Here is a 144,179-nt window from a genome sequence, read left to right as displayed (position 1 = left end):
GATCTCATAGCAATCTACCCAATATATTTTCTATTAGAGACATCCTATCTTCGGTTTCAAATGACTTAAAGCAACAGTTAAGACTAAGCTCCACAGCAGAGACTAGAGAGCATGTCTGTGTGTCCTGTGTCCTTGTCCTGTGTCCTTTTGCCACTATCTCTGAAAAGAAAATTAGAGTCAGACCCCAAGATATGAAAACCTACATTTGTATAGAGTAACAGAGAAGCCTTAACTACTGGGATATAAAACCTCCTATCATTGAGAACAAAAACATCAGGGGGAGGAGGGATGCTTCAGATGCAACATTTTTATTTATTTCTCTTCAAACATAAAGTTGTGTTTGTTTTCTTTTTCTTTAAAAGGGAAAAAGGTAGAAAATGAAAGTGAAACTAAAGGAAATGAGAAGTTTTCCCCAATAAGGCCTTGCAAGAGTTAGGGCACTGTCAGTCCCCAGACTGCTGGGGGATGAAGGGTGAGCTGGGAACAGACACTGCTGAATTAGACCACTGGCTAAGTGAACAAAGAGTTTCTCGAGACAGAGAGCTGGTCATTGGTTCAGAGAAACAGAGACTGACACAGGCTGAGCATGGAATGAGGACAAAATCTCTGTCATTCTTATTAACTACCACGTATGAGCTGTGTGATCTTGGGGAAGTTATTTCATCTTCTATTTCCTTAGCTCAAACAGGAATAATTATATCAACTTCCTAGGATTGCTTTAAAGATGAAATGATATCATCTTCCTACTCACTCTGCTCCATGTGATTAATCTTCTCAGGAACTCATGGGGGTGTTTAGGAGAAAGTGAATTGTGATAACCCGACAAGGATCCAACAGAAAACTCAGTGAGACACTTGAGGGGCTTTTCTTTAATATTCTCTAAAAATCTGTTCTATTTAAGCTTTACTGTGTTCTGTTTTGCATTTTTAAGACACTACAGGCTCGGCGCCTGTGGCTCAAGCAGCTAAGACGCCAGCCACATGCACCTGAGGTGACGGGTTCGAATCCAGCCCCAGCCCGCCAAACAACAATGTTGACTGCATCCAAAAAAATAGCCGGGCGTTGTGGTAAGCGCCTGTAATCCCAGCTACTTGGGAGGAGGCAGGAGGCTCGCTTGAGCCCAGGAGTTGGAGGTTGCTATGAGCTGTGATGCTATGGCACTCTACCCAGGTGACAGCTTGAGGCTCTGTCTTAAAAAAAAAAAAAAAAAAAAAAGACACTGCAAGTATATGAGAGCAGTAAGCAGTACTTCTTCAAAGTAACATTATGATAGGGAAGGCACCCTTGCCCCTCAGAGCCCTGGCACAGCGTGCCTGAGGAGCCTTCCTCGGGAGCTTGAGAAGTCGATTCACTGGGATTCCCCACTGTAGAATCCCAGAACACACCCAAAATTTCACTAAATCCATGAGTTGTAATTATGAGTGCAGTGGCATCACAGCTCACAGCAACCTCCAACTCCTAGGTTTAGGCAATTTTCTTGCCTCAGCCTCCTGAGTAGCTGGGACTACAAGCACCCACCACAACGCTCAGCTATTTTTTTGTTGCTGTTTAGCCGGGGCCAAGTTTTAACCCGCTGCCCTCGGCATATGGGGCCAGTGCCCTACCCACTGAGCCACAGGCACCACCCAATTGTGACTACAGTTTTTGAGTAGAATATAAGAGGCAGAGGTCGGACATTTCTCCTAATGCAATCAAAAAAGCAATTGCCAAAAATGTCATATTTTTAAAGACATCAGAGATCTGTAGAAACAAAGAGAATTAGATGAATTAAAATTCAGGAAGGCAAAGGCCCTTTGTAGTTGGGCTGAGGTCACTGGCCATTTCATTTTCTCTAAAAACATGTGCTACACACAAGCTCAACCAGAGGATGGGGGTCTTAGACAAGACAGAGAAAAACCTTAGGGAGCCAAAGAGATATTAGCAGAGCCGTTGGTGGCCACGTGGGCTGACATGCTGGTTAGAATCCAGAGTAGCCCCAAACACACAGCAAGCTTTCTACATGGGATATATGCTTTGTGCTTTTGCCAGGGTCTGTGCCTGAAAAGGCTGAAGGACATCTCTATTTGTCTGCTGTACTCGGCTGCTCCTTGAAGGCTCTGTGGAAAGAAGCCTGTGATGCATAATTACAGAAGAAAGAAATCAGAAAAAATTGGGGATTTTCACTGCCTCATCTCTATCTGGAGCATGAACTCCTTCCAGGGAAGGCTGGAACCCATAGTCCTTCTCCAGCTCCTCATGTCCCAATCACTTAAGAATAACCCTCAAAGTAACCAATGTTGGAAAGAGAAAGAAGGGTGGAGGTAATTGAAGATATGCTGATTTCCTTCTCCTTTATTGCTGAGTGTCAAACACTCTCTCTCGAGGATGATAAGTCAAGGCACAGTGGTAAAAATTTGATCATTTTATTTTTCTTATAAGCAAGAAATCTGGAGGTCTGCTGATCAAGCTTAAATATGACCTCATGATTCCATCAGTGACCCGGGTCCTTCTTTATTTCTTTATAGCCATCCCTGGCCTCTGGCTTTTACTCTTTGAAAACCTCATGGTAACCTGATGGCTGTCAGGCAGATGGGAAGGGGACAGAGCAAAGGGCATATGCCTGTTGAGTCTTCCCTCTTTTTTAAGTGCCTGGGAGTGTAACTGGAACATAGCAAATATTATTTGTTTTGTTTTTTTTGCAGTTTTGGCCAGGGCTGGGGTTTGAACCCACCACTTCCAGTATAAGGCCAGCGCCCTACTCCTTGAGCCACAGGCACCTCCCAGGAAATATTATTTTTTCAGTGAATGAAATGAAGGAATCCTTCTTGGCCCTGCCTATAGAAGGTTAGGCACCACCTTACATCCTCTCAGAATACACTATGCTCAATCCTATGTTGTACACAACATGTGTTTTTAAATCTCCCATTCACTCGTTTCTCACCAGAAAAAGATTCACCTCTGGTTTCCCTAAAATCCTGGTACAGTTCCTAGCATACAATAAGAAGCACCTAATAAACATTTTTTAAATAATTGGAACAAATTAGTATATGTCTTAGCCCTTAACCTTTTTATTCAATAAGATATTTTAATACTATTCTGGACATGTGAGGGAAACAAACAAAGATCCATGTCCTCATGGATTTCTGAGTTTTTTGTTTTGTTTTGTTTTGTTTACTTTTTTGTAAAGATGAGATCTCACTATGATGTTCAGACTTATCTCAAACTCCTGGCCCCAAGTGCTTGGAGTGAGCCCCTGCATCCAGCCCTCATGAATTCTTTATTATAGTGGGAAGGGACAGAAAGTAAGTGTAAACATAACACTGTATATTACACTGTGGGTTGGAAGCTATGAAGGAGAATGAGAGGAGAAAGCAGACCAAGAAAAATGAGAGCCAGAATGAGAAGGGGCCAATTGCAGTTTTAATTACAATGGTTATGGAAGGCCTCCTTGAGAAGGTGACATTTGACCAAAAACTTGAGGAAGTGAAGAAGCTAACCAAGTGGAGATCTGGGGATATTCCAGGCAGAAGAGTCAATGTAAAAGCCCTGAGGCCAGAGGGGCCTGAGAGTTGAGAAGCAGCCAGGAGGCCAGTGTGGCTGGAGGGAAGTGAGTGAAGGCGAGGATTGAAGATGCTGAGGCTGGAGAGTCACATAAGACCCCCTAGACCATTATAAAAATTCTGATTTTGGGGCGGCGCCCGTGGCTCAGTGAGTAGGGTGCCGGCCCCATATGCCGAGGGGCAACAAAAAAATTGCTGGGCGTTGTGGCGGGCGCCTGTAGTCCCAGCTACTTGGGAGGCTGAGGCAAGAGAACCGCCTAAGCCCAGGAGTTAGAGGTTGCTGTGAGCTGTGTGACGCCACGGCACTCTACCCGAGGGCGGTACAGTGAGACTCTGTCTCTACAAAAAAAAAAAAATTCTGATTTTGGACGGCACCTGTGGCTCAGTGGGTAGAGTGGCAGGTTCAAACCTGGGCCTGGCCAAACTGCAACAAAAAAATAGCCAGGCATTATGGCGGGCACCTGGAGTCCCAGTTACTTGGGAGGCTGAGGCAGGAGAATTGCCTAAGCCCTGGAGTTGGAGGTTGCTGTGAGCTGTGTGACGCCACGGCACTCTACCGAGGGCCATAAAGTGAGACTCTGTCTCTACCAAAAAAAAAAAATACAGCTAAGGCTGTATATAAAAATTATGATTTTTACTTTAGGTGTATCAGGAAGGTCTTCAAAAATTAATGTTTAAAAATAATTTTTTTCGGGCAGTGCCTGTGGCTCAAAGGAGTAGGGCACTGGCCCCATATGCCAGAGGTGGCGGGTTCAAACCCAGCCCCGGCCAAAAACCACAAATAAAAATAAATAAATAAAATAAAATAATTTTTTTCATGGTACCCTAGCTTAATAAAAAGATAATGACATTAGCATCTGAAACTGGCTTGGAGAAGCCTCTCTGATTTGAAGTGTTGAATTTATATCCACATATAGCCACTGTTCAAAATATGCATTTTTTATTCTAAAAAATATTTTTTTCTATTGAACTCTATTTTCTACCTTAGAAAAACTCATTTCAATTTTCCTTAAATATGTCTCAACAAGAGTCATGCCTCATTCTTAGCTGTTAAAAATCATATAAAAAGCTTGTTTAGAAGAAATTTGTTGTGTATAGACTATGAGTGAAGGATCATAGATTGTATTGAAATGCGGGAGACAAAGCCCTCAGAAGCCCTAAGCTTTCAAGTACCCACTGTGATGATGGTTTTTTAAAGCTTAATTTCATAAAGGAAGACTTCAGGTAAGATTTCACAGTGAAATAAGTTAGTGAAATAACAAAAGAAAAAGAGAGACAGAGAGAGAGAGAAGAAAGAAGAAATAAAGGAGAAAAAGTCCTGGTGCAAAAATACAAAGGTTTTAGCAGAAAAGGCAAAGTAAAGAGATAGGAAGAAGAGAGAGCAGGAAAGAAGGAAGAAAGGAAGAGAGGAGGGAAAGAAGAAAGACTCAATATTTCAAATCTATTTCATCATCAGTTCTGAAGTGATATTTTATGTGAAACATGCAAATTTTCTTTCTTTCTTTCTTTCTTTTTTTTTTTTTTTGAGACAGAGTCTCACTTTGTTGTCCCCGGTAGAGTGCTGTGCTGTCATAGCTCACGGCAACCTCAAACTCTTGGGCTCAAGCGATTCTCTTGCCTCAGCCTCCTGAGTAGCTGGGACTACAGGCGCCCAACACAACACCTGACTATTTTTAGAGACAGGGTCTTGCTCTGGCTCAGGCTGGTCTCAAACCCATGAGCTCAGGCAATCTACCCGCCTCAGCCTCTCAGGGTGCTAGGATTACAGGCGTGAGCCACCGCACCTGGCAACATGCAAATTTTCTGTAAAAGAGAAGTGAAATGGTGACATTTTCCCTGGTATTACTCCATTGTCTTTGAAACTGTCCCAAAGCAGGGGGAATTCTGTGTAAAGGGGGAAAAATTCTAATGTACTAATAATTTTAGATCTTCCCAGCAGCTTCTAATTTTTCATGAATGGTGAATCATGATTCATCTAACAATATAAATGATGAATTACAGAAGGTGACCATTTATAAGATACTTTTGTTAAAGAATGTGATTTCCAGGACTAAACAGGGTCGTATAATTCATGATGCAGCTACCATATTCTGAAGTGGTTTCAGTGTTCTTGGGAATCAATGTCTGTTCCATAGTGAGCAGTGAAGTCAGGAGAGGGGCAGATCAGTTTCAGAGATCATCATAGACCTTCCCAGCCACACTATAAATTTCTTATCCTTATCCCACCCTGTTCTTGCTTCCCTGCTTTCTTGTACGTGCCAACCTCCTGCTGTGATTTAATATCAGCTTTACTAACCGCACTGTATTGAAATTACAGGCTTAGTCTTGCACATGGGGCAGCAAACATACCTCGACCTAGCTTATCCAAATATGAGAAAAGAAACCCCAGGCTAGAAGAATGGGACAAACTTCCACACAAACTGGGCTCTCTCCAAATTTTTTGCATGCTGGTTTTGGTATGTTAAAATCTTAGTGCTGCAACTAAGAGCCTGTTCCAAACAGAACCAACAGGGGGGAAAAACCACAGGGGCATGAACAAAACGTCAAATAATGATGGAATAGAACTTAAAACCCCACAATGACAACCCAGAGAAGACAGTAACAGTTACCTGATTTTCATAAAGAAGACAACAGTTTCTAAGTTTATATCTTCTGATCTTCCACATTGTCTGAGACAAAAGATAAAACAAGATTATGAGATTGTTCTAACTTTGAGTTTCCACCAAGTGTATTGCCCTGGTTTTCTGTTTCCATGACCCAATGAAAAGCAAGACAAACACACAGGAGAAGAGACTTTTTACACCTTAGGATTCTGCCACCTTTGAATGTATGAAATATAAGCCTCACAAGTTCCTGACAGCCATATTTCCCCAATTTGTAGTCGGCTCTGGTCTGCAACAAATTCATAATTTACAAATATTCTGAGCTCCCATACCTCCCCAGCTCAGTCTGGGAGTTAGTTTGTCCAATATTTTCTTTCATTGCCTAAGGTACCCCAGGATACTTCCAGTTATCTTCCTATTTACCTACGCTACTTATTACTGAAAATGGGGTTATTGATACTCACAAACACGAAAATTCCATCTAAAACAGCAGACAACTCAGCATATTTCCACAGCAGAGACTTCCCACTACTTCCAATTCAATCTGAAATAACTTAGCTTTTTCCATCCTTGGCTCAGAACCTGGAGCTGGATAAGATCTACAGTGGTGGTGGTGGGGTGGGGGGGTAGTATCAATACCCAGCTATGAGTATCTAAAAAGCAGATGGCCAGAAAATTAGATTGGGGTTAGCAGAAATAGTCTCTGATATTTCCGCATTATTAACATCTGAACACACATTTGTATATTTTGTTCAACAGATTAATTTGCAGAAATATAGCTAGCTAAAAGAAAAGTAAATACATACATACACACACTCACACTCGCACAGGCTGAAACACTGGTCCAGGGAATGCAGAGTTACAGTGCTAAAAGAAGTCCTGCATTTGGAGCATTTAACTTGGCAAATACTGAGTTTTAAGAATAAGTCTAGGTTAAGGCTGTAACATTCAAAGAAAGGTGGAAAACATTTAACAAATTCTATCTAAATCCTAATTTTTCTGGGGCTAGCTTTGATGACTGCAGAATCTCAAAAGGAGCTCTTCCTACACAGCTGCAAATTGCTTCATGATCACCTTTGACCTTTACACAGAGGAAATTGAGAAGTTAGCTGATTTGATCAAATTCACACAACAGGAAAAAGAAAAGGGTATAGCTTAGAATTGAACTCACAATCCTTTGAAGTCCAACAAGGTGAAGATGCCTCTAGGATTTAACAGGCTCAAAGTCTTTCATGTATTTTGAAAAAGAAATGAAAAGTAAGATGTTAAATCAAGTGTAATTAAAAGGGACAGAGCAGGCACAGGGAAAAGGGAAGTACCGTAGACCACTTGTACCCACAATAGTAGTAGAATCACGCTAAGAGTGGTCACTATCTGTTCACTTAAAGGTAATTTCTCAAACAGGAAGAATACGACTAGAAACAAATAGCCAGTAAGTCTGACCTCAATACTTAGTAAAGAATAAATATATAAACAGACACAAAAGCAAAGCATTAGAGAGAACATGAAGAAAGCCAGTTAAGGTATTCCTGAGCAACAGGTGGTGTGGCTCTGGAAAGACTATAGCATATCAGGTGACCTGATGCAACTTTCTAAGAAAATCATATAAATAACTGGAAAAAAAATTAAAGCAAATAGTTGTCACTATTAATCACTTCAATGGTTAGTAGTGTGAATAGAGACAAATCGATGAAATGGTGTCATTAGAAACTTAAAAAGTTCTTATAAACACTTATTGAAGTCTTTCCCTAATGTTTGAAATAGACCTTCCTTTACAAATCCTCTGCATGCTAATCTTTCAACCCCTCTGCTTTTGCATTTCTGTCATGCAATAGAACATCCCATACCAATAATGCATCAGTGTTCCTTTAGCATAGTTGTCCATGTATTTGGATCTGGGATTAAGGGACTGGCTTCAGTACCTGTCAGATTTTAGCTGCAAAGCATGGTCAACAGTAAGACGTGACTACTCTCCCCTGTTGAAAAAATTACAAATGATAGAGCAGCGGTTCTCAACCTGGGGGTCGCAACCCCTTTGGGGGTCAAATGACCTTTTCACAGGGTTCGCCTAAATACATCCTACATATCAGATATTTACATTAAGATTCATAACAGTAGCAACATTACAGTGGCAATGAAAATAATTTTATGGTTGGGGTTCACCACAACATCAGGAACTGTACTAAAGGGTCAAGGCATTAGGAAGGTTGAGAACCACTGTGATAGGGTAATAAAAAGTAAAAATCAATCAAATGTGAACTATTTCAGACACAATATTAATCTAGGATTTCATTAGTATTTTCAAGAAGACTTGGAGAATTAGCTTATTCATGAGAATTTAATTGCTAAGGTGAAATTTAGGGTGAATGAGGATTATAGGAAGGCATGAGCCCAGTTCACTGATAGTCTCACATGCCATTTTCTTATAAACTCTAAATTTATAGAAAGGAGGTATTTTTTGTTGACCTTAAGACTAGAACAGGATGAGAAAAAGAAACTAGATCCTTATCTTGCTCAGTTGCATTTACTGAGATTATTGAATTTCACCGAGTTGCAGGTATTTGCTCTTAGTAAAACTCACCAGATTTCAGTTTTCTTTATTATAGAAAATGAAATCATAAGCAAGTCTAAAATGTTTAATCTTTTCATTTAAAAATTATTCAAAGTTACTGTTTGCACTCTACATACACAGAGAAAAATCTTTCCGAACTCATCTTTGTTGAAGCTTTCTCAAGTAAACTTTATGAAATTTAGCTGAAACACTGCTGGTAGCCCTGCCTATAAGCCTTAAAGAACCTGGATGCTGCAGGAACCAAAAAAGAACCAGGTAGTGAGCCAGGGTAGTCAGGAGCCATCAAAGATCCAGGTAGTCTCAATTCCCTAACCACTGAATGGTTATGCTAATTCAACAAAGCTGTCTAGGCCTCATTTAGAGTTTGCAAAGTTTCATGTCTACATACAGGATCCATTCTCCCATGAACTTTAAACATGTACAAGGTGTCTGCTTGCTGAAGACCAAAGTGTCTCCCTTGCAGCATTTTGAACTTTCCAAGGAGTGCTGAGTGCAACGCAGAAAGGGGCAAAGAACAGATACGTGTTGATTTTGTAGTAAGTGCAGCAGCACTTTGCTTTCTGTCCCGTACTTCCAGAGTTCATCATCCTTCTGTGTTCTTTCCTCAGTAGATTCCTCTCTGATGGAATCTCTCCCTTGTGTCCGTCTGCCTTACTGGACTGTAAACCATTAGGGCGGAGATTCATTCCTCTTTGTATTCATAGTAACTTGTGTCTGATACATTCTGAGAGTGCAATTAAAATTTGTTGAAGTAAGATATTTTGTTTCAGTGGGTCAAAATATCTGTTCATGCCACAGACACATCCAGTGTAGACATGTTTTTATTTTTTTATTAAATCATAGCTGTGTACATTAGTGCAATCAAGGGGTACAATGTGCTGTTTTCATATACAATCTGAAATATTTTCATCCAACTGTTTAATATAGCCTTCATGGCATTTTCTTAGTTATTGTATGAAGACGTTCGTATTCTGCATTTAGTAAGTTTCGCCTGTACCCATTCTAAGATGCACCGTAGGTGTGGCCCCACCAATTACCCTCCCTCCTCTACACCCTCCTCCCTTTCCTCCCCTCCCTTGGCCCTTTCCCCATATTCTTGTGCTATAGTTGGGTTATAGCCTTCATATGAAAGCTATGATTTGCTTCATAGTAGGTCTGAGTACATGGATACGTTTTCTTCCATGCTTGAGATACTTTGCCAAGAAGAATATGTTCCAGCTCCATCCATGTAAACATGAAAGAGGTAAAGTCTCCATGTTTCTTTAAGGCTGCATAATATTCCATGGTATACATGTACCACAATTTATTAATCCATTCGTGGGTCGATGGGCACTTGGGCTTCTTCCATGACTTAGCAATTATGAATAGGGCTGCAATAAACATTCTGGTACAGATGTCTTTATCATATTGTGATTTTTAGTCTTCTGGGCATATACCTAGTAAAGGAATAATAGGATCGAATGGCAGGTCTATTTTTAGATCTCTAAGTGTTCTCCAAACATCTTTCCAAAAGGACATGTTTTTATTTTTAAGATATAGTTTTATATTTATCATTGTCCCTTGTCCCACAATTTCTAATATCCACAACAAAATTTTGGCAATATACTAATGGCTCAATCAACATTAATAGTAAGGTTGAAAATGCCATTACGCAAAGCATTCCCTACTGGTATTCAGGTAGCTGGAGTAAATAGAACCAAAAGATAAAGTCAGCTCTGCAAAAATAATAAGTTCCCCCATTTTTGCCATAAAAATTGATAGCTACAATCTGAAATGTTTTATTGAACCAATCTGATTGGTATCTTAAAATACAACATTGGGAATTTTAGGACAAAGAAACTATCCTGTTGCTACTATAATGGGGGATGCTTGCCATGATCCATTTGTCAACATCCAGAGAATGCACAGCATCAAGAGTGAACTCCAATGTGAAGTATAGATTTTAGATAATAAAGATGCATCACTACAGGGTCATTATTTGTAACAAATATATCACACTGATGAGGGATGGTGATGGTAGCAGAGTTTGGGGCAGGGCGAGAGGTGGAATGCATGTGAGAACCCTCTGTACTTTCCGCTTGGTTTTGCTATAAACTTAGAACAAAAATATAAAGTCTATCTTTTATTTTTTTAAAAGATAACAATAAGACTACATGAATATGCATGAAGATTTCCTTTTCTTAGGACTCCAAACTAAATACTTAAGCACAATTTCACACAGGAAAAATAAAACCCAGATTGCTGTGAAAGCCACTGTTTCTTCTTCTGGCTTTTTTGAAGTCCTCTACAATCTCAACCCAAGTCATTGATTCAATAAAGTTGCTAGGACAGTTCATTTTTACAGTTTATGACACTCTGTGTGAGATTGATAGGAAACTTTCAATGCCCGATCATGGACTCATCTGCCATGGCTGGTACCTCTCGACCAAATTTGCCACATTCTGCAGAATGTGCAAGGGCCAGCAAGCAGCCTTTTGGAGAACAGCTACATTAGCGTGCCCCTGAGACGCTTCAACAGCCAATTGGGATACAGGTATTTTAGAAGGGCTCCCTCTTTCAGGAGTTTATTTCTCTATATGAGCTTGAAAGCATCCAGTTGTAAATATTTAGCTTAAAAATCTGGATTAGGGTAGCAAAATGTTGGGAGGTTTAAAGCAGTTTTTTAATTCAGAAGACGCAAAATGTATTTTGAAGCCATGTGAGAGGTTCCTGAGCTGATGTCAGAGAACATTATTTCAGAAAACTATTTTCCCTCTCTAAAGAAGGTCTGGCTTTTTAACAAGTCAGGAACCCACCTTTCCCAGACTGACTGGGTCCCCTAACTTCTGCTGCTGCTCTCACTGTCACGCTCGTTAACATCCAAAGGCACTATGGCTGCAGAAGCACACTCTGAAAACAGTACTGTATTTGGATGATAATAATAGTAGGCCACTAAAAATAACCTTTAACTTATTTTTCTCTAACAGAATTTCATATTATCTAGTGGAGTGAGAGATCACTAGATAAACCGGAGCAATGCTGAAGATTTTAACAGGAAAGTAAGCATGGACTGAACCACAGGAAGCGCTCAAACACAGGTCTCTATGCCATCCGCCCGTGTGCCCCATCAGTGTTGTTTAGGTCATTCGCGAAGCGGTGAGCTCATCTGGCAAGTACTCTTTCTTAATGCACCCTGTTATCTTTCAACTAACACATAATTATGCATGTTACATACAATTAATAAGGTCATGCTGTTGACATTTATGACTCTGTGCAAGTGATTTTTATAAACTTGTGAATGTGCTTCCTTCAAATATTTTTTATCTTGATGATAAAACCAACACAGAAAAATTAATACTCTCTTCCCTTTTATCAGCTTTACCTCACACCATCAGAAGCCTTTTTAAGTAAAGGCTGTTGTCCTTTCTGGGGCAAAAGATGTTTAAGTTGAACTGGATGCTGTATAAATAAGCCATGCCGTGTAAACTCTGTAAGCTTCTATTTCACTAAAACCCTCTGCCCTAATAAATAATTAGTCCTTCAGTTCCTTAGGTTTTTTAAAAAACTTTAATATTAATTAAACTAGACTACATCTCTCTAGAGATACTGACAAAATTTGGAAGATCATCACCTAAGGAGTATACACTTTTGGTCTATGTAAATATATTTTTATTTTGCCTTAAGTAGTTTTTCCTCAGATACTGTGTGATTTTAATATCAATATTCTTAGATATCACATCTGTGTGTTAGTCATACTTTTATTTATGGATTTGCTTTTATTTAACTTATTCTTTTCTTTTCTTTTTTTTTTTTTTAAAGCCTTCTCCAGCAGCAGACCCAGGTCCTGAAAAGGTGGGTTCCCGTCCTGGGATATGTCCAAGAGGCTCGTCCACATCAGGGTCATCTTCGTGTTCCATCAACCAGTCCATCACAGCCTCGATGCCTATGAGAGCCAGAGCCTTCTCCGTGCGTCCCCAGGAGAAGCCCATCTCTATGAGACTCTCTAGAGCCATCAACTCTACCCTGGCGCCGCCACCGCCGCTTTCGTGGGGACCTGGTGTTGCAAGAACAAGAGCAGAAAGGATCGCTGCGGGGCTAATCTTCCCCCAACACTTCAGGCCAGGCGCTGGCTCACTCACCCAGCTCTGGACTAGCCGGGGACACAGACAAACTTATTCTTTTCTTAAGCAGTAATATACAAAAATTAGTATGGTACATTAATTATATTGCTAATAAACATTAAAATAATATTGCATCTTAGAATAGGTACAGGGGAAACTTACTAAATGCAGAATACAAATGCCTACATACAATAACTAAGAAAATGCCATGAAGGCTACGTTGAATAGTTTGATGAGAATATTTCAGATTGTATATGAAACCAGCACATTGTACCCCTTGATTGCACTAATGTACACAGCTATGATTTAACAATAAAAAAAATAATTTATTTAAAAAAAATAATATTAAAAACTGTGTACCCCTTAAAACTATTACATATGGCACCAGTAGGATTCTTAGCATGCACCTTGAAAACACTAACACGGAAATTTCCTGCCGTAGAAATAAAGATGCAACCCAGATTGGGAAAACATGAAAATGACCTTTCCTAACTCTCCTTCCCACCAGACAGGTGCAAAAATAATCAAACAGTAAGTATTTGTTTACTTAGCACTGCTTCCTGAAAAAAAAAAAAAACACACTTTAAAAATATTGTCATCATGAATCCTATGTATTTAATTTTGATATTAGGACAATTCATGACCTAGTACATGGTGGGGCTGGGGGTGGGGAATGGAGAGAGAGAGGGAAGGATGGAGGGAGGTGGGGTCTCGGTGTGTGACACACCTCTTGGGGGCAAGACACAATTGTAAGAGGGACCTTACCTAACAAATGCAATCAATGTAACCTGGGTTTCTTGTACCCTGGATGAATCCCCAACAATAAAAGTAAATAAATAAAATAAAATAAAATATTGTCATCAGATGAATTTTGTAGTCAAAGATTATCCAAAGCATAAAGGGGCACATGACTCTAATGTTGAGCTTCTGTGTGATACAATTAACACACCAAATGAAACATTTGACTGGAATGTACAGCTTTTAAGAGGAAGCAAGGATCTTCTGGAACCAAAACCTGAAGCTGTCAATGCTCTGACATGTAGTACGTGTGTGTGCCTCTGAATGTTTAATTTTCTTTCCTTCTAATCAAGTGACCTGTTCTCATTTGGTTAAGTTTCAACGAGAAGCCATCACTGTATGCTTTTTTTTTTTTCAAGATACACGTCACAACACACCAAGAAAAGGGGAACTTCCAGTGTCTGTGGTAATATCACTTGATAAACAGGCTCCTTTGAACAGCAAGCGCCTGGCTGCCCTCACTATATAAAGCAGCAGAGACATCGCCTAGCCAATATTTGCAGTAAGAAGACCATGCGAGCAGCAGCCATCTCCACGTCAGAGTTAGACAGAATGCCAGGAATGTTCTTCTCTGCTAACCCTAAAGAATTGAAAGAAACTGGACATTCACTTCTAGATGACAAAACGCAAAAAAGGAGGCCAAAGACTTTGTAAGTTCATTCAGGATCTCACTTGGTGAATTTTAATGTAGGTTTTCTTGAATGGCTAAAGGATTGAGGAAGAATGGAAGAGAACGTGAGCATTTAGTTTGCCCGGATCAGAGCAATTCCTCATTGTGAGTTATAAGTAATGTTCAGTTGTGCTAAAATATAAATCAGGATACAACATTATATTAGATGGTAATTTTTTTCTAGAGATTGGCTTATAAAAATGAGCTTTATCTTAATATAGCAAAATGTTGTATCAACTATTTTTATTATTGCCTTTTACTATCATCTATTGCATATTTTTTCTTCTTATAAACGTGATGAATTCTAGTGAAGAAATATGAATATTCACGTTTGTGTCTTTTGTAGTGGAATGGACATGAAAGCGTACCTGAGATCTCTGATCCCACATCTGGAATCTGGAATGAAACCTTCCAAGTCCAGGGAAATGTATGTACACTAACTTATAAAACTATCATTATTATTTACAAGAGTAGCCTATGCATTTAGCACTGTCTTTATGCTAGGAAGAGATTAATACTGTACATATTAGACTTCATTTCTTTTAAGTAACATGTCAAATAATATTAGACTGCATTAGTGCAAACATAAATTAAATACAAACGTGCATACACACATATTTGCTATTTTTTCTCTCTGTCAGATTTTTATCTATTTAGCATTTTTCAAACTTTATTGCCAAAAATCTTACTAATTTACATAATTTTTTTTTCCCTACAGACTTTCTGCTGCTGAAGTAACGCAGTGGTCTCAATCTCTGGAAAAACTTCTTGCCAACCAAAGTAAGTATAGATGAATTACAATGTTTCTAGATTCAGCTCAGTACCCTAATCGATTAGATGCATCCAGTTAAATATTGTATTCTAGGTAGGATAGTGTGCAAAAGTTGTAGTTTTTCTGTGATCACTGATAACTTTGGCATAGTACACATGCCCCTTTGTAAACAGGGTGGTCATAAAATCCATGTGTAATTTTAGTGCAATTTTAGTGCAATTTTTTTTTCTTTTTTTTTTTGTAGAGACAGAGTGTCACTGTACCGCCCTTGGGTAGAGTGCCGTGGCACCACACGGCTCACAGCAACCTCTAACTCTTGGGCTTACGCGATTCTCTTGCCTCAGCCTCCCGAGCAGCTGGGACTACAGGCGCCCGCCACAACGCCCGGCTATTTTTTTGTTGCAGTTTGGCCGGGGCTGGGTTTGAACCCACCACCCTTGGCATATGGGGCCGGCGCCCTACTCACTGAGCCACAGGCACCGCCCTTAGTGCAATTTTAAATTGCACACAAACTTTATGATCCACACTTAGCATGCTTTTAGACAAATCTGCCAACACCATTAGATGTTTTTCCATGGATCCCTACAGAAATAAAATTAAATATTGTGCTGGGGGTTTGAAGTTTAAAGGTTTTAAAAGTAAGCCAAATATCAATATCTCAACACGTGAAATATGATTCTGAAAGCTGCTTACAGAATGCACTTTGGTACAGTTGGGTGGTAAGACTAGGATACGTTCATTTAATTAGTTATTTATCATTCATATATTCATTAATTTTCTGGTTCATGTGGTAGGCATTTTAGAGGAACTAAGTATTTACTATTAAAGATTTTTAAGTACAATTTTAAATAAGATCCCTTACTGCCTTGAAGGTCAGGGAGATAGGGTTAACTAAATAATTATAGTGTATATAACATGACATATGGTATACACATAGACATGATAAAAGAATTTTTAAACACAAAGGGTCTTGTGGCCTCGTGGGGATTTTCTGGTGAGAGAAGGTTAAGAATAAAATCAGCTTGCCTTCTCCTTGTCAAGGGTAATGCAATTTTACTGGGCTTAGGACCTTGTTCAGAGATGTTGATAAGAACCACTTCTCCCCACCAACACCCTAAAGACCCTTGCTTGAGAATCAAATAGCTCAATCTAGTTCTTCTATCTTATTATCTGACATAGTTTAAAATTCAATAAAATAAGTAAATGGCCTAGAAACTGCCTCTATAAAAGTCTTAGTAAACACTAGCTAATATAATCAGTAATGATGTACATAGATAATACTAATATGTAGGCCTAATATTTTCTGGCTAATATGAATTAGATGGGGAAATTATATTTGTTAGTTATCAATATGATAGTAATGCCCTTTGCCAATGATTGCTTCCCTAAAATATTCTACATTTTGGCTAAGAGTGATTATACATAAGAAAAGAGGCTGTTCCATAGTCAAAACTAAGCAGCTGTATGACTGTGGACAAATTTGTTTGGCCCCAGATTCTTTTTCTATGAATGAAAGAAAGTCTAAAGCTTCCCCATCTCTGCAAACTGTGACACAGCTATTTCAGCATCAGCCATATCTTACCTTTTTACAAAAGGAAGGCAATAAATAGTATTTTTTCTTACAAATTTCTTCTTCAATTTATTCACTAGTTGGCTCAATTAATTATTTTAATCTCCTTTCTTTTAGCTGGTCAAGATGTCTTTGGAAATTTCTTAAAATCAGAGTTCAGTGAGGAGAATATTGAGTTCTGGCTGGCTTGTGAAGACTACAAAAAAACAGAATCTGATCTGTTGCGTTGCAAAGCCGAGAAGATCTATAAAGCTTTTGTGCATTCAGATGCTGCTAAACAAGTGAGTATGAAGTTCATTAGCACTGATTTCTTTGAAAATGAACTTAGATACAGAAACGACATTTAACATATATAACAAGATGAAATCCTTTATGGTTATCATGATTTTCTTTCTATATATTTAGGTCTATAAATATAGTTCAGTGTAACCAATATCTAAATTTTTGTATTTGTGAAGATTTCCTCACAGTATGATGAAAACGTTGATTTTGCAAAACTAGCTAATATGATGGAGGTAGGGGGAGGAGTATGGTGACAGTGGCCAGAATTTCTTTCTTTCTTTTTTTCTTTTTTGTAGCAGTTTCTGGCTGGGGCCAGGTTTGAACCTATCACCTCCAGTATGGGGCCGGTGCCCTACTCCTTGAGCCACAGGCGCCACCTAGTGGCCAGAATTTCATGTCAAGGAGTTCTTAATGAACTATTCCATCTCAGATAAGGATAAAAATGCAGATTAGTTTGACATATACAATCACAGCAGCAAAATACATTTCCAGTTATCGGTATTATCACCTTCAGTCAGGGGTCCTCAAACTAGGGCCCGCGGGCCACATGAGGTGGTGTGATTGTATTTGTTCCCGTTTTGTTTTTTTACTTCAAAATAAGATATGTGCAGTGTGCATAGGAATTTGTTCATAGTTTTTTTTTAAACTATAGTCTAGCCCTCCAAAGGTCTGAGGGACAGTGAACTGGCTCCCTGTTTAAAAAGTTTGAGGACCCCTGTCTGAGAGGTCTAAGAAAAAAAAATAGCTGCACAGAGAGCTACCTCCTCGTATAAATCTTAAATGCCCACATCACTACTTGCAATTTATGTACTACCTAGTTTGGACATTTAAATTTTTCAAGTTTTCTTCTTTTACATCTCCCAGTTATACTTTATCTTGGAGCAAAGACCTTTTTGTGATAGTTCTTTCTATCTCCTCCATTCCTAGTATAGGGCTCATTTAGAAAAAGCATTCAAAAGATAGTCAACCTGATTTAAATGAAGCCTTAAAATCACTTTTTTCAAAAGACACAGCAACATCATAACATTTGCTATAAATAAGAAGTGTATATCAACCAATAATGATTTCTTTTTAGATCAATATTGACTTCCACACTCGAGAATCTACAGCCAAGAAGATTAAAGCACCCACACCCACGTGTTTTGATGAAGCTCAAAAAATCATATTTACTCTTATGGAAAAGGACTCTTATCCCAGATTCCTCAAATCAGATATTTACTTGAATCTCCTAAATGACCTTCAGGCTAATAGCCTAAAATGACTGGTTCTAAGCTGAAAGGAATTAAAAGATGGTATCAAGTACAGAAGGCATGTGCCAGTTTGGCTCCTTGGGTGGACGACTTGGCCTTTTGGGTGACTTAACAGGCCCAAGGACGAACAAATGACTGAGGATGGATTAACATGGAAGTTATCCAGGCAGCGAGTTGAAGAAGCACATGCAATATGACAACTGAAAGACTATAGAGGGGAGATCCAATGGTACTGTCATACAAAAGGGTGGAACTCTGTATTAGAAAATCCCTCAGGACCAAGAAGGCTGGGCAGCTCCAGTTACACAGACACTGTGAACAAAGGTTATTAAACTGATTACAATAAGCTATAAGCTCCAAGGTCAATTGAAATTTATGCTGCATATTATTATATAGCATTTGTATTGAGCTGCTGAAATCTTATTAATTTAGAAAATTAGTTGAAATAGATGTCTTTTAAAATTGCCATTCATTGACACAAAGCTTTTTAGGTGTTATTTTGTTTATTTGATTGTTTTTGGCTTGGACAAGATGAAGAAAACAGTGTATTTAACTTGAGCTATTGCTCTTAACACCAGAAAGTTAAAATATATCTGTAAATTAAATTATCAGTGCTAAGAAAAATATGAGTTTTGTATTAAAATATAAAAGCAATTTCTGTGCACATTTCCTTGCTATTTTAAAAAGCTAGCATTTATTCCTTGGATTATAAAAAGCAAGAAAGAATCCCCTGTCTAGCATGTCTTCAAGTTCTAAAACTATTATTAAATTAATACTGTGTTTTATGTGTTAAATTGGACAGAATTCATCAGTTTTCTACCTGCTATCATAATGCAAAAAAAATCATACAAATGTAGTTGAGCTTGGAATCAATGAGAAACTGAAGAGGTCTTTAAAAAGGGGACAGAAAAGTTATTTCAAGAAATAATATAATCAACAACACATTTTATTGTGATTTAAATTTATAAAACTCAGATGTATTTTCTCATTTAATGTTTGTAGCAATGAAAGCGAAGACCCAGAAAGTTTAAGTTATCAGGTCCCAAATTTAGCTAACTCTCAATATGACCTAGACTGTTAAAATGAACACACATTTCTCTCCTTGGGGATCCCTTACCAGACTGACTGAATTAGAATCTCCAAGGGGAAGAATACGGAAATCTATATTTAAAAGGAAACCCTAGGTGATTCTGAGGATGATCTAATAACACAAGCCTGGGAACCTGGGGAAGAAGGGTCAGTCACACTGCCAGGGACTGCTAAGGAGTCTTCGGAGTAGACAATCTGTGCAATACTGCCACCCACTGACTAGAAGACATTTAGACAGGAAGACTTAACGTCAGCAACAGTTCTAAGTGTCACCTAAACAGCAATCACCAAGAGATAGCCAAAAAATAACCTAGTTGTACATATCTGGTTGATGCTGTACAGCTGTGATCCCCATCCACCTGTGATCCACATCTTATTCCATGATCAGTCAACCACACACCATATGAAATACTGTGGATAATCCCTCTATGAGATGGCCCAGTCATTAGGCATAAAATAATAGCAAGGAGCAATACATAGATCAGGTGTAAACAGCATTATACTTGAGTTTCCATGGGCCAGAGTCTACACTGGCTTTACGTAATGCTTTATTCCCATTGTTTACCAAGTCATATTTCTAAGTTTCTCTAAGAGAAACTTAGAAAGTGAGTCCAATTTCTTCTCCTTCTCCTACTCTTCCTCCTCTGCCTCCTCTATTAGGTATCTTTCCCCTCACTCCATCACTAAATTTTGTTAATTATTTTTCTACAATTATTGTCACAGTTAGCATACTGCCTGCTCATTTTTATTACCCCGTCCTACTATAGGCTTCTGGGGCCACCCAATTCATGCAGCATACTCTCCCTCTTTCTAGCCTTTTTCTTTAACCCATCCTCTGAACTACCATGAACATCCTCTTCTGAAACACAGATTTGGCTATGTAATTTCTCAGGACATATGTAAAAAAAAGTTCAAAAGTCTCATTCTGAAACTCAAACCCCTTCCACTGGGACTGGTATAACTCCTATTACTACTCACTCAGTATTCTTCCTCCCTTGAAGTCACACCAGATTATTCATCTCTCCTTTTTTTTTTTGAAACAGAGTCTCACTATGTCACCCTCAGTAGAGTGCTGTGGCGTCACAGCTCACAGAAACCTCAAACTCTTGGGCTTAAGCAATTCTCTTGCCTCATCCTCCCAAGTAGCTGGAACTACAGGGGCCTGCCACAACACCCGGCTATTGTATTGTTGTTGTTGCAGTTTTCATTGTTGTTTAGCCAGGCCGAGCTGGGTTTGAACCCACTGAGCTACGGGCACCGCCCATATTCATCTCCTCTTAAACAAGCTTGGGCCTTCACTATCTCCAGGCCTTCGGTTAAACTCTACTCTCTCTCTAAAATGCCCTTTCCTACCTCCTTCCAGTTTTCAAAGTCCAAGCAATTCTTCAAGGCCCAGATAGATAGAATAAAATTATTTTTTTACAAAGACTTTTATCACCTTATACCATTACGTAGTTATTTTCAATGTCTAGTGGAGATGAACTGCAGTCCCCATAAACACATGACACTCTGTTCTATTTTTCCTACTACTGTCACATCACACACACAGAGCAGTCATACAGAAAACGCTTCTGGTCTTTGTCTTGATAAAATGCCATGTTAAAGAGCCAGACCATTTTAATCAGATGACCTAAACAAGCATCTAAGATATTTCTTCATTTTGAAAAAAAAAAATAGTATCCTGGCCATTTAGATTCAAGGTAATGTAAAATACATGAAAAGATAATTTTCTTTTTAGTGACTTTTTTTGTTATTCTGTTATTATTTCATAAGATCATTCATAGAAATAGGACAAGCCTTGGAGACATTGACGATTTCTGTAAATATGTTCCAGCTGCACAATCTGAGGTTTTCAGCTTACAGTCTATGTCCAGTTGTGATGCTAAAGCTGTGGCAGTAAACAACACACGTAGTTAAAACTCACTGTCTGAGGGGGCAAGATGGTGGTCTAGAAGCAGCCTGTACACACCACGCTCACGGTAAGGACTGGAGGTGGCAAGTCCTGCAGATCGATCATCTAAGAGGCAGCATTGTGAATGAAAAAGAGGCAAAGGAAGCACCCAAAGTGTAGGAGAAGGAGTAAGGCACCTCTCAAGCCAGAGCCCAGCCAACAATCTGAATGGGGCAGGTCTCAAGCCAGAGCACAGTCAACAAGTGCAGCCTGAATGGGGCAGGTCTTAAGCCAGAGTGAGCTGATAATCTCCACTGCCCATAGGCACGGGCAGGGCTACAGTCAAGCCACAATGGCTGGCAAACGCGCTGCCCACAGATCTATCCTGGACAGCTCTCAAACCAACGTAAACTGACAATCGCTGCTGCCCGTGGGCATGGGCAGAGCTATATTCAAGCTGAAATCAGAATAGGAACTCTGGCAACGTGAAAGAACGAGTAGTTTTGATTTCTCCAAAGGATCACAATAGGACTATAGCAACAGAAAAACTAAAGAAAATTGTTGAAATGTCAGCAATAGAATTCAGAATATGAATTCAGAATGATTTCAGAAAAATGAGATTGAAGAAAAGTTGAAAGCCAACACAAAGAAGCCAAAAAAAAAAAAAAAGTTTCATGAAATGAATGAAAAAAAATGAAAAGCTTGTTAAACAGACAGACAACATAAGAAAAGATGTAATAGAACTTAAAGAAATGAAAGAGTCATTTAGGGAATTTCAATATACAGCAAGCAGAAAACTTCAACAGGCTAGACCAAGCAAAAGAACATCAGAGCTCAAAGATGTGGCTTTTGACCTGACCCAGTCAGTCAAAGATGAATTAAAAAGAATAAGGAAGAATAAACACTCACTTGGAGAAGTATGATACTGTGCAAAGCAAGCTAATATAAGAATTTTAGGTATCCCTCAGGAAGAAGAAAAAAAAAAAAGCAAAAATCATGGAAAACCTATTTGAGGGAATTATTGGGGAAAATTTCCCTGGTATCACCACAGATTCAGATATCCAGATATGAGATGGTCATCAAACACAAGGAAGATTCATAGCAAACAGAACATCTCCAAAACACATAGTCATCAACCTGGCCAAAGTAAAAATGAAGGAGAAAATTCTATAAGCTATAAGATGAAAGCAACAACTAACTTAAATAGGAAAACATATCAAGCTAACAGAAGACGTCTCAGAGAGATTGTACCCCAATCTATTTAGCCTTCTTAAATAGAACAACTGCCAGCCAAGAATTTATATCCTGCAAAACTAAGTTTCATAAATGATGGAGAAATAAAAATTTTTCCAGACAAGGAAACACTAAGAGAATTTGAAACTTGACCTGCCCTACAGGAAATACTAAAACTACATTATACATGGAATAGCGTAATAGAAACACATCGGTATAAAAATATTTGAAAGTTAAAGCTCACAGCTCTGATGAAACAAAAACACAAGAGGGAAAATAAAGCAACAAGGTATCATCCAACATGATAAACAGAACATAACCCACATATCAATACCAACACTGAATGTGAATGGTCTAAATACCCCACTTAAAATGCATAGATGGGCCAAATGGATGAAAAAACATACTCCATGGCGGGGCCTGTGGCTCAAGGAGTAGGGCACAGGCCCCATATACTGGAGGTGGTGGGTTAAAACCTGGCCCCTGCCAAAAACCGCAAAAAAAAAAAAAAAAAAAAAACACTCCAAGTATGTCTACTGTCTCCAAGAAACACATCTAACCCGCAAGGATTTGCACTGACTCAAGGTTAAGGGATGGAAAGAAATATTCTATACAAATGGAAACCAAAAGTGAGAAGATGTAGCCATTCTCATATCAGATAAAATAGCCTTTAAAACAACAATAGTAAAAACCAAAAAGACAAAAATGGTCACTTTATAACCTTCTATGAATGTTTCTCTCCAGTCTGTATTTGACTGGATATTGACTTGTCAGTGCCTCCTTGACTTTGAATTTGAAAATGGCACAAAAAGAAAAAGACAGAAGAAACTTTGATATTTGATTGGGTATTTATTTTCTAGCAGCTCTTTTGTCATGAATTTGCTACATGACCTTGAATTATTAGGGACATAAACTGAGTTCTGTTTGGTAGAATCTGAACAGACAAGATAGCTACACATTCTGGGCCTGGCAATAAGGCACTTCGATTGTTTTCTGTTCTCATGCTGCTTCTTCTAGAACAGCGGTTCTCAACTTGTGGATTACGACCTCTTTGGGGGTTGAACAACCCTTTCACAGGGGGTGCCTAAATACATCCTGCGTACCAGATATTTACATTATGATTCATAACAGTAGCAAAATTACAGTTACGAAGTAGCAATGAAAATAATGTTATGGTTTGGGGTCACCACAACATGAGGAACTGCATTAAAGGGTCGCAGCATTAGGAAGCATTAGGAAGGTTGAGAACCTCTGGTCTAGAAGCAGCACTGCTAGAATGAACCTCTCATTGCCAAGCCACATGAAGGAATTCTCATACCCAAAATAGCTTGCAACCCACACTGGCATTCTTGTGAGTGATAATGAAAAACCACCGAGTTTGAGGGATTATTTTGGGGGTTAACTAGGGAGTTTCATCCTATTGAATACAAGCAAATGAATATAAATTTAAATTCTCTTAAAAAAATACCCAGTTTCTTATTTCATCTCTAAAGATATGAGCAGCCATCTTGAAAAAAAACCAGCAACTTCTCCATTATAAGGCAGTCTTATTTAGTTCCCACATAAGGCAGAGGTTATCTCTCTAACCCTGTGATGTTGTTTGAGATAGAGCTGACTAGAAAAGAGGATGTAGACTATGGATGAGAACAATATGTGAAAAGCTTATTTCGGATGCAACTTAGGCTAGAAAATGCCAAAAACAACACGAAAAAGGGAGGTGAGGGCTAAAAATGCAGGACAAGGAATAAATGATGGAAAATTTTGAAACTGATAAAAACCTAAGTTAAAGCAAATTGACCACGCCACATGGATTTTCCAGTCAGTTACTTAGACTGAACTTAGAGCTACATCCCATACGGATATAAATACTTTGAGGCTAAAACTAGCCAATTACCAAGTTTACCAAGTACAAGTCAGAATTCCAAGTGAAGACAGCATGTGACCCTGGAAAGCACACATGTGGTTAACCTGGGATTCAAATAGGAGGTGTGAATTCAGGACATATCAGAAAAACTAGAGGTGTGAATTCACTAGGGACAATTTCCCTGAGGGACCAAATAACTACCTAAGAAATAATTCATGCTATAAAAAGAGAGCATTGTGATGCAAAAATTTGACCCTAAAATAGCTGGATAGAGCGAGCAGAAAGGGACTACTTTAAGTACAGCAAGTGCCTGCCACTCATATTACCCTTTGATACAGGCCCAGAATCTGAGGGAGAGTTAAGAGCAATAAAAGGGTAATAAACACTAAAAGGACAAACTCCCTGAATGTTCTATAAAGCTTTGAGAACACACGGGAACAATGTATTGCTCAAGAGATGATGAAGCACTCTCCTTACTTGGAGTTAGGACTAAGGCAGTGGACAGGATACAACACACAGAACTGAAAAATCAGAGCACTCTACATCTAGAAATGAAAAGAATTAGAGGACGCTTTTTAGTCGCTATCACTAACACCATTAGCAAACTGATAGCAGCCTACTTCCTTATAGAGGTAGGGTGGTCTTGAGGGAGTGGGGCTCCTAGGTAATAATGCCCTTTTTCCCACCCTGGCTCTGATTATTTAAGAAATAAAATTAAAAGATTAAGGTGGAGGTCAAAATATTACTGATAGAAATAGGTTAGGGAACATAGCATTGGAAGAGAATCAAAAGGGCTTGCTGTCCAGATGTGCTGGCTCACGCCTGTAATCCTCACACTCTGGGAGACTGAGGCAAGTGGATTGCTTAAGCTCAGGAGTTTGAGCCCAGCCTGAGAAAGAGCAAGACCTCATCTTTACTAAAAATGGAAAAGCTAGCCAGGCATTGTGGCGGGGCCTGTAGGCCCAGCAGTTGGGAGGCTAAGGCAGGAGGATCCCTCAAGCCCAAGAGTTTGAGGTTGCTGTGAGCTATAATGCTATGGCACTCTACCCAGGTTACAGAGAAAGATCCTGTCTCAAAAGCCAGGGAGGGCTTGCTAATTCAATGCAGAATGAAATCAACTTGTTACCCAGTTGCAGGTAATGTTGGATTAGGGTGGTTTCCCATTTGAACAGCCTGCCCCTATATGGAGGAGGCAAAGTAAAATCATACTGTCCGTGGCCAAGTTTCTCCCCTTGAGGAAGAAGGAGGCAGGAGTGGCTGGCTGAGGGTGAGAGGAATCTGGAATGGGTAATAGGAGAGACAGATAATGAGAAGCAGTTGTGTCCTCAAGACAAAATGCAGTGGAGATGTTGGTAGAATACTTCATCCCATTAACCTTACTCTGGTAAAGTTTTCCCCAGAAAAAAAGAGTTATTCTAGAACCCTACAACAGCTTTCTCTGTGACACAAAGGGTAGAAAATAGTGGATAGTGCTGTGTACAGTTCCCCTTCACAACCAAGGTTCTCTGTTTCCCAGCACCTTTTGTCTTCTAACCATTCACTGATGAGTTAGTTACACTACAGGAACTGCCCTTGGCCTAAGGTAGGAACCTCATCAGCTTTACATCTCCTCTTTGGAAATAGCCTGTAGTCAATGATTGGTTAGTGCAGGGTCTAAAGACTTAGCTCACTTGCCTCAACCAGGTCAAATCTGAAGGGCTATTTCAGCTGCAAATCTCCTGTTAAGATCATTAGAGACCTCTGATGCAAAATACATCGTATCTTTGTTTTAAGATCTGAAATCCATCTAATTTCCCTCCAAAGGAGTTTTTATATGATTATAAATTTAGCATATTATATAATAGAAAATGACAAATAAATAAAGAAAAATTATTTAAAGGGAGCATTTATTTGTTTATTTCTTGTAAGAAACATGTATTAAGGCTATGCTGCAAATAATGCCCTGGATTAAGTGCTGTGATCAACCAGGCACCTATTCCACTGTCAATATGATTATAGTTTGATCTGGAATATGATGCGTGCACAGCTAAGTAGTGCAGATGAGAAGCCCGTACAGTATTCTCAACTCTCACATACATCCTTTCTTTGATTTTATAACAGCACTAGAAGATAGACAAGAGCTGTTACGATTCCTAGGTTATACATAGTAAATCAAGGCTGAGTAAAGTAAAGCAATTTACCCAACTAGTGGAAGATTTATTTTCTACTTTAAATCTAGTTGTTCTTTCACTACATTATGATGAATACTATTTGTTTGTATGATGACCTCATTCCAGACAGGTGATATATTATCTCAGTTACCATCACAAAGCCTCTAAGGGACATCCATTTTTATATGAGGTAAGTACTTGGGGAATTTGCTTCATCTTGCTTGGTATCCTTAATTATCTTTTAAAACATCTTTGAAACACCCAATATCCTTCGATTATGCTGGATCCTATCTGCTAAATGGATCTCAAGCTTCCTAGATTAGAATGATGACTTGGCTGTTTATTGACTCACTCTCTATTTCCACTGTGATGAAATTGCTACACTGAAGGACGTCTGTTTAATAGTAACCAACTGTAAAAATAGAGAATGCAGAATGCTATTTTCAAAATATTAGAATGTAAGGTTAGGCTTTTGACAAAGAACCTTTGGGTGACAGCTGAGTCATCAAATAGAGGCTTACTTGACCAGCCAAGAGAAGAAAAAGAGTATAAAAACACAATGAAAAAAAGAAAGAAAAGGAATAGCAGGAGGATTGTTTACTCTGGAGTTAGGCTGAGGAGAAAGACAACAGACAATTTGAGGGAAGGGCGCTTACCAGAGAGAAACTGACCAGTGAGTCATTATTGACAGGCATGTGAGGCCCATTTTTCTTTTTACACTCCCACATAATCTTTATTATAACATCTCTGCTGTTACAAGGAAGTGAAAAGAACAAAAAGTAACTTTGAGAACAATATTCTCCAAAATATTGAAAATTTAGGTCCTCAGGAAAGAGATTATGGAGAAGTTATTCCACTATATTACCAAAATAGTATGTTATTTTTACCTGTTAACTACAATCTTGGACAAGATAAGAAAGTTTAGCATTCGTGGAAGAATCACATTACATTCATTGTGCATCAACGTTAAAACATTAAAAACAGTTTAGTTTTATTAATCAAGATAGTTTATTAGCCCATAGCCTAAATAAAGCAGTTTGAAATTCACTATGTGCTTCTTGGTCACAGGCACTACAGAAGCATTACTTTTATCTAAGATAGTCCTCTTAGAGTTATGCTTTCTTTAAAAATGGAGTCTATTTAGTGCACATTGATTTGAACATTTGTATGATCTTTCTGATAGGAGTTATCTTTATGTCCTCTGATATCTGTAAAGATGTAGGAGTTATTTTTATTTTCCTGTGAGAAAGATGTTTTTATTTCTACTCACATTAAGTCAATTAATATTCAAGATTTCTATGTCCTCTACCATAGCAAATAATATTCAAGACTTGTATTTCTTTTTACTATAAAGATATATCAGTATTTTAACTAATGGGCCATTTTTTTTCCAATTTAAGACAAGTGGTAAAATAATGCATGTTCAAAATTTAGAAAGTTTTACTCTTTAATACAGAGGAAAAATATCCCAGTTTCCCAATATGGGCTTAAATGAATCGTACTTGTATGATTCAAATCCCCCCCAAAGAGGCTGGGCATAGTAGCTCACACCTGTAATCCCCGCACTCTGGAAGGCTGAGGGGGGTGGATTGCCTGAGCTCACAGTTTCAAGACCAGCCTTAGCAAAAGCAAAATACCATCTCTAAAAATATCCAGGTATTGTGGTGGTTGCCTGTAGTGCCAGCTACTGGGGAGGCTGAGGCAAGAGAATCACTTAAGCCTAGGAATCTGAGGTTGCTGTGAGCTATGACGCCACCACACTCTACCAAGGGTAGTGAGACTCTGTCACACACAAAGTGAGACTCTGTCTCAAAAACAAAAATCCCCCCCCCAAAAAAAACATTTTCTTTAGATTTTCTTAATGTACTTTACATTTGCCACTGCATGGAAAAACTGATACTAATCATATTTATTTAACATTAAATGGCCACTCATAACCCGGAGACAGAAACAACAGATCACATACTTTCATATACATGTTAAGAATAAAGTTATAGCATCAACTAATTTAAGGATTGAACTACATCAATATTTGCTTTTGAATATTTGTGTGTGTGTGTGTGAGAGAGAGAGAGAGAGAGAGAGCCTCATTCTGTCACCCTAGAGCTTAAGGTTGCTGTGAGCTGTGCTGACACCACAGCACACTACCCAGGGCAACAGAATGAGACTCTGTTTATAAAAAAGAAAAGAAAGAAATTCATATTCTGTGTATAAATATAATACTTAGTGTGCTTTGAGGAAATATACAGTTCAAAAGGAAAGGATAATCTCTTCCATGTAATAATTTGATTTGTGATTGTCATTTAGAAACAGGATTCTAGAAGCAGTTAAGTAAGAATCCAATACCGATTTATTCCCAAAATAAAGGAAAGAAGTAGTAAGAGGCAGAGCAGTTTCCATAGTAAGGAAATCACTGTAGGATAAAGTAATCGTAGAGGTCTTATGAACCGGAAGAACAGACAAAGCAAGAACAGAAACTGGAAATTCATGGATCTTCATCTGAGGAGCGTGGGCTTTATCCTAAAAGAAACAAGGAATTAGCAAAATGAAATCACTAATTGGGTAATACTGATCCTGTAAAGGAAGGTAACATACATTAGAAATTTGTTTTAAAAGACAGTAAGGAGACCACTTAAATCTTTTGCATCAGTACATAAGAACAGAACAAATGGATAGATGGATGGAAGAGCAGATGGATAAAGGCACAGATGGAATAAAAGGAATGGATGTAGAAATTGGAAGATTGTGAATAAAGCAAAGATTATTAATTACCAATGTTTTAAATTTAGATACTTAGGAAATTGGTAACCAAGAAGGAAAATTGGGAGAGGGGGCTAATTTTAGAAAGTTATATGATGAGTTCAGTAGGACAGATCAGACTTTAGGACATTATATAATGGAAATTCTGTAGAAATTTAGGTTACAGTTCTCCAAGATATAGAGTTAGAGAGAAAAATGAGAAGTTCTCAACATACAGCTGATGTAATTTCATTATTATTGTTTTAATTACTAAAGGAAAATGCACCTACAGTTGATTCGAATGACATAATTTTGAATTGCACACGTTCACCTGTATGTGATCTTCCACCCCTGCCACCCCCAACACCACCACCAATCTCTTCTTTTTTTTTTTCCTCCTCAGCCCACTCAGCATGAAGACAAAGAGCATGAAGGCCTTTATGATGATCCACTTCCTCTTAATAGTAAATACACCTTCCCTTCCTCATGATTTTCTTAATAACATTTTCTTTTCTCTAGCTTACTTTATTGTAAGAATGCAGCATATGATACATATAGTATACAAACTATGCATCAATTGACTGTTATTGATAAGGCTTCCGGGTCAGCTGTAGGCTATTAGTGGTTAAGTTTGGGGGGAGCCAACAGTTATATATGAATTTTCAACTGTGTGGGGGATTAGCAACCCTAATCCCTGAGTTATTCAAAGGCCAACTGTAAACAGATAACAACTGAGGTACGGATAAACAAACTCCTGGTATACAGAGTGTCCCAAAGGTATCCAGAAAGTCTTCATACCTAAGGAAAAGGGGTAATGGTAGCTAAATGTACCTTTATTTACAAAATATTCATTATAACACTTTACAAAGGGTAACAAACACATACAGAATGTTTTGTAAATATTCGGTACAATTTTGTAATGAATATTTTGTACATAAAGGTACATTTAGCTATAACTTCCTGTTCTTCCTATAAATGGTGACTTTAGGAGTGACCTTTGGGACACCCACTAGTTTCAGTTATTCAAAGTTAACTTAGTTTTTTGCTGGACAGAGAGTACTAGCTTTAAAAGGAGCTTTACAGTTTTCATTCTAAATCCTTCAATCCACGATAAAAATTTTAAAAAATAAAAAAAAAAAAAGCTCCAGAAGAAAGTTCAACACAATTTTCATGGGATTCTAGGATTCCATATCTCTGCATTAAGTATGTACACAGTTTCAAGTGCTTTATGTAAATTCATTGAACTCTGACAACCACCTCATAAGGTAGCCCATTATTATCTACATTTTATAAATGAAGGGAGTGAGCCCCTAAAAGGACAAGGGTTGAGAATTTTCAACAACTGCCTTTTCAACTGGGATTATGAAATGGAATTAGGAGATGCAATATCAAAGCAAAACACACAATCAACTCATAGTAGACTGTGCATATTTTGCTAAACAAAAAAGAAAAGAAAAAACGTGTGAACTAAAAATGTGGTCCCAAAGAGAGTGAAATTAATTTTGTGATGGATTCTTTTGTAAACAAGCCACTGCAATAAAAAAGTAAATCATAGTACACAAAATAAGCAAAGTACACAAACTGCCACCAGGTGTCATTGATATGAATAAGTTTTAAAATCATGCCCATTACAATTTAATACATTTATAATAATGTTGGCAATATTTTTCAGTGACATGAGAAATAACAATGACAATTTTCCATACCAACCAGAAGGTCCTGTCTCTTTCTGCATGCCTAGTAGACTACTAGAAAGCATCAGATGGCTTATAAGATTCATAGATGTTATATACATGAATTTCAGATGAACAAAAATATTTAATCCATCAGACCTCAGCTCTGGTCAGGTTGGTCATGAGTTGGCCAAAGTTCCAGGACTGACCTATCACTCTTAACAGTGTTTACCACAATGATATGGACAAATTTTACCTTTTAAGTGTTTTTTTTTTTTTTATGTGAACTATGATGTTAAAAAAGCAGGAGGATACTGACTGAGAGTTTTCTAAACACGTTGCCCAAATCCTGAAGTTTCTTTTTTAAAATGACTGTTTCTATTTTTACACTTCATATCCCTGCATTTATCCATCATCCTCTATGACATACACGTGATCTTCTATCAGATATTACATATTTTAAAAATGAACAAAAATACTGGGAGTTGTTTTCCACCTTTAAATGGCTTCTTTATTTTTACTCTGATTTTACTTTTTTTCTGCATGGGCCATAATGTAACTGAACAGATGTTCCTTTTGACTAAAATTAGAAACTAAAAGCCCTTCACCACTCATTTCCCTTTCAGACAAGCTCCTTGGAAACCACACAAAGGGGATTTTTGTGACTCCTCCTGCGGTCAGAATTGAGCCCCCTTCCTTCACATTCTTCCTGCTTCTTAAGGTTCAGAACTTTTTCTGTCACCTGTGGTTTCTCTTTATCTCAAAGGGGTATTTGTTCATCCAGTTTCGGAGGTGGGATGGTATTATATTTCCACTAGGTTCTCTTCTAAAGACGAATCTTCTTTGCAGCTTGTTTTACTCTACTTTTCCATCTATTAGAATGAATCCACATCCCAGCCTCCAAGTCTAGAACATAATTATGTCAGAAGACATTTCTAATGACAGCAGCCCACATTTATTCCAGGAAAAATGCCTGACTGCAATTTTACTTACATAACCCAAAAGCTAAACCCAGGCTTTTAGTTGGATCATAAAAGGATTGCCATTGACAAAACAAAGCTTCTTCCTTTAATGCTGTGGAGTCTAAATTCAAAATATTTTGCAGAAGTCTCTGAGGACTTCTGACCATGCAGAAGGAGCATTGTTCCGTCAAAAAGGACTTACTAAATATCTATTCTGCTACTCGAATAGTATCTGAGAGAAAATGATGATATAGCAAAGAAATACTATATTAGTGGTCTTCTACCTGAGTGCCCTCTCACCCAGTCTGTGGGAGGAAAGCAATTGCACCCACTGTCTCCCACTGTCAGGAATCACAGAATGTCAGCTCTAAAGGGGACTTAAGAGATTATCTAATCTACTCTTTCTATGTGTGAATTATGAAACCCAACAGAAAGATAGTAAGAGGTTTATTCAAAAAGACCCAAGTAATAAATTCAGAGTTAAAAAAAACAGAAATAAATAGAGCACAGGAGCCTACTTCATCACTGAAAGTTCTATAAACTGCCCTATGCTGTCTCTCTGACTCTCTTGGTCCATTTATGCTGCTGTAACAAAATATAAAATATCCAAGATGGGGCAGTTTATAATGAACTTATTTCTTTCTTTCTTTTTTTTTTTTTTTTTTGTAGAGACAGAGTCTCACTTTACCACCCTCAGTAGAGTGCCATGACATCACAGGACTCACAGCAACCTCCAGCTCTTGGGCTTCAGCTATTCTCCTGCCTCAGCCTCCCGAGCAGCTGGGACTACAGGCGCCTGCCACAACGCCCAGCTATTTTTTGGTTGCAGTTTGGCTGGGGCTGGGTTTGAACCCGCCACCCTCGGTATATGGGGCCAGCGCCCTTATGGTTCTAAAGACTAGGAAGTCTGAGACTGAGGTGCCAGAACCTGGTGAGGACTTTCTTACTGGGTCATCCCATGGCAGAAGGTGAAAGGGCCACAAGAGGGTGAGAAGAGGCTGGAGAGAAAGAGAATGAAAGGGCTGGAGCTCCCCGTTTTATGATAAGCCTACTTTTGTAGTGCCCTCATTAACACATTGGCTCAACCCTCACAGCGTAACTACCTCTCATTAGGCTCCACCTTCCATCACTGTTGCTCTGGGGATTAAGTTTCTAACACATGCCTTTAAGACACATTCAAACAAACCACAGCACAGACTAAACATAAAATTATAACTTGGTGATATTTCAGTAATACTTTGGCGATACAAGGCACTAGTAATATTCCATTAATACAATGCTGCAGGCTGTTGCCAATTTCCTAAAACAGGTTAGTTTACTATACATATAGAATTATACACCAGTAGCAAAGCTTCGCAAAGGTTCTCAAGGTGGAACAGAAAGAGTCAATAACACTATAAATTTTTTTATTAAACAATAACTTACGGAGCCTCTTTGTGTGTCTAGACAAGGAGTCCTCTGCATACCAGCATTGGGTAAACTGCCCTATCCTGAATCCTCATAACTGTCGCAAATAGCCAATTCGCTACCCACCACTTAAACATGCCCCATGATCTCATAGTCTATCCATGCAATTTGGTGAGCTATTTCCCCAAAGCCAGAAAATGGCAAAACTCTACTAGATATTTCTGAGAAAATTGCTGCCAGGAATTTTAATGTGTCACAAGAGATTCATTAAATTGCAAGCGAATTGAGAAAAAAAAAATTATCTTCCCTCTCATTTTTCCTTCATCTGTATTCTACCTATCGTTTGTCACCTTTCTTTCCACCTGTCCCTACCCTTAACCAATACCTACCTTGATACATTAGGGAAGCATTTTCCATTTTCCTAACATTAAATTGTCCATCTTCAGGGCATTTAATAATTACTTATTTTTCAAAACGCCTCATGTCACCCACACCTAAACATTGCCAGTGAAAAATTATCTAGACCTTCTTTTGTGCCTCTCTCTACCCAAACACAGGCTTATCATGGAAATAGCACTATGTTTGTATAAAATATTTAAATAGTAATCACTGGACTATACTATCTTCGAAGGCAAAATGTCTTATTCATTTTTATACCTCCTTTTCCTATTACTCCTGAAAAATCTGCATGTTTGCTGAATGAATGAAAAATACCATTCACTCCATCAACGAGCTTAAGTAACAGTGTTTACTATAATACTTTGGGTAGGAAAGTTGTAACTTAGAAAGAAAAAAAAATGTAAATGGTCTTTATAGGTAGCTGAAAGAGGAGAAAGGGGAAAAACATTTTCCTTTCATTTAGCAGCAGATTTCCATGTAACAGGAAACATTACAATCTTTACTTGGACATTATATGTTTTTCTGAATGAAGGTCTTATTTTGGGTTGCATTATTTTTTTAATTTATGATATATATGTGCCCTTTTAATGAGGCTACCCTTGTGTTTAATTCTTATTGTTCTCTTATTACAATGATGATATTTCTGATGAAGAGTTAGTTTCCTTTACAATAGATTAGAATCATAGGGGTCAGAAAAAAATATGAGAAGGGGAGAGAAGATGTTTCACATAAGGGGAGAAAGTTGCTGTAACAGTTCTTGAAAGAAAGCGATAGCAAATCACTATCAGAGAAGAGAGGATAAGGAGAAAGGAGAGAAAAGAGTCAGAAAAATACACAGGGATGGGAGGCGGTGGTTTGTTAATAGGGCATATTGCTTGTCTATTGTTTCATTTGATTTCGATTTCCTTGTTATAAAGGAAAACCCTTAATTTCCCAGATACACATATACACAGCTGGAATTTTCCCCACAGTAATGTCTATTTACTTATGCAATAAGTTCTTTGTGTGGATGGAGACAATATTTTTCATATTGTTGCTAATAAAGTGACGAGAAGACTAAGTTCATCTCTATCGAGGTGTTAAGGATTAAACAAATCCTTTCCTATTTCATTTTCCTGTAATGAAATAGGAAAAATATACTCAGGAAGCAGTGAAAAATATAAAATATTAGCTCTCCAACTGTCCCTTCCCCCACAGCATTTTCCCTATTTTTTAAGTGTTATAATCTCTCACTCTTTTAATGCAGGGACTGTACGTGTTTTGCTTCTGCCTATTTCCCCAGTGCCTAATATACTGCCTTAGAAACAGATTCTTAGCAGTTACTTCTTGATTTAGTGCTTAATCGTTTGTGTACATTCTCTGGAGATTTTCAGAATAAGTGAAAATCTTTTACATATTTCAAAATATTTAACAGATCTTCTGCTGTCCAGAATTAACAAGACCATATTCTAAGGCCTCTTTTGACCTGACAGGTCTCAGAGTCTGCTCCTTGGAGTCACTGTGTCCAGGATGTGCCTAGGTTAGTAAAGCATCACAAGAATGGAGAAGCATGAATCCTATGTACTCAATGTTGATATGAGGACAATTAATGACAATTGAGGTCATGGGGTGGGGGGAGGAAAAGCAGAGAGAGGGAAGGAGGGAGAGGGGTGGGGCCTTCGTGTGTGCCACACCTTCTGGGGGCAAGACATGATTGCAAGAGGGACTTTACCTAACAAATGCAATCTGTGTAACCTGGCTTATTGTACCCTCAATGAATCCCCAACAATAAAAAAAAAAAATCCCCTCAAAGGTATTACAAAGACTGAGAACAGAGGGCAACAGCGGGATACAATGAAACTATTATCTTCCTTTGATCCCACTTCACTGCTGACAATGCTGCCTATTTTTGTACCCCTTTCTTATGTAATCTCACGATGTTTTTGGACTACATTGCATAAAGGTCCTATTCATTTTCATGTGAATTTATGTGAAGGAAGCTCTCCTCATTGTCTGAAAGATTTGAAGTTACTCCTGCTTTTTCAGTTCGTAGTTCACCTTACTAAGAACATTGTTCATTTTTTGTTTTTTTGGAGACAGCATCTGGCTCCGTTACCCAGGCTGGAGTTCAGTGGTGTGATCATAGCTCACTGCAGGCCTCCAATGGCTGGGATCAAACCATCTCCCGCACTGCCGCCCCTGCTGGGTGCACAGGTGGGAGCCATCACACCAGTCTAATTTTTAATAAAAGTCCTCTTTAGAAGTGACCATTTCTGTGTTGCCCAGGCTGATCTCAGGGCCCTGGCCTCAAGCAATCCTCCTGCCTCAGCCTCTGAGTAGGTGGGATTAGAGATGCAGGTCATCTGGCTGACACCGTTTATTCTTGATTCTCTCATTTCACTCTTGAGAGGTCTTTGCCTTCCCACTCACAGCCCATCATGTTAGTGTCATAGGCATGCTGAGAAGGACTCCTACTCTGATGTGTTCTCTTGCTGTTTTCCATTTTTAGAAAGTTATAACTCTCTTCTCCAAAGTTAAATCTATCCTTCAAATCCAAGTTCACATCCTATTTTACTGAGAAGATTCTCAGTATATCTCCTCTGAGCATTATAATAGTTATAACTATTATACTACTATACTATGTTATAAATGTACTACATAGCATAACTTTTTTCTTCTATATTTCCTCAAGTACACAATGATATTGTTGCTAATAATTTAGCTGTTAAATAACAAATATTTAAGCATGAATTACATTTCAATACTCAGAAGACTTCAAAATGGATTTTTATAAAACAAATTACAAAGTATTAGACTATAAATTTAACCTCAAAGAGATAAATAGGTAGAACATATACATGGTGTTACAGATGTAGAAAAGTTTTAGTTATAAATATTCGATTATCTTACAACATAAATTCTGTTCTGTTTTTAAGTAGAGTGTATACTAACTAGACTAAAGACAAATTGGGAATAGTCAAACATAAACCCTATAATGTAAGAAGGTTTTGATGAACTGCTTTAGTTATTTTCTCTTTCAAGCATTTATAATGTTCTAATATGTGGTGTTGTAACTTTGTTATACATTAATTTTTAAAAAAGAATAAAAGTATTTAACATCAAATGATTAAACTTGCTACAAACTATATTTAGTATTTGGACTAAAAATGTAAAGTATTTAAAATTTTGGTTTTGATGGATTAACAGTAAGAAATTAACACCAAATAAAAGGAGATGGCCAGACTGGCTCTCTAGGATCTATCTAGTTTTAAAATGGTAAAATTCTATGAAATGCTAAATTATCTCCTGGCAACAGATTCTTGAGATAAATTTAATTATAATAATGCATATAGTATATGCAAAGAAATGGACCTAAATAATGCTTTCTGATGGTTTCTGACTTTATTCCAAGGCTACTTAAGGTCTTTGTGATTAGAAGACTAAACTGAATCTGAATATGGGACCTCAGACAAATCACTTAACCTCTGTGTGTTCATTCCCTCCTTTATTACATATCAGTAGTAATGATAAATGTGCTCTTCCTTAAGATCATATTACAAAAAATGCATGAGATAACATATATATAAAGCATTTTACAAATGTTTTATATAAAATTTAATTATTTCACGAATTAACCTAACCATCTAAAAACTATATCTTTCAAGATTATATTCAAATTGAAATAGATGAATTTGTGCATGAATATCAAATGACTTCTTCCTGCCTTGGTTACCAATCAATGGTCAAGCTTGTTTCTGTAAATAGATGAGCAGTAGGATGTTTTTTTAAAAATACATGTGGCTCAAGATTAGCCTTCTTCCGCTTTGTGGTATCACATGTCTGACCACAACAACTATTTTTAATCATGGTCTTGCTTTTTAGTGACATCTAACTGCACACACAGAGTCATCATCCTTATCTAGACGTAGATATGTATGACGTGTTTGATTGCATTTTGCTTTTTTTCTGTTTTTTTTTTTTGTTATCATTTTAACACATACTTCTACTTTGGTAATTTTTAAAACATTCACATCACCCCACAATATTAACACTGTAATGGACCACTGGTTCCTCAAATTCATAATGTTCTCATATGAAGATAGGCTAGCCAATTGTTCTTGACCTAATTTATTTAACTAATAAAAAGAGAATGAGAATTGAGAATGAATTGCCATTATTTTCGATTCTACCTAAATAAAAAACAATACTAAATACTGAACACTGGTATTTAACAACTGTTTGAGATTCCTATCTAGGCTGTGTCTCCAATGATAATGCATAATGAATGCAGGCTCTTTGCCACTTCAGCTACTTACAATCTAGACTAAGACAACATGGCCTCCTCTGACCCTATTTGTATACCCTTGATCGCCTTTTCTTGCCTGATTGCAATGGCTAAGACTTCCATTACAACATTAAAAAGCAATGGAAACAATGGGCAACCTTGCTTGACCTAAGTGGAAATGTTTTCAATTTTACTGCATTCAATATAATATTGGCTGTGGGTTTGCTGTAGATTGCCTCTATCAGTTTAAGAAAAGGCCCTTCTATAGCTATTTTCTTAAGTGTTCTGATCATGAAAGGATGCTGGATATTGTCAAAAGCTTTTTCTGCATCAATTGAGAGAATCATATGGTCTTTGTTTTTTAGTTTTTGTGATGTGATGTATATTTATAGATTCACGTATATTGAACCATCCTTGAGACCCTGAGATAAAACCCCACTTGGTCATGGTATATAATTTTTTTGGTATGTTGCTGGATATGTTTTGGTATGTTGCTGGTATGTTTGCTAGGATCTTATTGAATATTTTTACATCTATGTTCATTAAAGATATTGGTCTATAGTTTTCTTTTCTTGTTGAGTCTTTTCCTGGTTTGGGGATCAGGGTGATATTTGCTTCATAGAATGTGTTAGAAAGTATTCCTTCTTTTTCAATGTTTTGGAAAAGGTTAAGTAATATAGGTACTAGTTCCTCTTTAAAAGGAGGAATATAGGTACTAGCTCCTCTTTAAAGGTTTGGTAGAATTCTGATGTGAAGCCATCTGGTCCCAGACTCTTCTTTTTTGGGAGATTTCATATAGTTGATTCTATTTCAGTACTTGATATAGGTCTGTTCAGCATTTCCAATTCTTTCCGATTAAGTCTAGGAAGTTGGCATGCTTCTAAGTATTGGTCAATTTCTTTCAGCTTTTCATATTTCAGACAATAAAGTTTTAGTAGTATTAATTAAGGATTTTTTTTTTCACTCTTCACAGATGATATGATTTTATACTTGGAAAACCCCAGGGACTCAACCACAAAACTCTTAGAAGTGATCAAGGAATACAGTAGCCTCTCAGAATACAAAACCAATGCTTACAAATCAGTAGCTTTATATATATATCAATAATAGTCAGGCCAAAAACCAGTCAAGGACTCTATTCCCTTTACAGTTGTACCAAAGAAAATGAAATATTTGGGAATTTACCTAACAAAGGATGTGAAAGATGTCTATGAAGAGAATTAGGAAACGCTGAGAAAGAAATAGCTGAAGATGTTAACAAATGGAAAAACATACCATGCTCATGGCTAGGAAGAATCAACATGGTTAAAACGTCCATATTACCAAAGCAATTTACGAATTTAATGCAATCCCTATCAAAGCACCACTGTCATACTTTAAATATCTGGAAAAAATAGTACTTCGTTTTATGTGGAACCATAAAAAATCTCAAATAGCCAAGACTTACTCAGAAATAAAAACAAATCAGGAGAAATCACCCTACCAGACTTCAGGCTATACTATAAATCTATAGTGATCAGAACAGCATGGTAATGGCACAAAACTGGAGAGGTAGATGTATGGAACAGAATTGAGAACCAAAAGATGAACCCAGACACTTATCATCATTTGATCTTTGACAAGCCCATCAAAAATATAAACTGGGGGAAAGATTCTCTATTTAACAAATGGTGCTAGGAGAATTGGCTGGTGACTTGTAGAAGACTGAAACTGGACCCACACCTTTCACCATTAACAAAAATTGACCCTCACTGGATAAAAGATTTAAAGTTAAGACATGAAACTATAAAGATTCTTGGAGAAAGTGCAGGAGAAACACTTGAAGAAATTGGTTAGGGAGAATACTTTATGAGGAGGACCCCCCAGCAATTGAAGCAATATACCAAAAATACATTACTGGGATCTGGTCAAACTAAAAATCTTCTGCACAGCCAAGAACACAGTAAGTAAAGCAAGCAGACAGCCCTCAGAATGGGAGAGGATATTTGCAGTTTACATTTCTGACAAAGGTCTGATAACCAGAATCCATGGAGAACTCAAACTTATTAATAAGAAAAGATTAATCCCATTTCATTGTGGGCAAGGGACTTGAACAGAAGCTTCTCTGAAGAAGATAGGCACATGGCCTATAGACACATGAAAAAATGCTCATCATCTTTAATCATCAGAGAAATGCAATCAAAACCACTTTGAGATATCATCTAACTCCAGTAAGAGTGGCTCACATAACAAAATCCCAAAACTACGCATATTGGCATGGATGTTTAGAAAAGGGAACACTCCTACACTGCTGCTGGGAATGCAAGCTAATACATCCCTTTTGGAAAGAAGTATGGAGAATACTCAGGGATCTAAAAGTAGACCTGCCATTTGACCCTGTAATTCCTCTACTAGGTGTATATCAAAAAGACCAAAAATCACTTTATGACAAAAATATTTCCACCAGATTGTCCATTGCAGCTCAATTCATAATAGCAAAGTCATGGAAGAAGCCCAGGTGCCCATCAACCCATGAATGGATTAATAAATTGTGGTATATAATATCATGGAATATTATACACTCTTAAAAAAAGATGGAGACTTACCTCTTTTACATTAACATGGATGGAGCTGGAACATATCCTACTTAGTAAAGTATCTCAAGAATGGAAGACAAAATATTCAATGTACTCAGTACTATTATGAAATAAATTTACAATCACTCACACTTTCATATGAAGAATAGATCACAACTATGGCCCAAGATCAAAGAGGGAGGAGAGGGTCATGGGAGGGGAGGGGGAAGGTCAGTTCAAGGGAGGGTGAATGGTAGGATCACACCTATGGTGCATAATGCAAGGGTACATGTTGGATCTATTAGTATAGAGGATAAATGTCTTAACACAATAATAAAGAGATGAGGTATATATTAAAAAAAAATACAACATGGCATGGACTGGGAACAGTGGCTCATGCCCATCATCTTAGCATGCTGGGAGGCCATGGCAGGTGGATTGCTTGAATTCAGGAGCTCAAGACCAGCCGAAGAAAGAGGATAGCCCCATCTCTACTAAAAAAAATAAATAAATAAATAAATAAAAAATTAGAAAAATTATCTGGACATTGTGGCTGGAGCCTGTAGTCCCAGATATTCAGGAGGCTGAGGTAGGAGTATCACTTGAGCCCAAGAATTTGAAGTTGCTATAAGTTTAATGACATTACAGCACTCTACCCATGGCAACAGATTGGGCCTCTGTCTCAAAAAAAAAAAAAAAAAGAAAAGAAAAAAAGAAAGAAAAGAAAACATGGGCTGGACTTCACCTAAAAAATGTAAATAATGTAACCTAATCTTTTGTACCCTCATATTAAGCTGTAATTTACAAAAAAAAAAAGAAAAGAAAAGAAAGAAAGAAAACATGGCAAAGACTCATGAATATGCAGTCAGTTGAGTTGGTTCAAACATCATTAATGTTGTAGGTCTGTGAGTTTTTAGTGCTGAAAAGTGTACAAAGGGTTTAATCCATGCAGTGTATTGTCCTGGATAGGGCATCAACTTGGAAATGAACTGAGCTACATTCAAATCCCAATTATCCTAATTCCCAGCACTGTGAGCTTGGTAAACTTAATTATTTGCATTATCTTGAATAGACAAATAATATAATAATCATAATAATAAAAAGAGAAGAAGAAATAAATAAGAAGAATTGGAAATCAGTTGGCAATAAATACTAAAAAATAAGAAGGATTAAAGACATAGAGAATACGAGAGCAGAGAGGTCTACATAGTGTGTTCAGAGAAAATCCTGCTGAAAAACAACACTGGAACCTAAAGAAAATGAAAAAGTGACTTTGTGCATTTATCTCAAATCCTGCTGCAAAACTGTCCCACAGACTGGGTATCATCACTACCCTAGAGTGTGGGCACTGCTGCTTGTAGGGTCAGCACCCCAGACACCAGGCGCCATGTGCTGCTGTTGGGTCCCACATCCTGCCACGGGTTGTAGAGGCCACTCTCTCACCACTCTCGCTAAAAGGATCTGCATTTCCTCTTTATTGTGTGACTAACTTCTGATTCATGGTCTGTGCAGATGCATCTGATTGACAGGTGCTATGGCATGTGCCCATGACCTAGCTTAAACGGAGGCTGAAATATCCTTAATTTTTTTTATTTATGTCCTGGGAAATGGGCTTCATCTTATAAGGTAGGAGATTCTTCAAGGAGCTTGAGTACTAAGATATCAAATAGAAGGACAAATATCAACCAGAGCACTATGGTAGAGATGAAGAGAATCCAAAACATCTTTCTCTATTCTTGTTTTCTTTTCTGAGACAAGTGACTCAAAATTCATAGTCAGTGGTGGATGACAGATCCATTCTGAGAACTCTTTAACACTTTGGTTTTCAGCCAACTGTAAATTAACATTTTATTTGAAGAAAACAAACCTTTATATAGTGAAAGCACAGTATTACAAACTGGTGTATAGGAGAAAATAGATGCCCATTGGCTTCCAGTCAGCCAATATCATGCCCTGCAAGCACCAAAGTTCCAACTCCTGCAGAACCATGTCCTCTGACATTCCTCCTTCTCCTCCCTGAAACAGACCGATCAGTGTAGACTTGGGTCTCCCCAACCTTCTCTCATTTGTGACTAAGCAGCATGACCAGTAAGATCTCAAGACACACAAATATTGTCATTATTTAACATTGATTAAACACTGTTTAGTTATTAAAACCCATAGCACTACAATTATAATCCCTTGTTCATGGAGTATAGCAATAACTATGTGAAATCTATTTCTAATTAATCTTTCTACCTAGGACTTAAATATGGAATCTCAGGCATTAAAAAATAATAATAATAAAGCTGGGCGGCACCTGTGGCTCAAAGAAGTAGGGCGCCGGCCCCATATGCCAGAGGTGGTGGGTTCAAGCCCAGCCCTGTCCAAAAAACTGCAAAAATAATAATAATAATAATAATAATAATAATGATAACAAAAGCTCTGTGTGTGTGCGTGTGTGTGTGTGTGCATGTGTGTGTGTGTGCGCAAATGTCACTTAGGTCTCAGCAAGAATTTTGCTATTAACGTTTCCAACAAATTGTCAAATGGGCTTTTAATTATAGTGACTTATGATGACACCTAGTGGCTAATGGGCATATGTGGAAATCCTTGTTTTGATCAATGCAATCAATCTTTAATTCTTTTTCCATACATACATTGACAGTGATTTCTGTTATGGATCTGGTACATTTAAAGAATAAAGTATCTACATGAAACTTTCATTTCCCACCACATAGATGAAAATGCTCAGAAGAGTTACCTGTCATATAATTAACAAAGACTGCCACATACAAATTTTACTTAGGCCTGGGATAAATTGCTTTAATTTCTGGCAACTAGTATGAAAGCTATACATGAGCTCTGATTATTTTATGAGACTAAGGCTTGGGGATAAAAGTAAAAAAAATAAAAGAAAAAGAAGAAGAAAGGAGAAAAAAGAAAAAGAAAATTTTAAAAACTTAAATTTTCAGATAATGTATGAGCTCTCTAATCATAGTTAAAAAGAAAGACAGAAAATAAAATTATGTTATACAAGTTCAAAATGAATACATACATTGTAATCAGTTAACCCTCCCAAAGTATAGGAATATGGGATAGAACCGAACATGAAATTATTGGGATAGAAATAACAGATTTACACTCCTGTATCATTAATTGTCTGTATGATGACCTTGAGCAAATTGTATGACCTCTCTATACCTCAGTTCTATAATTGGTAATATAAGAAGGTTAGAATTTAGGTAACTTTTTTATTTCAAGATTTGAAGGGGGTATACATGTTTTTGATACATGGCTTGAATTTAGGTAATGTTTGACAGGCTTCTTATGTGAGACTTTAGTTTTTATGTTGGTCGCATGATCTTCCACATCTAAGCACCTGTTTCTAACACAAAAGAATATGAAAGTGCTCCATTCTGAACTCAGAATTAAAAGTTTAATATATATGAGCATCTCTGGTAAATGAATTTTCTTTTAGGGCATACATTGATAATTGATAATATGTCTCTAGTTCATTTACAGTCTCAACCTTGAGTAAATGTTCCAAAATTTCATTTGCTATTGATTAAAGTGGGCGAGGTGCGGTGACTCACACCTGTAATCCTAGCACTCTGGGAGGCCGCAGGTGGATTGGTTGAGCTTGTGAGTTCAAGACCAGCCTGAATCAGAGTAAAACACAGTCTCTAAACTCTCTAAAACATAGTCAGGCATTGTGGCAGGCGCCTGTAGACCCAGCTACTCAGGAGGCTGAGGCAGTGGGATCACTTAAGCTCAAGAGTTTTGAATAAAGTAATAGAAGCTTTAAATGTTTCCTCAGTTTGCTTCACTAAAATGAAAAAGGAAAGACTAGCATCCTGTTCTTGATTATTAATAAACCAATCTGTTTTCACTTTATGAAATTCATAATTTTGTGTAATTTCATCAAGTCTTCTCATAATCTTCTATTTTCTACTTCTGAAAGGCTCTAGTGGTGACAGTGTGGACTTATTTTAAGGTCATCTATCCTTCCTCAACAAACAGTAGAGTGCATTTCTGCCATCTCACCCTCCAGCCTTCCAGGATTGGCCTGGGGCAGGAAGACGTAAGAATCCCCTGCTCAGTCACTGACTCTGCTCCCAGAAAAGGAAGTTCTTGCTGCCATCAGACATTTTTCTTTTCTTTTCTGGTACTAAGAATCTTTATTTAATCTGAGAATAAAGGTGGAAAAACATCTACTGGCTCTCAAAATCTGTATTTTATATCCTAGTGTAAACATTTCAACTTCAAAAGACAACACTGATATTTAGTTTCTGGGGATTTTGCTCTCTGCGTGTTGTGTGTCATCCTTTCCCGAAACAATGAAGGTTGCTGGCTTGGTTGCCCAAATGTTCGAGTTACATGGGAGTGGCAGGGTATGGAAGGGAAAAGAAATTTCCAAAGAAATGAGATGATTTGCCTATTTGATCTAGAAAGAAAAGACAAGTTTTTGCTTTAAACATGGGTAAAGATATTAGCTTGAATCACATAAAATTATCAATATGCTATAATTTTTCACCTTATAAAAAACAATTTCATATGGCTCAACCTAATATGAGTATATAAATGTTACAAGTAGCTTCATCTTGCTTCAAGTATTCTCTCTTTAATGAAAATCAAGGACCATTCTGAATCTGTATTTCTATGTCAAAGAGGAATATAATTTCCTTCATAATGCTACCTAGGAGATTAGGGTTATAAACTCTCCATTGCCAATGAATTTTTATTTCATTATAATGTAAAGTCATTTGGACAATCTGTGATTGCCTAGGAAGTGGTACAGTGTACTTTGGGGAATAGGAGTATGTACACTGAGGCAGGTGGCCTGGATTCTAATACGGTATGCACAAATCATGATTTGCTGGCTGTGTGACCTTTCTGTGCTTTATTAATCCTTATCTATACAGCCTAGATAATAACAGTACCTGTCTTAGAGGTTTCTTACGAGGATTAAGTGACTTAATATTTGCAAGGCTTACAAATCAGTACTTGCTATATTCTATGCCAAGTGAGTATTTATTATTAGATACGAAGGGTCAAACTGTGTCCCTTCCAAACTCACATGATGACAGAAAATCTATTGAGACAGAAAATAGATCAGGGGTTGTCTGGAGCTCAGGTGGGGGGTGACTGGAAATGGGTACATGGGATCTTTTGAGCGTGGTGGATGTGTTCTGAAACTGGATTGCGGTGGTCCCACAATTCTGTCTATTTACTGACACCATCGAAATGAGTTGAGTGAATTTTTTTGGTATAAAATAACTCTGCAAGAAGGCTGCTATAACTTATGAATAACTTATTAATCATTTTTAAAATTTTATTTATTTATTTATTTATTTATTTATTTATTTACTGAGATAGAATCTCACTTTGTTGAGATTCTGAGAGTAGAATCTCTACTCACTCAGTAGATTGCCATGGTGTCACAGTTCACAGCAACTTCCAGCTCTTGGGCTTAAGCAATTCTCCTGCCTCAGCCTCCCAAGTAGCTGGGACTACAGGCACCTGCCACAATGGCCGCTATTTTTTTTTGGTTGCAGTTTTTATTGTTGCTTAGCAGACCCAGGCCGGGTTTGAACCCACTACCCTAGGTGTATGTGGCCAGCGCCCTTGCCGCTTAAGCTACAGGTGCTGCCCTTATTAATCATGTTTAATAAAAAAAAAAGTCTGTCTATTCTATTTGTATTTTCATAGCCAACAACATGGAGAAACTTAATGTGAAAAGAGCTATTGCCACAGAACTGAGTCAATTAATATCTTTAATATCCTATTTTCTATTAGCAAAAGTATCTCTGGCCATCTTCATCATGGAAATATTCCTAGTGTGTGATTATGTGTGTCACTTTATTACACTTTACGATCTTCATCTAAGAAAAAGCTGACTGATCGATCCCACAAGGGGGTAATGTTAGATTGCCTAACATTCAGACAACGTTCACCCTATTTTACTTTCAAGACACTGCCGTTTGAGAAAGGATTGTTTTACCGTGACGAATCTTAAATAGGAAATGAAGTAAAATTTAACTAGAAAAACGTTTTTCTATGCCAGAGTCATATGTGCATTGCAAGAAGGAAAAACAAACTTCCCTTGAGAGTGGTTTTAATTATTCACAGTCTTTGACGTGATTTTGATATAATCCTGTTCAGGGCCAAATCCTTCCCCTTTCCAGAGCCTGTGGATTCCCTACGCAAAGCATTCTGACTTCCCAAGAAAACTGAGTCACCGAACTGGAATTTACACTAATTGAACTTGTTTCCTACTAATTAATCTCTGAAAGCCCCTTTGTATCCTTTCTCTGAGCAACCGTTGAAAGGCCAGATAAACACAATCTAAATCCCCACACTCACGCACTTCTGGCCTTCCATATATAGTCTTTACTATTCCTCTAGCAAAACACAAAACCCTTCTTATCTGTACAATATTATCTTAGATAATTATTTCTTAATTGCTTTTTCTAGCCTACTCTCCTCTTACCTATTAATAATTCCTCAGTACTAATTTTTACCAAGTCTTGGTTGTCTTAAGGGCAGAGACCATGTCTTTATTTATCTTTGAATGTCCAGCACATAAAACTGTTAAATCCTGCCCATTTTTCAAGGTCCTCTTAGTGCTTCCCTTCTACGACATATTTCTGTTATCACCATCCAGATATAATTTCTTACTCCTTTTCTATATTCTATTGGTGTGGTCCCCAATCCCTGGGCCATGGACCCATCAATAGCCTGCTAAGAACCAGGCCTCACAGTAGGAAGCGAGCAGTAGGCTGGTGAGGGAAGTTCCATCTCTGTTTTCAGCCCTTCCCTATCTCACGTGACTACCTGAGCTCCGTCTCTTGCCAGATAAGTGGCAGCATTAGATTCTCATAGGAGTGCCAACCTTACTGTAAACTGAACAAGGATAGGATCTAGGTTGCAAGCTCCTTATAAGAATCTAATCCATCTCCTCGCCTACCTCCCACTCAGGTCTCCTGGAAAAAACTGCCACCCCTGATGCCAAAAAGTTTAGGGATTGCTGCTCTTTAGATTGGACTACTTGTAATTATATTTATTGTGTTCTTTTTCATTATATAGCAATTTGATTACCCTTCTTATTTACCATTACACTTCAAGCTTGTGAAAATAATGGGTATATTATACTAACTGGCGTTTTCCATTCTGCCCAACCCTCAAGCACACCCAATATTCTCAGAATCCAAAAGATCTCAACAATGTCAATTAAATGAAGTGGCAATGGTTGCGCCATCCTTACTTACAGTTATTACCGTTATTATAGTTATAGGTACAATATCAATTCAAATGGCAGAAACAATGAACAAACAGGCTTTATCTGGTTTGTTTAAAGAACAAGAAATATTTGTAGTCAATGAAAAGAGCCTCTCTGTGAACATTTGGAAATGGCTACGTCCCTCTGCCAATATTTCTACAAGCTTCCCCATCTTTCACATTTTGTAAATTTCCATCAGCATCCGGGGTGATTTTTATATCACTCTACCTTCTGATATATTAGGCAATGTGGTATAGGAAATAAGAGACGTACTTTAAGGTCACAGCCTCTAAATTAGGTAGATCAGCTGAACTTTGGTAAGCATGCTGCTTACCCCATCTGAAGTTTTGATTCCTTATCTCTAATATGAAGACCAAAATAATATCTTATGATTACTATGAATATTGCATAAGAAAAAATGTGTTTAAGGCACTCTTTGCAATACTTAGCCTATTAAAGGTGCTAAAAACATGATATAAGAGGTATCAATTCAATTAAATAAATAATTACCAAGGGCCCACTGAAGGCCAGGCACTAGTTTGTTCTGAGGACCCAATAAGGAATAAGATAGACACAGATCCTACTTCTCAAAGAGGTTAGAGTTCAGGGAAAGACAATTCAATGTGCAAATCTAGTATCTTGTGATAAGCAATGCAGAAATATCTGTACAGTGCATGTAGGGCACTGGTGAGGGGCAGTTCCGAAATCAGAAGACTCACTCTTCCAGTAACCTCAAATCACAGACTAAATTCTACAACTTAGTACCTGCAAAGTACAGTCATTATTAACAATAAAACACATTTAATTATCTCGTACTAAGAGCATAATGCAAGATACCAGGAGCAATATAAGCACAATACAGAATTGTCATGCCTCCTGGCCATCCCACATTCTAGAATTCAGTAGTCTCACAGAGAAACAGGAACCAAATCTACACACAAATATCCATTCTACAGAAGACCCTCCAGATGAAAATGTAATCAATACACATGCCACATATTTTCATATTTTCCCATTTGGGGCAATAATTTAAAACTCATTGTGAAGAGATAGGGACTAAGGAGTAGTTTCTGCAAAGCAGATGCCCTTGGTGTGCTTCTAAAGCCTGATTTTTTTTTTTTTTTTACTTCACTAAAATAGCATGCTAATTATAAAAGGCAAAATAATAAAAGACATACAGGGTTGTGAATGGAAAAGTTTCAAAGCTCACAAGGCCAATTTCTCATTATAAGTGGTCCCTGGGGAGAGATGAGAAACTGGCACTCCACTTGTCAAACAGGAACTGGTGTGCTGTTTTACATGTTGCTTTACTTACAAACACCTTAGCACCCCTAGAATGCTTTGCTAGGGGGGTGGGGGTGGGGAACAACATGATTTTAGGTAAATGAAGTCTAAGGGCTTCACTGCTCATCATGAATGCCAGCAGTGACAGAAGGGCCTTGAGTTCATTTCAGGGGCCACATCCTGTGTCTCTGAACAGGTTTGACAAAATGCTGCAGGAGAAAAGCACGAAGTCCACACCACCTCCCCCCACTGGCCTCTACCCACATTCCCCTGAATGACACTCTGCTCTTCACAGCACCTGGCAGAGGGGTGAACATGCTGACCTTTGCTGCCCTGTAGCCTAAATTAAAAACATCTTGGGCAAGTGCAACCTTGGAAAGCCTTTTATTTTCGTTAGCAGTCTTCCGTTTCTAGTGAGCCCAACTCAAGTTGATTTCAAATGTTGTCCTTTCATATAATCTGAATACTTGGTTTAGATGTGGTCTTCCAGGTGACTGGCAAATATATTGACACACATCGCTATTGCATTTCTATAAAAGTGGCATTCCTCTTATTCGTTTCCATTTTTCTTACTTGGATTCTTTTTAAGAGTGAGTGTGCTCTCCAGCTGAGAGATTTGATCGTGAAGAGTAAATTAAGTCTTCTCTGTCATTAACTGGGGAAAAATGAAATTAAATATCATTAATTAATACAAAAACACTACATCCTTTTAGTTGACTCTTTCCTCTGCTTATTTGCAAGTAATAACATACATATATGTAATTAAAACTAGTTGTGAGGTGTCAACATACGACCAACTATGACCCAGCTAAGAACTTCTTATTACAAGGAGGTAGCACTTGAGGGAACTGTCTAAGGATGGTCATGCTCTATGTGTTAAGACAGGTTTGGGTTATATGGGTATATGCATTTCTCAAAACTCAGTAAATAGTATGGTTAAGATTTATCTGTTTCACCATACATAAATTTTACTTTAAAATGTACATAAATAATGAATCTTGGTTAATAATAAGAGTGCTGAAGTGTTTAGGGTTAACACTGCTATCTGCAAATTACTTTGAAATGAATAAAATACATGGGTTGAGGATAGATAAATATTGGATAGATAATTATGTAGATAAGTAATGAAGCAAATATAGTAAAGCATTGTTTCAGGGGTGGTCTAAGGATGCACATTATACAATTCTTTCAACTTTTCTGTACATTTGAAATTTTTTATTATAAAATGTTGGGGCAAGTTTGAGAACTCTGCATGCAAATAAAACCCTTGGATGACCATGAACTACCAGTATGGGAGTCAGCGATTAAGAGGCTAGGGTTCGGAATCAGAGTTTTGAGTCTGAATCCTATTAGTTGGATCTTTTATTAGTTTTGAGAACTTTGGTAAATCATAAGTTTTGGTCTTCTAAAAATATGAATAGTATATATATCAGAGTTTTATGAAAATTAAATGGGTTAAATTATGTAGCATATTTATCAAGATGCTATAAGGTTAATATCCTTGTAATGAGTGTTTGAGTTCTTGCTCAGTGAGAACAAAACAGGAGAGTTCCCACTAAGGCAGTGAAGCCCGCTCAGGGATGAATAGTTGCCAAAAACTGCTGAATAGTTGAAGAAGTTCTGAAGTCTATCTAATTAACAGCCATGTGACACTGAGTCTCACTTTCCTCCTCTCAAAAATGAAGATAATAGAATATGCCTCTCAAGGTTGTCAGAATGATTAGGTAAAGTTCCTACCTCTATATGAATGATAATTATTATTTTTATTATGACTCTGAATAATTAGCACTCCATGATAACCTTGGAGACATCTTTAAATACAAAAATAAACAGAACTCCTCAGTATAATGAACTGCTATCCCCAACCCCCAGGGCCTATGACCAGTACCAATCCATGGTCTGTTAGAAACCTGGGGCACACAACAGCAGATGAGTGGCCAATAAACAAGTGAAGCTTCATCTGTTTTTTGGGGTTTTTTTTTTTGTAGAGACAGAGTCTCACGGTACCGCCCTCGGGTAGAGTGCCGTGGCGTCACACGGCTCACAGCAACCTCCAACTCCTGGGCTTAAGCGATTCTCTTGCCTCAGCCTCCCGAGCAGCTGGGACTACAGGCGCCCGCCACAACGCCCGGCTATTTTTCTGTTGCAGTTTGGCCGGGGCTGGGTTTGAACCCACCACCCTCGGCATATGGGGCCGGCGCCCTACTCACTGAGCCACAGGCGCCGCCCACTTCATCTGTTTTTATAGCCACTCCTCATCACTCACATCACTGCCTGAGCTCCGCCTCCTATCAGATAAGCAGCGGCAGTAAATTCTCATAGGAATGTGAACCATACTGTCAACTGTGCACGTGAGGGATCTACATTGCATGCTCCTTATGAGAATCTAACACCTGATGATTTGAGGTGGAAGTGAGGCAGGGGTACTAGTGCTGGGGAGCAGCTGCAAATACAGATTATCACAGGTTTGACTGCACAGAGACCATAAGTCAATTGCTCACAGACTCATGTCAGAACCATCCTTCTCCCCTAAGTGTGTAGAATAATTGTCTACCATGAAATAAGTCCCTTGTGCCAAAATGGTTGGGGACCACTGGTCCAGAAGACATGTAAGTTACAAGGGAAAAGCCCTAACCTAGCAGCTAATAGACTTGCTCATGAGACATGGCTTTATACTCCTAGCTGTGAGACCTGGGCTATTCACTGTGGTTCTTTCAATTTTGTCATTTGAAAATTTAAGGAGTCTACTAAAATTATTTGTAATGCCCTCAAGAGTTTGCAGATTATCCTTTTTGTGAATCATCTAGATTAAGTAGAACCCATTTGCAATATCTAAGAGACCTAATATCTTGTGTCTGATCCTACACTTAACTGTGAGGAAATATAACTAGATAATATGCTGGAGCTTTCGTGGTGAGGAGGACAGCTGCTGCATATATCTCCTTGGAGAACTGCCTCCTAGCACACTTGAATTCCTATACCACTTCAAATCACATCCTCCCAGCCAACTCTACAAGAGCCCAAATTCATTTATTTCTTATCAAAGGATCAGGATACTGTATCGTCTGATAAAGAGCCTATCTCTTAGGAGCCTAAAGCTTGACAGATACTATCACATTCAAACTGTCAGTTGTTGGAGGGCAGCTGCTATGAAAAATCATTTCGATAAGTAATCTGAAACATGGAAAATCAGGTGACTTTCTCTCTAGCACCAGAAAGTCAAGGGCAGTGTAACTCCGTACATTCTGTTTACTCTTCAAGCTTCCTAATTAGGTCAACAGCAACTGCCTAGGCAATTTTGATGAGCCCTGTTATAGCGTTTTCACTTGGCTGCTACCCTTGTGCTTCCAACCCCGCTGAGACTCCAGCCGTAGCTCTACCACCTCACCCTCACCTGGCCACTCCCACCCTGTGAAATCCAGTACTGTCCTTCATCTACCCAGGAATACACCCCACCCATCAGCAGCACTATCATTGCCTCTTCACACAACCACAACTTCATAGGCTGTTGCCCTTCTGGCCTTTCATCCAACCATAATGTCAGGAGTATTATTTAAATGCTTCTCCTCTAAACCCTATAAACAGAAAATAGAATTTTCCTCAATGCAAATTAAAACATATTAAAAAAAATGCCTTCTGATTTCTATCCCTTAGACTTTTGTGTCCCCTTCTAATAAGACCACCTGAATAATTGGTGAAGCTCAGTACAAAATAAGAATGAAGAGTCCTTTGATTAAAAAAACTGAAACTTTTAAGATATTGACACAGAGCACTAAAGCCAAACTCCGGGCCCTGTGTGAGTGCGGGACACATCACATCACATGCACTTAAAGTCAGACCAGTGTGTCTTACTCCTGAATTCTAAACACCTCTAATGATATATGATCTGGTCTCTTCCTCAACCACAAGTGTTTCCTGTCTCCTCACAGTGATCTTTTGTCAGTCCCCTGACTTTTGTATCATGGGCTATTGACTTTTGCTAGTTTTCTATCTCAACCCTTCAGAGATAAAGCTGGCAACTAGACTGATCCTGTTTCCAATATGGCCTCCAAAGTTTTATTGACTAATTCATCACTAACTGAAATCCTTTCTGTGTGAACAGTATGAATCTCAGAGTCTGTCAAATAACCTTGCATGTGTCCCTAGATAAAATTGTCTCAGCACAGTAATCCATTTCTTTGTCTGACCAAGATGACAGGCAAAACATTTAATTTCCCATGCTATAGAACCCATAAAACATCTGTAGGCTAAGGGTAGTTCTGCCAGTTAACAGAGGCTGCAGCCCAAATCAGTAAACTGCAGCCTAAAAATAAAACCACATAGTCCCTTTGGAACATTGCTTGACTTAAAACAGACTTAAGTGGAATATTCCTTAATTGCAAGTGTTTCGTAACACTTTTTTGACCCCCTTTTCTCAGGCATATTTGATTCTCCAGGCTATTTCTAGGCATTGACTTAAGCATTTAAATCTGTTTCCAATCTGCAGATAGTATCATTCATCCTACCGAACAACCTTGGGCCTTGGAAAAGAGTAAAAATAATAAGTATAACATTAAATATATTATTGTTTATATTATTAAATATAACTAATGCTTTGTGCTGTTAGAGTTTTTTTAAGAAAAGTTTGGATGGGTTTTAATTGTTATCAAATTCAAATGAATTTTGCTCTATGTCATGTTATTGAAACACTGGGTATAAACTAAATTTCAAAAATGTAAGAGGAATTAACTAAGGGAATCTTCATGGAATTTTTTTGTAAAATAAAGAAATCATTGTTTTCCACAGCAATCATTATCCTTCAAACTGTATTTTTAACATACATTTTATTATATTCTGATAGTAGGCAGCATATGTTGTGTTTCTTTAAAGAATGATGCCCAAATTGCATCATTTGAGGCAGAGAAATTAAATTCAGAAGCATAACATTCCGTTCATGCAACTCAATAGAAACCATGTTAATACACACATAACACTCAAGAGGAGAGACTATATATGGAATTAACTCGTTACAAATGGTAAATATAGTAAGAATGGGGGAAATGTGTTTAACCACAGCCTCTGTGTCACATGGCTTTCTGGTATAGAAAGAAAGGAAGAAGGTATTATAGGTATATAAACCATGTGCTTAAAAACTCTGGATTATTACCTAAATTGAAATGAGAATGCAAGATATATATGATTCTTCCATCTTCTACCAGAAGTAAACCAGAAAGAGAATGAGAGCCCTTATATTTATAGTATTAATAAAAAGTACACAGAACTTGGGGGTCAGGAGGTCTGGGCTTTAGCTTCAGCTATATCACAGCCACTATGTGATTCAGGGTAATGCACTAGAGATCGGTTTCTTTTTTCAATAAAATGAACGCTTTGAACTAGATGATCTAAATTTCCTTTAAATTCTAAATTTCTGTTATAGAATACCTACTTAAATGGAGCTGGAGAAGCAGTCTTTCATACAAGCTCTTTCATTTCCTACATAAGCAACCAACATTTAAATATAAAAATACATTTTTTATTATAAAAGTTGCCTTCACAAAGCTGCTTGGCAAAGGTTACAAGGAAAGCAAACAATTGCTATAAATTTTCCATTTCCATTTGCCTTCTGCCAACTCACACGGAAAAGCAATAAGACGGGATAAAGGCTGTCTGACCCGAGGAGGGAAAAATAACCAAAAAGCCATTTCTCCTAAATTACTGCTGTATTTGGCATTTTTCAATGATTTAAACAAGTTTCCATGTTTCATTAGACAGTATTTTCTGTAATGCTTGAAAATGTGTTTGGGAAAAAAGGACGTTTGTTTTTAATGTTCTGAAATTTTTCTTTTTCAAAAAACATCATCCTTCTTGTGTTTCAGTCGGCTTTGTTCTACTTCCCATTTTGCCACTAGCTCAGCTTCATCTATAAAAATCCCTGAGATGGTCTCTGTTGGTCGGATACTGTATGTTAGAAATGTCTTACATGGTTCTAGGCCTTCAGGATTACATTTCTTATAATGATCATTACTCTCCATTTGTCTTTGGATATAATTTTCTTTGGGAAAAATTACTTTTTTTCATGTAAAAATGTCTCCTGTATACAATTCTTGTATTTGAAACAAACAAACAAAAAACATTTATGTACTGCACTGGTGTTAAAGTTCTTAAAGCAACTTACCAAATATTCAAACGTGAGGGTGGAAAAAGACATGTAATTCTTTTATGGAGGAAAGTACATCAAAGTTTGTTTCTGAAGCCTCTGGAATTGAAATGTTTTTAGTGATTTGCCTTTCCTAAAAAATTAAACTTGTTTTATCTGATTTTATTTGCACTATTATGCCTTTCCAAAGCTTTTAAGGCACAGTTTCATTGTGTTATTTCTGGATCCTAAAGACAGATGTTTGATTTGTGTTTCATTCTAGTTCCTTATTTGCCAGTCACAAAGACTCCATTATTTAAATTTGCATGCTTCATAAAAATATACATTTGTGTAAATTATACTTACAAAAGCTTAGTGTTTCCAGATATATCTTGTTAATCACAACACAAATTACAGGTTATAAGAAGATTACAGCAGAGAGGCAGGACTATCTCTTAGGAAGCTATGAGGGACAACAAATCCAATATACTTCTTCCCAAACTCTACTCCACAATTTTTATCTAAGTGAAAATCAGATAAAACAAACACTAAAGGGTAGTTTTTGTTTTGGATGAGTTTTGTCAGAAAGGGAATATATTCATTCATTCTTAAAATACTTATTGAACATCTGCTATGCCAGTCTCAAAGCTACGTCCGCATATGAAGCAAACCTGAGAAAAGTGGGAGACTCCTTGAGTACAGGAGGGAGAAAGCATGCAGGGTGATCCTGAGCTCTGCACTCTTTAGGTCCCACCTACTGGCTTATGGAGGTGTCCTTTTCTTTTCAAACTACCACGGCCCCTGAGTTACTACCTAGCCATCAAATGCACTTCCTGAGTCACTGGACATCACACACACTTCTGCAAAATGGTGGGGTGGGGGTATTCATTCTCATTTACCATTATCCTGATAGTGAGAAAAACCATTTTAATCTTCGTCATAGAAGAGAGAAATAGGGAATATGGCACAAGTGTGCTTGTTCTGCTCTTCTATAGCAGCAAAGTTATATATTTTGCACATGGAATAGCAGAAAATGTATATATTTTACAAATGGGAAAAAGGGTCAGGCTTATGGGCAGCACCTGTGGCTCAAGGAGTAGGGTGCTGGCCCCATATACCAGAGGTGGCAAATTCAAACCTGTCCCTGGCCAAAAACTGCAAAAAAAAAAAGGCCAGGCTTATATAACAAATAAAGACAGTGAGTTGATTAGGTGATTAGAAACAGACTAGCCAAAGCTGTGCAAATACATATCTGTGGGCCCCTGTGTGTTCAAGGCATTCCTCATGTAAAGAAGCAAATAATGGTGCTTTCTATCTGTGATAACAAGGAAATGCTGAAGTTTCCGTTCTCCTGCTATTTCATTGCACTTAGTTTTACCTAAAAATGAGTATCTTACATGATTTCATAAAAAGAAAATATAGCACATAGTAGACAAGATATACCATGAAAGACCTTCTCTCTGCCACACACTTAGAAATGCTAGAAAAAATATAAAAAATATCCCCCAGTTAAACACATAGGCAAACCTGGAAAAAGTAAAGGAAACCGAGAAAAAAATACAGGGAATCCTAAACCAGAATCACAAACTAGCACTTAAAGCATAGCTGAGTTCCACATTTGCTAATCTCGGTTACCTAGAGATCTGGCTCTTAAGAGTCCTTTGAGAGCCAGAAAATGAGATCAAAGGTTGGTCCTAAATTGAGCCAGAGACCGTGAAAGGACTACATGTTCTGTGAAAGAGAAGACAGAAAAAAACTAGTCACCTGAAAGATTGACAACAAGGAAAAACATCTATTTCAGCATAACCATGTCTATAATTTAAATTTACCTTACCTGTGTGGTCCAGGACCCCCCAAACCAAGAAAATAACAAAGCAGGCCTAAGTTGGAAGCACCCAGCTTGCCTGACAGAGCCAAACCAAATCTTCAAAGGGAGGCACCCTCAGCCTGGAGGATTCCACAGGTTAAACAACATGAGTACACAGAAATGCAAATAGACACATGTGAGTGCAAACTAAACCACTGTGGACAGTCTTATCCATTTCCAGGGAAAGAACATCCCTTCTTCAGTGTGTTAACATTGACTTAATTGCACTGGAGGAAACAAGATTCTAACTGATGCTCTGGAAGCTACTCAGGAAGGACAAGATGATCATTAAGTGTTCAGGAGAAAACAGAAACCAAGTAGGACCACAATTCTATTCAATTACAAGCTGGAGATTTAAAACCTGAGAGTGTTACTGCCTTCCAGGGAAGGCGGAGAGAATTGAGTTAGAGCAGCTGCCAGGAGGAAAAGAAGAATGGGAGTTAGTGACTATACTTAATAGAACAGCAGGACCACAATTATAATTAAAGGAGTCTTTAAAGCACATCATTTGAATAAACGCAGACAAAAATGGTAACTAACTTCAATTGCTATTTATATTCGTTTTGTGCTGATAACTGTGTTGGGTGCTCAGCAATCTGTTTCTAATTTCTGTGGTTACTATGTTTTGGGTTCACGCAAACCAGGAGCCAAAGTTATTTCTAGTCAGCAGAAAGTCAGAGGGGACAAGACCAGGATGGGTCCCTTGTCTGGATTGCAGAGTTTTAGACCACACTTACGGAGGGGTCACTGAGTCTACAAAGACAGAGGATGCTCCGCAGAGATAACAGAGGCAAGAAACCCAGGCAGAGAGAACAGACTGTAGATGCTTAGAGGGCCAGATTCAGAGTTCAAGGAAAGCAGGAGCAGACTCCAATCTTTCTCCAAACAGTGACACAAACCACTGCCTACTAGGTACATTCCACTGAAGAATTCACCAATGTCTAAGAGATTTTCTTGCTTCTAGAATACATCAAACAATGCCACCCTATGAACAAATGGCAAAAACTATATAATATAAATAGAATGCACTGTAAATAGCAAGCTTACCGTTTATTTCTTACACCACCACCACCATTAACAAGGTAGTTATATTGCCCCTTTTTTGCAGAAGACATAAATGTCAAATCCTAAAAATCATAATTTCTAATATTCTGTTCTTGTGGAGTCCATCTTGGATTTTAAACATATGAAAATACTGAATATCCTTTGTACACATTTGAAGTTGTGCTACCTTGGATTTACTTTGGCTGAAATAGGAATAGAGTGAACGTGCTCTAGAAGAGTATGCAGAGGGCAGTCAGAAAGACCTAGCCTTTGAAAGGAAAGAGCATTTCCAGCTACTCAGTGCAACACAAATGCCTATCAACCCATGAATGCATTAACAAATTGTGGTATATGTATAGCATGGAATACTCTTCACTTGTAAACAGATGGAGACTTTACATCTTTTATGTTTACCCAGATGGAGCTAGACACATTCTTCTTAGTAAAGTAGCTCAAGAATGGGGGAAAAAAGTATCCATGTACTCAATACTATTATGAAACCAATATATAAACACTTGCACACTCACATGAATTATAAAACACAAATATTGTCTAGCAAGGGGGAGAATTGAGGAGGAAGGGGAGTGATTGGTGGGAGGAGAAATCTCCTTCGTGGGATCTCGCCTAATATGCACAATACAAAGGTATATTTCAAAATAACTAAGAGTAAAAAAATAAAAAATAAAAAAAAAACTCAGAGTAAATTACAAATGTCTTACCACAAAAAATAAGTAAGTGAGGTGATGGCGATGTTAATCAGTTTGATTTAAGCATTCCACATTGTATATCAAATCACCACATTGTACCCGCAAATGTATACTGTTATGATTTTAATTGAAAATTAATGAAAAAATCCACGTGAAAAAAATAAAAGGAAGCACAACAATCCTGTTACCTGCCCTGACAGCTCTGAATCAGTCTGATCCACCTATGTTCCAATGACTACCTTGCTATGACTCCATTACCTGAACTTGTCCTACTGTTCTTTAGGGAAACCAAAAATACCTAGAGATCCGCCACCAGCATCTAGCCCGTGTCCTGGCATTCCTCCAGGACCACCTTCCACCTCCTCCTTCTGCTCACTCTGTTACTGTCCGTTCCGCAACTTCTTTACTGCTCAGTCTCTGTTGATGCCCAGTTTTCACCCCATAGGAAGATGCTCTCGTGTTTGACTTCTAAGCAGGCTTTGAAACTGGCACTCTTACAGAGTAAAAAGTAAAAGGCTCTTGCAGGTGAGGCCTTTCAGAATCTTCCTGCCAGCTCCCTGTACCCAACCATGAGAAAGGGGAAACATTCTTGATTCTCCCCAAAATGAATTACTTGGGCAAGAAAAGATTTGACTATTATGTTGCAGATTTTCTGGAGAGATCTGGCATTCCAAATGTCTTGAGGCAGGGAAGGAAATGGGACCCCTACCAAGCAGTGAAAGTCAGTGCTATCAGCAAAACGTGCCTCCTTCCCAACTAATGCAACCTTGTGCTTTACTCTCTCATCATTGCTACATCTACTCAGCTTCTGACTTTGTGGTTTGTTTTTCACCTCTTCCAGTTTCAAACCTTTATCTGTTAGGTTTGATAGATTCAATTTCTTTGGATTTGAACTTCAAAATTATTAAATGCAAATAAAGATAACCTTCTACCTTACTGGACTCCTAAATATTTTAAGCAGCGCTCCATCAACTGCTTCTGATCTCTTTTGCTATTTTATTCTAATATTTCTCTACTCCCGCCCTCTGTTTCTCTCTCTCTCCCTTCCTCTCTGTCTTAAACACACATACACACAGTTGGATTAGATACTGGACGAGGACCTTAATAATCTCACCATAGTCTGTGTTCTTTAGACCTCATTTTAAGCATTAATGTTCAATCCAGATTTTAGCAGGCATATTAGCAAACTGGAAAATGTTGGAGAGTTCAAAACTATCTTCAAGGACCGGTTGAAGGAACCAGAAAAAAATTTTACAAATAGAAAAGAGTCCTTTTTAGATTCTTCAACTGTTGTAAATGCCTAGAATTTGACTATTCCAAATAAATAAATTTGAACAGTTCGCAACAAGATGATAACGTGTTGTCTGCAGTAGTGCTTACTATTTGTACTCAATTCTCCGTCTTTTTAAAAAGGGATTGGAATGAATGTAAGCTGTAGCTGCTTTTTAAACTAGACAAAAATTATTTTAGAGAAAAGTTTTGAAGATTTCATGGAGCTACTACTTCTAATTATCTGATCATTTCAGACGGTCAGATAATGGGAGATAAAACCTCTTTATCAGCAATGCACTGGAATCCCACAGCACTACTTTCCATATTCAACAAAACCTCTCTTTGCATAGATGCTTGTGGGTAAAAACAGAACATTCGTACTGAGGCCAGAGTGCCATAGAAGGTAATTACAGAGACAGTAAAATCCTTTTATGCTGGGAAAAATAAAATGCTGGGTGTCTCATGAAATTTCAGAACCTGATTTCAAAAGGACTGTAATGAAGAGGAGATAAAATTTAGCATGGTGGGCTGCTCTACAGGATATATTTGTAAGTATGAGAAGCTATAAAATAGTTGATAAAAACGAGAATATTGGCTTGATGTAAACAACTAGAGGAGGCTGATTTCAGCAGGACCGCTGGGAGTGGGAGCAGGTTTCTTCTGAGGAAAAAACAAACTAGTAAATACAGCCTGGCCTGGGCTTTCTTTATGTAAACAAAATTTACAGTCACTCCCTATATGAAAAATATCTCCTCTAAATTGTGCAATTGAAAATAATACTTTTAAAATATGTTCTTTCATTTTATGTGTTTTTGGCGTCTACATGTATGCGTGTGTTTAAAGATACATTATCAAACCACATATCTTATAACTCTTTGTTTCAAAAATTATTCATTACCAAGTTATTAATTTCATCAGTTTATTGGTTGTGTTGACTTCAGGTTTAGATTGTGGCAAGATTTATTTTTGCAAGTTAATCTTGATTTGATGGAATTTTTTATTTCTTCATATTATGCCTGAGCACAGGCACATACAAATTACTTGCTTTTTAAAGGGCAAGAATTCTGTGCTCCATGGCAAACAAAATTTCACTAAAATGTTAACTCGCTTCAGATTTTTTTTAATTGTACATAGCATGCTACATCATACAGTAAAGAAACATATTTAAATATGGATATTATATATAAACAGAAAGAATATACTGTGTATCAGGGTAATAAAAATATTTAAATATGAGAAAATATTTGCTTTAAAAAATTCACATATTTTCATATCACTTTAAGATTTAATTTAAATGCTACAGGAAACTTGAATCTATTTCTGACATAATACATATCAAATTCAATTCCCCACTAATAAATGTATAATCACTTTAAGAATTAGATTTTATCAATAAGATATATCCTTTCCTTTAAATAATTATCAGGAGAAAACTTTGGAAGCAAAATCATTATGAAGACGTAAACTTATTCTAAATGCTCTATCCTTAGATTGTAAAAGTGCACACTAGTTTCACCAAGAATTTATTCAAAAATAAAAAGATAAGCAGATTGATATGCAATATTAAGATACATACAAAATATTTAAAGGAAAAACAATGGAAAAATACAAATAAAACAGGATAGGAATTTTTAGAATAACTCATGAAATTAACAAAATTCTAGATAAGGAGGTAATAGATCAAAAATGGGGATAATCATAATTTAGCATTTATGAAGTGGAAAAATTATTTACTAAAAACTTAAGCCAGAGTATTTATAGAAATCTTTGCAAAATATGCATTTTCCAGGAAACACAATAATCTTTTTGTTTTGTTTTGTTATTATTTTATTTTTAGGTTAGTGGAATGTTTCCACATATTATACCACCAACATAAGAAAAAAAAATTATTGTTGATTTGAAGCTTGGTGAGTTTACCCACAATTTAAATCAGTTCTACATTATATCCATTTAGGCCATTCTTTCACAGGAAACTCTTCTTTTTTTGCCAAAATAGAATTGTAATTCTTTGAATAGTTGAGGTTGATTTTTATCTTTACCAGTAATGACTGCTTTCACTCTAATTTGAAGGGTATAATTTAACTAAAGATATCCTTAGTTAGATTTAACTAATAAAATAAATTTTTTATCAATAGGATGTTTTAAACAAATTATTACCCTAAAGAACTATACTTTTTTTAAAAAAAAAATGGAATTTACTCTCTTGGTAATTACTAAAAATATTTCTTGGAAGTTCTCAATTATAAATGTGAGAGGGTTGCATTGTGTCACTTTATATTTTGAGGTAGTTAAACTGCAGACTGAGATGTATTCTTTAAAGATAAATATTGTTGAATGCAGGATTGCAAATAATTCTTTTTAAACCACTAGTAATTTTGCAAATTCTTTGTCCTCAGAGTGTGGATTACATTTGCTCATTTGGTCAGATGAAATTTCAAAGGCCGTCTTTTCTCTTCTCATTTTAGAGGTATGGGTATTTAACTTCTCCTTTGTGTGCCTTTCATCTCTCAAAATTACTTTGAAATATTTTGTCCTTTTCTTTCTCCACATTTTTCTTCTTATTTAAGCCTTGCACGTTTCCTTACTATCATTTTAGCAGTATTTGGTTGAAAATGGTAATAAATTCGGCTGATGAATCTGACCTCTTTTCCCAAACCTGGGTATTAAAAATTTGTTGTCAATTCACCTCTTTGTTTTATTGTGGACAGTAGTATGAGGACATAGGGGGATATTTTGTGATTTTTTTCCAGCCAAGTAGTGATGCATGGTGATTGTAAATCCCCCAGGAATCAGCAGGAAAAAGCAGAGACAAGTGAGTGAATATTCAATCCCAGAAATTGGAGACGGCTGGCTGCAGGGCACCAGGCAGTGGGCAATGGCACAGGAGAAGAACTCCAGTCAGTGGAACAGCATCCAATTTCTGAAGGGACTAGAAAACCAGAGAGCTTCCTAACACACAACTTTTTTGTAGTCCATTTATTCTATGCATGATACATCTTGGGCAGAATTCTATCACTAAATATTTTCTGCAATTTAATTATCAATGCTTTTATGACATATTCTATCTGTACTCCATAATTTAATAATTATCTGTGAGTGTTTGGCTTAGAATACTAAACAACAAATAAACAACTGCTTACTTAGAATTATCAAATAATATTGGAAAAAAACATGTTAGGCACATTTTAGGCTAGTAGGAGTAGATAAGTCAGAAATATAAACACATTAATAATGTATTTTGTACAGATATATTTCTATTTTCCTCTTTTTTCAATGTCTGTCAACTGCATAGCTTGGACCAGAGAACCTCCCTCTGAATCAGTCACATAGGTGAGCACAGGGTTGATACTAGTCCAAAAGAGACTTTGCTGGAATTAGAAAAAGGCAGGCTTTCCATCACACGGATAAAGCCCCACTTGGGGTTCTAAATCTTGGCAAGGGAAGACTGGATGGATATCAGCCTCTTGGCTCCCTTTAGACCATGCATCTCCATGGAGAGGACAACCTACATAATTCCACCTAAGCAGAAGCTCTGGCTGGGCTGGCCTCTAGTCCCTTTACCTGTAGCTCACAAGCATGTCTCAGCTCTCTAGCCAAACAAATCCCAACCACTCAGTACGATACACACACCCAGATATCTCTGAATCCCCATTACAGACCCAACTCATTCTGAAGCTGGGACCCAGCCACTAATATAATGTATGAACAATATAAATATAGGAACATAGGAGAACAAAAATGAAGAGAAGGATTTACAGAGACTTGTATATATGTTTAAGAACAGATAAGGTTAACAGGGAAAACTTCTGAGATCCGAATTGAAATGTAAAAAGAGGAAGAAACGTAGGCGGACAGAACGTGTTTCCTGTACAAACAAAAGAGTTTAGGAACTATTTTTTGAGTGACAGTGCGAGAGGCTGAAGGAAGATCAGATAAACTGGAACAGAAGGTTTTTGCATACATGCATTTTTTTCTAATTTTGACAGTTCTGTTTTAGAAAAACAGAAAATGAGAATCAGAGGCTTCATTAATATGCCTAAGGTCACACAGCTAATAATCTCAAGAACATGTCTGGCTTCAGAGCCCAGAATTATTTGAACATACTCTTTCACCGCTCAGGAGCTGTGAGAATCCCCTAACCTCTAGTGCCTCTGGAGATTACTTTACCTTCACTACTCTCCTAACCTCAGTGAGTGTTGCGTACTAAAGACTGTTCTGCTTTTACCAAGCAATTCCATTAAGTTATAAAATATGATAACATATAAATAGACATACATTTGGGTTTGAAAGTCTGCATGCACAGCTGCAGTAGATTAAGAGAGAAGACAGTGGGGTAAAAATCTGTTAAAGGTAGACAATAGGGAAGAGGCCATGTCCCAGTCAAAGGCAAGGCTGACAAATTATACTAACAGAGAAGACATATGAAGGAAGTCTTCACCATCTTCCTACTTAGATAACCAGAGTCTTTGGGTAACCGCATTTTATAAGTGATCACAGAGATGAGGAATCTTAAAACTTGAACTGTATTAATGTAATTCAAGGTCCAACTATACACAGGATCAGTATAGAGAGCTCTTCAATTTCTTAGTCTCAATTATTTCATTGCTAATTATCATTGGTCAGATTTACCTATCTAGAAGAAGGGTTTTATTTTCATCACACATCTATTTAAAGACTGAAATGAATTGCTACTACCAACAAGAGTCCAACATCTTTAGTCCTGCATTTAAAATCATCTAAAATCTAACTGCACAAATATATCACTATAATAAATTTTCCTTTTTGCTTAAGCTACTCTCAACATATTTTTGCAATCAAAAGAATCCTAATTAATGAATTAGCATATTCCCCTTCCATCTTGTTCCTTCCTATAGTTCTATTTAACTTCCTTGCTCCTTGGTCCTCCTCACTAACAGTAGAGACCCATACAGAAAAGAAAGTCTACCAAGACCATGCCCCCTAGAGGTTCCTACCTTCAAACCTGCCAATGAACTTGAATCTGTACTTGTACTTTTCCCACTCTTTTCAGTTACAAGGGAACAGTGACTCCTTATAGTTCTACTTTTCCAATGTTCCAGCCACTACATTGTCAATTCTAGCCCCTTCTTCTTTTTCAGGAACCTAAAATTATAGACTTTCCCTCTTTCTCCTGTGTCTTCAACCACTGTCTAAGGCCAACTTCAGGGTGTGCCACTGATGTTGTAGACTTTATGGTAGTGATGCCCTCTAGAGATATGCCAGAAGCCCAGAATAGTCAAATGACAAGAGTGCTGCCTCTCTGTGTCTATCCTACCTTTCTGTCAATCACTTTCACAAAAGAAAGGAAGAGAAAAAGGAAGGAAGGGAGGAAGGGAGGAAGGGAGGGAGGGAGGGAGGGAGGGAGAGATGGAAGGAGAGGGGAGGGATTAATAATAGCTCTGTGCAAATAATACTCCATTTGTTCTAGGCTTCATTTCCTCTGTTTTCCTCCTTTTTGTTTCTGTCCTCCCTGCTGTACTGAAACCACTGTCACCAAGGTCATCGATGACCTTCTTGTTAAGAAATCTGACAACATTTTTCAGTTCTTCTCTTTGTTCATCTCTTCCCACCTTAATTCAATATTGGCTGCTCTCCTTTTTTGATGAACTCATTCCTTAATGCACAGTGGCTTATGTTTCTAATCCCAGCAATTTGGGAGGCTGAGGCATGAGTATCACTTGAGGCCAGGAGTTCAAGACCAGCCTGGGCAACAGAACAAACCCCCCATCTCTTGAAAAAATGGGAAAAAAACAAATTCATTCTTTGCTTTCCATCGGTCTGCTTTTCTCAGTTCACATTCTCCTCCTGGACCATCTCATCATTTTTATTTATTTAACTTCAGTTTTTTCTCCACCTTTATCTTGAAATCATGCTTTTCCTAACCTTGTTTTCTTTCTTCCTCTCACCTTCTCTATCCAATGCATCAACAAGTTCTGATAATTTCTCCTCCAAAATGTCTGAAATACCTCTCCTTTCTTCCCTCCTTCGCTGCTGCTACCTGCCTAATCAGTCCTCACCTGAACTCCTGCAGCTGCTTCCTACCTGGTCTTCCTTGTTTCAGTCCTGCCACACAATCATCATTCTACTCACAAAACCAGTTTCAAATGTTAGCGTGTCTATTCTGAATTTTAAAACCTTTAATGATTTTCCAACTCCTTCCTATGAAATGCACACTTGATATGGCCTAACATGCATGACTTCTGCCTAACCTTAAAACGTCTCTTCCTACCACTTTCTTCCTACAATGAACATTTTTTAATCTCTTCACTGTCTAGCGTTTTTCTCCCAGCTTTCTCTCTGCCACATTGTAGGTTCATGTGGTAATGAAATTCCTTCTACGTTCTCAAGTCACCTTTGCTCCAGCTGGTCCCTCCTTGCACATCTTGCTGGTTCCAGCTTAGATGTTACTTGATGGCACTGCCTTCACTAACCACCCTCCAGCCTGGTTAGGTTCTCCTCCTGTGTGTACTTATGACCCTTGCACTTCCTGTATCAATGTCTCCATCAAGTATATTTCAATGGCCTTTCATCAAGGACAGGAAGAGGAGAAACAAGATCTAGGTAGATTATAGGCAGGCAGAACCTGACTCATAATAAGTGCTCAACAAATATTTTGAATGAATTGATAAAGATGATATAAAAATTCACTGTTTATCCTAAATTCACTGGATATAAGTGCGTAGATACAAGAGCTGTCTGGAAAGTATCTAGCTATGTAATATGAAAAAAATATTAACAATGGCTAGATACTTTCTGGACAGACCTCGTATGTTTAGCAAACTATTTCTAGACTTCATTATAAAGTGCGGACATTTAAGGATTCTTAGCAAATTTGTGAGTAGTTTTCTCAAAGTTCTGAGTTAAAAACACTTTATGACATAAATTATTATGTAAAGGTGCCTGGGCTGAGTGAACTTTCTCTAAATATTAAGTTCAAAGCTATAATGACCAGACTAGATAAAATCAGATAAGCAACAGCCCTCGGAGAATTCACTCTTAAGGAGGTTTATTTTTCATTTGGGTATTTACACTTCGGCTAATTGCAAAGAGGCAAATTCTTATCCAAAATATTAAGAGAGCTTTCTGAAAATAAAAACTGTCCCAAAAAGGAAGTGTTGGGATTTGGTGAATTCACAGTCAGTGGGCTATAAATGAAAAGACCTGTTTCATATATATATATAGATAGATATTTTTTTTTTTTTTTTTTTTTTTACTCTGTCACCTTGGCTAGAGTGCTATGGCATCAGCCTATCTCATAGCAACCTCAAACTCTTGCGCTTAAGAAATCCTTTTGCCTCAGAGCCCTAAGTACTGGGAGCATAGGCGTGCACCAGCCAGTTTTTCTGTTTTTTTAGTAGAGATGGGGTCTCATTCTTGCTCAGCTTTGTGTCAAACTGAGCTCAGGCAATCCCCCTGCCTCAGGCTCCTAGAGTGCTAGGATTATAGGTGTGAGCCACCACACCTGGCAGGAATTGGTATTTTTGAAACCTCATAATTAGATGAGTTTTGAAGTCACTTGCAAATCTAAGCACCTTTGTTGGTGCAAATCTAGGCACCTTTGAGTCATAATTAGACCAGATGAGTTCTAAAGTCACTTGCAAATCTAAGCACCTTGGTTCCTATAAAATATGTATGAGAGATGAGTCATTTTATTTCCCTTTCCACCATACTCTTACTAGTGATTTCATTTTATTAACTTCAAGAACCCATCCTTATTTTTTCATAATCTATAATTTTATATGTTCTTTAAAAATGTATTCTAACATATAATTATTTTAAATGACTAAATTATTATACAGATACATTCTTCATGTCTTCAGAAAAATGAGCAGGCGAAATTGTTGGATTTGTAAAATGTGCAGAGATGAATCTAAGAGGCTGCCTTCAAAGTAAGTGGAATTTAAATTCTATAGCCATTTTAAACCATATTCACCACATGATGAATAGGTATATACTTATTCAACTGCTACCCTCATACATTTTCCTCAGAAAGTGAAATTTATCGCTTCTCGGCCTTTTGGCTAAGATCAAGTGCAGAAAGTGAAATTTGCATTTGCACATGAGTAATTCCACCAGAAGGGCGGTCAGGTATGACACTAAGATTCTATTTTCATATTCATGGTTTACACTTGAGCATTCAACAAGTTAAATGTTTTTAAAGAGTCCATTATGAAGAGTCTTCCTTCTTTTTATATTGTTTAGTTTAAAATGAGATTCTTTCATTTAAAGTATTTTCACAGTTCAAACCCTCCATCTACAAGTAACAGAAAGCTTCATCCCTAGATGAGGAGGTGAGACTGGAGGAGGAATCCAATGGTTACTGAGATTCCAAGCCTCTTCAACAGTTTGCCATTTTGCCAAATGTAACATTTGGATGAGAATACTGGCTGAATTGAAATGGAAAATATAATGCCTGAGCAGGGTAACAATACATTCTAATGGGTTTTACTCACCTCAAAGAATTCCCAGGTTGGGGTCCCTGTTAGGTTAACCACAGTTGCCTAACCTAGTCCACATCAAGACCTCAGTTCTGGCCATATCTTCCCACATGGTCAGAGCCCCAGGCATGTGTGTCCCTCCACTGAAGTACTGAAATGTTCAAAGATGCTCACAAGCCACTGTGTGACAGGGGAGGAGGCTGCACTAGTGGGCAAAGGAAACAGTAAGACCTAAAGCTCCACATTTAAATGACCAGCTGAGGCTGCTCCACTGCACAGGTGCATCTAAAGAAAAGGGTCTAACAGGCTAAAGAGGGGACAGATTTCCTTTTCCTCTGTCAATTTCCATAGGTGTCACTGTCAGAGCTTCCATGTCTTGATAGCTACCTTGTAGACCTACCCTACAGGAAGGGGGAGCCCAAAAAGAAGAGAATTTACATTCATAGAAGGCTACCAGATCATAGTTATTTAATAAGTGCTTTGCATTTGTGATCTAATTTATGTTTCATGATAACTCTGTGAAATAGACATTCTTTTCCTCATTTTATACATGATAAAACTGGGATTTTGAGATTTTAAATAAGAACAACACTGGGATTAGAACCTAAGATGATCAGACTCCAAACGCGTTTTGTTCCTTTGTCTTTATGGACTTCTCAAAATGCTTCCCTATCTATTTGGTATCTGTATCCACTGCTGGTCTGCCAAGAGGAAAGGCAGGGGCACAAAACTGGAGAACTGGGGTCAGGAAATCTGGTGGATCAAATCTCATGGGTCAAATGTGTTTTGAATAATTCTAATAAAGGCACCTGGATATCCATCGGCCGGCATAAAACTTGTGAGATACTAAAAAAAAAAAAAAAAAAAAAAAATTATAAGCAAAAATGAGGTTTAACCAAAACCAAATTTTATTTCACAGCTTTACCCCCAAATATAATTACTCCAATCCTGGTTTATCCCCATAAATCTTATGAATCTCAAAGGCGAAATCATTCTTTTACCAACAATTACCAACACTCAATTTTAAGCTAGCCTAAAGCAGTGAGGGCATCTTCACTCAGCCTGTTCTTCCCTGTGTCATGGAAATGAGAGGAACAGATAGGCAGGCAATAAACCTTGCCTAGCACTTTCCATTTCACTGGATTGAAAGGTTATTTGAGGTTACTCTTTCTACAGTTCCAATAAGAGAAAAGAACAATGAGTCAAATACCATTTTCTGGAAATGTTTTTTTGCAAGCAATCTTAACACAGTACACTGTTAAGCCTCAGTCCTGATGCAAACAGTCTGACCAAAACTGGCAGAATCCTTCTGAATTTTTAGAAAACAAAAGATATTGGTCTTTTTTAGGACTACTAATATTTTTCCATGTTCTAAGTTATTTTTTTTAACCTCTTCACCTAATCTTCCTTCGCTATGTTAAGAACCTGCTAATACCAATGGCTGTTCCTGCAGCACTAATTACTGGGCTAGCTTTAACAGGTAGAGTCACATCAGACAGGACTTTGCTTGTGTCCATAGCCATCTTTGATTATAGCTAGTTGTTCCAAGCTGAAAAATTAAGAATGTGCTATAAACTGAATGGCAGTAAGCACACTGATTATTTTAAAAGAGAGAAAATAAAATTATTGGTATGTGAGAAGACATAGTCACTTGCCAATTCACTTAATGAAGTGTGACTTGAACAGAAGTCTTCCAAGCCAGCAGCTTTAACAGATATTTTCTAAATGGCAAATGGCTTTGGTTATCCTGCTTAAGTTAAACGTTACTTGACACATTACACTCTAATAAAAAACAACTCAAGTTGAAAAAATATACATGCATACATAGAGCAATTAAGAGATGTAGAAAATAGTAGATATAGAGTTGTTAACTTTATTATTTGACTGCATGCTAATAAGTTTTGAGGAAAAACTCTGAGATTTTAATAGATAAATGGGTAAACATGAGGCTGGTAGCAGCAGTACACAGCATATAACCATTTTGAAATTTTTTTTGTATACCAAGGACTTTTGTTTTTACCTGCTTTGATTCTCCCTCTGCCAATCTTAAATCATCCTAACGATGTGGGCATAGCAGGCTCTAAACACAATTGCGCCACACATCATTTTTAATGGGGAAAACTAAGACAAAATCAGAATGCTTTTAGAGAGTAATTGCATAAACTGTGGAATGGTCCCTTGTAGAAGGGACCACAACTATGGTCCACAACTATCAATGATTATAAATGTGTAATTATAAATTATACCACTACAAATCATTAAGATAATCATGATTACATATAAAATGCTTACTAAGGGTATATATGTACCCACACCAAGTATACACACACAGTACAATTACTTTTTGGTTAAAAAACACAGATGAATAAAAAAAAAACAAAAGAAAGGCTCTACATCAAAATATCAATAGTAGTAATTTATGAATAAGGTGATTATAGAGAATATGGTTCTTTATCATCATAAAATGTATTTTATCATATTTTCAAGTATACAATACCTTCATAATTTCTATAATTTTAAAAACATATAAAGTAAAAATAAAATGTAAAAGATTAAAGGAAGATAAACTTCTTTCTATAACCACACATAAATAGAATTTAATTTTATTTTGGTGTCATTTTCAAGGTAATATAATTCGAGATGCTCAAAACTTTGAGAGTATTTTAGCTGAATCAGTACCTTTTGTTTCTTTCCAAAGCCTCACTTTGGAGGAAGTGTTAAAGTGGGCCCAATCTTTTGACAATTTGATGGCTACAAAATGTAAGTATTATGTACATATATATCATCTTTGACTAGCCAGCTCAGCTCTTAGGGGAAGGTGTGCGGGGAGCGCTAGACGAATATATGCTGCTCTTCTCACAGCAACTGACACAGCTAAATAAAGGAAACCTGGAAATCGTTTGTCATATCAACTGCTATTTATTTTCTCTGGAGTTAATTAAACCAAGATTAGTCACTGCGAACATTTAATCTTCACAAGTATATGTGTAAAATCCCTTGGAAAATATGCTTACATAGTAGCACATTCTGAAATGCGTAGCCTTCCTATAGCCTTCTAAAGCTAATATTAAACTTTAAAATGAAATGTAACTTGCTGTTCTCAGTGCTTTCAAAAAGAGAGTTCAAGTCTTGATAGTCAAAAACTCCTCCTCAAAGTCTGTATCTAACTTTATCAGTCTGATTTAAGTGAGACTATGGTTGTATGTAAATGTGACATTCAGATGGTACAAATGAAAGCTAATATCAGTGAATGTGAGGGAGATAGAGGCAAAGGTTCAATGCAGGAAATATGAAGGAAAATGTGCGTTCAAGAGAACAGTCGATTGTGTTTGGGGTGGGGAAAGCTGGCAGGTTGTAATAAAGGATGAAGCCCACAACAGGTGCAGAAAATAATAATGTAGTGGGTACTCACAGAAAATTCTGCTGAATTTGGTACTTTTTTAATGAAATTGATTCTCTTTGAATGTTTGTTAACATTTGCCTATAGATCCTGCTTAATATGTTTAGAGCTATAGACCGTGGAGCAGAGTTAGCCTTGCTACTTAGATGCTTTACTGGTGAGATGTACCCGAAGTTATTCTGCACAGGGCATCTCCTGCCTCCCGAGTATTGCCAGGCTCCTGAAGCCTGTTTTTGCTCTGACTTAAGAGACCTTTGTTGAACTCAATTGCTGCTGCCTGGCCCAGAGGGCCGTAAAACCTACTGGAGCACTTGAATCAGCCACTCTGGGACTTACTTCATGGACCTTCCCCTTGGGCTGGATTTACATCTCCAGACCTGAGCTCCTCTCCTTTGTAGCAGACCTTTCCAAGAAGCATTTGAGGCCAGAGTTTTTGTTTCTTTTTCTTTGCGGCAATCACCACTGCCTTTCACTTTTTTAGGTTTTCCTCGCAGTTTGTAATCCAATTTGCCAGCATGATTGTGGATTTTTAAAAGATACATCGTGGGGAAAGTTTTGGACATTAAAATGGAAGGAAGAGATAAAAAGTATTTAATCACTTGGATATATTGACTAATCCTCTGCCAATAATTTGGATTTCAGTCACAACCCTCCGTAATCTATGTTTTGCAACATTGCCAGATTGATTAATCTCTTTCTTAACGTTCCAAATGCTTCATCTGTAAAATGAGAATAAAGTCACCTATCTGTTCAGGATTACTGTACAGGCTAGATATAAAACAACTAGCTTGATGCTGACACAAATTAGGCATATAATAACTAGTTATTTTTATTAAAAAACAAAGTACATGTCTCTGAATATCATTCTTTTCTCTCTGCTGCTTAGAAAAAGTGCAAAATCTTGGTATTCAAGACTCTCTGCACTCTAACCTAACACATTTTCTAAAATTTGCATCCAGGATATGCCCCTTCATGAGACATGCCCTCTGCCAAGGTGACGATTACTCCAGTTTCTACTTTACAGTTGCAGCTCTTCTGCTCCAAGTTTTTGCTCAAAATCCTTCACTTCTCTCTACTACTCTGCCCATCCTTAAAGTCAAGTTCAAGTTCTGCCTTTTCAATGAAATCTCTCGGAGATACTTTTCCTCTCCTAGTTTGTTAGTGTAATTATTTATTCTGCTTTTAGTAGCAGCCAGTCCGTGCATTAGGTTTTCTTCACAGTGGCTTTCTTGCTAAATTGTAAATTCCTTAAGAACATGGATTGCTTCTCGTTCACTTTTCATCCCCCTGAGAGACTGAGATCATGCGTTGTTCCTAATGGGCATGTTCCTAATGGGCATGAGACAAACGTTCAATGAGTTAAGTACAAGATAAACATTAGTAAGAAAAGATCGAACACCAAGCCATATTATGTGCATTTCTGTGCCAATTCTGGAGGCTTCGTAAGCAAAACGAATACAGTTAATTATTTGACACAGATTCCAAGTGGGCACCCGCCAAGCTACAATTAGCAATTTAGCAATCTGGTGTCATGAGAAGTAAAGGCTACAGAAAAGATGAGGACAGGAAAACATCATGTTGCTCTTTATAAAAACCAGGAAAAGAAAAAACAGGGTAAGAATCTTCCCAGAAATTGAATTACTATGAAGTTCATGTATAAACTCAATAATCTCATAATAAAAAGTGATAAATTATTCTGTGGATTATCCACCCAGAAAGATAAAACTAAGAATACAAACATAAAATGTGCCAGAGAATTATAAGTGCATTTACACTAACCAAGAACATGAGTAAAATGCATCCTCTAGCTAAGATATGCAGGTACCTATTTTTAAATAGATTAAAACACTATTTCTGAGAATATATATTTCAGAAACCCACAGAAGAAGGAAATAAATCAGGCTGTGTCTCAAAAGATGAATAGAAACTGGTTTAGAGATGTTGTCTGGAGACCCATTGAGCAATAGTCATCACAGCACAATTCAATTCAATATCTTAGTGGGGAAAAGGCATCAAAAAAAATCATGTATGTAAGAACAGCACTATGGCAAAATAAGAATGTTTACTACCTAGATAACAATGGTTACTACCTAGGTACATTCTAAATATATTATTTAATGACACATTATTGACAAGTTTTATAAATACCAAAGATTAAATAAATAAATAAATAATGTTCACACTAGAAAAAAAATAGTCTGTTCCTTTGCTCAATATTCATTCAATAAATATGTATTAAGCACTTCTTAGGTATCAGGCAATGTGCTTAAAAAAATCCCATGTGCCCATGTGGCACACAAAGTAATAAAGAATAAAAGAGATTTTTCACAAAATGAAAATATCCTAGAACAGAGGTTCTCAACCTTACTAATGCCGCCCATTTAATACAGTTCCTGTGAGTCGCGAGCCACAGGTTGAGAACCACTGTCCTAGAAGAAAGCAAGGAGACAGCTCATTTGTAGTATTTTTGGTAAAGTCAAAAATAGTGATTTATCCCCTTTGCTAACAGGTATGTAAAAAAGAGGAAAAGAAAATAGTGATTAAAGCAAATTCTAGTAACACCTCAATGGAATTCCAAAGGCTGAACACATATATTAAAAAAAAAAAAAAAATAGTCTTTGACAAAAAACTTCAGTTAAGGCTACATACAAGGCTGATCTGAAGTATTTTAAGGATAGAAAACTATTTTAGAAGAAGTAAGCCCAGTACAGATAAATAGGTGCATCTTTCAATGAAGAAATACAGTGAGTATTCCTCAGGATTTGGTGAGAAAGCCAGTATCTCCAAAGTGAATTAAGCAAAAGGTATCCTGCAAAATTTCCAAGTCTATAGATGATAGAAAGTTCTTCAAGTTTTCAAACATCTAAATGTTTAAGAAATTATTAAATTATTTCAAATGGACAGAAGAGTAGTGAAAAGTTTTTTAATGAGTCAGAAAAAGAATTGTTTTATCTGAGCTATTAGTCTTTGTCCCATAAAAATATCTGAGAATTATACCTAACACTTTTCCTTGAATGATGTTGATCCCAAATGTGGCACTACAACCCAAAATATCATTAAAGTCTTAGACATTACCAAGATTAAAATTAGAAACAAAAACCTGTGGATATTTCTGATGGCTAAACCTCAATAGAGAAGGAGTAGAGTTAGAAAAGATACTGAAAGTACATTTGTAATGACATGGGAGCCTACAATCACCTTAAATCCAAGAAATGGAAAAGATTAAGACTGAAAAATAAGCAAATTCTACAATACCAGAAGAAATTGAGCCAGAAGGATTATACTTACATTTACTAAGTCACAAAAATGAGTATAGGGGTTGCCCACTTGAGTGAAATATGTTTCATATAAATAAAAAGTAGTTTAGTTTACAATTAACTCCCTTGGCTAATTCACTCAATCCTACTGTGCCTTCAGCAGACACTTCAAGCCCCGGGGCCATGGGAGATAGAGGCACACAAGGTCACTGTGCTCAGCTCCTGTGCTCCCCCCAGAGGGAAGAGACAGACAGACAAGCCACAAATTAATCAGTAAATAATTCCAGAAAGTAGTGAACGCTTTGTAGAAAATATGAACAGGTGATGTGACCAAAAATGTCAGGTACAAGGGTGTAATTCAATCAGATCATTAGAAAACCGTCAGAAGGGGAAAATTTGAGCAAAGCGCTGAATGATGAGAAGACGTAAGCAGCCGTGCTGGGGTCTGTAAGCCGAGGAAAGCTGTCACCCTGAGATATGGGTGAGGTCAGTGTCTTCAATAATGGAAAGAAGCTCAACATGAAAGGAACTTAAGGCCTTATAGGGCACAGGGCAACCTTAAGTTGCAGAATAATAACATTCAATGCACTTTTAAAAGCTCCCCCTGGTTGGAGGCTGCTGAAATACTCCATAGGGAAGACAAGGCTGGGAGCACTGAACAGTGTAGATGCTAATAAAGCCACGGTCCTATGAGATCAGACAGAACATTCAGATGGAGGAAAGCAAAGATCCAGAGGTAGAGTTTAGGGGCATGCTATTCCCAAAACGAGGGAATAGGAGGGGTCATCAAAGTTGATGGAAAAAGGGGATCAGGTGAGTGAAGGATGACAAAAACCACGTGTCATCATGGCGGTCAACAAAGGCAATGTTTCAGGCAGAAGGAAACAGGGTCAGAGATGGCAGAGAAGTCAAGTGAGATGAGGAAAGAGCCATGACTGCTGGGCATGGCAATGTGGAAGGCAGTGGGGGCTCAATACCACCATTTCAGGTGGAGACAGACAAAACCAGAAGTGAGATGTAATGTAGGGAATCGTTTAAATACGTTTTGCTGTGAGCATCAGCAGAGGAAAGAGAAGAGACTAGAAGAGGGCATGAGGTCAACGCTGGGAGTCAATACTTAAATTACTGGTTTATTTGTGAAATACAGCAACATATTTGTATGATGATAGCCACCATTAGCATGAAGAAACAGACCCCACAGGAGAGACCCCAGATAACTGTAAGAGCAAAGAGGAAACACAAAGTGATGGAGAAAGCAGAGGTCGGAGGGAGTCAGAAAGAAATCGTTGGATCAGCTCAAAAAAACAGGCTTCCCCTTCCAAAGGCAAGTTAGAAAGGAGAGATACAGGTGAAGACAAGAGGGTTGATTTGGTGGAGAAAAGCAGAGATCTCCATCTGATTAAGTCTGTGTTCTCAGTGAGGTTTGAGGCAAAGTCAGCAGCAAATTGCTGAGGAAAAGATGTGTTGGCATGTTGCAACGGGGGAAGATATAAAATATGCACGATTCCTGGAGATTTAGAGAGCAAAAATACAGGGTATCCATAAAGTTAAAATGGCACCCTATTTTAAATTGTACACAAAGTTTATGGACACCCTGTATTATGGAAGCATCACTAGATGACAGGGCAATGTCGAGTGCAGAGTTCAAATTTGCAGGGATGATTTCAAGTGTGAGAGCACAATTTGTATTTTTCCCAGGCCTGTTCAGGTCGCTCCAACATAGACGCAGGGTATACATATAATTAAGCTATTCTGGATGGGCATGTGTTCTGAAGCACATAGAGTTTGCTTCAATCTTCTAATTTTGATCAAAATCACCTTTGAATGTATTATCTCCTTTCCTCCCATTCTAAATCATCTCACGTAGATCTTTAGAAATGCCAGTTGAATGGTGTAGGATGGCCACAGTGCTGAAGGCAATGGAGCCTGCTCCGGAAGAAAGAACCATCTGTGCCGACTGTTGCCTCTTCATCTCATCGTGGCACAAAACAGACATTGGAAGTTACTGGTGGATATTACTACCCCCTTGAACAAAGCCTGATCTCAGAGGCAGAGCCATTCTCTCAGTTTTCATCCTCTGTGAGAGATTCTTTGCCACTCACGGTGATGGACAGCTTCCTACACTATCATTTATTCTAATCTCTCCTAACTACTGCTTTTGCCATGGTTCCCATCATCAATCCTTACATTACCGATACTGTCTTGCCTCCACCCTTTCCCTTTAGCATTTTTTGTCCTTAACTTCTCATGTACTTCTTTACCTCACAGCGGGAAGAAAACCTAGCCTTGTACAGACGTCACTCTTCAAGTCCTATTCTCAGCAAACCAAAGAATAATAGCTATGCCAAGTACCATCCTGTGGTCTGTAGAGTGTCTCAGACACTGAATAATTAGGGCTTACTTTTTAAAGTATCAGACCTACGAAGAGTCACTTTAAAATAGGGAAGCATGAAGGATCCAAAAGCCCTGATTGACAATCATTTATTTAATTAGTACCTGCTGCATATCAGGCAGTGCATAGGAGTTGAGTATATGAAGATAAATAAACTGCAGTCCTAATCCTTGAAGTGTTCTTGGGTAAGTGGGAAGATGATGGAAGTAAACCAGTAAATATAATAGACTGTGATACATCGAGAGAGAGAGAACTGTAACTTAAAATAGGCATGTACTATTGACATCTATTCCTGACTAGCAGTGACCACTTTTCTAACTGTGGAGGAAAATTTTCCCAGAGATTGGGAGACATAAACTGAGTCTTAGATCACAGTTTAAAACCTGCCATGAAAAAAGCAATTATATTTACAGGAGCCTGAAGGGGACATACTGCTTGGGCAAGAGTAGCAAGACTTGAACAAAGACTGCATCCAGAAATGACAAGAGAAGAGGCTGGAGGGGTAGAGTGTGCTTGATCTGAGTACCTCTCAGCCACTTCCAAGAGGCCTGGTCTTTATCACTGGGGCAACAGGAAAATGTTGGAAGTCATGAATAGAGGATTGTGGCTAGATTTTTGTGGTAAAGATTTTTCTGTAGTAAAAGGGCAGAGAAGATTGAAAGCAGGATCAGACAGATGAACTGAGGCTTTTTCAAATGGGATAGTTTACAAATAAGCTTCAAAAATCATAAGCAAAAAAGGCATAAAAGGAGGACAGAAGACAATGCAATAAATACAACAGACATAGTGTTTTTAACATACAAAGAGATTGGAGGAAATTGAAGAAAACACTAACAATGCAAAAGAAAAATGGACAAAAGATTTGAGATTCACAAGAAAAAAAAAAGAAATGGTCAATAAGCAAAAAAAATGTTTAAGCATTAATTTTTTTTTTTTTTTTTTTTTTGTGACTTTTCTACTTTTGTCCGGGGCTGGGTTTGAACCCACCACCTCTGGCATATGGGACCGGCGCCCTACTCCTTGAGCCACAGGCACTGCCCTAAGCATTAATATTTTTAAAAGAGTAATTTAACAAGTCACTGGTTTTATCCCATCAGACTGGAAAAGATGGCGTGAATAAACACTATCCCTGCTGTTAAGAATAAAAAATAATGAAATCTTTCTAAAGGTAATTTTAAAATATATATATATAAAGAGCTCCAAAAATATTACATCTTCAATCTTGGAATTCTGCTCCTTTAAATTTATTATTTTTCCCTAAGAAAATAATTAGAGATGCAAAGATTTATAAACCAAAATGTCCAATATGGATAATTTATAAACAAAAAAGGGAAAATAAATGTTAAATAATATTAAGGCAGCTAAATATATTATGGCTTAGCCTTCAGTGAAGTATTACAGGATGATTAAAAGTAAAAAGAAGAAAGTATTTACTATATGATATTAAATATGAAAGAATGATATAAAATTGCTTTCATATTATAATGCCAATTAGGAAAATTTGAGTGTTTATCTGTGTTTACATGGGTAATTGAATGCTAGCTAGCTAGACAATTATTAATGAACCAAAGTTTGAAAGAATAAAATGAAATATACCAAATTGTTAACAGTGGTTATTACTTTATTAGGAGTTTTCAGTGTTAAAGGCAACCAATAGTACCTTAAGCTATATTTATAATAATACAACAAAGAGAAGGGAGGAGAAAAATAAGAAATGAATAACATCATACAAGCCAAACTAGAGAACTTAATAAACAGGAGAGTTACTGTAAAACTTAACACAGATTCTGGTAGAATTATGGAATTTATTGTCCCCAGTGGTATAGACTGAAAATAAAACGGATTTAAAATTGGCTTAGAAATATCGCAATACAGCTCACCTTTAGGATTTGATGTACCTTGCACGGCTTGCTGCCTTATAGAAAATATAATTCTGGAATAGATGGGCCACGGTTCTGACTCAGCCAAGATAAAGCCCACATTTTCCTTCTGCATCAAGTACACTGGTATGTGTCACCTATGTGTCATAGAAATACTAATTTTCGTGACTAGTTTTAAAAGAACAGGCTAGAAAGTCCTCAAGACACCTCTTACTCTTCAAGAAAAAAGCACACACTACGTATGACACAGTCTATTTTTTCCACCCTCCCAACGTAAATGAGCAATTCTGTTATTTATCCCTTATTCACACTGCCCAAATGGAACTGTGGTCTCTCAAGCATAATACTTACGAATGAGCAATAATTAAAACTGCAGAATGGGCTTTTGGGGCTACCTTGCCTGATTTGGAAAAGGCTTTCCTCCTTGTGATTCCCTCATATGAGCCAATAGAAATTCTAAACATAGCAATTCCATTTTGACTTTAATGATTATGAAGATTCCTGGAATGATTTTACACATAAGTGTTTTCAGTTGCTTGCCTGGGTAACTAGCAGCATACTCAGACAAAAATTAACCTACTGTAGGCAGATTCTGTAAAACATTCCAATCACATGATTCTACTCACACACCACAGTCATACAGGTTTCAGGTAGTCCAGGTTAGCTTTAATAGGTTATTCCATGACACAATGCCACCAAAGATTTATAGCAAGAAAGATACGTTTTTTGTTCATGATACACAACAGAGTCAGCTCCACGTCTTCATTCCAGCCTTCCAGCTAAAGGAACAGCTCTTTTCTAGAATATGTTTTTCTCATGGGGTGGGGGCAATGGCAGAACCACACGATGCTTCTTGAACCTTCTGCTCAGACCCTGTCCGTGGCACGTGGCATGCATTCTATAGGCCAGCACAAATCTAATGGCCAAGGCTGAGATAAATGGGACATAAAAGTATAATCCTCCTACACAAAGGTCAGGGAATAACTGAGGGACAAGACTGCATGCTACCACATAGCATGAAGTATGCTATATTTTATATGGCATAAAAGGGCCTGACAATTAAGTTCACAAACACATCCTAGAAAAAGTGCTGCACACCTCATTGCTGAATATCCCTACAGTTACCTTCAAAGTACCCACCTTGGGAGGCCACACTGATGCCAGCACCTAGTCCACCTTCAAAGCAATTTTGAAACTCTTTTTCTGGAATGACCATCAAAGCTGTCGTCACAGGACACACAAAAACACCTACCAGTAATGAATGCTACTCAGCAAGACATCACCACATGTCCACACAAACATGGCTGTGAGTCACTGATATACCAAGGTTACCAAACCTTACTGAGTTGTTTGTATCACTCTGCCAACATAAGTGCACAGTGGAAAGTGTGTGAATGTAATTGTCAGACCTCTTACAACTATAAGTACCAACTATATAGCTTGCTTATTTTTTCAAATAGACCTCTTTTTCTTTCAATATACACTGAAAAATATTGGCCTCCAACTTTACTTGTTAATCCAGACATGAGTTTTTGTTTTGTTTTTCGGTTTTCCCATATTTAGCTATTTCATAGGAGTACCAATTCCTGCACCTGTGTTCTTTGCTCCCAGCTTTCTGTGTCTATGAGGAGGCAAGGCATATCTTAAAGTCACTGTCATGTGTAAGCAAACTTCTTGTTTTAAATCGAAAATGTATTCTCCCATTGGATAGAAATATGTACTCTTTTATCATTTCCTATATTACATTTCTATACATGCTCTACCCAAAACTCACCTGTTCTCTCAACTTATGTGATGTTCCTGGTGAACCACCTCCCACCCACACCTGCTAAACATGATAATAGTAATCCATGGGCCAATTCTTTGTATTCCTAAGATGCCATATTTATTGCATATTGCCAGCTTTCCCCAACCCTAATGACTCCTTAGAGGGTATCTACCTCTATTTGAGTTGTATACCGAATATTTTTTATCTTTATTCCTATATCACTTCTAACAAAGCCAAAAGAAGCCTGGATTTCTGGTACTCAAAAATGCAACATAATCTCTTAAATCAAAATCCAGGAAAATATCATTTTAATCATCATTTCCATTTCCATGGAAATGATTACCATTATTTCTCATAACAGTTAATGATACTGGCCAAGATTTTGATCAAAAAAATTCTATGCTTTTGGAGATGATGAATATGTTTATGGCATTGATTGTGGCAATGATTTCATGGGTGAACATTTACCTCCAAACTCAAGTGAATAATCAAATTGTGTTTTGAAAAACAACATTTAAAAATCCTATCCTAACAGTCTCTAAGCAGTCACATGTTCAGTTTTCCTACAAATACATTTTCATTAACGTCAATTGAAAGTTACATTGTCATTTTATTCTCTATCAATTCAATTCCTCAGATGTCCCAAGAGTCTTTCTAGATACCAAATAAAGACCTTCCTGATACCAAAAGACGTAACTAAGCATCTCCAGCATTAAGTGTCATTTCGTGATTATTCTGTGTGTACCCACTGTGCTCTACTAGATTTTGAAATACTTTTCAACATTCTACCCGATTTCTTTTTCTTATTATTTTATTATTTTTTATTGTTAAATCATAGCTGTGTACATTAGTGCAATCAAGGGTTATGATGTGCTGGTTTCATATACAATCTGAAATATTCTCATCAAACTGTTCAACGTAGTCTTCATGGCATTTTCTTAGTTACTGTATGTAGACATTTGTATTCTGCCTTTAGTACGTTTCACCTGTACCCATACTAAGATGCACCATAGGTGTGGTCCCACTCAGTACCCTCCCTCCACCGTAACCCCCACCCCATCCCTTCCCCTTCCCTCATAGTCTTGTGCTGTAGTTGGGTTATAGCCTTCATGTGAAAGCTATAATTTAGCTTTATAGTAGGGCTGAGTACATTGGATACTTTTTCTACCATTCCTGAGATACTTTGCTAAAAAGATTATGTTCCAACTCCGTCCATGTAAACATGAAAGAGGTAAATTCTCCATCTTTCTTTAAGGCATAATATTCCATGGTATACATGTACCACATACATGTACCACAATTTGCTAGTCCATTCATGGGTCGATGGGCACTTGGGCTTCTTCCGTGACTTAGCAATTATGAATTGGGCTGCAATAAACATTCTGGCACAGATGTCTTTGTTATATTGTGATTTTTGGTCTTCTGGGTATAAACCTAGTAAAGGAATTATAGGATCGAATGGCAGGGCTATTTTTAGGTCTCTAAGTATTCTTCAAACATCCTTCCAGAAAAAACGTATTAGTGTGCATTCCCACCAGCAGTGTAGAAGTGTGCCCTTTTCTCCACATCCACGCCAACATCTCTGGTTTTGGGATTTTGTTATGTGGGCTACTCTTGCTGGGGTTAGGCAATATCTTAAAGTAGTTTTGATTTGCATTTCTCTGATGATTAAGGATGAAGAACTTTTTTTCATGTGTTTGTAGATTATGCATCTGATTTCTTTAGAGAAGTTTCTCTTCAAGTCCTTTGCCCACCGTGAGATGGTATCACGTGTTCTTTCCTTGCTAATACGTTTGAGTTCTCTGTGGATTCTGGTTATTAGACCTTTATCAGAGGTATAACTTGCAAATAATTTCTCCCATTCTGAGGGCTGTCTGCTTGCTTTACTTACTATGTTCTTGGCTGTGCAGAAGCTTTTAAGTTTGATCAGGTCCCAGTAGTGTATTTTTGATACTGCTTCAATTGCCTGGGGAGTCCTCCTCATAAAATATTCACCCAGGTCGATTCCTTCAAGAGTTTTCCCTGCACTTCCTTCAAGTATTTTTATAGTTTCATGTCTTAAGTTTAAATCTTTTATCCAGTGAGAGTCTATTTTAGTTAATGGTGAAAGGTGTGTGTCTAGTTTCAATCTTCTACAGGTTGCCAGCCAGTTCACCCAGCACCATTTGTTAAATAGGGAATCTTTTCCCCACTGAATGTTTTAATTTGCTTGTCAAAGATCAAATAACGGTAAGTAGCTGGATTCATCTCTTGGTTCTCTATTCTGTTCCAGATATCTACTTCTCTGTTTTTGTGCCAATACCATGCTGTTTTGATCACTATCGATTTATAGTATAGTCTCAGGTCTGGTAGTGTGATTCCTCCTGCTGTGTTTTTATTGCTGAGTAATGTTTTGGCTATTCGAGTTTTTTTCTGATTCCATATAAAATGAAGTATTATTTTTTCAAGATCTTTAAAATATGACAATGGAACATTAATAGGAATTGCATTAAAATTACATATTGCTTTGGGTAGGATAGACATTTAAACAATGTTGATTCTTCCCAGCCATGAGCATGGTAGGTTTTTCCATTTGTTAACATCTTCAGCTATTTCTTAAAGTTTCATAGTTCTCTTTGAAAGAGAGATCTTTCACATCCTTTGCTAGGTATACTCCCAAATATTTCATCTTCTTTGGCACTACTGTGAAAGGAATGGAGTCCTTGACTGTTTCTTTTTTTTTTTTGTCTTGGTTATTGTTGGCATATGTAAAGGTTATAGATTTATGGATGTTGATTTTGTAGTCTGAGACATTGCTGTATTCCTTGATCACTTCTAAAAGTTTTGTAGTAGAATCCCTAGTGTTTTCCAGATATACGATCATATCATCTGCGAAGAGTGAAAGTTTGATCTCTTCTGACCCTATGTGGATACCCTTGATCGCCTTTTCTTCCCTAATGGCAATGGCTAAAACTTCCACTACAATGTTAAAGAGCAATGGAGACAATGGGCAACCTTGCCTGGTTCCTGATCTAAGTGGAAATGATTTCAACTTAACTCCATTCAATACGATATTGGCTGTGGGTTTGCTGTAGATGGCCTCTATTAGTTTAAGAAATGTCCCTTCTATACCAATTTTCTTAAGTGTTCTGATCATGAAGGGTTGCTGGATATTATCAAAAGCTTTTTCTGCATCAATTGAAAGAATCATATGCTCCTTATTTTTTAGTTTGTTTACGTGCTGAATTACATTTATAGATTTACATATATTGAACCAGCCTTGAGACCCTGTGATAAGTCCCACTTGGTCGTGGTGTATAATTTTTTTGATGTGTTGTTGGATTCTGTTTGTTAGGATCTTATTGAATATTTTAGCATCAATATTCATTAGTGATATTGGTCTATAATTTTCTTTTCTTGTTGGGTCTTTCCCTGGTTTGGGGATCAAGGTGATGTTTGCTTCATAGAATGTGTTGAGTAATATTCCTTCTTTTTCTATATTTTGGAAGAGGTTTCGTAATATAGGTACTAGTTCTTCTTTAAAGGTTTGGTAGAATTCTGACGTAAAGCCATCTGGTCCTGGGCTTTTATTTTTAGGGAGATTTTGTATAGTTGATGCCATTTCAGAACTTCATATAGGCCTGTTCAACATTTCTAGTTCATTCTGGCTAAGTCTTGGTAGGTGGCATACTTCCAGGTATTGGTCAATTTCTTTCAGATTTTCATATTTCTGAGAGTAGAGTTTCTTGTAGTATTCGTTAAGGATTTTTTGAATTTCTGAGGGGTCTGTTGTTATTTCATCATTCTCATTTCTGATTGATGAAATTAGAGATTTTACTCTTTTTTTCCTGGTTAGGTTGGCCAAAGGTTTATCAATTTTATTGATCTTTTCAAAAAAAACAACTTTTGGATTTATTGATCTGTTGTATAATTCTTTTGTTTCAATTTCATTTAATTTTGCTCTGATTTTGGTTATTTCTTTTCTTCTGCTGGTTTCAGGGTTGACGTGTTCTTCTTCTCCAGTTGCCTGAGATGTCCCATTAAGTTATTAACTTCCTCTCTTTCCGTTTTCTTGAGGAAGGCTTGCAGTGCTATAAATTTCCCTTTTAGGACTGCCTTTGCAGTATCGCAGAGGTTCTGGTAATTCATGTCTTAATTGTTGTTTTGTTCCAAAAACTTGGTGATTTTCTTCATAATCACATCTATAACCCATCTTTCCTTCAGTGTAAGGTTGTTTAGCTTCCATGTTTTTGTATGCATATGCAGGTTCCTGTTGTTATTTAGTTCAACCTTTATTCCATGATGGTCTGCGAAGATGCAAGAAATACTTTCTATTTTTTTAAATTTGCTGAGGTTAGATTTGTGGCCTAGGATGTGGTCTATTTTGGAATATGTTCCGTGGGCTGATGAGAAGAATGTATATTCAGTTTTGTTGGGATGAAATGTTCTGTAGATGTCTGTTAAGTCTAGATGTTGAATGGTTAAGTTTAAATCTAAAATTTCTTTGCTTAGCTTCTTTTTGGAGGATCTATCCAGCATTGCTAAAGGGGTGTTAAAATCTCCAACTACTATGGAACTGGAGGAAATCGAGTTGCTCATGTCTGTTAGCGTTTCTCTTATAAATTGAGGTGTGTTCTGGTTGGATGTGTAAATATTAATAATTGAAATCTCATATTGAGTATTACCTTTAACAAATATGAAATGTCCATCCTTATCCTTCCTTATCAGTTGGTTTAAAGCCTATTGTGTCTGTGAATAGGATTGCAATGCCTGCTTTTTTCTGCTTTCCATTTGCCTGGAGTATAGATGACCATCCCTTCACCTTGAGTCTATATTTGTCTTTGAATGTAAGATGTGATTTTTGTATGCAGCAGATATCTGGCTTGAGTTTTTGTATCCAGTCAGCCAACCTGTGCCTCTTTAGAGGACAGTTTAAACCATTCACATTAATTGAGAATATTGGTAAGCCTTTCGAGAGTCTGGTGGACATTTTTAATCCTTTTGCGACTGTGGAAGTTGGAATTTGATCAAAGTTTTCTGGGTGCGTTTACTTTTGTGGTGGAAGATTACGCTGTTCTTTATGGAGGATAGGGCTGAGAATATCCTAGAGAGCTGGTGTAGTTATGGCAAATTTCTTCAACATGTGAATGTCATTGACATATTTAATTTCTCTGTCATATATGAAACTCAGTTTAGCTGGGTACAGGATCCTGGGTTGAAAGTTATTTTGGAAATTAAAAGTCGATGACCATCCTCTTCTAGCTTGAAGGATCCTGGGTTGAAAGTTATTTTAGGAGATTAAAAGTCAATGACCATCCTCTTCTAGCTTGAAAGAGAGCTAGAGAGATCTGCAGTTATTCTAATATTCTTGCCCTTGTAGGTAATGGTTTTCTTTCATCTGCCTGCTTTCAGAATTTTCTCCTTTGTGTTAACTTTAGTGAAATTGATTATGATGTGTCTGAGGGATGTCTTATTTGGGTTGAGTCGTGCTGGAGTTCTGAAACTATCTGCTATCTGTATTTCAGAATCTCTTGGCATGTCTGGAAAGTTCTCCTTCATAATCTCATGGAGAAGAGAATCTGTGCCTTGTGAAGCCACTTCATTGCTTTCAGGGATCCCTATAAGATGAATATTGGTTTTCTTCAAATTATCCCAGAGCTCTCTGAGAGAGTGATCTGTTTTTGCCCTCCATTTCTCTTCCTCTTTGAGAGTTTGGGAGCATTCAAAAGCTTTGTCTTCAATGTCAGAAATCCTTTCTTCTGCTTGCTCCATTCTGTTACTGAGAGATTCTACTGTGTTTCTCAGATCTCTGAGGGCTGCAACTTCTTGTCTCAATGTGTCAAAATGTTTGGTCATTTGGTCTTTGAATTCATTGAATTCTTGGTATATCTTTTGGGTTACTTCTTGGAATTCTAATTTGATCTTATTTGCTATCTAGATTCTGAATTCAATTTCTAACATCTCAGCTATTTGTTTGTGCATAGGATCTTGTGCTGTGTCTGCCCCATTGATCCTTGGGGGAGTTGATCTACTCTGATTATTCATATTGCTAGAGTTTTTCTGTTCATTTCACCTCATGATTGTTTTTCACCATTGCCTCTGGCCATCCTCAGAGTCGGGAAGGTGTCTCTCCAAGATTGGACTCCAGCGGGATCATTCTGTTGTTGCTGGATCTTTGTAGGGAGTGACCCTGTGTAGTTCCCTTGGGGCTGCCCCAACCATGGAGTTCTGGTTATGGAAGCAGCTCTGGAGTGTGACACACCCAGATCCAGCAACAGGGCAGGAGGTGGTGCCCATCATTCTGGGAGTGCCTGGCACTCAGTGACTTTGGCACAGAGAGCCCAAGGCTCTAGCAGTCTCTGGCCAGGAGATGGGTTCTGCACAGAGGCAGGAAGGGGTCTGGAGGGCACACAGCTATCAGAGTCTCTGGCCAGACAAGCGGGCCAGTGTGGAGGCAGGGAGGGTACAGGAGGGAGAAGGTAGGGTTGCACAGCTCCTGCAGTTCCTGGTCAGGGCATGCAGAGGCCCGGCGGGCGTGTGTTTTGGGTTGGGGTCGCAGCACAACTCTTATGGAGGTACGAGCAGTGCCAAGCCCATGAGTTAGAGGTTGCTATGAGCTGTGACACCATGGCACTCTACCCAGGGCAACAGCCCAAGGCTTCAGTGTGCCAAAAACTCTGCCCCTGAGGGTTAAGGCTGTAAGACAGCTCAGTCCCTGCCTTTAGGTTGCTCAGTCACTAGGTTACTAGCTCCTGCCCAATCCTTGCTCTGCAACCCTGAGAGCGGAGCCTGCCGGGGCAGTTCTCCTACAATGGCTCCCTGTGGCTTACAGCCGAACACTATTAGCTCTGTCCGGCTCAGCAGCTCAGTCTGGGGCCCTAGACAATGCCCAAAGTTCGCACTCCTGCTCAAGCTCTCCCCAAGGCAGTTCAACTGAGTGCCAAGTCCAAAAACACCAAAACAGTCCACAGGTAAGGCCTTTCCGGTTTGTAGTCTCACTGCTGCTTGTACTCACAGCTGCCGGCGGGATTAGGTCGATCAAACACACACAACCACTTGCCAGTTTTCCTTCTCTTGGGGTCCAGAAGTCCCTTGTTGACTCCCTGTATCCTCAAAGGGATGATTAATGGGCAGATCCCACCAACCAGAGATGCCTGGAGTCTCATCTTCCCAGACTCACCGTGCCCAGTTGCAGGGAAGCTGTTACTCGGCCGCCTTCTTCTCCACCTGATTTCTGCTCCTTGTCTGGTCCCTTACTCATAGTTGGAACCACAAACCATAAATAGGAAGTTGGATTTTTTTTTTTTAATCCATCTGTATTTTGCTGTGATCGGACACTGAGAAACACTTTAGTTTACACAACCTGATCAGGTAATCATGCCCATATGGCTTAGCTCTTACCTTCCAGTTTGGGGTGAGGGCTTAGATTTTTCATGTCAGCTTCCTGGTCAGAGTTCTATCCACCTGTCCAGTTAAGTCCTACCTCTAGGTCCATGTGGTGTCTCCTGACCTGTCTGTCTCAGACATACTCACACTGGTGGGCATTTTACTCGAAGTGACTCAGAAAAAAAGGATGACTTCACCAATGATTGGTATTGTCAAAATGTACTTCATATGTATGGATCTTAGTATGTGATAGACGAAGATAGTGATACACGTATAAGTGGATGTACAGATACAAAATATTCACTGGTTATATGATTTGGGAGTTTTTAATAGACTTATGTTTGAAACTTTATTAAATAGTACTCAAATTTTGGGATAATTTTGACTTATGAAAACAATCTGATTTCTCTACCACTTTTAGATGGTCCGGTAGTCTATGCAGCATATTTAAAAATGGAGCACAGTGATGAGAATATTAAATTCTGGATGGCATGTGAAACGTATAAGAAAATTGCCTCACGGTGGAACAGAATTTCTAAAGCAAAGAAGCTTTATAAGATTTACATTCAGCCACAGTCTCCAAGAGAGGTAACTGCCAGACCACAGGAAATAAAAATTAGTGCATCCCTGGGAGGCCCCTGATACCTGTCAGTCATCCATAAGTGCTAGACATTATATCCAGCATCTCCTTAAATGCTATAAATTTGTATTGCTAACTTTATTTATAGAAAAGAAATCTGAGAATGTGAGAACTTACCCTGTGTCACACAACCATTAAGTGGGAAAGTTAGAATTCAAAGCTAGGCCTTTCTGATTCCCAAGTTTCTCCCTACTAAATTGTCTTAATACCCAGAAAGTTAGGAAGAAAAAGGAAGCCCTTGGATGAAGAATTGGCCTTGCCAGCAGGAAGTATGCTATAAATAGGCTCATGGAAATCCCCAGTGGTGTTAGACAATGTCTGTGCCACCGCACCAGCAGTAGGCTCGCCTTGGTTTAAAACCGGAAACCAAGCAGACCTTCACATTGATATTACTGCCAATCATTTCCAACTGCCTAAAGAAATTGAAGAGTCAGTAGTGAAACAGGTAGAGTCTCCTCCTAGTGGTGAAAAAAATGAGAAATGAAAATTCCTGTTGAGAGGATAGAGATAAAGATGTCCATCACTCAAGGCAATCCTGCAGTGTTGACTTACTCCCTAAAACTCTTTCTGGAAATTACTTGGTTTATTGAAATAACCACTTCACCCTCTATTTCTCCACTCCTCCTCCCTTTCTGCTGATTTCAGAGCATATTCAGTTAAATCAACGTATGTGACTACTAAAGCAGGTAAATCTCAAAATCACCAACTTCCCTTTTTCTTAATAAGAGATCTCCATCACACAAACTTCCTGGTTTGTAGACTGCTAACAAACCACTTGCCTCCTCCTAAGTAGCAGCTGTTTCTGCCACTTCTCTGGTCTTGGGACTCATGTTTCCCTTCCCCCCTCCACCCAGCTTCTACATGTGGAGATAGATATTTACTTTTAAAAAAAGTAAAGACTTTATTTTTTATACATCTTTTTAGATACCTATGAAACTACAAACAAAATTACTCTATCCTACTGAAAAGGAGAGGGGAATTAAGTAAAGCTTTTCATTAGACGTGTCCCTCTTCAATTATACTTACTCATGCTGTACCTGTAATTTCACTTTTCAGATTAACATTGACAGCTCGACAAGAGAAACTATCCTCAGGAACATTCAAGAACCCACCCAAACATGTTTTGAAGAGGCTCAAAAAACAGTGTATATGCACATGGAAAGGGATTCCTATCCCAGATTTCTAAAGTCAGAAATGTACCAGAAACTTTTGAAAACTATTCAGTCCAATAACAATTCCTGACTACCACTCAAAAGTTTAAATTGGAAATGATATATTGAAAGTACCGGGTTTGGCCTTTTAATTTAGAAGAACACACAGTCAAAAACAAAGTACAAATGAAGCAGAAATCAAACTATAAATTGATTTCTAGTTCTCAAATAGAAACATATCTCAAAAGGGATAGATTCAAGAACTCTTATAACCTGAATAAAACAATTTACAGCTTATCTACATAGTTTTGTTAATATGTAGGGGAAAAGTAGGTCTTTCTTCATGACACAAACATTGTAAAGTTTTTACTGTAGTAGTCATCCCAAAGCAACAAATGCTGGCATGAAAGCAGAGAGAAAGGAACTCTTATACACTGTTGGGGGGACTGCAAACTAGTACAATCTATGGAAAAGAATGTGGAGATACCTCAAAGAATTAAAAGTAGACCTACTATTTGACCTAGCAACCTGACTATTGGATATTTACCCAAAGGGAAAAAAGTTATAGAGCACAATTCACAATGGCAAAGATTTGCAATAAACCCAAGTGCCCCTCAATAATAAGTGGATTAATAAAATGTGGTATATATATATATATAGCATGAAGTATATATATAGAGAGAGAGCATGGTGTGTATATATATAGCATGAAGTACTATTCAGCCATAAAAAATGGTGAACTAATACCTTTATAACAACCTAGATGGAACTAGACATCATTCTTCTAAGTAAAGTATAAGAATAGAAAAAAAAATACCACATATACTCACTATTAAATTTTAATGAATCATTCAATTACCCATGTGTACATTTGGTAGTAAAACTCAAAGAAAGCAAGGAGGTGGGAGGGGGTAGGAAGGAAGGGATAAATTCACACCTAACAGATACAATTCACACTATCTTGGTGATGGGCACATTTATAACTTTATCTCAAACTGTATAAAGGCAATTTATGTAACCAAAACATTTGTACCCCTGTAATATTCTGAAATAATAAAAAATAGCAAAAATAATAAAGTTTCTCAGTTACAATAAAAAAATTTACAGTCATAATGTACAGATTACTTCTCTTAAAACTATAGGTATACGAATTGTGTCTCTAGCATGAATGTATTCTATAGAGCAATCTGTATAATTTTAATTATTTCTCTACATAATATGAATAAATTAATAGTAATTTGATTGATGGACAAACTTGATACTCACAGTACAATCAATTGTATTACATCATGAGTGATATAAAAAAGATGTGTTCTTGAGAGATACTTATATCACATTCATCTTCTATATGTGAAAAATTTCTGATGATTCTAGGCTATTGAAAATGTATGAATTTCTTTATTTATTCTTGAACTTACATTGCTATGGGTATAAAATTTGGTTCCTGTATTTTGAGATATTTTTCCTTATCATGTAAACTCATCATGGTCCTGGTAATCAATACATTCAAGTATAAACTGAACTCATCATGGTCCTGGTAATTAATAAACTCAAATATAAACTAAAGATTTCCAACGTGTTTTTTAAAAGACACGATAAGCATGTATTTCTAGTACACATTTCTAAAGGACTAAAATTAGTGTGTTGTACTAGTGAGAATATATAAAATTTTTAATTTTTGTAGTTTTCATAGAAAATATAGGCAATTTAACACATTCATTTCATGTTACCTCCCATCACTATATTTATTTATTTAATGATGGGGTTTCCCATTCTCACCCAGGCTTGCATGCAGTGGCCCAATCACAGCTCACTCTTACCTCAAATTCCTGGGCTCAAGAGATCCTACCACTTCAGCCTCCTACAGTATCTGACCTGCACCACACCAGCTAATTTCTTAATATTTTGTATAGACAGGGTTTTGCTATATTGCTCTTACTGTCACTTTTTTTTAAATTATTATTGTTGGGGATTCATTGAGGGTACAATAAACCAGGTTACACTGACTGCATTAGTTAGGCAAAGTCCCTCTTGCAATCGTGTCTTGCCCCCAAAGCTCTTACTGTCACTTCGGATTCAACACCCATATTCAGAAGCTCACAGTAATATTTACAAGTATAAGCATTTATCTGCTGCATTTTATATTTGAAAGACTTCAGAAATTTTATGTTTTATATTTCTAAAGGAAAAAATCATTCAAAATTATTTCCCCCCCTAGAATCATTTCTTTTTGTATTTTCTTTCTTTGTTTTGTTGTTTGGGATTCATTGAGGGTACAAAGAATTAGATTACACTGATTGCAGTTAAGTAAAGTCCCTCTTACAATTATGTTTCACCCCTAAGAGGTTTGCCATACACTGTAACCCCCCACCCCTCTCCTTCCCAATCCCTCATTCTACTACCCCTCCTTGTATTAGATCATCTACTGCCCTTATATTATAATTGAGTACATTGGATTCTTGCTTCTCCATTTTTGTCATACTTTACTAAGAAGAATGTGTTCCACCTCCGTCCAGGTTAATATAACAGATGCAAAGTCTCTGTCTTTTTTAATGGCTGAATAGTATTCCATGGTATCCATATACCACAGCTTCTTAATCCATTCCTGGGTCGGTGGGCATCTGAGGATTTTGAAACCCTAAGAAAAGAAATTACAGAAGACACTAACAAATGGAAGAACATACCATGCTTCTGGCTGGGAAGAATCAACATTGTCAAAATGTCTATTCTACTCAAAGCAATAGACAGATTCAATGCAATCCTCATTAAAATATCAACATCATATTTTGAAGAACTGGAAAAAATAGTACTTCTTTTGTATGGAACCAGAAAAAATCCCCATATAGCTAAGGCTACTCTTAGCAATAAAAACAAAGTTGCAGGCATTACACTACCAGACTTCAGGCTGTATTACAAGTCTCTAGTAATCAAAACAGCCTGGTATTGGCACAAAAATAGAGACATAGACATATGGAACAGAATAGAAAACCAAGAGATGAAACCAGTCTCTATATGCCATCTGATCTTCAATAAATCAAACAAAAACATACAGTGGGGAAAAGAATCCCTATTCAACAAACAGAGCTGGGAGAACTGAATAATCACATGTAAAAGACTGAAACTGGACCCATATCTTTCACCACTTAACAAAAATTGGCTCAAGATGGATAAGACTTAAATCTAAGACATGAAACAATAAAAATCTTAGAAGAATTATGTGGAGGAAACTCTGGATGATGCTGGAGTGGGGAAAAATTTTATGACAGACTTCGGTGGCCACCACCACAACAAAAATTAACAAATGGGACTTAATTAAGCTGAAAAGCTTCTGCACAGCTAAAGACATAACAAATAAAGCAAAAAGATGACCTTCAGAATGGGAAAAGATATTTGCAGGGTATCAATCTGACAAAGGGTTGATAACTAGACTCTGAAGAGCACTCAAAATAATCAACAGAAAAAAGTAAACAATCCCATCTACCTCTGGGCAAGAGATATGAACAGAACCTTCTCTGACTAAGACAGACAAATGGCTAACAAACATTTGAAAAACTGCTCATCATTCCTGATCATCAAAGAAATGCAAATCAAAACCACTTTGCGATGTCACCTAATCCCAGTGAGAACAGCCCACATCACAAAGTCTCAAACCTCCAGATGCTGGCGTGGATGTGGTGAGAAGGAAACACTATTACGCTGCTGATGGGACTGCAAACTAATACAAAGTTTTTGGAAAGAAGTATGGAGAATCCTCAAAGAACTCAAATTAGACTTCCCATTTGATCCTACAATCCCATTACTAGGCATCTACCCAAAAGAAAAAAAAAATCCTTTTATCATAAGGACCTGCATTAGCCTGTTTATTGCAGCTAAATTTACAATCACCCCTTAGAATCATTGTTAAGGATGCATATTTTCTCTTGGTTTTGAAAAGTGGCTTAAAATAGATTTGACCCTTCTACTGAAGCAAAACTTTCCCTCTTAATGATTCCCTAATTTTCATATCACTACATTATTTATTCCATGAGTGATTACATTTTCTTGGTACCTGGGAGTATAAATTTTGTCAGAGTCAGATGTCTCTATAGTTCCCAAAATCCCAGGCATTTTTGTCTGCAGTGCTTTTTACTTTTAAAAAATGAGCAACAGGAGTAAGTGCCTAACCAATCATGACACATTCAGATGCCCAGAAGGGCTAAGTCACTAAATCACCCTACCTTCAGCTCTGAAACTAATGAGGCCTACCGAAAAACCAAAATATTCATAAACAAAGAAGTATCACTTATGCCATTTTTAAAAAGCACTTTGGGGCCAGTGCGGTGGCACACGTGTAACCCCAACACTCTGGGAAGCCGAAGTGGGTGGATCACTTGAGCTCACAAGTTTGAGACAGCTTGAGCAAGAGTGAGCCCCCATCTCTAAAAAATAGCCAGACATTGTGGCAGGCACCTGTAGTCCCAACTACTTGGGAGGCTGAGGCAAGAGGATTGCTTGAGCCCCACAGTTACAGGGTGCTGTGAGCTGTGACACCACAGGGCACTCTACTGGGGCAAGAAAGACTCTGTCTCAAAAAAAAAAAAGTACTTTAATTTTGCACAATAGAAAGCATACCGAATTCATTGTTAAGAAATATGGGTTTCAGTTTTGTGTTTCGCAAGTTAGCTAAATTGATTTAGCTCTGTATAAATTTTAGAAAATTGCACAAATGACATATTCTCTCTGCTCCTGATTTTCTGAGGCTAATCACTAACCACTTCAACAATGAACTGATTAGAATAGGTAATACCTTGGTTCCTTTCCAACTTCAAAATTCTAATTACCTTCCATATTTTTAAATTGCCAAGTTATTCAATACCTAAAGGGTTTTGGATGACCTTTTGCTTCTATTTGGATGACATTCTATTCCCTCTGATTTTATATTAATATATGTAATAGCATGATATATATTTAATACTGAACTTTGCCACAAAAGCACTCTTCCAAGATGAAATGTGCTCAGATGTCTATAAATCATGAACAATCTCTGGCCCCCTACTGTCTCCCTTAACCCACGTCTTCAACACCATTCACTGCCGAATGAATGTGTTCCAGCTCCAAGAAAAGCCTTCACAGACTGTACAAAACACTGTGGAGTTTCCACAAAAAAAAAAAAAAAAAAAAAAGAACTACCGTATGATCCAGCAATCTCATTTCTGGGTATTTATCCAAAGGAACTGAAAATAGGCTCTCAAAGAAATATCTATACTTCTGTGTTCACTGCAGCACTAGAGTTAGGTTGTTTCCAGATCTTCTATTACCTCCATATCACCATGGACAAGTTATGAAAACTGCCTAACTGTCCTTCAACTGATAATTGGATAAATAAAATATTATATTTACAATTGAATATTATTCAGCCTTAAGGAAAAAGAAAATCTTGCCATTTGTGCCAACATGGATGGAGATGGAAGACACCATGCCAAGACAAAAAAAAAACAAGACACAGCAACAGAAATACTGCAGGATCTCACTTAGATGTGGAATCAGAAACAGTGAAACTCCTAGAAACTGAGATAGTAGGAATGACAGTTGTCAGGGGCAGGAGGGAGGGAGATATTAGTCAAAGGGTAAAGTGTCAGTTACACAGTATGAACAAATTCTGGAGATCCAATGTACAGCATAGTGACAGCAGTTACATACTTGTATGCTTGAAATTTACTCAAAAGATAGATCTTAAATCTTCTCAGTACAGACATATACACACAAATGGTAACTAAGTAGAGTTATGGGTATGTTAATTAACTGGATTGTGGTGATCATTGGTGACAATGTATACATCTATCAAAAATTGTATATGTTAAATATATACAATTTTTACATGTCTATAATAGCTCAGTAAAGCTGTTTTTCTAATCCTCACAGATTATCCTTTAGCATGGAAATTTCAGGGGGATAAAATATTAATATTCTTCACAGCATGTATTATATTTAAATTTGGGTAATAATATGCAAAAAGTGATAGAAATTGTAAGATTTACACTTGATAGGGGCAAGTAGGATATCATTAAGATCTTTGTATTTTTTTTATTTTTTTATTATTAAACCATAGCTGTGTACATTAATGCAATCATATGTGAAATTTAGTAAATGTAGAATGTAAATGTCTTAACACAATAACTAAGAAAATGCCACGAAGGATGAAAATGTGTGTCAAAGGGTGATTAAGACCTTTGGATCAATGGGTAATGTTGTTCATTGTTGTGGAGATTGAAAGATAACAAAAGAATATAAATTTCTTAAGTCTAGGACTGTATCTTATTCTACGTATATCCTCACTGCTAGACAGAGAACATGAAACGCATTACACTTGAAAAAACAGAAAATGAATGAGTAAATGAATGAATCCATTAGTTCAATCATCATCAAGAAATGAATAAATCTGGTGTTAGATTCCTTTTGCGCTGTAACTTAGTACTGTCAACCTTTAAAAAGCAATTTCTGGTTTGGAAGATTTCAGAACTAACAGATGCATAAAAATTAGAGGAAGATGGGCTGAATTTGAACAATTGAGCAAATCCCCTCTCCATTACATAGAAAGACTGGATAAACAAAAATGCAGTTCAATTAAATATTGATGATACCTAGGAGAAAGTGAGACAAAGCAAGTCTACTAAGGACAGGAAAATTTATACATGTCTGAGTGTGGTAGGCTGATGGAAGGAAGAGCAGGCTATAAAGCAATGCTTAGTCATCCCCTCAATAAAACAGTGATAATTCTGGTTGTTTTCATTATTAACATATATGTCAAATTTTCTCTTTTTTTTTTTAATAACTTGTAATTCCCTTTCAACCAAAAAAGTTTTTGGTCCTTTCTTTCCAAGTCATGAAGGTAGGTTGCATGAGTGTGTGAATAAATGTGTTTACCAAATTTTCTTTCAATATAAATTCTACGAACTAAGCTTGACAATATTTAATTAATTTCTATTTAACATTTCTATCAATTGCAGAAAGATTGCTTTTGGCATCTGTGTCCTACCAGCCTCCTTCACTCCAGAAGAAAGAACTCACGTCCATTCCACTTGCTTTGTTTAGCACATAGCACAGAATAAATGTTCTATATAAGTGGATGAATACTTTATGTTTTTGATGAAAAATAGAATGTCTAAAATATTTAATATTACTTTTCCAAGGAATTAAATGCAGGAGAATTCTGTTCAAGATTTTTAGTTTTACTATGAAAAATGTCTCTTGGGCCTCAAATTTGACTAAAGTGGCATTACTTATTTGAAATGCCCATAAAGTATAAAACTAGATATTAACTAGAATTCTTATTAAGAAGCAAAAGGATTCATATAGCATAGAATAAATATCTGGGTCCATTGCCAAGAAAGAAAAGTAGCTGAGCAAAAGAATATTTTTCTAAAAAATAGTATGTATTTTATTAAGGTACACTGTCATTAGTTGTGCAAGGTGTTACCACAATAGTCCAATTCTCTCTAAGCCACTGGATTTATTTATTTTTCTCTAAAAATACCAGTATAAGGATAAGATTGATGAAATCAAGTTCTCATCTGAACTTGATGATGATTCCCAGTTATGATAAGCTAGGGAAAAAAATTGTTTTCATATGTTTCAAATTCTCCTGATCTCGCTCCATCAGTGATTGAGTATATTTATGGCAAAGTAGGAAATGCTACATATATGTAGCAAAATAATACACATTTTTTGAACAGCTTCAGAATAGCGTGGGCCCTTCTCCTTCTAATGAGTTAAGTGAACTAAATGCTGACATAACTAGCAAAAGGAAATAAGAATAATTAACAGCCTTTATCAGTTATATCTCTTTTGAAAGGACGAATATTTGTACTCCAGAAAAAAGCAGGTCTAAAGTTTTCAGTTTTGCTAATACTCTGATTTTGCCTCCTAGATACAATCTCCCTTCCAGCAATCTCAGAGTCTTTGCATCATGTTGTGTAAAGAAGATGCCACATATGGTGTACTGAAATAAAAAGCTTTGGAACAAAGTACAAAGCAATTGGATCAGCACCTGTTCATTCACCTGATGTTCTTGTACCTTTAGCACCAGCAGGCTCAGCTTCCCCATCTCATCCATAAAATAAAATAGGACTAGACAATTAAGCCGCAAGGTGTGCATATTTTATTACATTCCATTACTAATGTGTTTGTCACTTTCTTTCCTGTAACTAGTATTCAGGACTCAGTTCAAAAAGAAATTTCTGTAACAATTGACGTTTTCGTGAGGAGGTAAATAATGAACTATTTAATTTGCATTTAACGCTAGTTAAGGGAGTTCTTTTTAAGTATTTCACATAATAACAGAATTTAAACACAAGTTTTATCTGCACTTATTCTTTAAGTACTATTTGTCCACAAATTCCATGTTTCATTTTACTGAAAGTTAAAAAGAGTTTCAGATCATTTTAACTTAATAATCTAAATACTTTTCTTTTTCTTCTTTTTAATTAAGTATTGTTAAAATTGAGTTATTAGAGAGGCGGAGCAAGATGGCAGCCGAGTAACAGCTTCTTTGCATCTGGGCACTGTGAGTCTGGGGAGATAGGACTCCAGACATCTCTGGCTGGTGGGATCTGCCTATCATCACCCCTGAGAGGATACAGGGAGTCAGCGAGAGACTTCTGGACCCCAAGAGGAGGACTAAAACAGTGGAAAACTGGCAAGTGGTCACGTGTGTTCAATCCGTCTAAACCCGCCACAACTGTAAGTTCAGTAGCAGCGAGACTGCAAACCAGAAAGGCCTTACCTGTGAACCGTTTTGGTGTCTTTGGACTTGGCACTCAGCTGAACTGCCTTGGGGAGAGGCTGAGCGGGAGTGCGGAGAACTTTGGCCGTTGTCTAGGGCCCAAGTCTGAGCCACTGAGCCAGACGGAGCTAATAGTGTTTGGCTCTGGGTCACAGGCAGCAGCCATTGTGAGCGATCTGCCCCGGCAAGCTCCACCCTCAGGGTCCCAGAGCTAGAATTGGGTGGAAGCTGGTAACCCAGTGACCAAGTAGCCTAAGGGCGGGGTCTGAGCCACCTTGCAGCCCTAACCCTCGGGGGCAGAGGGAGACCAGTTTTGGCACACAGGGTAAGTGGATAGCCACTTCAGCAGTGATTCCAGCGACAAGCACTTCCCTGGGAGAGCTTCTGCTCAACCAGTGAACAACTTCAAAGTGCCTTTTAAGTGGGCTGAAGAGAGATTTAGGGTGTCTACCTGCTGGGGTTTGAGAAACTAGCAGCCTCCAGTCGTATCAGAACTGTGATTAACATCTCATACCCCAGAAGACCACCTGTTGCCCAGACAATACTCAATAACATATACACACTGCTTTGTTTTTGGTTGTATTTTTTTTTTGGTTTGGTTGTTTTCTTTTGTTTATTTTGATATTGTTGATGTTGTTTTGTTTTTTAAGTTCAACCTTTCCCATACAGATCCTTTTTCTTTCTCAATTTTTCTAGTTTAATTATAATTTCCCATTGCTGCCTATTTCAATAATTAGAACTTAATTTTTCTTAGTGTTCCTACCGCTATTATTTGGTTTTCCACCCAATTTTATCCTGTAAAGTTTTCTGTTTGCTTGTTTTGGTTTGATTTATAGCATTTTTGTCTTTCTTCTCTACTTGGTGGAGGTGGGGGACTGTGTCTGATCAGGTTAGCAAAGAGCTGCTGAACTCAAGGGAACCACCCAACTGGGCACCCCCAGAAGGTGGTTTTTTTTTTAAGGTTGTATCAAAGTACCCTACTGTACACCTATATTGCTCTGTCTCCCTCTTTCTGTGCCTCTCTTCTTTTTGTCAATATTCCTTTTACCCACCCCCTCTCCTTTCTCTATTTTTCTTTTTTTTTTTCTTATCACTCAGTCCTCCTTTCTTTCATCGCTTTGTTGCTCTTCAACCTTCTCACACTTCTGGTCCTGTAACCGTTAGTCCACAGGCACGAGAACTTAAAGAGCAAGAGGAAGTGAAAGGAAAATTAGAGCAAGGAAACAGATAAAAGAAATCACTCATGAGGAAGAATCAGCAGAAAACTCCAGGCCACATGAAGAACCAGTCCAGAACAACCCCGCCAAGGGACCATGAGGTAGCTACTGCAGAGGATTCCACCTATACAGAAATGTTAGGAATGAAGAAAGGGAATTTAGAATATACATGTTGAAAACAATGAAAGAAATGATGGAAACAATGAAGGAAACTGCTAATAAAGTGGAAAATAACCAAAAGGAAATTCAAAAACAGAATCAAATAAGAGATGAATGATATGAAGAATATAAAAAGGATATAGCAGAGTTGAAGGAACTGAAACAGTCAATTAAGGAACTTAAAGATGCAATGGAAAGTATCAGCAACAGGTTAGACCATGCAGAAGAAAGAATTTCAGAGGTAGAAGACAAAGTTCTTGAGATAACTCAGATAGTAAAAGAGGCAGAAGAGAAGAGAGAGAAAGCAGAACGTTCACTGTCAGAATTATGGGACTTTATGAAGCGTTCCAACATACAAGTTATAGGAATTCAAGAAGGGGAAGAACAATGCCCCAGAGGAATGGAAGCCATACTAGAGAATATTATAAAAGAAAATTTCCCAAATATCACCAAAGATTCTGACACACTGCTTTCAGAGGGCTATCGGACCCCAGGTCGCCTCAACTCTAACCGAGCTTCTCCAAGACACATTGTGATGAACCTGTCCAAAGTCAAGGCAAAAGAAAAGATTCTGCAAGCTGCCAGGAATAAGCGCCAGTAGACCTACAGGGGCAAATCCATCAGAATGACCGCAGACTTCTCTAATGAAACTTTCCGAGCAAGAAGACAATGGTCATCTACCTTTAATCTACTTAAACAGAACAATTTCCAGCCCAGAATTCTGTACCCTGCTAAGCTAAGCTTCAAAATTGACGGAGAAATCAAATCATTTATGGATATACAAACATTGAGGAAATTCGCCACAACAAGATCAGCTCTACAGGAAATACTTCAACCTGTTCTGCACACTGACCACCACAATGGATCAGCAGCAAAGTAAGAACTTAGAAATTAAAGGACAGAACCTAACCTCCACACTGATGCAAAAGATAAAACTAAGCAATGGACTCTCACCAAATAAGATGAATAGAATACTACCACACTTATCAATTATCTCAATAAATGTTAATGGCTTGAATTCCCCACTGAAGACACATAGATTGGTTGACTGGATTAAAAAACACAAGCCATCCATTTGCTGTCTGCAAGAAACACACCTGGCTTCAAAAGACAAATTAAGGCTCCGAGTCAAGGGTTGGAAGACAATTTTTCAGGCAAATGGAATTCAGAAGAAAAGAGGAGTTGCAATCTTATTTTCAGATACATGTGGATTTAAAGCAACTAAAGTCAAAAAAGACAAAGATGGTCACTTTATATTGGTCAAGGGAAAAATACAACAAGAAGACATTTCAATTCTAAATATCTATGCACCCAATTTAAATGCTCCCAGATTCTTGAAACAGACCTTACTCAGTCTGAGCAATATGATATCTGATAATACCATCATAACAGGGGACCTTAACACTCCTCTTACAGAGCTGGACAGATTCTCTAAACAGAAATTAAACAAGGATATAAGAGACTTAAATGAGACCCTAGAACAACTGTGCTTGATAGACGCATATAGAACACTCCATCCCAAAGATAAAGAATATACATTCTTCTCATCACCCCATGGAACATTCTCCAAAATTGATCATATCCTCGGACACAAAACAAATATCAACAGAATCAAAAGAATAGAAATTTTACCTTGTATCTTCTCAGACCATAAGGTACTAAAGGTGGAACTCAACTCTAACAAAAATGCTCAACCCCACCCAAAGGCATGGAAATTAAACAATCTTCTGTTGAATAACAGATGGGTGCAGGAAGAAATAAAACAGGAATTCATTAACTTCCTTGAGCATAACAACAATGAAGACACAAGCTACCAAAACCTGTGGGATACTGCAAAAGCAGTTTTGAGAGGAAAATTCATCGCTTTAGATGCCTACATTCGAAAAACAGAAAGAGAGCACATCAACAATCTCACAAGAGATCTTATGGAATTGGAAAAAGAAGAACAATCTAAGCCTAAACTCAGTAGAAGAAAAGAAATATCCAAAATCAAATCAGAGATCAATGAAATTGAAAACAAAAGAATCATTCAGAAAATAAATGAAACAAGGAGTTGGTTTTTTGAAAAAATAAATAAAATAGGTAAACCATTGGCCAGACTAACGAGGAATAGAAAAGTAAAATCTCTAGTAACCTCAATCAGAAATGATAAAGGGGAAATAACAACTGATCCCACAGAAATACAAGAGATCATCTCTGAATACTACCAGAAACCCTACGCCCAGAAATTTGACAATGTGAAAGAAATGGATCAATATTTGGAATCACACCCTCTCCCTAGACTCAGCCAGGAAGAAATAGAGCTCCTGAACAGACCAATTTCAAGCCCTGAGATCAAAGAAACAATAAAAAATCTTCCAACCAAAAAATGCCCTGGTCCAGATGGCTTCACTCCAGAATTCTATCAAACCTTCAAGGAAGAGCTTATTCCTGTACTGCAGAAATTATTCCAAAAAATTGAGGAAGAAGTAATCTTCCCCAACACATTCTATGAAGCAAACATCACCCTGATACCAAAACCAGGAAAAGATCCAAACAAAAAGGAGAATTTCAGACCAATCTCACTCATGAATATAGACGCAAAAATTGTCAACAAAATCCTAGCCAATAGATTACAGCTTATCATCAAAAAAGTCATTCATCATGATCAAGTAGGCTTCATCCCAGGGATGCAAGGCTGGTTTAAAATACGCAAGTCTATAAATGTTATCCACCATATTAACAGAGGCAAAAATAAAGATCACATGATCCTCTCAATAGATGCAGAAAAAACATTTGATAAAATCCAGCATCCTTTTCTAATGAGAACACTGAAGAGTATAGGCATAGGTGGCACATTTCTAAAACTGATTGAAGCCATCTATGACAAACCCACAGCCAATATTTTACTGAATGGACTAAAACTGAAAGCTTTTCCTCTTAGAACTGGAAACAGACAAGGTTGTCCCCTGTCACCTTTACTGTTCAACGTAGTGCTGGAAGTTCTAGCCAATACAATTCGGCAAGACAAGGAAATAAAGGGAATCCAAATGGGAGCAGAGGAGGTCAAACTCTCCCTCTTTGCTGACGACATGATCTTATACTTACAGAACCCCAAAGACTCAACCACAAGACTCCTAGAAGTCATCAAAAAATACAGTAATGTTTCAGGATATAAAATCAGTGTCCACAAATCAGTAGCCTTTGTGTACTCCAATAACAGTCAAGATGAGAAGCTAATTAAGGACACAACTCCCTTCACCATAGTCTCAAAGAAAATGAAATACCTAGGAATATACCTAACGAAGGAGGTGAAGGACCTCTATAAAGAAAACTATGAACTCCTCAGAAAGGAAATAGCAGAGGATATTAACAAATGGAAGAACATACCATGCTCAGGGATGGGAAGAATCAACATTGTTAAAATGTCTATACTTCCCAAAGCAATCTATCTATTCAATGCCATTCCTATCAAAATACCAACACCATACTTTCAAGATTTGGAAAAAATGATTCTGCGTTTTGTATGGAACCGGAAAAAACCCCGAATAGCTAAGGCAGTTCTCTGTAACAAAAATAAAGCTGGGGGCATCAGCATACCAGATTTTAGTCTGTACTACAAAGCCATAGTGCTCAAGACAGCATGGTACTGGCACAAAAACAGAGACATAGACACTTGGAATCGAATTGAAACCAAGAAATGAAACTAACATCTTACAACCACCTAATCTTCGATAAACCAAACAAGAACATACCTTGGGGGAAAGACTCCGTATTCAATAAATGGTGTTGGGAGAACTGGATGTCCACATGTAAAAGACTGAAACTGGACCCACACCTTTCCCCACTCACAAAAATTGATTCAAGATGGATAAAGGACTTAAATTTAAGGCATGAAACAATAAAAATCCTCAAAGAAAGCATAGGAAAAACACTGGAAGATTTATCTAATCTCAATACCCTAATCATCATTAGCACTACCTCTCACAAATAAGCTAAATGGATAATAAATGTACAATGATCTAGAGTATATAAATATGTATTAAGATTTGAAATGCCATTATCTATACAGACTGATTTAATATGAATGTTTGCTATTATACCTGTCTCTAGTTACTGGCTGCTAATAAATTCAGACAATTGGTTTAAAACATCATTGACCTTGAGTTCATCATGATGCAATATATCAATGTAGCAAAATACCCCATAAGTATACACGCATAAAAAATAAATGGGATTTTTAAAAAAATTTTAAATAACAACAAAAAACACATCCTTGTCGCTTAGGTCTCCATCTGAATGAAAAAGTACCACCAACTGATGAAATGATGCCCAAATTCCACTACAGAGAGGAAACATCTTCTCTTTAATTAGCAAATATGTTGCTTAAGCTAATAACTAAAAAACACACATTGGGTATTTTAATAAATAAATATATGTATTGAAAAAAGAGGAGGTGAAAGTAGAGAGGCCAAACTATATAAGGAGGTTGGAGGCCCTGGTCCCCACCATGCTGCACCCCAGCACATTTTAGACAAAATGTGAGCAGAGGAGATTGAAGGGCTGGGTCAGGGCCGTGGCCGGTCAGTACCAACTGGCTGTGCCTTCAGCGTGAGGGGGAGCAGGTACAGGCAAACAGCAAGAAATATCATTAGAAACACCAAAAGCAAGAAAATGCTGAAAGGATCTAGAACGTATGGCCAAAGAATTTAGAAAAAAATAAAGCAGTTGATCATGAGAGCACTTTAATTTTAACAAGCAGCATCTTCCCCATCTGAAGTGGTTTTTAATCTGCCAGCTACAAATGCAGCAGCATTTGCCCATTTCTGAAAACAACACCCAGCAGCTGGCACCTACTACTGTTGCTGTGCCCTGAAATGGTGTTTAAAACGAAGAACCCTGGATGGAAGTGGAAGACATTATTCTTAATAAAGCATCACAAGAATGGAGAAGCAGGAATCCTATGTACTCAAGTTTGATATGAGGACAATTAATGACAATAAAGGTTATGGGGGGGAGGAAAAGCAGAAAGAGGGACGGAGGGAGGGGGGTGGGGCCTTGGTGTGTGTCACACTTTATGGGGGCAAGACATGATTGCAAGAGGGACTTTACCTAACAATTGCAATCAGTGTAACCTGGCTTATTGTACCCTCAATGAATCCCCAACAATAAAAAAAAAAAAAAACAAAAAAACGAAGAACCATCCTCTTATGGCTTAGATAAGTTATCTAAGTACAAACAAGTATGTTTATAAAAAAGGACTTGACCAGAGGCATCTTCAAATTTTAACAGTTTATGAACAGAATTCCTTCAATGAAGTCTTTGTAGTTCATTAAGAATATTGATACACATTGTTTTACTTGAGCCTCAAAACAATCCTATAAGCAATGCAATTTTTCCCTGATGTGTAGAGGAGAGTAACAAGACCCACCAAGCAGGACCTTTGATGCTACATGGACCAGTGGCTGACTGGTGAAATGCAAACATAAAGACAAAAATCCAGGAACAGGATGATAGCAGACCCTCCTGCACATGTGAGCTCAGCGAGTTGATGTGATGGATGCGCACGTCCAGACCACAGTACCTGGCAGATAGTCATGATCTGAAAGAGATAGTTATTAACATAGAGCACGTTTCTAGAAAGTAATGCTATGTGAGAACCAAAATGGATAGAAACAATATTGAAGCTAAACGAAATAGGTACGGGGAAACAAAAGGAGTAGTAAAATGAATGGAAAGGAATAGCAGCCCCAGATGTCAAACAGCATTCACAGATCCAGTACATCCTAACTCATTAAGCTCAAATGTATCCATTGCATCTTTGGGATGTCATTAAATACTTAATAGATGTGAGGTATTGGGCTAGTTGCAAGGGATAAACAGTAGGCAAAGAAACTGGTCTGAACCTTCAACATGCTTAGACATCAGAGGAGAAGAAAGGTAAATAAATAAATAAACATGATGCAAAGAATGCAGTGATGGTCAATAAATAACATTCATAATGATAAACACCCTTCCTTAAAGAACTTCCGTTCTTCCTAAGGAAACATCAATGCAAGAAATAAATATGCAAGATCTATGCACATACTTAGCCTGAAATTTATACTTTAAAAGGAATGGTGTGCAAAAAGAGGTGGGAAAATCTACTGTATAATTTAGCTTCTTGACAGGTTTACAACTCATCTTGCTACTTCTAATTAATAATACATTTTGCTATATTATTAGACATTTGGAAGTGTTTCTCTGGCAGCACTTGTAACTGAGTTCTTTCTCACAGGCTTCTGCTAGCGAGAAGAAGAAGAATAAAAGACAGCTAAGGTAAATATAGCCTGTTACATGCTGTAACGCTGTGTGATGGCACCTCAGCCCCTGCGTGATTCATGCACGAGTTACATCCCAAGCAACTAAATCTAAAATTGGAGTGTATGTGCTAGCACAGTTTTTATGTCTCAGTTTGGCAGTTTCTTTCTAGAGCTTCTACAAATGAACGTTATTATTAGCATAAAGATTTGGTGAAAAGTGTCATAAATGCTTATTCTTTGAGAAGAAAAGAGAGAAAAAGATTCTGATACTCCATTTCCAAGGAAAAACCTTGGAAGCTAGTAGGTGCCAGGCACTGTAGATGGTCATTTTGATTTTCTTATCTATTTATTTTGAAGCCTCAAAATAAATAGATATAGATATTTTGAAGCCTCAAAATAAATGTGTCAAGAAGTTATTATTAACTAAATTTTAACTCTGGAGAAAAACTGAGGTTCAGAGAGATTTACTTGTTCACACTCAGGGAACTAAGACACCAAACCAAGGCTTAAACTAAAAACTTTTTAACTCTATCATCCTTTATCCTTTGCCATAAATAAAAAGGGATTTTGCTTTAAGTGATTCTTTTTTCTTTTCCAGTCACATGCACAGAGATTGGCCTCTGACTTTGAGGAGTCACTGGTGTGATTAATGACTGATTCTCTTGACAAAATCTCAAAACAGCTATTGTGATCACCCAAATGACATCACAAATGTGGTTGCAATTATTGTTCAGGAGACATACAGGTTCGCAAATTCTTCCTAGGCAATAGGCAAACAGTATTGATATGTGCATTAAACCACAAAGGCTTAATTTTAAAAGAGATTACTACCATCACTCAAAGGCAGAGAAGCCATTCAGATAACACTGAAATGAATAATCATTCAGATAACTGGAAGACATTCAGAAATCATCATTGTCCTTGTTTGCTAGACTCGTCCAGAGTCTTCTCTCCCTCACTGAAACATCAGGATCATCTTGTTCCCCCAGCCTAGATCTCCTGCCTGAACCCCACACCTTATCCATGCAATACTACCACATACCAGAACCATCCTTTACGGTGCACCCTTTCTGCCAGTTATTATGCTAACACATGTAATATATTGCCACCCCTCAATAAAGATGGGTGGTCTGACTCTCATATTCAGATATGTTACTTTCCTGGATGGAGCTGTCACTTCCCTGAAGTCACAACCCCAGCAGGTGATGAAACCAGGAAGCAATTCAAGTCCAGGTCTTTCTTTTTTTGGTTAGCAACAACAAAACAAAAATGATTTATTTGCAACACAGTTCAGTCCTGTCACTTAAAAACAATGTAGGTGTAGAAAGGCATCACACGGGAAGCATCGTTTAATCCAAGATAGAGTTCCATGATCTCCAAAGACAGCAAGCCCACTTCCCTCAGAGACCCATACCCAGAGCCACACTGGACACATGAAATAGCCAAGCCTGGAATGAAGGCAGCTCCAGTCTTTGACATTTTTGTCCCTCCCGACAGACCTCTACTCCCCTCCACTCCTAAATCAGCCAATTCCCAGGCTCTGAAGTTTCAGGGAGCTTTCTTCGTGGGATAATTAATAAGGGGTTAAGTATTACACGAAATAAGAAAATAGCCCGTGAACTCTGTTATTCCATAGGAAACTTCAAGTAACTCCTGTGCATAGTACTAATCAGTCAGGACCGCTCCTCTCTTTACCACAAAGCAGGTTTTAAAGTAGAAGCTTCTCATTTGCCTCCATACTCAAGTTTTTCTATGAGCTTCATTAAGGCTGCTGGCCTTACCCTGGGATAGGAAGGAATCCCGGGTACTTTTCCCAGAGTCAGGAGCTGAGAGGGAAAATTCTGCTAGCCAGAATATGATTTCCTCCCTTACATTCTCTCCAAAGATTGCTATAGATTTACCTGAAAGTTTTCTAGTCATCTGAGAGAAGTTTTAGACTCAGAAGTCCATGCAGGCACAGTAGCAAGAAGCTTGTCTGATGAGGCCCCGGTAGTTTCTAGGATCTAAGAGGCAAAAAAAAATTTCAAGCTACTTCCACTACCCCAAATCTCCTAGAGATTCAGAAGACAGACACCTTTCCTAGAGGATAGTAGGGTGATTTCTAAAGTCCTACCATCATTTGACAAAGCCCCAACCCCTCACAAAAAAAAAGCACATCTCCCAAGCATTAAGGGTACTGATCCATTCTAGGAGACTGTGTCTCAACTGTGTGTATAGTGAGTAACTCACAAGTGGGGGATGGCACTTAAGTAATGCTGCTTAAGGCAAGGAATAGAATTTACAGATTGGGCAGAGGATTGCTTACAGCTTTAATATATTTATTTTAAATGCTATCCATTTGGGGGGAAACCTGAGCTAGCTGTACCCTGTAACTTTGCTGTCATCTGCATGTTCAACAAGACTGAGCTATCATGCCCACATACTCCTTATGCAAAATACTCCCATTTGCCTCCATTGGAAGGATCTTAATGGGGATATATTTTTAAGGTATGCATGAGAACTGAGGGACACTCTGAGCCACCAGCTCATTTATAAGGTTCTGAATGATGGGGGCGGGGGCTTGAGAGCATAGCCTCGTACCCAAGGGCAGGCTCCTTCACAGTGATGGGGAGCAATGACCTACTGATCCCAGTCCAGCTGGTGAAAGCTGACTTGGAAACGGCAGAGGGAACACTGGTTATTTTCAGGCCCATCATGTTCCCAGGAGGAACCAGGAACCTTCTTAGAATGGAGGGCTGGCTCGAGGTAGTGGCCAAAATAAGTAGAAAGAACAAGAACAAATAAAGTTTTAACAAGGAAGAAAACGTTTGTTTTAGTGACCTACATAGCTGCCTGAGCCTTGCAGTGGTTCTCAACCTGTGGGTCATGATTCCTAAGACCATTGGAAAACACATCCTGTATATCAGATATTTACATTACAATTCATAACAGTAGCAAAATTACAGTTGTGAAATAGCAATGAAAATAATTTTATAGTTGGGGGTCACCACAACATGAGGAACTGTATCAAAGGGTGGCAGCATTAGGAAGGTTGAGGACCACAGTCTCTAAGTCAGACCTAGAGATTTCAGGCACTGTGAAAAGTGCAGCCTCTGGGTTGTATACACAACTTTGAGAAGTATCAGCTGCTTCTTGGACGTCTCTCAAGGTCTAAATTAACTCTTCTTAAAACAGGTCACCCGCAAGGTCTTGAAAAGAACCCACCTGCAGGGTCTAAAGCAGCCTCATTCCCATAATAGCCCAGGTCAGCCTGACCCAGACCAGTCCAAAATAGTCTAACTGTACCCATCATCCACTCTGCTCATATCCAACCAGTTACCTAACAACCTCAGACTCAAAACTATTTTCCTCTCAAGAGGAGAGGAAATAGGGTGGTATCTGTGCCTCAGTGGGTAGGGCGCCAGCCCCACATACCAAGGGTAGTGGGTTCAAACCCGGCCCCAGCCAAACTGCAACAAAAAAAATAGCCGGGCCTTGTGGCGGGCACCTGTAGTCCCAGCTACTTCGGAGGCTGAGGCAAGAGAATCACCTAAGCCCAGGAGTTGGAGGTTGCTGTGAGCTGTGTGATGCCATGGCACTCTACCGAGGGCAATAAAGTGAGATTCTGTCTCTACAAAAAAAAAAAAAAAAAAGAGGAGAGGAAATGCCGTCCCGGCAAACTCTTCCGGGACTCTGAGAAGTGGTTTAACCTTTTGAACACCTTTATGAGTGCCATTGAAATAGAGTAACAAGAAGGTAAGGTCCAAGGCTCAAGTGGGACACTGCCAGTGCTTAAGACCCTCACTGCCTTTTTGCTGCTGAGACAGGAAATGAAGTCATAGGACCCTGATTCCCTGGTGATTCCAAAGGTTTTGCTGAACATGTTGTGTGATCCCTTCTCTTTATAAGCTTTAGACATCAGAGAAAGCTTTGAAGAGCCTCTTCCTGAAGGAGGAAAGTGGTTGGCCAGGCTTTTCCCAACCCAGGGCTCTACATGGCAGGAGAAGTGGAAGTGAGTTGGCTGGAGTTGAAGGCAGTAAACCACAGTGGCTCTGGCTAGTGGTATTCTGCTGGGTTAGTCTCCGAGGAAAGTCCAGGGACTAGAAATGCCATGGGCCTCTGAGAGGCCTTGCTATATTGGCCAAGCACCTCACCATCCCAATGGTGTTTTTCTCCCTAGGTTTCCATGTGAGTAAGCTCAACTCCAGTACAATTCCAACATGTAGGGAGCCTAGGAGCCTGGCTTCTTTAGCTGCTTCTAGCAACTTCCAAATCAGGGGCCAAGTAGAATCCTCAGCCAGGAGGCCAATAGAAGGCTTCCCTACTTTTGCCCTGTATTCCCTGAAAAACACCAGTTCCCAAAGAAAAAGGATTCTAAGAATACTGAGGAGGACCATCTTGAAAGGGCTGATGTTTAACAACGGGCCTGACATCAGCCCAAAGGTATTACTATGATCTGTTTCTTTCACGCAGGTAAATTGAACCCTGGCTTCACAACCCGCAACAAGGAGTTGAGAGAAAAAAGAAAGACAAAGGCTCTATATTGCTTCCCTGGGAGGGCCTTCTGGGTCAAGAAGGTCTCCAAACTTGACCTTTTTGAATCAAAACAAACAGAAGCAGAAAGTGAGACAAGGCAGTATCAGAGCAAGATATTACTTATTAAGAGGCTGGGGTGGCTTAAAAGGAGAGTTTCATTCCAGGACTCACTCCTTACCTTATCCACTAGGGTGAAGAAAGGCAGCCCTACCCTGCCCTGCTGTACAGTAATCTCTTAATTAATCCTTAAAGGGCCGGAATCCCCCTGCTCCTTCTAACTTCCATGCCTCTAATAAAACATTTCCAAAAACATGGTCTCCTAATAATTTGCAATGATTGTTAAGAATGAAGATTCCTGGGCCTGGACCAAAACACAGACTCTCTGGGGTTGGTGTCTAGAAATTCAGACCTTAACAAGTCCTCCAAGAAATTCTGATGAGCACTAAAATACATAAATTTCTGCGTACACCTGCTAGAGCTTGAAGACGACTTAATGGTGGTTTTCAGTCTTGACTGTAACTTGGAATCACCTGGGGAACTTTAGCTATTGTGGATCCAGGGTATCATCCTCAGAGATTCTGATGAAATGGCTTTGGGTGTTACTGGGGCAACAAGATTTTTTAAAGTTTGCAAGTGATTTTTTTAATTTCAGATTAATATGACTGTACAAACAATTAGGTTACAATGATTGCATTCATTAGGTTAGGTCCCTCTTGTAGTTGTGTTCCACACAGGAGGTGTGCCATGTACATTATGTTGTGTCCATTAGTTGGGAGCACACCAATCTCCCTCCCTTAAACTTGAATTTAATTGAGTTTTTCTCCTATGTGGGCATGTATTAATTTCGTCTCCTGGCTTCATATTAATATTGAATACATTGGATATTTGCTTTCCCATTCTTGTGACACTTTACTAAAAAGAATGTGTTTCAACTCCCTTCAGGTTAATATAAAAGATGTAAAGTCTCTATCTTTTTATGGCTGAATAGTATTCTATGGTAATATATACCATAGTTTATTAATCCATTTATAGGTTGATAGGCACTTGGGTTGTTTCCACATGTTGGTAATTATAAATTGAGCTGCAATAAACAATCTAGTGCAAATGTCCTTATGGTAAAATGATTTATTTTTTCTTCTGGTTAGATGCCTAGTAATAGGATTGCAGGACCAAATGGAAGATCTAATTTGAGTTCTTTGAGGATTCTCCATACTTCCTTCCAAAAAGGTTGTATTAGTTTGCAACCCTACCAACAGTGTAAATGTGTTCTTTCTCTCCACATTTCCACCACCATCTGCAACTTTGAGACTTTGTGTGATGTGGTCTACTCTCCCTGGGGTGAGGTGATAGTTCAAAGTCATTTTGATTTGTATTTCCCTGATGATAGGGGAAAATGAGTATTTTTTAATGCGTTTGTTGGCCATTCATATCTCTTCTTCCGACAAGGTTCTGTTCACATCTCTTGCCCAGTGATAGATGGGATTTGTTTCCTCTTTTTTCGTTGATTAATTTGAGTTCCCTGTAGATTCTAATTATCAACCCTTAGTCAGATTCATAACATGCAAATATCTTTTCCCATTCTGAAGGTTGTCTTTTCTTTAATTGTTGTGTCCTAAGCTATACAGAGCTTTTTAGGCCCATTTATTCATTTTTGGGGTTCTTGTGATTGTCAATGAAGTCTTCTTGATAAAATCTTTCCCCAGGCCTATATCATCAAGAGTTTTTCCCATGCTTTCTGCTAGGATTTTTATTGTTTGATGTCTTAGATTTAAGTTTGTTATCCATTATGAGTCAATTTTTGTAAGTGGAGAAAGGTGGGGGTCTAGTTTCAGTCTTTGACATGTGGTGTTTATAGGTGATTTTAATGTGCAGCTATGCTTGATTACTGGAATTAGAACTTTCTGGTTTACTATGAAGATGTTGCGATACTGAGTGGGCTTCATCAGAGAAGCCTGAAGCAGAAGATGAATCTGTGGAAACTAAACTAGCCCAGATGGCTAATGAGAAGTAGCAGGGCTTGCCCAGTTGATTAAGGCTGCTTAAGGGCAGATTATGCAGAGAGATGGTAAGCATCATTCTGGCCTTGCCCAGGTAGAAGCATGTATTTATATGTATTAGGGATTAGAAATTATGTGTAGTAGACCAAAATTTTTGTTGTTTATTGGGGCTCTGGAGAGAAGATGTGGCAGGAGGTCAAGACTTGAATCTAGGAAATGATGAGTCAAGCATGGTTTGTGGGAGGCCTTTACCTTATACCAAGAATTATCTATGGACATACAACATTATTATACAACAAGTATGGATTTTATAATCATATTTGTGTTTGAGTCGCAATTCTGTCTCTTGTTAGCTGTAATTTAACTTTTCCAAGGCAAATTTCTTCACTTCTCTAAACCACAGTCTCCTTCCCAGTTCCACCCAAGAGGAAGTTTGGAGTCAGGGGGCCCACAGGGGACCATGCCAGTATCTGGCACTGAATTCAGGCTGCTACTTCTGGAGGTCATGAATCTTCCCTGAGCCCCAGCTCTGGGTGCCATCTTGTCAAAAGCCAAACTCGGTAAAATAATTTAAAGAGGTTTATTCTGAACCTAGTTTGAGGACCATGGCCCCAGGTCATGCTCAAGAAGCCTTGAGCAAGTGAACTCCCAAGTACCAGTGTTTCTAATTTATTTTTTTTCCTTCAGCCCTCAGCATCACACCCAATTCCCACTTGAAGTCCTAGAGCTCACTTAATGTTTTTTAAAGGTCTAAAGCTGAATAAATCACGTTTCCCACTTCCCATCTCTGTATTTTCTTTATCAGAATGAATGGTATCACCTCTCAATGTGTATAATTGTAAGCTCACTTACCTGTCTCTTCCATTAAACCCTCAATTACCTTTGTATGTTCAGACCTGTCAACCTGAAAAATAGTTTAAAACACAATTAATATTAAAAATTTGCTAAATCTTAGTGATCTTAGTATAGAACTTTGAAAGTCACTTGAGATTCCTTCCTTTTCTTTAGCCCTCATGACCATGTAGCACTAAGCCATTTTACCTTAAATGTCTCATGAAGCTGTCCTCATTCTTGCCTGGATTACCGGAGTCTGCTTCCAAAAGATGGAAACACCTTGTCTCCAAGGTGGCTTATCTCCACAGCACAGCCTACCAAATATAATAGAGCTAAAACATCTTCAGTAACTCCTCACTGCCTCTAGCATGATATGTAAGTGTCTTCAAAGATCTCAGTCTTGCTTACCATCTTAATTTCATTATTTGATTACTTCTCTCTGTCTCTCTCTCTCTCTCTCACACACACACACACACACACACACACACACACACACACACACACACACACTTGCAAGCCCTTTAAGTTTATATGCCTTCTTTCCAATGTGGAGTTTACTGCTCATGAAATGATCTTTTTCAATTGATTTACCTCATCAATTCCTAATGAAAAGGCCAATTAGAAGTTAATCATTTGTCATTTGTTTAAAGCCCTTTAAAGTGGTAGTCTTTAAATTTTTGTTCCCCTACACATAATTTCTAATCACTAACACATGTAAACCTGATTTAATATGTTTAAAATGTAGAAATGAAATATCACATAGTATTTTATCTTACCTGCTGTTATTTTTGTAATTCAGATGATGTGACCTGCATAACTAGGTAGCATCTGTGGAAAAAGTATGGGACATTAACCAAGATTTCTTCTCTTGCATTTCAGTTATGTCAACCACAAAGAGTAGCTCAGGGGAGCACTTGAAAACAGCACAAAAAACAAATGGAGGAAGTCTTGACTTTCGAAATAAAGTCTTGAAATTTACAGCAATGACAAAGGTCTTTAAAGATTTTAATTTGTGAGAACAGAGTTTTCCATACTTCAAAATGGTTACCTTGAAAACACAAGAGTAAAGTTTGTGCCATTAGAAAACTAGATAAATACAAAGATCTCTAACAATAAGGAGATATATTCCTATAGGTACTCTTTCCTGGACATTTTCTAGTTTTTATCTTTGGCATGGCAAATTTTAATTCAAGTTTATTTCCTCAGAGTCACATTCATTTATCTTCCTTGTTTTTATAATTTATTTTGCCAACAGAACTTTAAAAAACAACTCATCTGAAAAATGTGCTTTGCTTTGATAGATATCCTAGCATGCCTATAAACATCACTTCTGTAAACACATTTGCCTCTTTCCTGTTCTACTCTTTTCCTTATTAGATTTCATCTGACAGAGATTTCTGCCCACTTCCTCTTTGCCTGAATCAATTCTCTTCCTCCCTTAATATCTATTTCAAATCTCATCAAGTGTTCCCAAAAACCTCCCTCATCGCTCCAAGCCAGAAAACCATCTCTCTCTCACCTCTGAATACTCACAGCAACCATTTACTCCTGGGTCATACATCCTTTGCTATTTTGTCATAACTCTCCTTCTTGAACTATTTTATAATATTTCCATATTACGTTCTTTTTGAAAATAGTACTCTTATTTCTGCAAATATATTCTAAAATTTTGGATATAAATTCATCTTTACATCCAACAGAGACAACATAATGGTTTGCAAGGAGTAAATGCTAACAGTGCATTTGATGTAGTATTTTATCCTTTCATGAAAATAATAATAATAGTAAAAACAATAATCATATCATTTACGAAGCATTTACTATGTACCAACACTGAAGCACTTCATATGAATTCTCATTTAATCTCATAACAAACTCATTAATTTCATTCTATTATTACTTACATTTGATAGCTGATAAAACTAAGACTAAAGCTACTAAGTATTTTATTCCAGGCCACACAGCTAGAAGGGAAAAACCCAGAACTCAGTTTTATGCTTTATGCTAAATTTTTACTTATAGAAATCTAGCATTTCCTTAGGTAGACAAATTTTCATGTCATTGTTTTAGGAAAAGTGCTTATCAATAAGAAATTGTCGTTCAAGTAAGTGTGTCATTCAAGAAAGCACTCTGATGAAGATGCTAATGTAAAGAGTAGATGACATAAAAATTGGTTCGTGGTTTTAAGGAAGTCCTATACATTTTTAGAGAAAAAAAACTGTATTATGCTAGCACAAAACACAATGCATCAGGATGCTACATTAGGCAATCATTTCATAAATATTAGAAAATATTTCTAAATATCACAGCTAATGATAATCCTGAAAAACTAGGCAGTTAAAAAGTACAACATGGTATGAAAGAATTATTGTCCACTAAATCTCTATGAAAAAGATATAAAGTGTTTTTGAAAAGCCTCTTAGTAGAATCTTCAATTGGAAAAATCATCTACATGTGCATCGTAAATAAAATAAAGACAAGGAGATAAAGTACTTTAAGAACTGTACTATCTGTTCTTGGCTTATTTCTCCTAAAAGACTAAGAGTCCTTATAAATAAAGTATGAAATGTTTGAGGAACTGTAAATAGTTAAGGTGTCTAACAAAAAATTTCAAAACGAATATGTCCAAAAATAAATATTTTGTCTTCTCCAAAACCTATTCCTCTTCAGTTTTCCTCATCTCAGAAAACATAATTCCACCCATGATTTAGGGCCCAAATCATGCAATCTTCTTGAACTCTACTCTTTCTGATTCATCCCATATGCAATTAATCAGTCTATCATGTTAGCTTTTCTTTTGAAATAGATCCTGAATCCTATTACTGTTCATCATCTTCACAGCTTTGACCCACCCCCAAGCCTGGACCACTGCAGTCTGCTCCTATCTGGCCTTTCACCTCCTGCTCTCCCCACTCCCACCACTGTGCCCAATACTATGTGCATGATTGTGCACACACACGTGTCAGAGTGGCCATTGGAAAATGTGACAGACTGTATCACTCTTCAAAATTTCCCAGTGATTTTTATACTCAAGGAGAAAATCCAAATCCTTCCTATGGTCTACTAGGTACCCTACCACACCACCTATCTAATATTATCTATCTCCTATCACTCTACTGCCATAACACCCCCAAACAACCAGCCATCCTTCTTCCCTCTACACTGGGACCTCCTTGCTCTTCTGTGAAGTCATCCCTCTCTTTATTCTCTACCACAAGGTATTTGCACTTGCAAACCTCTATGCCTAGAATGCTCTCAGTTCCATTCTATGCTCAAATATCTTAGGGAATATTCTCTTATCTCCCTATACAAAGCAACGTTTTAAAGTTTTCCATACTTTAAAATGGCTACCTTGAAAACACAAGAATACCTCTTTCTATCCCCCACACCTTATTATTTTTCAAAACACTTGTCACCCCCAATTTGCATCTAATGATGTAAGCTCCCCAAGAAAAAGGACTTTGTTGAGAAGTGTGCAGTAGGACCAACTGAGTGTACATTAAAAAATATTCTTAGGGCGGTGCCTGTGGCTCAGTCGGTAAGGCGCCGGCCCCATATACCGAGGGTGGCGGGTTCAAACCCGACCCGGGCTGAACTGCAACTGAAAATAGCCGGGCGTTGTGGCGGGCGCCTGTAGTCCCAGCTACTCGGGAGGCTGAGGCAAGAGAATCGCTTAAGCCCAGGAGCTGGAGGTTGCTGTGAGCTGTGTGATGCCATGGCACTCTGAGGGCCATAAAGTGAGACTCTGTCTCTACAAAAAAAAAAATATTCTTAGCTCTCCAATCTTAGGACAACCCTATGAAAAAAGCATAGAATTTTGTTTAGCCAGATTTGGATTTTGTTACATGTATTCTCACTTTTTCAAAAAATAATTTTTATCGTGTATATTTGACATTTATAACGTTGTAATGGAGTACAAATAGATAGTAAAAAGTCACTGTAGTGAAGCAAGTTAACATGTCCATCACCTCACTTCTGTAATTGGAACAGCTAAAAATCTATTTAACAAAAGTCCCTAATTCAATTTTATTAACCATATTCTTCATGTTGTACTGATGACTTCTAGACTTATTCATCCCACATACCTGTCACTTTGTATCCTTTGAACTTCCTCTCCCTTTCCTCTGCTAACCATTATTTTATTCACTTTTCTGTGTATCTGAACATCTTTTGTGGATTCCACACATCCTAAATGAAATAAGCCAGACACAGAAAAAAATTGCATGATGTCACTTATATGTAGGATCTCCCACTTTTTTAACTTTATGACTGTTAGGAAAATTAATGCCTATGAGCCTTCATTTTCATATCATGAAAAAAATAAAAGGAATGTAAAGGATCCAATAAAGTGAAGTTGATGAGGAGGAAAAAACAGGGATTAAAAGCATTACTAGTAGATAAAAGTTACTTTGTGGAGCTGCTATGAAGGTTATATTATTCTTAATAACAAATATAAAGTATCTAACAAACTGACCAGACTATTAAGGTATTCAATAAATGTTCCCAGATGCACATTTTTGTTTCTATTGCTTCTGTTCTATTTTCTGTAAATATAAAACTACGGCAGCTGCCTAGAGAGTGTCATCAGTCGATACTGTAATTGAGAGGTATGAAACACGGTAATTAAGTCTGAAAATTGAAAGAGGAACAAGTGTAAGGTTAGTAGTTTGCATTTTTAGCATTTTTAAAATTAATAGCTTCAGATGTTCTTCGACACGTGGGGTTATGTAGAAAAAGCAAAATAACCTCATAAAAACTCAGATTATTATGTTCTTCATTACATTATGGACTAAGTCTTCTTCTCATATTCCACCCACACAAAGGTGAGGCATTTGAGGGACCAATTTTCAGGATAAGTTTATTTCAGTAAGGAAATAAATACGATACTATGTATATAGTCTTTACTTTAGTACTGACTATTTTCTGGAGATTCTAATTAGTTAGAAGGGATGAGATACCCTGTCAATTGGCCCAGCCTAATGTCTTTGGCCAGCTAATGTTTTACAAATCTTTGAGCATTTCCTGTTTGTAATTCAAATTAAATGCAAACAATCACGTAGTACATAATACCAAGTTTTTCTGCCAGCTGAGTAGATGAATAATAGAATGAGACATGTTAATTATTTGCTGTCTAGCAGCTGTGATGGATTAATTTTGACTGGTACATCTTGTTAATGTAATGGAGTACAGTAAATATTGGGGCTTGTTATTTTTTCCAGGGCAAGGAAGCCATGGTCTCTAATGACTTGCCTCATTTGCAGCTCTCTCTGCAATCTGCCAAAGTGGCAGTAGACGCATATTAATCTCTGTACCAACTGAATTTCCATGTAAACATCACATTAGGAGACCCATCATAAATTCAGGTGAGCCTGCTAGGTTTGCTAAGCCCTCTGGGTCCGTCTGTCTGTCTGTCTGTCTCTTCCTTTCTCTCTCTTACTCATACTTCAATTTAATACAGAGCCAAATCTATAGAAGTGCTAAGAAATTCCAGCAGGCATACATACATTTAAGGACATATTTTTAAAACATGTTCTTAGTTTGTAACTACCCAAACACTCAGTGTGAGCCCATGAGTGGTCGTACCAGATCCAGTATTACATTTGGAATCCTTGAAATGAACGTGAAGAGTTTTAAGTCATGGTCATCTAGAAGAAATTACCACAGAGCAATGTTTCTCAACCTTTTAGTCATTATTACCCGCCTCTGAGGAGCCTTTTTAGATATTTTCCCCCTAAGTCATCCCTTCCTCATGAAATTTTAATACTACATATAACACTGGTTATATATTGGGGCCCTTAGAGGGTCAAAGATCATCATGATACTCAAGGTTTTTTGTTTCCCCACGAAACAATTTTTACCCCTTGGGGGCAATATTATTCCTTTTGAGAATGTATTTGCTGCAGTCTTCATTCTACTGCCTCTTCATCATTGTCTAAATTGTACATTCTCATTCAGCGGCATAAGCACCTATCTCATGTTTCCCACATGCACAGTTGAAACAGGCACACCCCCCACGTATAAGTGCACCGCCCCCAAGGAGTTAGTCAGTAGACATGGTATAAATACACATTATCCCTTTTCTCCACTCCTAAACCCCTCAAAATAATGCAGGCTGAATCAGGCTTAAATCATGTCAAGGCAATCTTGAAGGAAGAAAGAAATCTCAAAAGAGCTATATACAAATTGTGTTTTGTAGAAAGATTGAATGAATTTGAACCTATAGTCTATAGACTTTATGTACATAAATGAAGTAGTTCTTTGAGATTCAGTGTCCTTATCTATTAAATGGAAACATCAATAGTTATCTCTTACCTATTCATTTAACAAACGTGTATTAGCTTAGACAAAATTCCCCCATGAAGACAATCAGAAACGCTTGGTGATCAAGAAAAGATGACTGTTTTACACTGACTGCAGCAAGTTAAAACAGTACCTTTGCAAAGTCTTAGAATCTCCAAAGGGAGAAAATTAGGGAAGGGTATTTATAGAATTATAGGGACTCATTCTGAATAATTTTAAGGTAGTTTTTGAAAAGCAGGTAACCAGTTGGAACTGAGCAGAGTTAATGACATAATACTTTGGATTGGTGGGCACAGCAAAAGGAGCTTTTAAAGTGAATGTTGATAAGCAAGCTGTTTTGCAAAGCAGTCCTGATGAACAAGCTCATTTTTTTAAGAAAGATGTTTTAGGTGAGTTTTGGTCTTAACTTCTTGGTGTCATTTAAGACAGAGACTGGGATTTGTTTCCATTCTCAGTTTGGTTTTTTTTTTGCATTTATAAGTTCCTTTTTATTGAAGCAGTAAATAGTCACATGACTTTGAACACAGCCCTTAGGACTGCAGTAGAGCCAGCTTTGACAGCAGTCCAAAAGAGTTCTACAGCAGTTCTACAGAGACGAAAAAGTGCTAAAATTGATCAATGCCCCAGGTAGAGTTGATGAAAATTTTACATGAAAGAAAATAACTGTTTTTCTTATTGAGCAACAACAACAATAATAATAATAATGCAAAAAAGTAACATTCACATTGTTAAATAAGAGTATGTCTATTATAGAATGCTTTGACTCTGAGGTTCAATATGGAGTCATCAGTTAACTTCTTATTTTTTTTCCAAGTCTCAAAAAATAGACAACTAATATTTATAAATAAAAATAAAAGATAATTTCAAAAAACAGAGCATGCCAAATCTTATAGACAATAGAAAAAGAAGAAATACTTCAAAATCATTCTACTTCATCTGGATACACCTGATTTTAAAATTGGAAAAAATATATTATTACAAAGGGGAAATTACAAACATATTTCACTTATAAATGATGATGTAAAATCCTAAACAACATTCTCAGTTCTTGCAATATATCAGACATTAATTTAGGCACTGAAGATAGAAACAAGTTCCTTGTCTTCAAGAACCTTCTTCATGAGCAGGAAAATAAACTTTGAATAAGATATTACATGGATCAAAGCTTTTGAAGAAATTTAGGCTGATACACAAAAAACCAGCAGTAGTGGGTCATTAATGAGGCCAGTATAAGAAAATGTCTTTTTGTAAATGTCTAGCAATCTCTAAGACACAACAGGAAAGATCTCCAAGAATGTCCACTGGTTTCCAGTGCTTAGGCTTGATGGTAAAAAGAAGGATGGGGTCTTTTACCCATTTTTTTCCTTGCAACTCTGGAGGGATTTATAAAATGTGCCTCAGATAACTTTTAAGTCCCAGCAAAGAACTCCAGCAATCTTTCACTCAGGAAGACCCCGCCTCTCTCTTTAAGGGGTCAAATGTAAAATCAAAGAAGAAAAACTATCAAGATTATAATCCAAAAATTATTCATTCTAATGAACCCAAATTTTCTGAGTTTACAATCCACAGAATTTATGCCATTTTGAAAATACTGCATCTTAGTAGGTCTGAGAAATGAGACATGTATGTTTAAGAATCACGGCTAAGTAGTTTTCTTAACATAAGTCTTGAGAGTCCAGAGAGCCTAACTCCTACACTGGCTATGCAGGAAAGCAAAACTCATCAGCAGTTGTAATCTAGAATTATTGAAGTACTAAAAGTTAAATAAATCTACTCAAAAACAAACAAACAAACAGATCCAAGAAAATAAGAGAGTTTAATTAATTATGGCTTTGGCTCTGTCTATTCTGGCTCAGTTTGGTAGATACTCTGGGCTGGTCATCCATGGACCAACAACTCCTACTAAATTCTGCCCTCGACTATCTCAAATCTGCCAGGCCCACACATACTCATCTCCTTTCCTGACTAAAATTGGGACCACCTCCAGTGTAGCTATTTTGGAAATCACCATCACACCAGGCTTCTTGGGCAGGCCTAATCTGTTCCAGACGCTCAGGCCCATCACATACTCTTATGACCCTAAGTCAGTTAATGCTTGGTGCTCAACTTCTTTCACTATATAATAGAGGTGATATGGTATCTAACTTGTATAATTGTTCTGAGATTTAAGTGAGATAATGTATAAGAAGTGTTGAATCATAGTAACAAAACCAGAGAACTGTCCAATTTAGGTTAATAGCTTAAAAAATGATTTATCATCATTCCTTCAACATGTTTCTCCAATTTCTCTCTTCTCAATTACTACTGACTCCAACAGAATATTGATTTTGTCATTTTACCTCATTAATAGCTTTCCTACCACTTAGTTTCTTATCTTTTAATTTTCCCTCTTCTTCATCTTAGATAGTAATTAAGTAACTGTCCCTTGACCTCAACTTCCCATCACATCACTGTCCTGACTTGTATACATTCTTGTACCTTGTTTTTGAGATTTCCCATAACTTGAACTCACTAAACCAACTTAAGCTCATTGTTAATTCACAATTATTGGATGATTCTTCTTGGTAGTTTTCAATAGAAACTGATGGTTAGAGAAGGATATGGTCTTTTCTCCCACAGTCTTGCCCTTAGAAATACATCAACATGAAAGCAAGACTCAGAGCTGACTCTGTCACCCAAGAAAATAGTCATTTTAGCCAGAGATTGCCAGGCCATCTGTTCTTTTGGCTTAATAATGGATCATCTCTCTAGCTTTTGGTGTCCCAACAGAAGGGACATGGGAATGTTAGTGTCCCCCAAAATTCATCTGTAGAAATCCTAACCCCTAAGATGATAGTGTTAAGAAGTGCGGGTCTTTGGGAGTGATTAATTCATGAGGGCAGAGCTCTCACAGACAAGAATCATGTCTTTACAAAGAGATCCAGACAGCTGATTGTCCCTCCCACCATGTAAGGATACAGTGAGAAGGCTATGAGAAACTGGGCCCTCACTATACACAGAATTTGTTGTTACCTTGACCTTGGACCTTTGCCCTCCAGCTTTGTTAAAAATTTCTGTTGTTTATAAACTACCCCAATTGATGGTATTTTGTTACAGCAACCCTAATGGACTGAGAAAGAGGCCTGAATGGAAAAATCACCTGATTTTACAACATTCTAAGAGCAGAATTCAACTAACTTTCTGTTCAGAGAAGGCAACAATATCCTCTGCTAATAACGGGTCACAGGAAAGGTTAAAAATTCTAATCCTAGTATGCCTTTTCAGAGCATGTAGTCTGTTGGCCTCACTAGATTCTTACGCCTTATTTATGCACCAACCCCCATACCTACACAAATTTTTAGCCTCATTTCACAGATTAAAACAAAATTATCTCACATCTATTATACTAATTAACAAGGCAATTGATGATAAATTTTTTAAAAGATAATGAAGTCTTTTGAATGAATATCTGGACTTTGGGCCTCTGCTTAGAATCTTTAATGTACTAATTAACCATCTCTACAGCGCATATTCCTTATGAAGATCCTCAAAATGTTTTACTAATTAACCTTAAAGTATAGATTAAATTAACTGGCACCTTCTATACTTAAGTATCTTAATAGTAAACTGCAGTAAATGTTGCATCTGATTTTTACCTCTTCCCATTCCCCAACACACATAGTCATCTACCCCAGGGATCTTCAACCTTGTCACTACTGATGTTTTGGACTGAGTAACTCTTTGTTTTGAAGGGATGACGTACATGTGATCATACATGTGATGCCAGTATCAACTCCCTCCAGTTGGGATAAGCAAAACTGTCTATAGATATTGACAAATGCTGGTAAAATTGCCCCTCATTGAACCCTACTCTCTGAGAGCAAGGCTTACTGCCTGAGGTCACTGTCATTCACATGGATATTTTTCTTTCTCTATTTTGGTTTATAGTGATTGCCTGTCTTAGAAGTTTCCTTCTTCACCTTCCTACTCAAATGTGACCCATCTTTTAGGACAAGGTAGCTATAAGAATTTCAAAAATCACATGAATCTCTCAGAAGTAAATTGGTCCATGTGAATGCAGGTTCCAAATTGCCATATACCCACACCCCTGGGATCTTATACATTCCTTTTCTTCCTGCTTATTTATGTCACCTGCCTGACCCTGTAAGAATTTACATTAAAATTTATACCTTTAAAATATATATATCTTAATAATAATTGTAAATTATACCTCATGAAATTTTCCACTCCTATTATATCTGTACTGACCTTTTCCCTCTCAGAAGAAGATTTTTATACTTTAAAGCAAACAAAGTCAACATAATTTTGGTATCAAAACTTTCTGCAACTTAACAGAAATAAAGCATTAAAACAGTGTTCTAAAGTCACCTATCCTTTAAAATAGTCACAAAAGTTATGAATTGTTAGACTGGGGGAAAATTGCTCATCGGGGTCAATAGAGAGTATGAGCTGTCCTGAAATTCGTGAAGGACCAAAGTTCATAGAATACAGAATTCTTAATAGAAAGTCCCATATGTGAAAGTCCATTTACATAGTCATCTATACAACCATTTGTATAGGGCAACGCATTCAAGTAATTTTTTTGTGACCTACTGACTAGAAAATATTTTAAAACTCTCAAGTTTTTAAAAATAAACCTTATCACACTAAATCAAGAACATCATAAAAGCAAATGTTGGCAAAATACAAAATTAGGTGAATAGTGGCTGTTCTCAGGAAGGCTTAAACATAGGAGATACAAATTAATGATTAATAAAGCACTGTGAAAATGTACTGACACATTTGTGCATATTTATAAATGTAAGTTAAATCATTCAAAAGAGATTCTATCTGAATCCCCTTTGTAATATGTATGGAAGATTTTAGTTGTCCCTAAAATATAATTGAGATCAAAATTTGATAATATTTAAGTGAAATATCTTATTATCTTGATATTTGTTTTATCTCAAAAGTCTTTAACAAAACAAAAAATGCTTCCCAAACTAAAAGCAATACATATATGTGTAAGTATCTTTATGAGTTACATACTTTTGTAATTATAAATATATCCACTGATTATCTCCCTCCTTTATAATAATATATTTTTTCCAATTTTAATATCAGGCATATGCCAATGAAGTAGAATGATTTTAAAGTATTTCTTCTTTTTCTGTTGTCTATAAGATTTGGCATGATGTGTTTTTTGAAATTATCTTTTATTTTTATTTATAAATATTAGTTGTCTATTTTTTGAGACTTTTGGAAAAAAATAAGAAGAAGTTAACTGATGACTCCATACACAACCTCAGAATCAAAGCATTCTATAATAGACATGTTCTTATTTGATATTGTGAATGTTACTTTTTTACATTATTGTTATTATTATTATTGCTCAATATTTCGTTGCAGCAATTGTTTGTTTCCTTTTCTGAATATATTTGTCTCTGTTCATTCTTTATGAGGTTTTTTTTTCTAGTCCTTATTTTAAACATTGTTATTGTTACCTTTTTGATTTTGTGAAGGCAAAAAATGGAAACTAAATAAACACATGTATATGTAAAAAAAAAAAAAAGCACCCCTAAAAAGCTAGGCAATTTCATATCCCTAAATGCTTACATCAAAAAAAGACATGGGTGGCGCCTGTGGCTCAGTGAGTAGGGCGCCGGCCCCATATACCAAGGGTGGTGGGTTCAAACCCGGCCCCAGCTGAACTGTAACCAAAAACAAAAATAGCTGGGCGTTGTGGCGGGCGCCTGTAGTCCCAGCTACTCAGGAGGCTGAGGCAAGAGAATCGCTTAAGCCCAGGAGTTGGAGGTTGCTGTGAGCTGTGTGATGCCATGGCACTCTACCGACGGCCATAAAGTGAGATTCTGCCCCTACAAAAAGAGAAAAAAAAGAAAAAAGACAGAAAGATCACAAATTAGTAACCTAATGTCACATCTCAAGGTTCTAAAACAGAACAAACCACGCCTACAGCCAGCAGAAGAAAATAAATAACAAAGCCCAGAGCTGAGCTAATGAAAATTGAAACCAAAAAGAAAAAAAAATACAAAGAATCAATGAAACAAAAAATTCATTCTTTGAAACGATAAACAAAATTGATAGACCACTAACCAGATTATCAAGAAATAAAAGAGAAAGAACTCAAATAACCTCAATCAGAATTTATTTTTAAAGAGACATTACAATAATACCACAGAAATACAAAATATCATCTGTGAACACTATGAAAACCACACTACAAAAAAACCTAGAGAAAATGGATGAATTCTTGGAAAAACAAACCTCTAAGATTGAATCAGGAAGAAATAGAAATCCTAAACAGACCAATACAGAGCAGCAAAATAGAAGTGGCAATAAAAAAAACTCCTAACGAAAACAAAAAGCCTGAACCAGGTAGATTCACAACCAAATTCTGCCAGACCTACAAAGAAGAACTGGTACCAATCTTACAAAAATTATCATATAACATTGAAGAGGAGGGAATCCTCCCTAACTCATTCTATGAAGCCAGTATTACCCTGATACCAAAGCCACGAAAGGATACAACAACAACAACAACAAAAGAAAACTGCAGACCAATAATCCTTATGAACATAGATTTTAAAATCCTCAACAAAATGCTAGCAAACTAAATTCAACAGCACATCAAAAAAGCAAGCCACCTTGATCAAGTGAGTTTTACCCCACAGATGCAAGGATGGCCTAACATACACAAATCAATAAACATTATTTGCCACATAAATAGAAACAAAAATGAATACCATATGATTATTTCAAAAGAAATAAAGCACTCAGTAAAATTTAGGAAAAAAAGCACTCAGTAAAATCTAGCACTCTTTCATGATAAAAACCCTCAATAAACGAGGCATAGAGGAACATACCCTAAAATAATAAATGCCATATATGACAAATCAGCAACAAATGCCATGCTGAAATGGGAAAAGTTGAAACATTTCCCCTAAGAACTGGAACAAGACAAGGATGTCCACTGTCACCTCTTCTGCTCAACATAGAGCTGGAAGACCTAGCCAAAGCCATCAGGCAAGGGAGGGAAATAAGTGCATCCAAATCAGGAAAAAGGAGGTGAAATTATGCCTTCACTGATATGCTCTTGTATCTAGAATACTTTAAAGACTGCACCAAAAGACTCCTGGAATGGATAAATAAATTCATCAAAGTTTATGATTATAAAATCGATGTACAATAATCGATAGTATTAATATTTCTTACACTAATAAGAATCAAGCAGAGAGTCACATCAAGGACTCAACACCATTCACAATAGCTACAAAGAAAATAAAATACTTAGGAATATGCTTAACAAAAGATGTCAAAGACCTCTATGAGGAGAACTACAAAGGAAGAAATGGTAGATGACACAAAAAAATGGAGAAATACCCCCTGCTCGTGGTTGGTAGAATTAACAGTGTTAAAATGTCCATACACCTAAAGCAATTTACAGATTCAATGCAATCCCTATCAAAATAGCAGCATCATATTTCACAGATCTAGAAAGAATAATCCTAAGCTTCATTTGTTACCAAAAAAAACAGCTTAAATAGCTAAAGCAATCTTAAGAGAAAAGAGTAAATCTGGAGGCATCATATTACCTGATTTCAAATTATACCCTAAGGATATGATAACCAAAACAACATGGTACTGGCATAAAAGTAGAGACATAGACCAGTGGACAGAATAGAGAACCCAGAAATAAAACCATCTAACTATAACCAAGTGATCTTCAACAAAGCAGACAACAATATATGCTGTGTTCAATAGCCCTATGGTGCTGAGAAAATTGGTTAGCCACATGCAAAAGAATGAAACAGATCCCTAAATTGCACCATATATTAAAATGAATTCAAGAAATTAAAGACTTCTGGAGGCTCGGGCTGTTGCCCTGGGTAGAGTGGTGTCACAGCCCATAGCAACCTCAAACTCCTGGGCTTGGTGCTGCCTGGACCTCCATAAGATCTGTGCCACGACCCCGCACCAACCAGGCCTCCGCATGCCCTGACCAGGAACTGCAGGAGCCGTGCAACCCTGTGTCCTCCCTCCTGTGTCCTCCTAGCCTCCACACTGGCCTGCTCATCTGGCCAGGGATACTGGTAGCTGCGTGCCCTCTAGAGCCCTCCCTGCCTCTACGCAGAGCCCTTCTCCTGGCCAGAGACTGCTGGAGCCTTGGGCTCTCTGTGCCAAAGTCACTGGGTGCCAGGCACTCCCAGAACCGTGCGCACCACCTCCCACCCTGTTGCTGGATCTGGGTGTGTCACACGCTGGAGCTGCTTCCACAACCAGAACTCCCTAGCTGGAGTAGCCCCAGAGGAACTACACAGGGTCACTCCTTATAAAGATCAAGCAACAATACAGTGTTTGATCTTGGAGAGACACCTCCCCAACTCTGAGGACAGCCAGAGGCAACGGTGAAAAACAATCATGAGGCAAAATCAACAGAAAAACTCTGGCAATATGAATAACCAGAGTAGATCAACTCCCCAACGGATCAATGGGGCAGACACAGCACAAGATCCCATGCACAAACAAATAGCTGAGATGTCAGAAATCAAATTCAGAATCTGGATAGCAAATAAGATCGAATTAGAATTCCAAGCAGTAACCCAAAAGATATCTCAAGAATTCAACGAATTCAAAGACCAAATGACCAAAGATTTTGACACATTGAGACAAGAAGTTGCAGCCCTCAAAGATCTGAGAAACACAGTAGAATCCCTCAGAAACAGAATGGAGCAAGCAGAAGAAAGGATTTCTGACGTTAAAGACAAAGTTCTTGAACACTCCCAAACTCTCAAAGAGGATGAGAAATGGAGAGCAAAAACAGATCACTCTCTCAGAGAGCTCTGGAATAATTCGAAGAAAACCAATATTTGTCTTATAGGGATCCCAGAAAGCGATGAAGTGGCTTCATGAGGCACAGAGTCTCTTCTCCATGAGATTATGAAGGAGAACTTTCCAGACATGCCAAGAGATTCTGAAATTCAGATAGCAGACAGTTTCAGAACTCCAGCACGACTCAACCAAATAAGACATTCCCCAGACACATCATAATCAATTTCACTAAAGTTAATATATGAAAGAGAAAATTCTGAAAGCTGCCATATGAAAAAATACCATGACCTACAAGGGCAAGAATATTAGATTAACTGCAGATCTCTCTGCTGAAACCTTTCAAGCTAGAAGAGGATGGTCATCAACTTTTAATCTCCTAAAACAAAATAACTTTCAACCCAGGATCCTAAACCCAGCTAAACTGAGCTTCATTTATGATGGAGAAATTAAATACTTCAACGACATTCACATGTTGAAGAAATTTGTGATAACTAAACCAGCTCTCCAGGATATTCTCAGACCTATCCTCCATAAAGACCAGCTTATTCCTCCTCCACAAAAGTAAACCCACCCAGAAAATTTGGATCAAATTCCAACTTCCACAGTCACAAAAGGATTAAAAATAGCCACTGGACTCTCAAAAGGCGTATCATATTCTCAATTAATGTGAATGGTTTAAACTGTCCTCTAAAGAGGCACAGGTTGGCTGACTGGATACAAAAACTCAAGCCAGATATCTGCTGCATACAAAAATCACATCTTACATTAAAAGACAAATATAGACTCAAGGTGAAGGGATGGTCATCTATATTCCAGGCAAATGGAAAGCAGAAGAAAGCAGGCACTCCAATCCTGTTCGCAGACGCAATACGCTTTAAACCAATCAAAATAATTAAGAATAAGGATGGACACTTCATATTTATTAAAGGTAATACTCAATATGATGAGATCTTTATTATTAATATTTATGCACCCAACCACAACGCACCTCAATTTATAAGAGAAACTCTAACAGACATGAGCAACTTGATTTCCTCCAGTTCCATAGTAGTTAACACCCCTTTAGCAGTGCTGGGTAGATCCTCCAAAAAGAAGCTGAGCAAAGAAATTTTAGATTTAAACTAACCATTCAACATCTGGACTTAACACACATCTACAGAACATTTCATCCCAACAAAACTGAATACACATTCTTCTCATCAGCCCACGGAACATAATCCAAAATAGACCACATCCTAGGCCACAAATCTAACCTCAGCAAATTTAAAAAAATAGAAAGTATTCCTTGCATCTTCTCAGACCATCATGGAATAAAAGTTGAACTTAATAACAACAGGAACCTGCATACCCATACAAAAACATGGAAGCTAAACAACCTTATGCTGAAGGATAGATGGGTTATAGATGAGATTAAGAAGGAAATCACCAAATTTTTTGAACAAAACAACAATCAAGACACGAATTACCAGAACCTCTGGGATACTGCAAAGGCAGTCCTAAAAAGGAATTTTATAGCACTGCAAGCCTTCCTCAAGAAAACGGAAAGAGAGGAAGTTAATAACTTAATGGGACATCTCAGGCAACTGGAGAAGAACACTTCAACCCGGAAACCAGCAGAAGAAAAGTAATAACCAAAATCAGAGCAGAGCTAAATGAAATTGAAAACAAAAGAATTATACAACAGATCAATAAATCCAAAAGTTGATTTTTTGAAAAGATCAATAAAATTGATAAACATTTGGCTAACCTAACCAGGAAAAAAAGAGTAAAATCTCTAATTTCATCAATCAGAAATGGTAATGATGAAATAACAACAGATCCCTCTGAAATTCAAAAAACCTTAATGAACACAAGAAACTCTACTCTCAGAAATTTCAAAAATCTGAAAGAAATAGACCAATACCTGGAAGTACGCCACCTACCAAGACTTAGCCAGAACAAAGTGGAAATGTTGAACAGGCCTATATCAAGTTCTGAAATAGAATCAACTATACAAAATCTCCCTAAAAAGAAAAGCCCAGGACCAGATGGCTTTACGTCAGAATTCTACCAAACCTTTAAAGAACTAGTACCTATATTACTAAACCTCTTCCAAAATATAGAAAAAGAAGGAATATTACCCCACACATTCTACAAAGCAAACATCACCTTGATCCCAAAAACAGGGAAAGACCCAACAAGAAAAGAAAATTATAGACCAATATCACTAATGAATATTGATGCTAAAATACTCAATAAGATCCTAACAAACAGAATCCAACAACACATCAAAAAAATTATACACCATGACCAAGTTCTATTTATCCCAGGGTCTCAAGGCTGGTTCAATATACGTAAATCTATAAATGTAATTCAACACATAAACAAACTAAAAAATAAGGACCATATGATTCTTTCAATTGATTCAGAAAAAGCTTTTGATAATATCCAGCGTCCCTTCATGATCAGAACACTTAAGAAAATTGGTGTAGAAGGGATATTTCTTCTAATAGAGGCCATCTACAGCAAACCCACAGCCAATATCGTATTGAATGGAGTTAAATTGAAATCATTTCCACTTAGATCAGGAACCAGGCAAGGCTGCCCATTGTCTCCATTGCTCTTTAACATTGTAATGGAAGTTTTAGCCATTGCAATTAGGGAAGAAAATGTGATCAAGGGTATCCACATAGTGTTAGAAGAGATCAAACTTCCACTCTTCACAGATGATATGATCGTATATCTGGAAAACACTAGGGAGTCTACTACAAAACTTTTAGAACTGATCAAGGAATACAGCAATGTCTCAGGCTACAAAATCTGTAAATCTGTAGCATTTATAGATACCAACAATAACCAAGCCGAAAAAACAGTCAAGGACCCTATTCCTTTCACAGTAGTGCCAAAGAAGATGAAATATTTGGGAGTATACCTAACAAAGGATGTGAAAGATCTATACAAACAGAACTATGAAACCTTAAGTAAAGAAATAGCTGAAGATGTTAACAGATGGAAAAACATACCATGCTCATGGCTGGGAAGAATCAACATTCTTAAAATGTCCATACTACCCAAAGCAATATACAATTTTAATGCAATTGATATTAAAGCTCCATTGTCATATTTTAAAGATCTTGAAAAAATAATACTTCATTTTATATGGAATCAGAAAAAAACCTCGAATAGCCAAAACATTACTCAGCAATAAAAACAAAGCAGGAGGAATCACGCTACCAGACCGCAGACTGTACTATAAATCGATAGTGATCAAAACAGCATGGTACTGGCACAAAAGCAGAGAAGTAGATATCTGGAACAGAATAGAGAATCAAGAGATGAATCCAGCTACTTACCATTATTTGATCTTTGACAAGCCAATTAAAAACATTCAGTGGGGAAAAGATTCCCTGTTTAACAAATGGTGCTGGATAAACTGGCTGGCAACCTGTAGAAGATTGAAACTGGACCCACACCTTTCAACATTAACTAAGATAGACTCTCACTGGATAAAAGATTTAAACTTAAGACATGAAACTATAAAAATACTTGAAGAAAGTGCAGGGAAAACTCTTGAAGGAATCGACCTGGGTGAATATTTTATGAGGAGGACTCCCCAGGCAATTGAAGCAGTATGAAAAATACACTACTGGGACCTGATCAAACTAAAAAGCTTCTGCACAGCCAAGAACATAGTAAGTAAAGCAAGCAGACAGCCCTCAGAATGGGAGAAAATATTTGCAGGTTATACCTCCAATAAAGGTCTAATATCCAGAATCCACAGAGAACTCAAACGTATTAGCAAGAAAAGAACACGTGATCCCATCTCAGGATGAGAAAAGGACTTGACGAGAAACTTATCTAAAGAAGACAGACGCACAATCAATGAACACATGAAAAAAAGCTCATCATCCTTAATCATCAGAGAAATGCAAATCAAAACTACTTTGAGATACCACCTAACCCCAGTAAGAGTAGCCCACATAACAAAATCCCAAAACCAGAGATGTTGTCGTGGATGTGGAGAAAAGGGCACGCTTCTACACTGCTGGTGGGAATGCACACTAATACATTCCTTCTAGAAGGAAGTTTGGAGAATACTTAGAAACCTAAAAATAGACCTGCCATTCGATCCTATAATTCCTTTACTAGGTTTATACCCCCAAAGACCAAAAGTCACAATATAACAAAGACATCTGTACCAGAATGTTTATTGCAGCCCAGTTCATAATCACTAAGTCATGGAAGAAGCCCAAGTGTCCATCAACCCACGAATGGACTAGCAAATTGTGGTATATGTATACCATAGAATATTATGCAGCCTTAAAGAAAGATGGAGACTTTACCTCTTTCATGTTTACATGGATGGAGCTGGAACATATTCTTCTTAGCAAAGTATCTCAGTAATGGAAGAAAAAGTATCCTATGTATTCAGCTCTGCCATGAAGCTAAATTATAGCTTTCAAATGAAGGCTATAACCCAACTATAGCACAAGACTATGGGGAAAGGGCCAAGGAAGGGGAAGGGAGGTGGGAGGTTTTGGTGGAGGGAGGGTAATGGGTGGGGCCACATCTATGGTGCATCTTAGAATGGGTACAGGTGAAACCTACTAAATGCAGAATACAAATGCCTACATACAGTAACTAAGAAAATGCCATGAAGGCTATGTTGAACAGTTTGATGAGAATATTTCAGATTGTATATGAAACCCACACATTGTACCCCCTGATTGCACTAATGTACACAGCTATGATTTAATAATAAAAAAATTAATATAAAAAATCTGACTCTTGAGGCCAAAAAAAAAAAAAAGAAAGAAATTAAAGACTTAACTGTAAGGCATGAAACCATAAAAATTCTAGAAGAAAATGTAGAAAAAACTCTTTTAGATATTGGTCTGGGCAAAGAATATGACTGAGACCCCAAAACCAAATATGAAAAATAAATAAATAAATGGGACTTAAGTAAATTATAAAGCCTCTGCATGGCAAAGAAAATAATCAACTTAGTGAATAAACAAACTGCAAAATGAGAGAAAGTGTTCACAAACTTTACATCCAACATAGGACTTATATCCATAATCTACAAAGAACTCAAACCAATCAGTAAGAAAAAACAACCAACAACCCCATCAAAAAGTGGGCAAAAAACATGAATAGAAGCTTTTGAAAGAATATGGATAAATGGTCAAAAAATATGTAAAACAATGCTCAACATCACTAATCATGAAGGAAATGCAAATTAGAACTATAATGAGATACCATCTTAACTTTATCAGAATGGCCATTGTTAAAAATTCCTAAATAAACAAACAAACAAAAAAAGATGCTGGTGTTGGTGCAGAGAGAAATGTATGCTTATACACTGTTGGTGGACTGCAAATTAGTACAAACTCTCTGGAAAACATTCCTCGAAGCTATAAATGTAGACTTAGCATTCAACCCAGTAATCCTGCTACTGAGTATCTATCCAAAGGAAAAGAAGTCATTTTTTTTTTTTTTATTAAATCATAGCTGTGTACATCAATGCAATCATGGGGGAAAAGAAGTCATTTTATCAAAAAGATACCTGCACTCAAATATTTGTTGCACCACAATTCACAATTACAATGACATGGAATCAACCTAATTGCCCTTCAATTCATGGGTGGATAAAGACGATGTGGTAACACACACACACCATGGACTACTACTCAACCATAAAAAAACAATAACATAATGTCATTTGCAGCAACTTGGATGAAACTAGAGACCATTATCCTAAGGTCATATCCTTGGAATGAAAGTGTTCACTAATAAGTGGAAGCTAATAGATGAGTACACATGGCACAAAATAATATAAAGGACGTGAGAAACTAAGAAGGAATAAGGCAAGAGGGTGAGTATGAGATAAAAACTTACCTATTGGGTACAATAAACACTGTCCTGGTGATGAGTACATCAAAAGCCTGACTAGGTATTATATGAGATTTCCATGTAATAAAATAACATGTATACATGCTACATTAATATTTTGAAATTAAAAGTAATTTTTTTAAATCTTCACAACCGTCCTCCTAAGTGGAAAATGCCCAACTCAGCGCAGGCATATCTGACTCCACGTCTATGGTTTTTTAACTCCCACACTGCTCATCAGGTTTCTCTCTCTTAGTAAAGGAATCTTGACTGTAGTGGTCATTTAGATCCACTTAGTTCAGTTATCTGTATTTAATAATCCCCCCAAATCTTCCCTTTTCACAGAATTTTGTAAGATAACCAAAACTTAAGTTGAGAATGCAAAAAATGAATAAGGAAAGTATAAATAAGACACTTATGGATACCTATAGAGACACTGCTATATATTTTAATGCATCAAAAATTGGTAGTGTATATCATACACATAGTTTATGATAGTCATTTGATAGATAACAATGATGATCTGAATAAACTTTCCTGACCTTCTCATGGTGGAACTAGTAAAACACTTTAGTAAGTAAGGCTAATTTGACTTTCTCTTTTTTCAGCATCTCATTTTTCCTTAATATATATTTCATTGTTTTTGTGCCATCCTAATCTGTTATAAATGGTATCAAGATCTTATTTTCATGATCTAGTTTTTTACGTGCTAGAAGTTCAAGTATGAGATCTATCATATTGCAATATTAACTACTCAATGTTTTCTAATTACATTAAATGTATTGCTTGTATACATAGAATCTTGCAAGGTAGGTTATTTCTTAGTGGTTGAAAAGCTGAGGTTTACAGGGCTTTTATGAATTATATTAATAAATCCACACAGTTGGGAAATGGTAAACTATAATTCGAGTACAGAACTGTCTAATTCTAAGATGCCTGCTCAGCCACCTTGCACTACAGCTGAGAAGGAAATGTTTTTCTAATAACAAGCTTTGCAAAATGTCAGTCGCCTATTTTACCTTGCTAACCAACACTTAGTCTCTTCCTCTGTTTATGTGGAATTTTGAGCTCTGGGTGAGGCAACTACTTTCTTGGCCAAAGGAAAGAATGTTTTACCCAGTTATTTATGGAGGAAATAGGGCTAATGCTGTTTTTTTATGGAGAAAAGTATAACTTCCAAATTAATCATTAACTTGAAAATGGATCATCCATTGTGCAAACATTTTCTATGCCACGGCATTAAACCTTTACCAATTATTATGCTCAGAGGGATGTTCTGAGTTTATGGAGGTTATATTCACATTAATTTATCAATTTTATCAATGTATACATTTTATACAATTTATATATTTAATTAAATCCTACAACTTACATAATTAACATCACCTGTCCATAATGTAAAATAATTTTAGCAATATAAAATAATCAAGTTACACAGAGCTTAATTTCACCTTGAGTCTAGTTTGTTCTAACCTAGACTGAAGGATGGGAAAGAGCCTTAAAAATACTTCAAGTAGGGCAGTGCCTGTGGCTCAAAGGAGTAGGCCACTGACCCCATATACTAGAGGTGGTGGGTTCAAACTCAGCCCCGGCCAAAAACTGCAAAAAAATAAAAAAAAGAAAAGAAAAAGAAATGCTTCAAGTAGTGTTTTGAACTTCTAATGGGAAATGTTATAATTCATATACTGAAAAATATATCCTATGTACAGATATCTGTAACTTTTTCCCAATATGTTATGTTGAGCTTTCTGAGAATAAGGAAGGATTGTTCTAATCTGTCCCTACTACATCTTACCATGGTTCCTGCCAAAGGCAATGACAAGCACTTGTAAAAATGTAATTCTGGAATATTACGAAGCTTGCTGGCTTACCTGATCCCAAACTTACAAACCCCCCTTGTCTTGGCACCTTCTAAAATCAACTATACTGTCTAATCTTTAAAGCAAGAGAGGTTTACTCTACCAGAATACGCTTAGAGGAATCATCACGTAAGAATTTTCCATTTTGTTTTATCCTAATAAGTGTAATTTTAAAGTTTACACTGAGATATTTATTTTACCCTGGAAATTTATCCCATAGATATTGATTCAAGTGGGATTTTTTCCTAAATATTTTTAAATCAATATGCCAGAAGTCACACATCAGGAATCTACCATAACACAACTTTTAAAGACAAAAGGATGCACTTTAGCCAAAATCCACATACTTGGCTGGGGATGAATACATCTACTATTTACAGTTAAATACTTCCTCCACCTGGAGAGATTCCTTTTCTGGAAGGTGTTTTAGAACATGAAGTACTATTATCTTATTTATAAATAAGGTGGATGAGTAACAATCTTTTAAAATTCCTATCATGAAGAAGAGAAATGCTAAATATAAATTGAACAAGGGAGATTCAATCATCCCTGTATAAATACCTGGAGTCATAGCAACTTTCCACCACAAACCAGTATGTTAACATTTTCAAAATTCTATACTTCCTGTATACTATGCTGTACTTTTATAATCATTGTACCTTTCACAGCTGTTTCCAAGTCCCAAGTTATTGCTATTTACATAACTTAATAAAGATCAGGAAAACTGACTCACTAGTTAAAAAGGGGCATCATGAAGTAACAGACCAAACAGGATAAGAAACAGTAATTGAAAGCATTATAGTAAAAAAAAAAAAAAAAAAAAAAGAAAGGTAAGGGACGGCGCCTGTGGCTCAAGAAGTAGGCTCCAGCCACCTATACCAGAGGTGGCTGGTTCAAACCCAGCCTCGGCCAAAAAACCATGAAAAAGAATTAGGGAGCAAGATGGTGGCCAAGTAACAGCTTCCCTGCAACTGGGCATGGTGAGTCTGGGGAGATAAGACTCCAGGCATCTCTGGATGGTGGGATCTACCTATAATCATCCCTTTGACAATACAGGGAGTCAGCAAGGGACTTCTGGACCCAAAGAGAAGGACAAAAACAGTGGAAAACTGGCAAGTGGTTGCGTGTGTTCTATTGACCTAATCCCACCGGTAGCCGTGAGTACAAGCAGCAGTGAGACTGCAAACTGGAAAGGCCTTACCTGTGAACTGTTTCAGTGTTTTTGGATGTGGCACTCAGTTGAACTGCCTTGGGGAGAGCTTGAGTAGGAGTACGGAGAACTTTGGGGCATTTTCTGGGGCCCCAGACAGAGCCACTGAGCTGGATGGAGCTAATAGTGTTTGGCTGTGGGCTGCAGGAAGCCATTGTGAGAGAACTGCCCAGGTAAGTTCCGCCCTCAGGGTCCCAGAGCAAGGATCGGGGGGAGCTAGTAACCTAGTGACTGAGCAGCCTAAAGGAGGGGACTGAGCTGCCCTACAGCCTTAACCCTCGGGGCACAGTGAGACCGGTTATGGCATATGGACCTTGGACTGTTGCCCTGGGTAGAGTGCTGTGGCATCACAGCTCATAGCAACCTCAAACTCCTGGGCTGGGCGAGCCCAGACCTCCATAAGAGCTGGGACACGACCCCCAACCCGCAACCCGCGCCAACCAGTCATCTGCATGCCCTGACCAGGAACTGCGGGAGCTGGGCAACCCTGCATCCTCCCTCCTGTACCCTCCCTAAGTCCACACCAGCCCACTCATCTGGCCAGGGACACTGGTAGCCACGGGCCCTTCAGAGCCCTCCCTGCCAATACGCAGAGCCCTTCTCCAGGCCAGAGACTGCTAGAGCCTTGGGCTCTCAGTGCCAAAGTCACTGGGTGCCAGGCACTCCCTGTGTGCACCACCTCCCGCCCTGTTGCTGGATCCAGGTGAGTCACACTCCAGAGCTGCTTCCACAACCAGAACTCCCAGGCTGGGGCAGCCCCAGAGGAACTACACAGGGTCACTCCCTACAAAGATCCAGCAGCAATAGAGTGATTCCACTGAATTCTAATCTTGGAGAGAAACGTCCCCAACTCTGAGGATGGCCAGAGGCAATGGTGAAAAACAATCATAAGGCAAAATCAACAGAAAAACTCTGGCAATGTGAATAATCAGAGTATATCAACTCCCCCAAGGATCAATGGGGCAGACACAGCACAAGATCCCATGCACAAACAAATAGCTGAGATGTCAGAAATCAAATTCAGAATCTGGATAGCAAATAAGATCAAATTAGAATTCCAAGCAGTAACCCAAAAGATATCTCAAGAATTCAACGAATTCAAAGACCAAATGACCAAAGATTTTGACACATTGAGACAAGAAGTTGCAGCCCTCAAAGATCTGAGAAACACAGTAGAATCCCTCAGTAACAGAATGGAGCAAGCAGAAGAAAGGATTTCTGACATTGAAGACAAAGTTCTTGAACGCTCCCAAACTCTCAAAGAGGAAGAGAAATGGAGGGCAAAAACAGATCACTCTCTCAGAGAGCTCTGGGATAATTTGAAGAAAACTAATATTCGTCTTCTAGGGATCCCCGAAAGCGATGAAGTGGCTTCATGAAGCACAGAGTCTCTTCTCCATGAGATTATGAAGGAGAACTTTCCAGACATGCCAAGAGATTCTGAAATACAGATAGCAGACTGTTTCAGAACTCCAGCACAACACAACCCAAATAAAGACATCCCCCAGACACATCAATTTCATGAAAGTTAATATGAAGGAGAAAATTCTGAAAGCAGCCAGACGAAAGAAAACCATCAATTACAAGGGCAAGAATATTAGAAAAACTACAGATCTCTCTGCTGAAACCTTTCAAGCTAGAAGAGGATGGTTATCGACTTTTAATCTCCTAAAACAAAATAACTTTCAACTCAGCATTCTGTACCCAGCTAAACTGAGCTTCATTTATGACAGAGAAATTAAATACTTCAATGATATTCACATGTTGAAGAAATTTGCCATAATTAAATCAGCTCTCCAGGATATTCTCAGACCTATCCTCCAAAAACACCAGCATAATCCTCCACCAGAAAAGTAAACCCACCCAGAAAATTTGGATCAAATTCCAACTTCCACAGTTGCAAAAGGATTAAAAATGTCCACCGGACTCTCAAAAAACTTATCAATATTCTCAATTAATGTGAATGGTTTAAATTGTCCTCTAAAGAAGCACAGATTGGCTGACTGGATACAAAAACTCAAGCCAGATATCTGCTGCATATATGAATCTCATCTTACATTAAAAGACAAACATAGACTCAAGGTGAACAGATGGTCATCTATACTCCAGGCCGATGGAAAGCAGAAAAAAGCAGGCATTGCAATCCTATTCACAAACACAATAGGCTTCAAACCAACCGAAATAAGGAAGGATAAGGATGGACACTTCATATTTGTTAAAGGCAATACTCAATATGATAAGATTTCAATTATTAATATTTTTTTTAATTTTTTTATTAAATCATAACTGTATACAATGATATGATTATGGGGCATCATACACTCACTTCATAAACCATTTGACACATTTTTATCACAGTGGTTAACATAGCCTTTCCGGCGTTATCTCAGTTACTGTGCCAAAACATTTACATTCTACATTTACCAAGTTTCGCAAATACCCCTATAATATGCACCACAGGTGTGATCCCACCGATTCCCCTCCCTCTACCCACCCCCCCCTTTCCCACTTCCCCCTATTGTTAAGTTGTAGCTGGGTTATAGCTTTCATGTGAGAGTCCCAAATTAGTTTCATAGTAGGGCTGTGTACATTGGGTATTTTTTCTTCCATTCTTGGGATACTTTACTAAGAAGAATATGTTCCAGCTCCATCCATGTAAACATGAAAGAGGTAAAGTCTCCATCTTTCTTTAAGGCTGCATAGTATTCCATGGTATACATATACCACAATTTATTAATCCATTCGTGGATCGATGGACACTTGGGCTTTTTCCATGACTTAGCTATTACGAATTGGGCTGCAATAAACATTCTGGTACAAATATCTTTGTTATGTTGTGATTTTTGGTCTTCTGGGTATATGCCCAGCAGAGGAATTACAGGATTGAATGGCAGATCTATTTTTAGATCTCTGAGTGTTCTCCATATATCTTTCCAAAAGGAATGTATTAATTTGCATTCCCACCAGCAGTGCAGAAGTGTTCCCTTTTCTCCGCATCCACGCCAGCATCTCTGGTCTTGAGATTCAATTATTAATATTAATGCACCCAACCAGAACACACTTCAATTTATAAGAGAAACTCTAACAGACATGAGCAACTTGATTTTCTCCAGTTCCATAGTAGTTGGACATTTTAACACCCCTTTAGCAGTGCTGGGTAGATCCTCCAAAAAGAAGCTGAGCAAAGAAATTTTAGATTTAAACTAACCATTCAACATCTGGACTTAACACACATCTACAGAACATTTCATCCCAACAAAACTGAATACACATTCTTCTCATCAGCCCACGGAACATAATCCAAAATAGACCACATCCTAGGCCACAAATCTAACCTCAGCAAATTTAAAAAAATAGAAAGTATTCCTTGCATCTTCTCAGACCATCATGGAATAAAAGTTGAACTTAATAACAACAGGAACCTGCATACCCATACAAAAACATGGAAGCTAAACAACCTTATGCTGAAGGATACATGGATTATAGACGAGATTAAGAAGGAAATCACCAAATTTTTGGAACAAAACAACAATCAAGACATGAATTACCAGAATCTCTGGGATACTGCAAAGGCAGTCCTAAAAGGGAAATTTATAGCACTGCAAGCCTTCCTCAAGAAAACAGAAAGAGAGGAAGTTAATAATTTAATGGGACATCTCAAGCAACTGGAGAAGGAAGAACACTCCAACACCAAACCCAGCAGAAGAAAAGAAATAATCAAAATCAGAGCAGAATTAAATGAAATTGAAAACAAAAGAATTATACAACAGATCAATAAATCCAAAAGTTGGTTTTTTGAAAAGATCAATAAAATTGATAAACCTTTGGCCAACCTAACCAGGAAAAAAAGAGTAAAATATCGAATTTCATCAATCAGAAATGGTAACAATGAAATAACAGACCCCTCAGGAATTCAAAATATCCTTAACGAATACTACAAGAAACTCTACTCTCAGAAATATGAAAATCTGAAAGAAATCAACCAATACCTGGAAGTACGCCACCTACCAAGACTTAGCCAGAACGAAGTGGAAATGTTGAAAAAGCCTATATGAAGTTCTGAAATAGCATCACCTATACAAAATATCCCTAAAAAGAAAAGCCCAGGACCAGATGGCTTTATGTCAGAATTCTACCAAACCCTTAAAGAAGAACTAGTACCTATATTACTAAACCTCTTCCAAAATATAGAAAAAGAAGGTGTATTACCAACACATTCTATAAAGCAAACATCACCTTGAGCCCCAAAGCAGGGAAAGACCGAAAAAGAAAAGAAAATTATAGACCAATATCACTATGAATATTGATGCTAAAATACTCAATAAGATCCTAAAAAACAGAATGCAACAACACATCAAAAAAATTATACACTACGCCCAAGTGGGATTTATCCCAGGGTCTCAAGGCTGGTTCAATATACGTAAATCTATAAATGTAATTCAGCATATAAACAAACTAAAAAATAAGGACCATATGATTCTTTCAATTGATTCAGAAAAAGCTTTTGATAATATCCAGCATCCCTTCATGATCAGAACACTTAAGAAAATTGGTGTAGAAGGGATATTTCTTCTAATAGAGGCCATCTACAGCAAACCCACAGCCAATATCGTATTGAATGGAGTTAAATTGAAATCATTTCCACTTAGATCAGGAACCAGGCAAGGTTGCCCATTGTCTCCATTGCTCTTTAACATTGTAATGGAAGTTTTAGCCATTGCAGTTAGGGTAGAAAAGGCGATCAAGGGTATCCACATAGGGTCAGAAGAGATCAAACTTTCACTCTTCACAGATGATATTATCGTATATCTGGAAAACACTAGGGATTCTACTACAAACCTTTTAGAAGTGATCAAGGAATACAGCAGTGTCTCAGGCTACAAAATCAACATCCATAAATCTGTAGCCTTTATAAATACCAACAATAACCATGCCTAAAAAACAGTCAAGGACTCTATTCCTTTCACAGTAGTGCCAAAGAAGATGAAATATTTGGGAGTATACCTAACAAAGGATGTGAAAGAGTTCTACAAAGACAACTATGAAACTTTAAGAAAAGAAATAGCTGAAGATGTTAACAAATGGAAAAACATACCATGGTCATGGCTGGGAAGAATCAACATTGTTAAAATGTCTATACTACCCTGAGCAATATATAATTTTAATGCAATTCCTATTAAAGCTGAATTGTCATATTTTAAAGATCTTGAAAAAATAATACTTCATTTTATATGGAATCAGAAAAAAACTCAAATAGCCAAAACATTACTCAGCAATAAAAACAAAGCAGGAGGAATCACGCTACCTGACCTGAGACTGTACTATAAATTGATAGTGATCAAAACAGCATGGTATTGGCACAAAAACAGAGAAGTAGATGTCTGGAACAGAATAGAGAACCAAGAGATGAATCCAGCTACCTACCATTATTTGATCTTTGACAAGCCAATTAAAAACATTCAGTGAGGAAAAGATTCCCTACTTAACAAATGGTGCTTTGTGAACTGGCTGGCAACCTGTAGAAGATTGAAACTGGACTCACACCTTTCACCATTAACTAAGATAGACTCTCACTGGATAAAAGATTTAAACTTAAGACATGAAACTATAAAAATACTTGAAGAAAGTGTAGGGAAAACTCTTCAAGGAATAGTTCCTCTTCAAGGAAACTCCCCAGGCATTTGAAGCAGTATCAAAAATATACTACTGGGACCCCATTAAACTAAAAAGCTGCACAGCCAAGAGCATAGTAAGTAAAGCAAGCAGACAGCCCTCAGAATGGGAGAAAATATTTGCAGGTTAAACCTCCAATAAAGGTCTAATAACCAGAATCCACAGAGAACTCAAACATATTAGCAAGAAAAGAACACGTGATCCCATCTCAGGATGGGTAAGGGACTTGAAGAGAAACTTCTCTAAAGAAGACAGATGCATGATCTACTACAAACACTCGAAAAAACGCTTATCAATCTTAATCATCAGAGAAATGCAAATCAAAACTCCTTTAAGATATCACCTAACCCCAGTAAGAATAGTCCACATAACAAAATCCCAAAACCAGAGATGTTGGCGTGGATGTGGAGAAAAGGGCACACTTCTACACTG

At 37.5% G+C, this 144,179-nt stretch overlaps 3 protein-coding genes and 1 non-coding gene across 4 annotated transcripts; 3 read left to right on the top strand and 1 right to left on the bottom strand.

Annotated features, from left to right (window-relative positions):
• Positions 1 to 14,064: 14,064 nt before the first annotated feature.
• Positions 14,065 to 18,916, top strand: RGS1 (regulator of G protein signaling 1). Its single transcript, XM_053607644.1, has 5 exons — positions 14,065 to 14,262; positions 14,629 to 14,709; positions 15,001 to 15,062; positions 16,742 to 16,905; positions 17,982 to 18,916. The coding sequence occupies exons 1-5, from the start codon at positions 14,126 to 14,128 to the stop codon at positions 18,165 to 18,167; spliced, it is 630 nt and encodes a 209-aa protein (XP_053463619.1). The 5' UTR covers positions 14,065 to 14,125; the 3' UTR covers positions 18,168 to 18,916.
• A 24,253-nt stretch (positions 18,917 to 43,169) lies between these two features.
• Positions 43,170 to 43,252, top strand: LOC128597962 (small nucleolar RNA SNORD60). The gene has a single exon (XR_008383495.1). It is a non-coding gene; the product is annotated as a small nucleolar RNA SNORD60 (small nucleolar RNA).
• A 17,068-nt stretch (positions 43,253 to 60,320) lies between these two features.
• On the top strand, positions 60,321 to 91,124 carry RGS13 (regulator of G protein signaling 13). The gene is made up of 7 exons (XM_053606759.1): positions 60,321 to 60,480; positions 61,770 to 61,839; positions 62,329 to 62,399; positions 67,771 to 67,839; positions 71,087 to 71,148; positions 88,872 to 89,038; positions 90,147 to 91,124. The coding sequence occupies exons 4-7, from the start codon at positions 67,775 to 67,777 to the stop codon at positions 90,330 to 90,332; spliced, it is 480 nt and encodes a 159-aa protein (XP_053462734.1). The 5' UTR covers positions 60,321 to 60,480; positions 61,770 to 61,839; positions 62,329 to 62,399; positions 67,771 to 67,774; the 3' UTR covers positions 90,333 to 91,124.
• A 17,915-nt stretch (positions 91,125 to 109,039) lies between these two features.
• On the bottom strand, positions 109,040 to 111,035 carry BMP15 (bone morphogenetic protein 15). Its single transcript, XM_053606067.1, is given in 5 exon segments — positions 109,040 to 109,212; positions 109,215 to 109,398; positions 110,307 to 110,536; positions 110,539 to 110,705; positions 110,788 to 111,035. Coding segments are annotated over 5 exon segments (1,002 nt in total).
• Between the last annotated feature and the right edge of the window lie 33,144 nt (positions 111,036 to 144,179).

The sequence above is a fragment of the Nycticebus coucang genome, chromosome 10 (genome assembly GCF_027406575.1).
Source record: "Nycticebus coucang isolate mNycCou1 chromosome 10, mNycCou1.pri, whole genome shotgun sequence".
NCBI classification, from domain to species: domain Eukaryota; kingdom Metazoa; phylum Chordata; class Mammalia; order Primates; family Lorisidae; genus Nycticebus; species Nycticebus coucang.
Note: the sequence above shows the minus strand (reverse complement) of the source record. Positions and strands in the feature narration are given on the sequence as shown.

What these genes read in the sequence shown, in the direction of transcription:
- RGS1 (XM_053607644.1), top strand. Translation starts at nt 14,126, where the DNA reads ATGCGAGCAGCAGCCATCTCCACGTCAGAGTTAGACAGAATGCCAGGA. An exon ending in AAAAGGAGGCCAAAGACTTT is followed by an intron (nt 14,263 to 14,628) that starts GTAAGTTCATTC and finishes TGTCTTTTGTAG; the next exon opens with TGGAATGGACATGAAAGCGT. An exon ending in ATTCAGATGCTGCTAAACAA is followed by an intron (nt 16,906 to 17,981) that starts GTGAGTATGAAG and finishes ATTTCTTTTTAG; the next exon opens with ATCAATATTGACTTCCACAC.
- RGS13 (XM_053606759.1), top strand. Translation starts at nt 67,775, where the DNA reads ATGAGCAGGCGAAATTGTTGGATTTGTAAAATGTGCAGAGATGAATCT. An exon ending in CAATTTGATGGCTACAAAAT is followed by an intron (nt 71,149 to 88,871) that starts GTAAGTATTATG and finishes TACCACTTTTAG; the next exon opens with ATGGTCCGGTAGTCTATGCA. An exon ending in AGCCACAGTCTCCAAGAGAG is followed by an intron (nt 89,039 to 90,146) that starts GTAACTGCCAGA and finishes TTCACTTTTCAG; the next exon opens with ATTAACATTGACAGCTCGAC.